Source organism: Aotus nancymaae, unplaced genomic scaffold (assembly GCF_030222135.1).
Source record: "Aotus nancymaae isolate 86718 unplaced genomic scaffold, 86718_ANA_hifiasm-v0.15.2.pri h1tg000019l, whole genome shotgun sequence".
In the NCBI taxonomy this organism is placed as follows: domain Eukaryota; kingdom Metazoa; phylum Chordata; class Mammalia; order Primates; family Aotidae; genus Aotus; species Aotus nancymaae.
The window spans coordinates 7,915,804-8,059,982 of NW_026988431.1; the positions used below are offsets into that span (position 1 = coordinate 7,915,804).

A 144,179-nucleotide genomic window follows, 5' to 3' on the forward strand; every position below is an offset into this window, starting at 1 on the left:
AGGCAATTTAACTTCTTCCTTTCAAATTTGTACTACTTTTATTTCTTTTCCTTGTCAAACCACCCTGGCTAGAACTTCCAGTACTATGATAAATAGAAGTGGAGAGAGTGGGCATTCTTGTCTTATTTCTGATCTTATTCCCACAACTCCACACAAGTCAGAACCCATATCTGGAAATAAAGGTGGCATTTTTCAAAATAATATTTCAATAAAACCTGTTCTCTGTCTTTTAAGGGACAATTACTATAATCAAATTATTATCTGACTTACAAAGTTATTTTGCCTATTTTGAATCCAGTTATTGTCAAGGTTTCTGGAATTTACTGGCTAAATGTCTTCTGATAACTTCTCTCTTCTATCTTTCCCTACTGCCAGCACCCTAGTTCAAGTGCCTATGTTTTTTTCTCAGCAAATATGTCTCTTAACCTCCTAAACTAATTTCCCTAAATAAAATACACTCTTTATTCCCTCCAGTTCACTCTCTACTCCACTGCCAGTGATTCCTGTTAATGCAAAAGTAATCATGTCACTCCTAAACTCCAATTAAAACCCTTTAGTAATACCTCACTTCTCCTAAGAAAAGTTTCCCAATCCTAGCATAGCACATAGCACACAGCCACATAGCACTGTTCAGAACAGTAGCCTCTACTGTACAAGCCTCCTGTGATTACTGAGCACTTGAAATGTGGCTTATCCAAATGAAGATGTTCTGGGAATGTAAATGCATTACAGACTTTAAAGACTTAAGACATAAAAATTAATGTAAATTATCTCATTAATGATTTTGTAGAGATTACATGTTGAAATAAAAATATAATTGGTTACACACAATATATTATTAAAATTACTTTTGCTTATTTCTTTTTACCTTTATAATATAGACCTAAAACTGAGTATATAGTGAAGCAAACAAGTAGTTTCTTTCCCTATGGAGCTTACAATCTCATGGAAGAAATTGGGGATAAACAATATATTTCAGATAGAGAATGCAACATAGTGACACATGCTAAGGAGAAGAGGAATATGAGGTGTCAAGACAGGTGGTTGCATTTTAGGTAGCAATTTTAGGTAACGCATCATTGAGTAGATGATTTTTGAGTCCTAAAGAAAGACCGTGGCCAGGCGCGGTGGCTCACGCCTATAATCCCAGCACTTTGGGAGGCCGAGGTGGGTGGATCACGAGGTCAAGAGATCGAGACCATCCTGGTCAACAAGATGAAACCCCGTCTCTACTAAAAAATACAAAAATTAGCTGGGCATGGTGGCGCGTGCCTGTAATCCCAGCTACTCGGGAGGCTGAGGCAGAATTGCTTGAACCCAGGAGGCGGAGGTTGCGGTGAGCCGAGATCGCGCCATTGCACTCCAGCCTGGGTAACAAGAGCGAAACTCCGTCTCAAAAAAAAAAAAAAAAGAAAAGAAAAAAAGAAAGATCGTTATAGGAAAATTGTTACAGAGGAAAGGAAAATTGTTATAGGCAGAGGAAAAAGTAAGGGCAAAATCTATAAGGGCAGGAGCAAATCTTGTTTACTGAAGAAAGTGCAAAGAGGTCAGTGTGACTTAAACTCAGTGAACAAGGGGATAAGGGTAGAAATGGAGGTCGGGCAACAGCATGTACCAAATCATTTAGACTCTTACAGGCTGTGCTAAAGGCTTTAGCTGGGTGTGTCAGAAAACTACCAGAGACCATAAATACCATACTTATGCAAACTCAGACATTTTTTCAAATTCTCATTCTTGCCAAGTTTTAAAAAAATACATGAAAACAAGAAAAGAAAATTTTATCTCCAGCCAAACCCCTTCCCTGACTCTTTATCACACATACATGTACACATGTGTAGATATACACCTATATGTGTGTATGTTTATACACACAGACACATACACACACATAGGTATTAAATCACTTTAATCACTTACTTGATATCTTCCCTTGGTTGTCTAAAAGCTCTTTCTGACTTTACATATCCACAATTAATTATTGATATGCCACCCCTCATGACCTGTTTCTCATTCAGGATTCCTTTTCTTACTAAATTGCATTTTTGTAAAATCATTCAGCACCTAAATAAAAATAGCTTTTAGTTTCAGCTCTGATATATAGAAAGAGTAGAAGTCATTACTCCCATCTTACAATAATAAAAAGCTGAACAAACTGAAAATCCATGACTTAAGTTGGACCTATTAGAGACTTAGGTAGCAGGGTAAATAACTGCCCCGAAATCTAGAGAGACAAGTACATCCAGAGACTCATAGCCAAGATCTGCTTACCTGGAGCAGAAGCTGCTGGAGGCATAAACATAGCCATAAGTTCCACATGGTGGCTATAGTTAGATCGAGAATTTCATTTGTCAGCAGCACCTGGCAGATGTGGAAGGCTTTTTTAAGAAATGAAACCTAGAAGTAAAACATTTTACACAAGCCATGAAACCAAAAAAAAAAGGTGTGACTACATAAAAATGAAGAACATCTGTATAACAAAAGAAAAGAAAATGTTAAAAGATAACAAGAGGCCGGGCGCGGTGGCTCATGCCTGTAATCCCAGCACTTTGGGAGGACAAAGCAGGTGGATCATGAGGTCAAGAGATTGAGATCATCCTGGCTAACACGGTGAAGCCCCGTCCCTACTAAAAATACAAAAAATTAGCCAGGAGTAGTGGCAGGCGCCTGTAGTCCCAGCTACCAAGGAGGCTGAGGCAGGAAAATCACTTGAACCCGGGAGGTGGAGGTTACAGTGAGCCGAGATCGCACCACTGCACTTCAGCCTGGCACAGAGCGAGACTCCATCTCAAAAAAAAAAACAAAAGATAACAAGAAAACTGGAAGGAAATGGCTGCAATATGGGTAACCTAAGGTCAATATACATAATATTAGGTTGGTGCAAAAGTGATTTCGGTTTTTGCCATTACTTTTAATTATTTTTAATGGCAAAACCGCAACCAATTTTCCACCAGCCTAATACATAAACAGCACCTACAAATAATCTTTTAAAAGACAACTCAGTATATTGAAGGGTAAGCAGGCACTTTGAAAAATATATATTTTAGAAGGAGTCTAACAGATTGAGAAAAAATTTTTAAAAAGAGAACACTCAGTGTTCAGCTGGATGTGGAGAAAAAGGCACTCTAAAACAGCATTAGTAGGAATGTATATTAGTAAATCTTTCTTGGAAGGCAGTTTGTTTGAGCCAGGAGTTCCACTCCTAGAAAGGTATTAAATACTAGCATGGACATAAGAAATATAAATAAGAGCAAGTTCTTTTAACGTTGTTTCTAACATGGAAAAATTGGAAACAACCTAATATTCACTACCAAGAACTGATATAGGTAGGACATATTCATTCAATAAGATTCTGTGGAACTGATAAAAGGATGGTTGTAATTCATCTATTGCCATGGGGAAAATGTCCACAATTTGTATTTAAATGGCAAAAGCATGGTAAATATTGACAGTTTTATTATCTCAAAACAAGGGATTTAATTTATGTATTCAAGACTTCTTTAATGGCTCCACAATGGAGTTTTACAGTTTTCTTCCAAAAGGCCCTTTACATTTTTGGTTAATTTTGTTTCTGAATATTTTATTTTGTGATGCCAATATGAATGGAAGATTTTTTCCATTAAATTCCCTGTATAAATTTCTGTATAGCTTATATAAAACCTCTTATTGTGTATGTAAGAAATCCTCTGATTTTGTATGTTACCTTATAATTGGGCACCTCAATAAATCATGTTATTGTTTCTAGTAGTTTGATAGCTGTACCTACCCATTCTACTTTTTATGTTTCCTTTGGTATTACTAGAGAAGAGCTGTTAAATATGACTGCAGTTCAGTGGAATTTTATTGCTGAACACCTGGGAAAAGAGAAAAGGGAATCATAAAATTACATATATTTGGAAACAAAATCAAACAATTATATGGCCCCCAAACTAAGGTTCCTAAAGTCATTCTCAGTCTAGGCAGTGGTGCTCCCTCATTTTTTTAGGCAAACAAATCTTTCTGCAAATGAAACTTTGGACAGGAGCACAATGTCTTTCTGCAAATGAAACTTTGGACAGGAGCACAACTGAGCTGATTTGACTGACCCTGTGGGTAAGGGCAGCTGCAGCATCCTGGGTAAAGGGGAAGCCTCCTCTGAACGTTTGAGAGACTTGAGAAGAACAATGCACCATGCACATTGAGTGCTTGGTCTGAAAATCTGTACAGCTTTCTGCTCCTCTTCCCCTTTCATTCCTGAAGATGGAGCTCCTGAGGTTGAGCACACATTTTTTTTCTTCTTTAGTCTCAGCTCTTCTCTAGAATTTGTATTTCTCTTCTGCCATAAAGATCAGTCTATTTCAATGATTAGGGTCCCCAAGATAACTTTTAGACACAAAAATGGAATTTGTTCACAGTCTCAGTGGAATATTTCATGATCATCTTATCCTGGGATTTGATTTGGCTTCAAAGAACCAGAAAATAAAACACTGTTCATGATGATTCTTTGCTTTAAAATTTATGTAATCAATTCTTGAGAATTCTTGTCTTTTTATACTTAAAAATATACCACAGTAATGAAAATTCCATTGTTTCTGCTGATTCTATGTCCTCCTGAAAGTTATCAATTTAACAAAGATCTCATAATGCCCATAGTCGCTTGATAAGGGAGAGCTTCTCCACTCGTCAGGAAAATCAAATCAAATCAAAACTGGAGAGAAAGCAAAAAATATTAAAACAGTCTAGACCCAGGGTAAGGCTTTACAAGAGCAGGGCTTTCAATTGAAACTGTGCCTGGTACAAATCATTCTTCAAGGTCTATTTACATAATTGGCTTAACTTTGAGGTCTGCTGTCTGGCAAGCACCCGCTTAGAAATTTGGTTCTTCCAGTCCTATGTTAGGCAGAGCTGGCAGCTGTGCTTTGAAATTTCTCCTTTTACTATCCTGGCACACTTCTACATGTGCTTGCATAAAATTCCATCTGGTAGTATATGGGGTGATTTTCACTGGAAGACTGCATTTGGCGAGTAGATGAGATAATGCATCAAAAGTTTTCCACGTGATGAAATTGCCTCTCCTAGCATTATACTTTTTGATTAACTGACTAGGCTAAACTACATTGTTTTTGAGCAAAAGCTTTTGATTCAAATCATGTCTTATGGCAGAAGGAGCTGTCTTGCTCTGAACTATCACACTGACCGGGGGGCTTTCTGCAAAATAAACTCTGTCAGCTGCCAGAAGCTCTATAGAAAGTAAAGTATGGCACAGAGATTAAGTGAGTGTGTTTGATAACTGCTCTGCCACAATTGGTGTAAAGAGAATAAATATCCAGCTGAGAAAATTATAGGTATCCAAACTCACATTACTTAATTAAGCTTAGCCAAGACTGAATGCACTTGTCGTTTTGCCCAGAGCATGCCCTGCTTTCATTTCTCTTTCTTAAAATGTTGTTGTACACCCATCCTCAGACTTAGGTTAAGCAAACTAGGTTAAATTCTCATTTTCTGTCTGGGTTTAAGTGTAGACTTAAAAGCTACACAGGGCAATGCTTCGTCTCATAGCTCGATGCCATATATACAAGTTCTATTGCTATCATTTTCTTTGTGTCAGAGAACTTCCCCATTGATTCTGACTATATTGCGCATTTGTTTTATGCATCAGGTGTTGCTTATGAAAAGTCTCATATCTTCTGTTTTTCTTTCTTTTGTAGATAGTCTGTGCTTTTGTTACTGGTAGATCCTAGGATTGTTTGTATTCCTAGTGTTTTGAGAGGTTTTTTCCCCCTAGTGTTAACACTACAATTGGTTCATATTTGTGAAAGGTGTAAGGTCTGTGTTTAGCTTTATTTTTTTGCATATGGATTTACAATGCTTCCAGTACCATTTCTTTTGCTATGGAATTGCCTTTGCTCCTTTGTTAAAGATCTGTGTGAGTCTATTTCTGGGCTCCTTATTCTGTTCCATTGATCTATGCCAATCTTATGTGTCTATTCTTCCACTAATACCGTGTTACCAGTTTTCCCTCTGTCTTCATTCATTTTCTGTCACTGTAATAGACTACCTAAGACTGGGTAACTTACAAAGAGAAAAGGTTTATTTCTTCCAGCTCTGGAGACTGGGAAGTCTACGATCAGGAGCCACATCTTGTCAGCTTCTGGTAAGGGCCTCATGATGTGTCATAACATGGCAGAAGGCATCACAGGGCAAGACGGGTACACTGAGCCAAACTGACTTTTGTAACAGATTCGTTCTTATGATAACTAACCATTCCTGTGATAATCCATTAATCCATGAATGTATTAATTCATTGATTAGAGCAGAGCCCTTATGACCCAATCATCTCGTAAAGACCCCACTTCCTAATACTGTTAGACACTGGGACTTCAGTTTTGACATGAGCTTTGGAGGAGCCAAACATTCAAACCATAGCACTCCCCAAGAAAGGTTTACAAATATACATTCTTTTTTTTTATGTTTGGGGTATGAGTTATATAGATAAACTCATGTCAGAAGGGTTTGTTTACAGACTGTTTCATTGCCCAGGTATTAAGCCCAGTACCCAATAGTTATATTTTCTGTTCCTTTTCCTCCTCCCCCACTCCACCCTCAAGTAGACCCCCGTATCTGTTGTTTCTTTCTTTGTGTTCATAAATTCTCATCACTTAGCTCCAACTTATAAGTGAGAACATGTGGTATTTGGTTTTCTGTTCCTGTGTTAGTTCGCTAAGGATATAGCTGCCAACTCCATCCATGTTCCTGCAGGAGTCATGATCTCATTCTTTTTTATGGCTGCATAGTATTTCATGGTGTCTCTGTACCACTTTTTTTTAATGACATTGTTTTACATTGACCTTTTCCCTACTTTCCTGGAAAGACTAAATGTTATCTGTCTTTTTAAATTTTTTTCCAATCTGTTAGATTCCTCCCCCCAAAAAAGCCTTTCTTTTAAAAAAAAGTCTACTTGCACTTTAATGTGATATATTCCTTTGTATTTTTAAGTGATTTATCAGTACCATTTACATGTTGTGTTGACCTTTTGTTACCAATTTGCAACTATTTCCTTCCAGTTTCTTAGTTGCCTTCTAGCTTTTTTTTCCTTTTAGTATACAGAAACTCTTCATTTTTATGTAGTAAAACCTGTCTTTTAGGTTTTATGTCTGACATAAACGTTTTACTTCTGCATTTGGTTTCTTACTTAGAAAAGCCTTCAACATCTACTAGGTGCCTGCGAATCAAATTCTTAATCTAATTGTAGAAGCATGTGGAATGTGTGGCTTACATATTTTCATTTGAAATTTTCACTTTCTCATCTGAATTTTCTTTTCTTTTCCACATTTTTACTTTTCTTAATGTTATTTAATATCCAATCTACCTAATATATGTAATACCACCTCAATAAATCTTTGTTTCTCACAGGAAAAATGCTTCTAGAATAAAGTGAATAAACATAAACATACATTCCACTCCTAGTTATTTACTCAAAAGAATTGAAAGAGGCATTCAAACAAAAAGTTGTATGCAAATAACCATAGTAACACTATTCATAATGGCCAAAAAGTATAAACAATCTAAATGTCTATCAAATGATGAATGGATAAAGAAAATGTGGTAGATCATACAATAGAATATTATTCAATCATAAGTAGGAATGAAATACTGATACATGCTACAATCTGGATGAACCTTGGAAACAGTATGCTAAATGAGAGACCAGACACAAACATTTACCTATCATATGATTTCATGTATATGACATCAGGAGTAGGTAAATCCATAAAGACATAAAGCAGATTATGGTTTCCAGGGCCTTTGAGACAAGCGTAATAGACTGCTTAATGAGTATAGAGTTTCCCTTTGGAGTGGTAAAAATCTTTTGGAACTAGATAAAAGCTATAGTTGCAAATGTTTGTGAGTATACTACATGCCACTGAATTGTACACTTTCAATGGTTTTTATATGTCACCTGAATTAACTCAATTTGTTTTTCAAAACTACAAATATATCAATAAATATTTCTTTCTAAAGTGGAAATCTTAATCTCTACCTACCACAAGTAATTGTTCTACTGCTTAGATGATATACAGTAAGTAAAAATATTATATAAATACAAAATATCATTATATATTTATATATTACATATATAAATTAATATAATATATTAGATTAATATAAATGTAATATTATATATTTATATATCACATAAATATACACTAATTATATCATGGTTAGTTTCCTATCTAGAACAAATTTTACCTTCCTTTCAAACCTCTCAACTGTGGTTCATCATATGTAAATATGTTAGGATGACAAACCACTTGGTCTTCACCAGTGCTCTGCCTTAAATTTCAATATAAAAAAGGTCATGGTTATAATTCTACCCCATCTGTGAACCTGCTCCGATTAGAAGCAGGCAGCTGATATTCCTACCAACTAGATTGCAGACTGTGTGGGCCCTAAAAAGCACAAAAGGGAATAACTGTGAGCCCTTCCCTAAAGAAGAGTTCACTTCAGTGCTTCCATGATAGTGTTGCTGTTGCATATCGTTAATCAAAAATTAAATTTTTGAATATGTATTTCAAAATTTTTGAGCACCAACTATAAGTCAGTCACCGTTCCAGGTACTTGGGATACATTCACCAACAAACTAGTCAAAGATGCCAGCTGTTATGGGTCTTGCCTTCTGCAAAGGGTGAGAGAAAAATAAATAATAAAACTTAATAAGGAAGTAGATTTTATAGTCTGTTGGAAGGTGGTAGAGTGCTGGTGGAGAAAGAAAAGCTAAGGAGCATTAGAAGTCTAACAGGGTGGCATTTTTAATGAGGTCATCAGGTAAGCCTCTGGAAGAGTGGCATGGAACAAAGACACTGAGGGAAGAGTTAGACCTCTAGGGCTCTAACACTCATCATTAGATAAGGACTGCTCTAGGCCGGGGACAGTAGTTCACGCCTGTAATCCCAGCACTTTGGGAGGCCAAGGCAGCCAGATCACCTGAGGCCAGGAGTTCGAGACCAGACTGGCCAGCATGCTGAAACCCCGTCTCTACTGAAAATACAAAATTAGCTGGACAAGGTGGCACATGCGTGTAATCTTAGCTACTCAGGAAGAGGAGGCAGGAGAATCCCTTGAACCCAGGAGGCGGAGGTTGCAGTGAGTCAAGATTGCACCATTGCACTCCAGCCTGTGTAACAGAGCAAGACTCCATCTCAAAAAAAAAAAGATAAGGATTGCTCTGGGCAGAGCCTGCCTGCTCCAGAAAGAGCCTGTGCAAATGCCCTAAGGCAGGAGAGCAGTATGGTGAGAACGTGTGTGTTGGTAGAGAGTAGAAAATGAGAAAATGATACAAAGTCAGGGGAAAAACACCTTTGTGTTTTTTATTAAGATGAGAGAACAAGGAGCCATAGCAAGGTTTTGAGAAGAGGCCTTGGCTGTGTCCTGCTTGACTGCTCATTGTCTCAGGTGTATTTTCCTTAATCACTCTGGCTTAGCCTGTCACCTCCAGAATCAGATGCTTCCTGTACACATTTCAAAATGTTCTTGGCTCCATTTCTTACTCTAGCCATTCCTGCAGTTTTATGCAGGCTTTGATCTTTTTTGTGCCACGGCAAATGGATTGTATCGCCTTAAGCTTGACTGCGTACCTCTTGCTTTCTGCCAAGAGATTCCTTTGAGGCTGGCCCAAGATGTCTTCCAAATCACTTGGAATTCACACATTCCTTTTTTTTTTTTTTTTTTAATTTTGACTTTTCTTTTAGATACAGGGGGTACATGTGTAGATTTGTTACATGGGTATATTGCATCCCAATAGTGAGCACTGTGCCCCACAGGTAGTTTTTCAATCTACAATCATCTTTCCTCCTTTCTTTAGTAGCACACAGTGTCTATTATTCTCATGTTTATGTCCATGCGTGCTCAATGTTTAGCTGCCACTTATAAGTGAGAGCATGCAGTATTTCCCTGCATTGATTCACTTAGGATTATGGCCCCAGCTCCATCCATATTGTTTCAAAAGACATGATTTCATTCTTTATTATGACTGCATAGTATTCCATGGTGTCTATGTACCACATCTTCTTTATTCAATTCACCATTGATGGCCCTAGGTTGATTCCATGTCTTTGCTATTGTGACTAGCATAGTGATAAACTTAATGACTGTATGTGTCTTTTTGCTATAATTATGTATATTACTTTGGGTATGTACTCAGTAATGAGATTGCTGGGTCTAATAGTAGCTCCATTTTAAGTCCTTTGAGAATATCTAAACTGCTTTCCACAGTGGCTAAACTAATTTACATTCTACTGACAGTGTGAAAGTGTTTCCTTTTCTCTTCAGTCTTACCAGCATCTGCTATTTTTTTACTTTTTAATTATAGCCATTCTGACTAGTATGAGATGGTATCTCATGGTTTTGATTTGCATTTCTCTGATAATTAGTGAAGATGAGCATTTTTTTAATGTTTGTTGGCCACTTCTATGTCTTCTTTTGAGAAGTGTCTGTTCATGTCCTTTGCCCATTTTTTAATGAGGTTGCTTGTTTTTTGCTTGTTGATTTGTTTAAATTCCTTATAGATCCTGGTTATTAGACCTTTGTCAGATATATAGTTTGCAAATATTTTCCTTTATTCTGTCCACTCCGTTGATAGTTTCTTTCTCTGTGTAGAGCTCTTCAGTTAAATTGGGTCCCATTTGTCAATTTTTATTTTTTGTTGCAATTGCTTTTGGGTACTTAGCCAAAAATTCTTACCAAGGCTGATGTCAAGAAGGGTATTTCCTAGGTTTTCTTCTAGGATTTTTGTAGTTGAGGTCTTACATTTAAATTCTTAATCCATCTTGAGTTAACTTTTGTATATGGTGAAAGGTAAGGGCTCAGTTTCATTCTTCTGCATATGGCTAGCCAGTTATCCAAGCACCATTTACTAAACAGTGAGTCCTTTCCCCATTGCTTATTTTTGTCAGCCTTGTTGAAGATTGGCTAGTTGTAAATGCACAGCTTTATTTCTGATATTTCCATTCTGTTCCATTGGTCTATGTGTCTGTTTTTGTATCAGTACCATGCTGTTTTGGTTACTGTAGCCCTATAGTATACTTTCAAGTTGGATAGTGTGATGCCTCTAGTTTTGGTCTCTTTGCTTAGGATTGCTTTGGCTATTCAGGCTCTTTTTTGGTTCCATATGAACTTTAGAATAGTTTATTTCTAGTTCTGTGAAGAATGACATTGGTACTTTGATAAGAATAATCTTGAGTCTGGTAGCTCTATTTTAAGTTCTTTGAGAAATCTTCAAATTGCTTTGGGAACTATGGCCATTTTAACAATATTGACTTCCCAATCCACAAGCATGGGATATTTTCCCATTTATTTGACTTATCTCTGATTTATTTCAGAAGTATTTTGTAGTTCTTTTTGTAGAAATCTTTTGCCTCCTTGGTTAGCTATATTCCTGGGTATTTCATTTTTTTGTGTGGTTATTGTAAATCAGATTGTATTCTCGATTTGACTCTCAGCCTGAACATTATTGGTATATAGAAATGCTGGTGATTTTTATACATCAATTTTGTATCCTGAAACCTTACTCATGTCATTAATGAGTTATGTAGACTTTTGGCAGAATCTTTGGGGTTTTCTCTGGATGGAATTATACTGTCAGTGAAGAGAGATCATGTGGCTTATTCTTTTCCTATTTAGATGGAATTTATGAATTCTTAGCCCAAAGGGGTCGACATTAGTGAGGCCATCATTGATCATGGGGGAAAGCAGCCAATGAGTAAAGTCTCTTTTCTTGCTTTCCCCAAGCAAACAGTTTATTTTATAAGAATCCTCACAGGGTTCTGCTAGATCCAAAACTAGACACTTCCAGCACTGAGCCAACCCAATAATGACTCTTTGTACTGGCTTTCTCCTTCTCTGTGGCATTCCTCATTCTTTACCCCTGTTCCTGGGATTATATTTCCAAATAAACTGATTTCACACAAGTTTATTATCTCAAGCTCTCCTTTAAGGGAAGCCAAGCCCAAGATACTTCCCTATACTTTCAGACTGTTTCCTTATTCCTCCAGAGTGGAGCCCCCTAGAACATGGAATCTCACAAATTGTCACATTTGCCTGACCTTTACTGGCAGCCAGCTCTACCCTGATTGCCTCTTCAGTTCCTTCTAGTTTCCAGTTACCTTTCACTATCCCCTGGCGAAGAAGCAGAAAATAAAACTACACAATAGGTGGCTGCTAGCTTGCAAAAGCTTTGGATGCCATGCTTAGAATTTATAGGTAGAAGAGTTCCATTGAGTGTTTTTAATCAGTGTGACCATGTTTGAGAAAAATAACCAATGGTATTATAGAATGCCATGGGAGGAAGAAAGTCTGGAGCCATGAAGATTAGAAACAAAAAATGTTGAGGGATATCTGCTCTGATGATTTCTCTTCGAAACTGGTCATCTGCCAATAGTGATCTGGGCATAAGAGTAAAGCCATGGCCTGAAGAGACTGATAGATGTGCCCTTCACTGAGATCCTCCTATGAAGAGTTGGGTTGCTCTGGATTTGGGGTTATCATGATAGATGCAGTAGACGGATAAACAGATGAAGGAACTTGGTGATGTGAGAAATACGGCTGAAGGGATGGATGATGAGTCAGACTGGTTAGGGGAAGTAAAGAAGTCAGGAAGCAAGACTGGTGAATTCAAAGAGTAAAAAACGGATGACTTTGAGAAGGAAGAAGGAGGCAAAACCTTAAAATGTCCATCTTATTCCTTTATTACAATTCTGAGTGTAAGGCTTGTTATAGAAAACAGGGATACTAATCACTTAAATGAGGTTTGAGGATTATCTCTGGATTTGTAAGATAATTGGATGGAATCTGCAGTGAAACTCAATCCTGCTTAACTTATAGGAACTATCTCATTTTAAAGTCTAAAGTGAGAATGGACAAAAACTCTGTTCATAGAATAAATTCAGCAGAAATATTAATATGGACTAATAGTCATAGAGCTAGAAAAGTGAGGCCAAACCCATTAAGGAACCTTGGTATTAGCAAATAAGCATTTTAGCAATTATTAAAATTAAGATCCAGAGCCACAACCCTATATTTATTGAGAATAATGCTAATCGTGGTCAGAAACAAAATCACACAGCATTTGAAAGACTGAATAAGCTGATTTTTAAAAAGTAAGAAAATGAACATCTTTCAAGTTTACAAATACACTTGGTCCATTAATTTGGTAATTTTCCCATGGTTTTATTAATTTAACTTTTCCATTTTCTTTCTGTAAATGGAAAATTAATTACTTCTCTTCTTTTTCACTATTGAAAATATTTTCTCATATATATATATATATATATATATATATATATATATATATATATGAGGTTTGAGGGTATATATTCCTATTTCTCCACATACTCTCCAGCATCTGTTGTCTCCAGATTTTTTAATATACATATATATATATATATATATATATATATATATATATATATATATATATTTAAATCCAAGATAAATGCAAAAAGCTAAGTTAGAAATCAGGTTTAGAAGCAAGGAGAGATCTAAAATTGACACACTATAATCAAAATTGAAAGAGCTAGACGAGCAAGATCAAAAAAACTCAAAACCTAGTAGAAGACAAGAAATAACTAAGATCAGAGCAGAACTGAAGGAGATAGAGACACAAAAAATGCTTCAAAAAATCCATAAATCCAGGAGCTGGTTTTTTGAAAAGAACAACAAAATAGACAGACCACTAGCCAGATTAATAAAAAAGAAAAGAGAGAATAACCAAATAGATGCAATAAAGAATGATAAAGGGGATATCACCACAGATTCCACAGAAATTCAAACCATCATCAGAGATTATTACAAACAACTCTATGCACATAAACTAGTAAATATGGAAGAAATGGATAAATTCCTGGACACTTGCCTCCTCCCAAGACTAAACCAGGAAGAAGTCGAAACCCTGAATAGACCAATAACAAGGTCTGAAGTTGAGGCAGCAATTAAGAGCCTACCACCTAAAAAAAAGCCCAGATCCAGATGGGTTCACAGCTGAATTCTACCAGACATACAAAGAGGAGTTGGTACCATTCCTTCTGAAACTATTCCAAATAACCCAAAAAGAGGGAATCCTTTCCAAATCATTTTATGAGACCAACATCGTCCTGATACCAAAACCCAGAAGAGACTCAACAAGAAAAGAAAACTTCAGGCCAATATCCATGATGAACATAGATACAAAAATCTTCAATAAAATACTGGCAAGCAGATTGCAACAACACATCAAAAAGCCTATCCACCACAAGTAGGATTCATCCTGGGGATGCAAGGCTGGTTCAACATATGCAAGTCTATAAACGTAATTCACCACATAAACAGAACCAAAGACAAAAACCACATGATAATCTCAATTGATGCAGAGAAGGCCTTTGACAAAATTCAACAGCCCTTTATGCTAAAAACCCTCAATAAACTAGGTATTGACAGAACGTATCTCAAAATAATAAAAGCTATTTACAACAAACCAACAGCCAATATCATACTGAATGGGCAAAAACTGGAAGCATTCCCTTTGAAATCTGGCACTAGACAAGGATGCCCTCTCTCCCCAATCCTATTCAATATAGTATTGGAAGTTCTAGCCAGAGCAATCAGGCAAGAAAAAGAAATAAAGGGTATTCAAATAGGAAAGGAGGAAGTCAAATTGTCTCTATTTGCAGACGACATCATTATATATCTAGAAGACCCCATCGTCTTAGCCCAACTTCAGCAAAGTCTCAGGATACAAAATCAATGTGTGAAAATCACAAGCATTCCTATACACCAAAAACATACTTAAAGAAAGCCAAATCAAGAACAAACTGCCATTCACAATTGCTACAAAGGGAATAAAATACCTAGGAATACAACTAACAAGGAACGTAAAGGACCTCTTCTAGGAGAACTACAAACCACTGCTCAATGAAATAAGAGAGGACACAAACAGATGGAGAAACATTCCATGTTCATGGTTGGGAAGAATCAATATCATGAAAATGGCCATACTGCCCAAAGTAATTTACAGATTCAACACTATCCCCATTAAGCTACCAAAGACCTTCTTCACAGAACTGGAAATAACCACCTTAAACTTCATATGGAACCAAAAGAGAACCCACATAGCCAAGTCAATTCTAAGCAAAAAGAACAAAGCAGAAGGCATCACGTTACCGGACTTTATACTACAAGGCTACAGTAGTCAAAACAGCATGGTACTGGTATCAAAACAGAGATATAGACCAATGGAACAGAACAGAGGCTTTGGAGGCAACACAACATATCTACAACCATCCGATCTTTGACAAACCTGACAAAACAAGCAATGGAGAAAGGATTCCCTGTTTAATAAATGGTGTTGGGAAAACTGGCTAGCCATGTGCAGAAAGCAGAAACTGGACCCCTTCCTGACACCTTACACTAAACTTAACTCCAGATGGATTAAACACTTAAACATAAAACCTAACACCATAAAAACCATAGAAGAAAATCTAAGCAAAACCATTCAGGACATAGGCGTAGGCAAGGACTTCATGACCAAAACACCAAAAGCATTGGCAAGAAAAGCCAAAATAGACAAATGGCACCTTATCAAACTCCACAGCTTCTGCACGGCAAAAGAAACAGTCAGTAGAGTGAATCGGCAACCAACAGAATGGGAAAAAATTTTTGCAGTTTACCCATCTGACAAAGGGCTGATATCCAGAATTTACAAAGAACTAAAACAGATTTACAAGAAAAAAACAAACAAGCCCATTCAAAAGTGGGTGAAGGATATGAACAGATACTTTACAAAAGAAGACATACATGAGGCCAACAAACATATGAAAAAATGCTCATCATCATTGGTCATTAGAGAAATGCAAATCAAAACTACATTGAGATACCATCTCATGCCAGTTAGAACAGCGATCATTAAAAAATCTGGAGACAACAGATGCTGGAGAGTATGTGGAGAAATAGGAACACTTTTACACTGTTAGTGGGAGTGTAAATTAGTTCAACCATTGTGGAAGACAGTGTGGCACTTCCTCAAGGACCTAGAAATAGAAATTCCATTTGGCCCAGAGATCCCATTACTGGGTATATATCCAAAGGATTATAAATCATTCTACTATAAGGACACATGCACACGAATGTTCATTGCAGCACAGTTTACAATAGCAAAGACCTGGAACCAACCCAAATGCCCATTGATGATAGACTGGACAGGGAAAATGTGGCACATATACACCATGGAATATTATGCAGCCATCAAAAACGATGAGTTCGTGTCCTTTGTAGGGACATGGATGAACCTGGAAACCATCATTCTCAGCAAACTGACACAACAACAGAAAATCAAACACCGCATGTTCTCACTCATAGGTGGGTGTTGAATAATGAGAGCACATGGACACAGGGAGGGGAGCACTACACACTGGGGTTTGTTGGGGGGAAATGGGGAGGGACAGCGGGGGATGGGGAGTTGGGGAGAGAGAGCATGGGGAGAAATGCCAGATATAGGTGAAGGGGAGGAAGGCAGCAAATCACACTGCCACGTGTGTACCTATGCAACAATCTTGCATGTTCTTCACATGTGTCCCAAAACCCAAAATGCAATTTAAAAAAAAAAGAAAAAAAAAAATAAGAAATCAGGTTTAGAAACTACCAAGTAGGAGAGAGGGAGGCAAGGAAGACAGAAAGTAAGGGAGGGAGAGGAGAAAAGGAAAGAAACTACTAAGGAGGTTTTCACTTATTTGTTCTTTTATCTAATTTTAATGTGTATTATCACTTCAGCAAGACTGCATTTGTTACCTCAAAAAAAAATCAGAAAAATATATCAAGTCTTTAAAAACTACAAATCAATATAAGTACCAATTTAAAAAATGGTTAAATTCCATTGTATCGGTTGCCTATTTTCACATTAATGCTGTGTAGCAAACAACCACAAATCCTCATTGAATACAAAAACAAGTGTTTAGTCTTCATCTACCTGTGGGTTAGCTTGTGGTTCTGTGATCAAGTGACTGTGGGTTGAGCATGTGGCTCTGATTTAGTCAGAACTTTATTGGATCAGCTTAGCTGGGGAAATTATGCTTCTATTGTTCCGAGACTAGAAGGCTAGCTAGGAATGTCCTTCACATGGCAATGGCAGAAGCCTAATTGCAAAATCGCTTTTCAGACCTCTGCTTGAATCACATTTCTAATATTTCATTGGCCAAAGCCAGTCATCTAAGCCCAGGAGTGGCACATACACTCCTGCTCACAGAGAAAACGCTGATCACAGCCATTGGTGCAATCTGTCATGTCCACTTTTAAGAATTTACTCAAGGAAATATTTTCACAAGCTGAAAAGCACAGCTGTACATGGGATGTTCATCAATATAATAATTACAATATGGAAAAATTGGAAACCTAAATATCCATAAATAGGGGCCTCTCTAAGCACATCATGATAAAAGAAAATGAAAAATTTGGCAGCTATTAAAATTGTTGTAGACCTTTTTTAATGCAAAGATGTCCACCACATATTGTAGGGCAATAAAAGAAAAACCTTACAGAATAGAATGAATGTTATGAGCCCATTCATGTAAAATGCATACATGCAGGTATTTCCACATATATTGACACATAAGAAACATCTGAACCATGTGATCTATAATTTTCTCTGAATTATAGACTTTCGGATGCTAGCTTCTTTCTATTTATTTTTTTGTAATGTACAAGTATTATTTTTATAGAAGGAATAAAGTATTCAAAAAGAATAAGCAAATAACCCATCATTAAGATTAAATATAGAAAAAATAGGCCTTTTCTCTTAATTCCTAATTTATTTTCAAAATTTAAATTGAGAGTCCTAGTTTTTATCTATAAGACAGAGAGTATTTATTTCAGAACAAATTTTATTTTTGATTGAGCTAGGTGAAAAGCACAAAAATTTTTGTTATGCTGTTTTATTTCTTTTGTATGTCTTAATTACTTCACAATAAATATTTTTAAATTGTTTTAAAGCACATCTGTTTCACTGCTTAATGTATTTATATTACAACTGCAATGTTTATTATTCTGAAGACCTTAACGCCCAGTTAGGAAAATGTTCAAATTTGAGACTATTTTTAATAATTTGCTAGAGTCTTTAAGAAACAGGCACTCATAATAAAAGATTTGTTAAACTTCTGCTATGTGCAATACACTATATCAAGGATAGTGGGAGTTTTGTTTTATTTTGTTTTTTATTATATGTAACAAATAGTCTACTCTCAAAGAACCAAAAACTTTATATTTTTAAGAATATTCTCTAAGTGGGAAATGATATAAACAACTTTTTCCTCTAAAAGTATCAGTCAAATCTAGATTTCATAGAGAATATTGATCCCATCTATGAGGCTCTCTTGTTAGACTTCAACAACTTGAAATGACCATGTAAGTGTTCTGGGCCCATCCTTCAATTGTCTTGAAAACTTGCTCCAAAAACTGTGGACAGTCTAACTGCCAACTTGGATTGTGCCCCAATTACAAGCATCCTGGCCATGGGATACGAAAAGGAATGTGTGTTAAAGAAAAAGAACAAAAACAATAATCATATATTAACCAGCAAGCCTGGCACAGTGATCCCAAATTGCCTAGTGTCTCAAGGTGAATTTTCCTCAAGACTACTTAAAGTTCTTGAGGATGGTTCATTGTCCGAAACGTCTAATATGTTGATCTTGGCTTAGTAGGACTGCACACAAGTTTAGCCACCACATCTCCAATTCATTGTCTTCTACTTCCTACCAAATATGAGGATTCCAGCAATCTGTATGTTTATGTACAGTGCAGGAGCTTTGTATCATTACCAAGCAACATATGGACCCCAGACTTCCTAGTAAAATACTGAATAATTAATACCTTCATCTTAGTTCTTAAAAAGCTGGAGGTGATATTTGTTTCTTTACTCAACTTTAATAGTTCATTTTCTAGTACAATCTCACTTATATGTCAATTTATATTTAAAGTATTTTCATTCAGGTCCTGTTTTCCTTCACTGTATGTTATTTGAAAGCAAGAACAGCCTCTATTAGTATTTGTAGCCCCAAAACACCTGTTACAATGTCTGGTGAAGAGCAGACTTTCAATAAATAGTTTCTAAGTTAAAGGAATAAATTCTAATTCTATTTCTGTTTCTGAGAAATAAAAATAAATCTGATGAAATAAAATTAAAAGAACTGAACAGTGAGTACAGAGATGTAGTAGACATTGTTTACTGTCAACATCAACTCCACATTCACTTCCCAATGCTATTGTCTTTTACAGCAAAATCTGCCTCCAATGATAGACATTCAAAATGTCAGACATTTACTTTCACAGCCTTTCTTGCAACTAGTAGTAAAAATGTAAGCCATTCTGGGTGAGGAGCTATATGAAAAAATGTTTGAAGAATGATTTCTTGGAAAGATGTTTCTCCTGATTAAAGGAGAGAGGAGAAAGAAGGAATGTGAGCGAGAAAGACAAATGGAGAAGGAAGAAAGAGAGGTACAAGGAAGGAGAGACAGAGACAGAGATGGGAGCGAAAGAAAAAGAGGGAGGAAGGGAGAGAGAAAAAAGGAGGAAGGGAGGCACAAAGAGAGAGGTTTACTCCTCCCTTCTTGCTTTTGATTCTGTAATGCGAAGATGTGATGTTTGGAGCTGCTGCAACCATCTTGCAGCCTTGAAGGAAAGATTTTTTTAAAAATTAGACACAAATCTAGCTTCTTGAACTTATTTTTTCCTTTTTTTTTTTTTTTTTTTTTTGAGACAGAGTATTGCTCTGTCACCCAGTCTGGAATGCAGTGGCATGATCATGGCTCACCGCAGCCTTGACCTCCTGGGCTCAAGCAATCTTTTCACCTCGGCTTCCTGAGTATCTAGGACTACAGGTATGCACCATCACACCCGGCTAATTTTTAAATATTTTTGTAGAGATGAGGTCTTACTATGCTATTCAAGTGGGTAGAGAACTCCTGAGTTCAAGCGATCCTCCCGCCTTAGCCTCCCAAAATGCTGGGATTATGTGAGCCACTCTGCTCAGCCCAGTCTTCCTTTTATGTGAAATTCTTTATTGTTTAGTCACCATTCACCAAATAATCCCATCATGCGTAACTTTATCTCTGATTCTCCATTCTCTATCAAGACCATCCTCCCAGCATTGGAGTAATGAATGGGAAAAACACTGAGGACAGTAAATGGCTATGAAAATTAATTTAACTACAATTTGAAGTGAAAGATATTCTCACATTCTTTCAACAATTATTGATGGATTATTTCCTGAAATCCCAAAATCAACAAGTCAAGAAAAGCATACCATAAAAGCAAAACCATAAAAGAAAAGCAAACTCTCCTGATGAAGAATTATTAAATTTCACATATCTCTAGATTGTCTTCCTTTCAAAGTGAACTCCCAGAACCTCATTTGACCAACTCTAAGGATTAGGTTTTTCGATGCAATACCACAGCATGATTTTAAATAATAGAGATTTTATTCTCCTTTAAAGATGACCACAAAACATTTTTGTGAAATACAGCACATATGTACTAATTGCAAGATAACTGCAAAGGGTCTTTTTCTATGACAGGTTGCATACTAACCTGTCATAGATAACTTATTGTGGGTAATGGCTTAGTCACCTACAGTAGCAATATAATTACTCAGCATTTACAGCTATGCCTTTCAGAGTGAAGCCATGCAAATACTACAGAATAGACTGTAAGCACAGCAAATGATTCAGGAAAGGCCTAAGTGATTTATTTTCTGGTTGTCTAGTCTACAATTCAGGAAGATTTGTTCCTCTCAGATGCACATATTTGTGTGGGTGATCCCAAACTACTTGAATTCAGACATGCAAACCAAACGAGAGATAGAGAGAGAGAGAGAGAGCTCAATCTTCCCCTGAACTAACAGGCTCAGGCTTGAAGCCTTCATGCTGGTTAGAGTAGCCTGCAGTGACCACCATTTTCATCTGCTCAGTATACACACTTCCTCTATTCTTTTTGATAACAAATTTTCCACTAGCCACAGGGTTGGCAGGTGACCCAAATTGAGTCTGTCAAGTGCCACATACTACTGACCCCAGTGATTGGTTCAGGAATGTACATGTGACCTAAGCAGGGCCAGTCAGAATCCTTCTTTTGGCTTACTATGCGAATCTTAGGAGAAATCCATTTTCCTTCAAAGTGAATCAGCTCAGCACACAGGAAAAAAAAAAAAAAAAAAAAAAAACTGGTTTCATCGTTTGGATCAGACTTTTTTGCATAACTGGCATGTTGCCAATTCAGATGACTTCTGACAAATATGCAGTGGTTAATGCAAGGATGCCCCTTGGATTGTTGCTCCAAATTGCTTCAGTTGCTCCTCCAATGGTAGCAAGCAAAAAATCGATGGTGAATTCAGCTATAATCTGAATTCAGGTAGAAAGAAAATATTTGGATTGGCTATGCCGTTGAAACAATGATTAACGTAACAAAAAGACGTGAAGAGTAATTGAGAGTAAAAACTAATTGACCCAAAGAAGAGAAGAATGTGGAACAGCGCTATTGAAACACTAGCCACATTCCAGAAAGTAACATAAAGTGAAAAAAAATTTACAATGTATTTAATTTAACCTAAATATGCCCCAAATCTTATCATTTCAACTTATAATCACTATTTTTAAGTTATTCATGAGACATTTAACTTACTTGTATTAGTACTAAGTCTTGAAAGCCCATGTGTATTTTATATTAACATATAGCTCATCTCCATTCAGACTACCCACATTTCAAGCGCTCAAATTATCAGTAGCCACATGTGGCTGGCTAGATAGTGTCTGCCATATTGAACAGTAATAGTCTGGAAAATAAAACATCTTGGTTTGTAATTTTTGATGGCAGGTCCGTAAAATCTTTTTAGGCTAGGAACAAGAAGGCTCCCCTACATCTAAAACCCTACTTACCACTATAATAAGTGGCATAAAAATTCCATCCTGGGGATTTAAATGGCAAGTTCCAATATTACAGGTGAATATGGGTCCATCCAATCCTGTGTGCCAAGGATCTCAGACACCTCTTATGGACTAATATGTCTACCCTGTGAAAACACAAGTATGAATTCCTACTCAGCACTTATACGCAGGTTGGTGAGCTCTCTCTTGGAGAAAATAACATAATCATGAGCATTGGTACCATTACAAATTTAAGACTTTAAACCTCAAGTGGAAACTCAGTACTAGTCAGAAATCCTGTCCCCAATCAATTCCCTTTTCCATTTTCTTCAATAGTTACTTATATTTTCACCATGTTCCTTAAAGCCACTACCGTTTATAAAAAATCATTTTTCCATGGGCAACCCTAATCTTTCTTCACAGAGAAATGGAAACCTCAAGTAAGAATTCTATTTCGCTAAAACTGTTTCCTAATTGAACCTGCAAACTTAGATCCTCTTGACCCATCCTTTTTGCCCAGTCACCTCGTATTTTCTTCGGAATTGCTCCATCTACTACTCCCTTTGCATATTCAATCTTTTATTTTCTTCTCTGCTTCCTCTTTCTCTTCAGCTTATAAACGCGCTCAATTTTCTCTTGCTTGAAAGATAGCCACATCCACTTATTGCTACTGCTTGCTCCCTCTGCATTTTTCACTGAAGCAATCTATCCTCCTGACTACATTAAGACTGCCCTAAAATAATCAGGTACTTCCTCCTGAAAAGTCAATACAGCCTGTTCTATCTTTAACTTACTATTTCTCACCAGCATCTGACAGAGTTGGGCACATCCTTTGTCTTGAAAATCTTCCCACCATTGAGTCTATGATGCCAGTGTCTCTCTTGACTTCTTCCATCTCTGCCACTCTTTAACAATCTCTTTGTAGCTTTTTTCCCTTTTGCCTATTATTTAAATAGTGTTGTTACTCAAGTTTCAATCATCTACCTTCTTGGTTTTCCAAGTGTGCACCATAAACAAGCAAAAGCAGTTTCACCATCTGGGAGCATGAGGCAAATTCAGAATCCCGGTCCTCACTCCAGACCTTCTGGATCAAAATCTGCATATACTTTCTCCCTGAGTAATCTCATCCTCTGTGACTTTCATAACTACCTGTATATTAATGACCCCTACATTTGCATCTCCAGCCCAGTTCTCCCTCATGAGCTCCACTACATATATAGAATTTTTCACTAAACATCTCCGCTCATTTGCATGACAGGTGTATCAAACTTTGCATGATGCCACAGACATACCTGGCTGCATGTGTTCTAATAAGAGAGTAATTATAAGGGATTCCAAGTGTTTGGATAAGGAGAAGATCATGAGAGAAGGGTAATTATAAAAGACCTCAGGTTGCTTTTGGAGTTGAGCTTGACCTGAACCTTAATGGATAAGCTGGAAGAGAGGAAGGGACTTAGATAAATGGAAGATGAAGGAAAGCATAAAGCATATTTTATCTTCAGAATTCATAAGTAACCCTTTCTCTCAAGCCTGTAGACTTCTGCCAGGGAGTCCAAAGAAAAGGTAACTAGTCAGGGTTTCTTTTGCTGGTATGAGAAGTCACCTAAATCTCTTGGTCTCTGTCCCCTATTAATTTCTTTTCACTTCGTGAACAGACATTTATTGAGCTTCTACTACTACGTCAGGTACTATCCTAGGTGCTAGAGATAGGGCAATAAATAAAACAGACAAAAATTATTGCACTCACATTCTTGGTAGCAGTATTTATTTTCTTCCCTTAATGAGTTCTTTGAAAATGAATTGTCGTGCAGGGTGAGTCCCTTTGTGATCAACTCCCTGTTAAGCTCCAGGGCTCGGAAAGAATTACAAAACATCATATGAAATACTGGAAGGCAAAGGCTTTGTATTGGGGAAATTTAAAAGCAAGTCTCAGTAGGAAAAGAAAGCCTGGATCCCTCATGTTCTCTTTGCCCCTACAAAGAAACTTGCTGGAAACTGACCCCTTTGTCACCTGAAAATGACTGATATGACCACAAAATGTGCTTACATATGCTGGACCCTGATACCACAAAGAGAAATAATAGCTCTGCCCCTTTGCAGGGACATGAGGCAAAGTGTGAAAGGAACGGTGCAAATCTACCACCACAACTGAGAAACTTTCTCAAAGTAGATGAATAGTTTTATCAGTATATAGAAAAACAGTATGAAACATTCTGTTATATCCTTATTTTATACAGATTTGACTTGTGATACATTCCCCATTGTTTTGATAGACTAATTAAAACCAGTACCAGGGCCGGGCGCAGTGGCTCACGCCTGTAATCCCAGCACTTTGGGAGGCCGAGGCGGGTGGATCACGAGGTCAAGAGATTGAGACCATCCTGGTCAACATGGTGAAACCCCGTCTCTACTAAAAATACAAAAATTAGCTGAGCATGGTGGTGCATGCCTGTAGTCCCAGCTACTCAGGAGGCTGAGGCAGGAGAATTGCCTGAACCCAGGAGGCGGAGGTTGCGGTGAGCCGAGATCACGCCATTGCACTCCAGCCTGGTTAACAAGAGCGAAACTCCGTCTCAAAAAAAAACAGTACCAGAGTTCAACTACCATAGTGCACGATAAAACTAGTAAACATAAAACTAGTGACACACACCCATGAAATGTGAAAGTAATCTGAGTTCGGTTATGAGCAAAAAATACAGGTAACAGAACACCAAACCACAGAAAATTTATAGGGGAATTATAGAGTAACTGAAATATGGGCCATACTCCTGACACTTCCATCAAGGAATGTTTTCCTCAAACCCCTAAGGTCTTGCTCTTGAATATGTTTGATAATTGTAAAGAGTTTGAACACCACACTCATCTCTTTACATTTCTGTTTTTATATTGCATTTTAGTGATGAAAAATAGAGGAGAAAAAAGTAAAGCTTTGATATCGGGCTTCTTGCTGTTTTATTTTATTTCAGCCCTATTATCACATATTTCCAGTAACGCACAATAATCCCAAATCACTTTCTCCATCTTGGGTTGGTTCCTCAATATATTAGCTGTCAGTGTAAAATTATTGTGCCTCCTACATGACAACTAAAATCCCAAACAATGGTTACTGACAAATTTCTCTATAGTTCACTGATTCCTCAAAGAAAATGAATTTTCTACCCAGCTAAGATTAATTACCATTGTTACAGAAATTGGAATGCATCTGACAGCTTGAACAGGAAACACTGTGCTTTGCTATCGTGTCAGTAATCACATGCTCCAAAATCAGTTAGAATCACATAATCCTCCTAAAGAAATGCCTACCCACTATAAATGCTTAACTGCAGAAAAGTCAGGAGATGTGAAAAGAGGAGATGCAGGTTTGGAGAGGCATTTTGGAGGCATGTTTTCATTACCTCTAGCCTGCCCCAAGAATATGCAAGATCTGGGAAGATGATACTATGGTTCTAGGCAGCCCAAGGTGGGAAGTTCCAGGCTGTTTTTGAAATGGGAGAGTTCCCTGGCCCCCTCCCATCGCAAGACATATAACAGGATGAGACTCTCTGTTTGGCCACCATGAGTTCAAACCCCTTACAGGAAGGGGTGCATGCAGACAGGCAGGCACGGGAACTGGAGCAAGTCCTCTGGAGCTCTGGCCCCACAGCAGCATATAGGGATAGGTGGCTACTACTCCCAAAGCCCAAGTGGGCAAGTGTTACAGTGCACTCTTTTAGTTTTACTGTTCGTGGATGGCTTAAGGGTTAACCAGCTTATTGGACCCTCTGCCTTTTTGCAAAGGCAGGGGTTCAGTGTGACAGCTTTCTGTATCCTGAGCTCTTGTCCAATATCCCAGAAGAATCAGATCACACACAGACTTGAAGGATGAATGTGGGGGTTTTACTGAGTGGTGGAAGTGGCTCTCAGCAGGACCAATGGGGAGCTGAACAGGGGATGGAGTGGGAAGATGATCTTCCCCTGGAGTTTGGCCATCCAGTGGCCAATTCTCTGTTCATCCCCAGCCAAATTCTTCCCAATGTTCTATCTTTTCTCTCCCTCTCTGCCTCACTGTTAATGCTGTTCATCTATTCATCTCCTTATCTCCTTGTCTGCTCCTGGAGCCTGGAGTTCAGCATTTTATATGGGTACAGAATGGGGACATTGGGGCCAAAAGGCAACTTTTGGGGCATGAATACAGGAATGCCTGTTCTCACCTAGGGCCACAGGTATCCAGGCTTGATGGTGGGGCCTTTGCCGTGGAACCATATCTTCAACCCATTATTTCCCACTCTCCTTTCCATATCATTTTTGCTAGTTTATCTTCCTAACAAATCATCTGAACTTCAGGACCATGGTCTTGCTGGGACTGTATCTTACTGTGACGCTGTTTTGCACAGGCTGTTACGCTTTAAAGGGAAAGTCAGAAAAAAGATGGGGCAAGAGGAAAAGAGGAAGATGTTGCCTGTGTCTGTGGAATTTTATATTCCTTCAGCACCCAGCAAAAATACATCCGAAACCCTTTCTATGGCCTCATGGTGGTTGGAATAAGCCTGCTTGCCCCTCAACTTTGAGAGGGGCCATGTGCCTTGCTTTGGCCAATGGGATGGTCAAAAAAGGCTTAAAATGTGCTTATGCATAAAGCTTATAATACTGCACTTAGTATAAAAATAGACCCCATGTAGACACTGTCTTTTCAGCATGGAGCAGAATCAGCTCTGCCAACCTATAGGTGCATGAGCAAGAAACAAATACTTACAGCTGTATGCAACTGAATTGTGTGGTTGTTACACAGCAAAACTTGGTGAATAAACTGAATCAGAAGAGTAGAAGAAGGCAAGGAGGAAAATGGGGATTCTAAAGGCAGAAATCTAGCAGAGAGGGGATGAAATCACCACCTTCATCATGAGTTCGTTGAATATATAAATTTTCTGGAGAGAAGTCATGCATAAAGCCTTTTTTCTCACTGAGCGTTACAAGCATTGATCCAAGAGTATATTTTCATGTGTATGTGTGTCAGTGTGTGTGTGTGTGTATCTGTGTGTGAATATGTTTCTTGTTTAACAGTAGGTGCTGGTTGTAGCCACCCATTAGAGAGAACTTTGCATTATTTTTCTTAGCATAACGGGATACATTGGTGTTTGCTCAGGAACTGTCCCATATTCCCCCATCTGTGAAATGGAGATTAACACGCTAAGACACCTCAGAGGATTTTGTTTTATGATTTTGGGTTTTTTTTCTGAAGAGTAATGGAAAAAGTAATTGAAAACATTAAAAATAATACAAAGCGATATAAACACTAAATAATAATTACTTGTGAGAATTGAAATGAGGATTGCTTTGCCAAGAATCTTGAATTGATTATAGTCCCAATATTTGTGAGGAACAGCTAATAAGAATCTTCATTAAAATTTCTAATTTTCTACTGACTGCCTCCTTATCAGGTGAAAATTATTAGCAAATTCATATCAACTGTCATGGAATGGAATGATATTCAGGACAACCAGTTTAATTTTCTTCTGGGATACAGTTGACCAGGGTTGTTTGAAGTTACATAACCATTGAAGAAAGATGTGGTACTTTGAGTTAGAGAGAAAAACAATCTTTCCCCGTGGCAGATAAAGTTCCACAGGAATACTCTTGAATCATGGCTAGAAGGCTAACTGATGTGATATTTGTACTACTACTGTTCTAACATACTTATCATTGATTACTTATGCACACTGGTAATAATAAAAATAACAACAGTAATAGCTGCTACTATTAAACAACTATAGTCAGGCCATATATATATTCATATATATATTCTTATATTATTACAATACCTATTATGTACAGTTATTTGTATATAATAGATGCCAATAAATCCTTAGTGAATGAACACTTACAAGGTAAGAAATGTTAACTCTTTCTTACAGATAAGAAAAATTGTATTCAGAGAACTTAAATAATTTGGATAGTAAATGACAGAGTCAGAAATTAAAGAAACTTTTTTTAACCCAAAACCTTGTCTCTTTCTGTCTCACTCTTTCTCCAGTACACACCCAAAAACTAGAATATAAACTAATGGAGTCCTCATGCTTTAGACATTTCTGGTCTAAACCACAGCAATGTTACCTACAGTAACTTGAGTTCTGCTGGGTCCAGCTGTCCCATGCAAGGAAATGTGGAGGGACATGGACCAGATCAAGGTGACTTTCTCTATACCCTTCTCTGATTCCTTTGAGGCTGTGCCCTCTGAAAATCAGTTTGAACAAAAGTATCCTGCTGCTTCCAAGCAAAGTGCACCCCAGCTGGTCTCTCAACTTTACCCCTTTCCTGTTTCTTCTAATCGATCTACTGGCCTGCAAAAGTACTGACCTTCCCTTGTTTCTCTTGTCCTACCAAGATGCTCCTGTTACCCAACTCCAGGAAAATAAATGGGTAAGTTGGGATTTCCAGACTCCATTTATCTTCCTGCCTAATTTTCCTCTTATAGATATGGCTGCCTGGAATTCTTCATCCCACTTAGTTCATCACGATTTTTTCTGGTGTTTGCTATAGTATAATGAATACAAAATTTGGAGCCAGAAATCCTAGCTCTGCCATTTCCTAACTGATTTTGAGAATGTCTCAAGCAATTCTCCTGCCTCAGCCTCCCGAGTAGCTGGGATTACAGGTAACTGCCACCACACCTGGCTAACTTTTTGTATATTTAGTAAAGACAGGGTTTCACCATCTTGGCCAGGCTGGTCTTGAACTCCTGACCTCGTGATCTACCTGTCTCAGCCTCCCAAAGTGCTGGGATTACAGGCATGAGCCACCATGCTGGGTCATGACTTGGATTTTAAAAGGGTTATTCTGGTTGCTGGTTTGAGAATAGGTTATAGGCAAACCAGTACAGAAGCATGGAGACCTGTTAAGAGGCTACATCAGCGATGCAGACAGGAGATGACAATAGCACAGGACAGGATAATAGGAGCATGGGAAGTAAAATAAGTGGATGGATTCCAGTTATATTTTAAAGGTCATTAAAATGGGCACAATTCAGAGGCTTGTCCCCTGTGAAGCCTAATCTCCACCTACTTACAGCTAATCTCCACCTATTTACTGCTAATCTCCTCCTATTTACAGCTACTGTGATAAATAAAGGTATATTTGAATAATTTTACAGTATTTTAGTAGGCAGATCTTTCTCTTGTTCAAAGGGGGATCACCTGCATTGCTGATTTTATTCAGAACTTGTCAAAACTCTGCCTGTTGCTAACATCACGGATAGATATTATGTGCTGCCTGCACACATTACTCTTGAATGATATGTGTTCCTGTAAACTTCAGTCAAGAAAAGTCTCCAATTCTAACCACCAATTTACAGGAAATACAAGGGATGGAGGACACCACTGACTTGCAACCTGTAAAATATAAGCATGGAAAACTCAAGAGGAAAAATAACCTGTTTCTTGAACAGATTAATTGCAAGGGGAAAGAGGACTGATCGTTTTCTATTTCAAATTACTTCAGAGCTGCATTTTCCAAATGTATTGACCTCTTTTGAATCTTGATTTTTTTGTTTTTTGTTTGTTTGTTGTTGTTGCTGTTTTAGAGACAGAGTCTTGCTCTTTACTGTCTGGAGTGCAGTGGCATGATCATAGCTCAATGCAGCCTCAAATTCCTGGAATCAAGTGATTCTCCCACCTCAGTTTTCTAAGAAGTTAGGACAACAGTCATGTGCCACCACACCTGGATAATTTTTTTTTTAAGCTTTCATAGAGACAGAGTCTTGCTGTGTTGCCCAGACTGGTCTTGAACTCCTGTCCTCAAGCAATCATCCTACCTTGGCCTTCTAAAGTGTTGAGATTACAGGCATGAGCCACAGCTTCAGGCCTGGATCCCAATTTTTAATAAATCATTTTTTTAAGTGTATAAGACATTTGAGAAAATTTGAACACCAGTTGGGTATTTGATTATATCAATGCATTGTTATTAATGTTTTTCGGTGTAAAAGTGACTAGGGTTATGTTTTTAAAGGAGAAAGAGAGTCTGTTTATCTTTTATGTAAAAATTATCAAACATTTTCTATAAACGGTCAGATAGTAAATATATTAGTCTTGGTAACCATACAGTATCTGTGACAACTACTCAGCTCCACCATCATGACACAAAAGCAGCCACACATAGTAAGTAAATGAATGAGCATAGCTGTTGTCAGTGAGGAAAATTTTCCTCTTAGTTTTAGTGATTGGAGTCCTGTGAATTATTAATGAATTGGCAAATGACAGATTCACAAGATAAGACTTTTACTCATATATGTAAATGGGAGTTCATAGGAAAATGTGACTTAAGGTGGCCATTAAAATTTGTGACTTATATACAATCTTAATGGGGAAAAGTGGAAGGAGGTATTCAGGGAAAAACAAATTACTTTTAGGAAAGATAAATGGGCTTTTATATGGAAGCCAGGATAGTTTTGTGACAGTTTGTTTAGGTGTGGTGCCAGCTTCTCTCTATTGTTAAGAGTCACTATTCCCTGGTTGCAAAACTCCTGGAAGAGGAATTTATGAACATTGAGCTCTTCTGAGAGGCTTTTTAGGGAGACAAGAATATTCAGGGGGAAAAAAAGCTATCAGCTCAAAATAATGTTTATGCCACAGTGGCTTATTCTGTAACCCTTCACTGTGTTATAAGAAAACTTTACTTATAAAACAGACATTGGGCTATAGTTTGCTACCTCTGTTTTAGAGATACACATTGAAACATTTGTAAATGAAATAATTTGATGTATGAGATCTGTTTCAAAATCATCAAGGAGGCATTTAGGTAAAACAAAATTGCTTGTGGATAGATAACTGCTGATAAGTACATGGGTGGTCATTATACTGCACTTCTCTGTTTTGGGATATGTTGGCAACTTTCCATAATAAAAAGTGAAGAAACAAAAACAAAAGGCAAACACAATAAAACACAATAATACTTAATATCTTGAATTAATCACTATTATTGAACACACTATATTCCAGGCACTATGTTAATCACTTTACATGTATTCACTCATTCAATCTTCACCACACCTCTAAGAAATAGGTACTTGTGTAACTAGATGTCAACTTGAGTGGACTGAAGTATACAAGGTATTGATCCTGGGTGTGTCTGTGAGGGTGTTGCCAAAGGAGCTTAATATTTGAGTCAGTGGGCTGGGAAAGGCAGACCCACCCTTAATCTGGGTGGGCACCATCTAATCAGCTGCCAGCACAGCTAGAATATAAGCATGCAGAAAAATGTAAAAAGAGAAACTGGCCTAGCCTCCCAGCCTACATCTTTCTCCCATCCTGGATGCTTCCTGCCCTTGAACATCGGACTCCAAGTTCTTCAGTTTTGGAACTCGAACTGGCTCTCCTTGCTACTCAGCCTGCAGACAGCCTATTGTGAGACTTTGTGATCATGTGAGTTGATACTTAATAAATTCCATATATATATATGTATATATATGTATTCCATTAGTCTGTCCCTCTAGAGAATCCTAATACAGTATTATTATTATCCCCCTTACAGATGAGAAACACAAGTACAAAGAGATTAAATAAATTCCCAAGGTCACAGAATACGTAAAGGTGAGAGCCACTCTCTGAACCCTGGCAGGCTAGCTCCAGAGCCTATTCTCCTTAAGTATTATACAAGTTAAATACAAGACATTTATGGATTTGGAGAATTCTCTCTCTGCTGTCCTCTAACAATGGGTCTTTTCTAGTTAATATGCTGCTCCAGCAATGTCTTGTCTAGGGGATTACCTCCTGGATCTTTGCACTCTACATTATTATTCATTCATTTTTCTGAACCACAATATAACTGAGCTTAGTTATTAAAATAATCTAATTCCTACTATAACTGAATGCATTTTTAATCAACCTTCTCCCTCTTGCTTTAGACCAGAGACAACTTAAAAAAAAAAACTTATTGAGAAGAAAAAAAAAGACCCAATGGCTTGTATAAAACATGAGCATTTGAGTCCCGTTAATTTTAAGTATACAGTTTTAACCAGGCAGACATAGATTCAGATCATGAGCCAGTGTTTTCAACCATCCTTGTGTACAAAGGATTTCACAATCAGCAAAATTAGCATAATCTTTAAGTAGACATTAAAAAAAAATAAATAAAACCATAGCTAGAAAGAACCTTGAGAGGTCATCTAATCTACCCCTACTGCTAAAATGGGGTGGGCCTAAGCTAGCCAAGAAAGGCAGCTTTCTAACCTTTCATGTCTACAGAAGGAATTTCATAAGCTTCTTTGTTGATATTTTAATGCCTTAGACTGCTTATTAGGGGAAATTCCTACAGTCTGGATATGGTTATTTTTACCTGGACAAAGCTTTTCTCCATTTAATAACAGGTCACACTGGGTGCAGTGGCTCACGTCTGTAATCCCAGAACTTTGAGAGGCTGAGGCGGGCAGATTACAGGATCAGGGGTTTGAGATCAGCCTGGCCAACATGGTGAAACTCCGTCTCTACTAAAAATAGAAAAATTAGCTGGGTACGGTGGCACACACCTGTAGTCCCAGTTACTCGGGAGGCTGAGGCAGGAGAATCACTTGAACCCGGGAGGCGGAGGTTGCAGTGAGCCTAGACAGTGCCATTGCACTCCAGCCTGGGTGACAGAACAAGACTCCATCTCAAAAAAAAAAAAAATAGGCCACAGGATAACACAATAATAATAATAGTAGTAATAATAAATTGATATGGATATACACAAATGATAAAATAAAAAACCGATCATTTTTCTGTACTTAGCAATCAAGCTCCTGGATAATTAATTCATTAATATAAAAAAGACCACAAGACTCTTTAAATGTAATATCTACTCTTTGTACAGAGGATTATATTTAGTATATTGAACAACTAGATTTGAGTATCAAAACCATTGTTAAACAGGTAATATATTAACTTTATTTTACAGATTGACTCTATCTTCATGAGAAAAATTAGGTTCAGTGATACTGATTTAGATCCAGGCTTATCAAGCCCAAATCTCCCATTTCTGGCATTGTACCACTCTGGAAAAGCAAAGAGATCTTCTGGTAGGTTATTTACCACCAGACTACCTTTAACAGAGCTCGGCCATGGTAAAATTAAGCAGTGAGAGGATAAAGAAAGTTCTTATATGCTGTTTGCTGACATTAGACCAGATCAAAATGGCAACACATATTTTAGTGCACTGTGAGGTTGCACAGTGTTGCTAACAAGCAGTCAGGGAGGTGGAGAAAGGACTGACATAGCTTCTGCACTATTTTATATTTTTAAAATGAGCATATATGAGCACATATTATATACCATCTGTGCTTTTACCTATGGTATAAACCATATATATATTAAATACCTATGATAGTTTCATATATGTAAAAATATACCACTGGTGTTTTTACCTGTAAAGAGTCCTTCTCTTAAAGTATTATGATAAAATGATTAAAAAATTATAAAGATTCACAAACCATAAACCTGAAAAGAGTAGAATATTTATACCTAGAGAGGAATCATTTTAATTTTTAGTTTGTGATTTGGTTATCAGACTTTACCCACTTGAATTATTTGTCAGTAACTGCGATAGCAAAACAGATCACATCTTTCTTCTTTTCCAAAGAAACAAAACGAGATGGCCAATCAAATTTCAATCATTCCTTCTCCCAACTCAGAACAGAGTCCCAAAGAGTTAGCTCTGCCCCTCGATATAAGATTTCAATGCTTGCTCCTTGGGAAGGTGGTATATTCATGAGGTCAAAAGCCTGCTCTTTGGAGTCAGAAAACAGTTTTCAGTCTCTGCTTTGCCAGTGTTTAGCTGTGTGACTGGACCAGCTTTTTAATCTCACTATACCAGATTTTTTATCTGTAAAATGGGGACAGCAATATTACTTAAACTACATAGGTATTATGATAATTAACTTGGCAAGTTGGCTGATATTAAGAAAGGTACTTGAAACAACGCCTGGCACATAAACACTAGCTATTTGTGGTGCTGTTGTTATTGTTGTTATGATTATTACAGTATCAAAATTCAGCTTATAATCTTATACTGCAAAATTTCTGGACACCGACACAGAAAAATTAGCTGGCTAACCATTTCAGAGAATGTACTTCCTTGCAGAGTTAGAGCAAAAGTCATAAAACTACAGCCCATTGGCCAAATCTGGATCCTTGAAGGCCAAAACCTGCCATACCCCTTTGTATTTGTACTTTTTTCCTATGGCTGCTTTTGCACTATAAGGGCAGAGTTGAGAAGTTGCAAATGAGACCATATGACTCATATAGCCAAAAATATTTACCATCTGGCCCTTTACAGAAAAAAAAAACAAAAATTAGCTGATTCCTAAGCTAGAGGCATTTTTGTTCAAGATAACATATTTAGTCTCTTAGAATTCAAGATACGTTGCTTGTTCTAAGCAATTCTAAAGATATTACCAAGATACTCATCATCTTTTCCTCTTTGGTACCAAAGATCAAACATGAGTCTCAAGTAACTAGACAGAGAATGAGCATTAGTGCCTCCACCAGTTATGGCTATAAGGTCCATCCCTTGCACTCACTCTTGACAGTAATGACAGCTCTCTTACTTTTCTAAAACCATGGCTGAACTTCTCCTCTTTGTTGTCCTTCCTATAACACAGATATTTTCAGTCACTGTGGAACAAAAGTTTTTCTGTTTCTGTTGGTATATGTGCTTGTGTGTACATGTATATATGTACACATGCGTGTGCTACACACTTTACTGAGTTATGGGAGTAGCATTTTTGTTCACAATGTTGATAAGATCTCTCTGCCATGAAGCTTATATACTACCAGAGGGAAGAAAAAAGCCCCAAAGATAAATATATATTTTTAAAAGGTAATTTCTAATAGTGAAAAAGATATGAAGATTAGTATATTAACTAACAGGATTTGAGTCTCAAAACCATTGTTAAACAGGTAATATACTGACTCCATTTTACAGATTGAATCTATTTTCATGAAAAAAATTAGGCTCAGTGTTAGTGATTTAGATCCAGGCTTACTTATCAAGCGCAAATCTCCCATTATGCACCACTCTGGAAAAGCAAAGAGATGTTCAATAACACCACTGGGGGGAAGGGATAGCAAGGGGTGGGGAGTTGGGGAGGGATAACATAGGGAGAAATGCCAGATATAGGTGATGGGGAGGAAGGCAGCAAACCACATTGCCACGTATGTACCTATGCAACAATCTTGCATGTTCTTCACATGTACCCTAAAACCTAAAACACAATAAAATATATATAAAAAAAAATAACACCACTGGGATGTGGGGTGGAGAAGGATTGGGAAAGAAGAAAAAGGGTTACTTTAGAATTAGTGACTAGGAAAGGCCTCTCTTAAGAAGAGACATTTGTACTGAAAGTCAAATAGAAAGAGGAAGCCAATTTTCACATAAACAGAAAAGTATTCCAGACAAGAGCAGAAATAAGCTTGGTGTTTTTGAGGATACACATGCTGATACACTAGCACAGCTTGAGGATGAGCAGTATGAGGTAAGATTAAAGAGGGAAGCCCTGTGAGGTCTCATAGACCTTGGTAAGGTGTTTGAATTCAACCTAAGTCAAGTGGGAAGCCATCAGAAGATTTTCAGAAGGGAAATAACACAATCCAATTTACATTATAAAAAGATCAATTTGCCAGCTATTACAAGAATGAACAATACTTAGAAAGCAATGGAAAAGGGAAGCAGGAAGACCAAAAAGTTGGCCCTTGCAGTTCAGGGAAGAAAGGACAACAGTGGTAGAAATGGAGAGCAGTGACTACTCAGGGCATATTTTGAAAATGTAATTTGCTAGGTTTGTTGAAGGATTAGGAAAAGGAAAAAGGAAATGGGAGAAATCAAGGATGATTCTTACTAGTCTTGTGATCTGAGCTATAGGTGGTTGGTGGAGCAATTTACTGAGATTCATTCATTGTTCATCAAATGCTCATTGAGACCAAGTTTGTGCCAGGTACTGTTCTAGACACAGGAACTATAGTAGTGAAAGAGGTAGCAAAAATCTCTCCTCTGGTAGAATTTATATTCTACCAGAATATAAATTCTGGTAGGGGACAGAGAATAGGAAAGATTAAGAAGCAAGGAATTGGGGAGGGAGGGAGGTGAAGGTATCAATTATTACCACATACTGCTGATTCTACCTCCTAAACCATGTCTTACAGTAGTTCAAGTAGAAAATGAATGGCAGCTACATCACAGCCACATAAAGGGGTAGCCTTGAAAGATGTTGGGAAGGAAAAATCTTCTCAATAGGAAGAGCTTCATCTGGTTACTCACTTCATACAGTAGAAGTGGCTCAAGAAGTAAGAACATATATAAATTCCTGGGCAGTGTCCAAAGGCCTGGCCTTTAGTCAGCAGTCTAGAAAAGAAAGGATCGAAAGAGCAGAACCATATCTTGAGTAGAGGCCTGTGGATGGACATATAGACCCTTTTTGAAGGGTAAAGACTTCTGCATCACACATTCATACCTACCAGAAAGTATCCATCCCAGTAGAGGGACTAAAGAGCCAAGCAAACAAAATGACTTTGCCAATTGACAGTAGCCAGCCGTTGTCATTGGCTACCATATAACTTACATGAAAGGCATGTGAATCAAGAGCCTACAGTGGGAAAATTGAAGGTTACCTGTGAGCTCAACAATACCGACTTCTACTTACCAATATCTTGCTATAACAAGATATTGTTACTTGCTATATCCAGAAAGATATAGCAATAGCAAGTAACAATATCTTGCTACTGTTGCTTCTGAGTGTCCAACCTACCTCAAAAGGAAGTACCTGTGGTTTATCTTCATGGGTATAGATACCTCTTTCAGATGTGGGTTGGCCTTTCCTACCCACAGAGCCTCAGCCAGCACCACTATCTGCAAGCTTATGGAATAAATAATCCACAGGCATGGAATCCCTTATGACGTAGCAGCTGAACAGGGGGACCTATTGTACAGCAAACAAAATGGTCCTATGACCTTGGTTCCGTAATTTGTATCGCATATCATGTCATCTAGAAGCAGCTTCAAAGATGCTGGAAGTGCCTTCTAAAGGCACACCTGAATCACCAGCTCAGTTATAATTCTGACTGGATGTGGTGCCATCCTCAGGATGCAGCACATGCTTACATCAAAAACTTTTACATAGGGTTAAGTCTGCAATAAAAAGAACATATAGGTTCAGAAACAAAGGGAGTTGGGAAACATGAGTGGCCTCACTTACTGTCATTTCTAGTGATCCAATCACAATAAGGAATTTCATACTTCCCATTTTACAATTCTGGGCATTGCAGACGTATTGCAACTAAATAAGATTTTATTTAAGCTAAATAAATAAATTATTTAAGTTGGAAGTCCTGGTCTCCAAAGGATACACACTCTTGCCAGGAGACACAACGAGTACTACATCGAACAAGATGTAGGTGCCACTAGGACACTTTGAAGTTCTTGTGCCCAAGAACCACAGAGTCAACATACTGTGATAGTTGACCCTAATCCGATGGAGAAGGTAGTGTTGTGTTCACACAATTCGGACAGGGAGAATATATGTGGAATCTAGGTGATCTATGTGGGTATCTCCTGGCATTTCCTTGCCTCCTGATCTCAGCGCTCTATGATACATGCAGCAGCCACTGTCTGAAAAGGGAACGGTGTGATTGCCAAGGGCTTACATTCCTGAGGAATGAAGGTTTGGGTTACAATACTAGGGAAGCCACCAAGGCCTGACAAGATGATAGCCGAGGGTAAGAGGAATTTAGAATGAATAGTGGATTAGAGAGAAGAGGAATAGTATTTGTGGACCTGAGACCAACTGCAGTCTTAGAGGCTGTTATTTATCCTACTAACTACCCTCATATATATTTTTTCCTCAGAAAGAGAGGCCCACAGGAACCATGAAGGAGCTGTCTCATGAACCTGTTTGGAGAAATAGATCTCTGTGGTGCAAGGGGTAGTTTATAATGGCCATGAGAAATGGACAGTTCAGATCTCCTGGGCAGCTCACAGCCTATGACCAAGCGTGCTATGGGTCCTAATGCAGGCCCATTCTGGAGAGATGTGGAACTCCTTTAACAACAGATTTTGAGCCAGGCAGGGTGGCTCATGCCTGTAATCCCAGCACTTTGGGAGGCTGACGTGGGCAGATCACAAGTTCAGGAGTTCAAGACCAGCCTGACCAACATGGTGAAACCCCATCCCTACCAAAAATGCAAAAATTAGCCAGATGTGGTGGCAGGCAAGCGCCTGTAGTCCCAGCTACTCGGGATGCTGAGGCAGGAGAATTGCTTGAACCTGGGAGGTAGAGGTTGCAGTGAGCTGAGATCACACCACTGCACCGTAGCCTGGGTGACAAGAGCGAGACTCTGCCTCAAAAAAAAAAAAAAAAAAAAGATTTTGCTGTCCATCAGGCTGGCCAAAACTTTATTAGAATGGTACTTCAGATTGAGACCCCTCCTACCCATCCTCTTTCATTCCTGTGCCCCTCTCCTTTCCAGTTGTGGGACTTTGATCACAGTGGGAAGGCTCACTCTGACTTTTATCTCTGTTAATGACTAGGTGCCAACATAAAGACAAAAAGAATAAGAAATGTCAAATCAATTTCAGTTTCGTCTTTCAGAGAACTGATGGCTTGGGAGTTTAGAGAAATTTCATTATACTGAATTACAGTATGGATAATATGAAGAAAAGAAGGCTAGGTATGTAAGAAGTAACTAGATCATTACTGGCTGACAGTTTTACTCAAAGAATGCTGATGCAAACTTCATTATAGTCCTTCCTATATATTCTATGGGAATGGCACACCTGGAGTTCTATAGTACAGCAATCCTGCCTAGCAAAGAGGAGTTGGTCACTAAATGTCTGTGAAAGGGACAGGAGCAGGTCAAATGTTATAGAAAACTCTTTGACCTAAAGTAATAGGAAGATCCATGGTTCTCACGGGTTGGGAGAGGTGTATTTTTGTCCCCCAGAAAACATTTGGCAATGTCTAGAAACACTTTTGGTTGTCACAATTGGGGAAGAGAGTGCTATTGGAATAGATTAGGAAGAGATCAGGATGGTGTTAAATACCCAACAATGTACAGTACAATCCCCCTTCTCCCAACAAAGAATTATCATACCCAAATATCAATAGTGCCAAGGTTGAGAAACCCTAACATAAAGGATATGTGGGTATCAATATATAAATATATAATTTCTTCACATATAACATTTAAAAATCAATATTTAATTATAAATGATTTGTTCTACATTCCAGCAATACAAAGTGTTGCATTAGTACCACCAAAACCAAAGGAATTGCTGAGTCCAATAAATCTTTTCTCACTTTTCCAATCCTGTGCCTTTAGTGGAACATAGTTGAGGTCAAATTCTGGTTCTGTACAATCCAGGTTTAAAGTAGGTGGTAGTTTTTGATAATAACAAGCTAGTGTGGTAAAAGCTACCTCGACCGCCCCTGCAGCTCCCAGCAGATGTCCTGTTGCTCCCTTAGTTGAGGAAACTGCAAGGGCATATGCATGGTCTTTGAAGAGGTGTTTGATAGCTTTGTTTTCAGCAGCATCTCCCAATGGTGTGGAAGTAGCATGTGCATTGATATAGGATATCTCTTCAGGTTGTACACCTGCATCTTTTAAAGCAGCAGCCATACACCTAATAAAACAAGAAAAGACATTTATCAGGACTAAGTTTAACTTTAACAAATGTCTCTTTATCTATATGGCTTATGTGAAACAAATGTAGGTATCTGAGCATACTGGATGAAAAGAAACCCTTGCTCTAGTAACAGAACCCCATTTTGGATTACCGTGTGAGTTAGGATGCCATCTGCATGGGAATAATGAGTCACACTCCCTACCTTAAACTGTTTCATCACCAAGAGTTAAACACACAAGCCAATGCAAGATTGTTTAATCTCAAATAAAATATAACTTCATTTATTTGCATTGGCATTTTTCCTTGGGGGAAAAAAACCATGTTGACTCAAGACTAGAATAATTTTTCTCCTAGGGATTTTTTGAGTGTGGCAACTTTTTATGAGAATTATAATTCTAATTTTTTCTTTCATATTTAACTTAAAACTTGGCATATTTCCCAATAATCTACTGTTTCAGTGTTTCAAATAACCTTTCAAAATCCTCTTTATTTTGGCTATAAGAGTTCTAAACAAAGAATTACAAAGGCAAGCCAAGCCAAACAAACTTAAAAGTAAAAAATATATCTGAAGGAACCTCTGAAAACCTTTTGGATGTCATCTTCCTCTTAGTTCCTAAAAGAAATATACATGTATGTATGCGTGCATGTGTGTGTGTGTGTGTGTGTGTGTGTGTGTGTGTGTGTATATAGTGTGTATGTGTATATATATATATAGTGTATATAAATACATATTTCTTAACAGCCAGCTCAGAGTATAATGTGAAGTATGCTGAAAGATTTCCTGTGAACATAACCATTTCATCTAGTCTGTTACTATGCTTGACATTTTTAGCACCAGCAACTACTCACTATAATTCAAAAGCAGGCCAGGCATAATCGCTCATGCCTGTAATCCCAGCACTTTGAGAGGCCAAGGGAGGAGGACTGCTTGAGGCTAGGAGTTTGCGACCAGCTCTGGCAACATAGCAAGACCCCCATCTCTATTAAAAAATAATAATTAAAAAAAAGTAAAATAAAATTCAAAAGTGTAATTTGGGGTAGGTAAACTATGGCACTGGCTAGATGGCTATTTTTGTAGTTTCACTGGAACAAATTCATGCCCCCTCATTTACATATTGTCTATGTCTTTCACATGACAATGGCAGAGTTGATTAGTTGCAACAGACTCCATGGTCCACAAAGCCAAAAATATTTACTATATTTTTCCCATTACAGAAAAGGTTGCTAACTCTGGCTAATTTAACTGTGTGAAACATAATATGACTCAAGAATGCTAAACTATTAACTATCCATTAACACATTACCAGGGACTTTTTTTTTTTTTTTCATTTTACCTGTACTAATCTATAACAGTTAACTTCAAAATAGTCCTTAAACCAGCAAGATCACCATCACCTGGGAGCATGTTAGAACTACAGAATCTTCCAGCTGGGAAACAAAGCGAGACCCCCATCTCTACAAAAAATAAAATAATAAACTGGTCTCAGTGGTGCATTCCTGTAGTCCCAGCTACTCAGGAGGCTGAGGTGAGAGGACTGCTTGAGCTCAGGAGTTAGAGACTGCAATAAGACCAGCATGGGCAACACAGTGAGACTCTGTCTCTAAAAAAGCAAAGCAAAACAGAATCTCAATCACAACCCTAGACCTACAAAATCAGAATTGGCATTTTAAATAATATCCCTAGGTGATTATAGTTTGAGAAGTGCTGACTTGAAAAGAACAGAAGTCTGTTGAAATGGGGCAAAGACTACACACATCTAGAAGGGTTGACTTTATTTTCCAAGTCTGATGAAGGGTCAAAGAGGAGGACTTTGTGAGGGAGCACACTGATTCTTAAGTACAAATGGAGGCATGACAAATTGGCAGACATACATGGTCTTTTTTGCAACTCTATCAGGTTGAACTCAAATGCAATTTTTGTAAGGATATTCAAATGCTCTGAAATACTTCAAATGTCTTAAGCAAAGAATTTAAAAATCTTCTTTAGTCTAAAAGGGAAAAACAATAGAGATACTGTACATCAAGGCCAGATACTACAATTTCCCCTAATCCGGGACTCCAATAAAGTGTCTTATTTGGAGAAATATTTTCATTTTGAAGGAAATAACCCATCTTTACCTTAAGGCACCTTCTCCTTCAGGATCAGGGGCAGTTATGTGACCAGCATCACCTGAAAGTCCATAGCCCAAAACTTCTGCATAGATCCGGGCTCTTCTTTGAATAGCATGTTCATATTCTTCCAGCACCAGCACAGCTGCACCTTCTCCCATTACAAAACCATCTCTCTTTGGATGAAATGGTCGACATGCCAACTTGGGATCTGAGTTTGTGCTCAGAGCCCGGGCTCTGGAAAACCCAGCAAGAGATAAAGGGCTAATACAAGAATCTGTACCTCCAGCCACCATCACATCAGCATCACCACGGGCTACAAATCTGAAAGAGTCTCCCACAGCATGAGCTCCTGTGGTACAGGCTGTGGACACCGCATGATTGGGGCCCTTGAGTTTATATCGAATGCTAACCTGGCCTGCTGCCATATTGACCAGAATCTTAGGGACAAAAAATGGGCTAACTTTATTGTAACCTTTTGTCTGAAAATTCAAAGCAGTTTCAGAAACAACTTCAAGAGGAATCATTCCCATGCCAATTGCAACACCAGTAGCCACTTGATCAGCTTCTGACTGAGGATGCCAGCCGGAATCCTTCATGGCTAATTCTGCAGCCCCTATAGCCATGATGGTGGGAGAAGACATGGACTTGATATCTGATTTGGACACAAAGTTTTGTTCATTGAACTGACCTTCATTACAACCTCTTGGCACATAAGCAGCAACACTGCAAGGGAGACTCTTATACTCTTCACCGACCAGTGAAACAATTCCACTCTCTCCTCGCATAAGACGATCCCAAACCAGGTGAGTTCCAACACCAAGAGGAGTCACTAAGCCAATGCCTGTAATGACAACTCGCCTATGCAATCTGGATATTGGCACAGTTCCGAAAAACTTCCTTTTACTTCTTGTTAATTGCTGGCATAATCTTGAACACAGAAGATGAGTGCTTGTAATTTTCAGGAAATTTTGCAGGCAGTTGGACATGATTAAGATTCAGATGATCAGAAACACATTCCTGTAACAGACCACAACACACCTAGGAGGTATTCTTTGAAATAGCTTAAGGGCCTAAGGAAAAACATCCAAGGTGTTCCTTTGGGTGCTTGATATGAGCTGCTAATGAGCACAGGGGAGATGTTCCATAATTTTAATTTATACCTTATCATCAAATCACCTGTTTAAACTTATCTCCTTTTTAAGATTTTAAGTGCCCTCTGACATTTGAAGACAAAGAAATGAAGTGATGATTCATTCGATTCACCAGAACAGAGTAATTCAATGAAAAATATAAAGGCACCTCTAGCCTGATATGAGCTGCAGGAAGCATCCTTTCTCAGGATAACTTCTAAATAGCATTTCTGGTATCAGTGGCACAGAAAACACATTTCAGGGCATATTCTTTTAAGTAGGTAAATGGTCTTTATCAATCTTCAATACTTAAGGATAACCAACCTTTTCAAAAGGCCACCCAGGGCTAAGAGCCCTAGACTGAGCGTCTGGATACATGATTTGGCAATCGACTCTGTGACCAAGCTTGCGACTGGGGGAAGGGGACAAGTCTTTCCACTCCTCTAAACTTCTCCAACTGAATCATCTGTGGTAGGAGTGGTTAGGACTGGCTGATCATTTCAAGGGTGCTACGAAGGCCAAGGGCGGGACTAGAACGGTGTAGCCATTCCCTGTGCCGCCTCTCAGGCACCGCCACACACGTACACACCCGAAGCAGCATGGAGAGAGAAAAAGAAATCAGGCTCCAGGTCCTCGGACTCCCCTCTAGAAATTCAACCCCGACTTGATGTGACTTTAAAGGAGGAAAGGAGAGGCGAAGGAGGAAGGTAGCTAGCGATACCTGTAACAGGGATCGCGCAGAACACGCCGCCACCGTCCTAGGCGATGACGCTCCGGAGCACACGCGCACGCGCGCACGCACGTACGTACATGCGCGCTCCCACGCACGGGTCACGTTCGACTCCCCTTCCGCCGGTTGACTTTGAGCCGCGTCCCCTTGGCGGAGGTCAGACCGTGGGAGGCGACGGGGTAGCTGTTTGCATCAAGAGATACTACTCTCGGAACTTCAGTGACTCGCCGATAATCAAGGACCTGCACATAACGCGATGAAATAGCATTTTCACCCATCAAAAAGGCATTTTTCTTCGGCAGTGATAATGCCCAAATATTCCCATGTTATCGGAGAAGGAACCCCGTCGTATCCTACTGGAATTCTAAGAAAAGAAAGTACTGCAGTCTCAAAGTTATTGCTGTAGCTCGCAACGTTATTAGTAATTGTGAGTAAAGTAGAACTAACCAAAATGGCCAACATCACGAAATTGGTTGTGTATCCCAAATGCCATGCAGCCGTTTAAAATAACTCTACAGGTGAATATTAATGAGATGTTGAGACTGTTTGTTAGGAGACATAGTTACAAAACAGTATATATCTGTTTTTTCAAAAATAATTCTTTAAACATCTGCAAGATATGTAATGATTGTGATCTCCCTCATTTTTGCTTAGCTTTATTTAATACCTTTTCTACAATAAACAAATGTTTTGGTAATAAAGTTTTTACTTCTTAAAAGTTGTCACCAGGCTGTTCTGCCTATGGAGTAGCCATTCTTTCTTCCTTTACTTTCCTAACAAACTTGCTAACAATTAAAAAAAAAAAATTAAAGTTATCACCAGATTTGAGACACAGCTTCCCAAAGTGCCAGAGTTACAGCTGTGAGCCACTGTGCCTGGCGAACATACAGTTTTAATGTGCTTTTTTTTTTCTTTTGTAACATCAAAAAATCATCTTGGATAAGAAGTGACAAATCTTGCAGAAAAGTAAAAAGACTAAAAGTAAAAAGACCATCATTTTTATACCTTCCTCTAATCACCTTTTCTTTGCTCTGGAAAAGGGTGGAAAATTTTATGATATTTTATAGCTTTATATATTTGGTACCATGTTTCCTGCTATAATACCATCGTGTTTTCTTGCACCAAAATCTTCAGATGGGCTCTGCTCTGTTAAGACTTCTTAAGTTTGCCTTAAATTCTTTGTAATCCGCTTCAAAACTATTTTTCCAGTTACGGCTCCCATTCTCTATTAAATGTGCTTTCCACCCAGTAAACTGATTTTCTCACTACACTATGTCTTGATTGACCCTAACTTTTCTCATCTCTGTACTTTTGCTATTTTCGAGAACAATTCATTTTCTTCCTCTCTATGCTTGACGCTTGAATGCAAAAATGAGTAGAGGTGTGGGTCTTGCTTTCAAGAAGTTCATGGTCTAGTAAAGGGAGATAGCCATAGAAACAAATGCAAACTATTGAAACAGGTGCTATAATAGAATTATTATAATACAAAAGGGACAATGAGGTCTGTGCTACCTAGTGAAGTCAGAAAAAGCTTCAGAGAAATGCTCCTTGTCTAGTAAATTGGGTGGGAAAGGACATCCTGGCAGGAGGAGTAGAACAAAGGCCTGGAGAAATTAAGTGCCATGGTATCTTCCAAAACTGCTAAGTATGTGGCCAACATCATATTTGAGGTGTGGGACAAAGCAACAGTAAACGCATGAGAGCAAGGCAGGGGCCGGATCACAAAAGCCTGGGGTGTCATACTGAGGACTTTGGATTTAATCCTGTAGTTCAGAGAGCATATGCTGGCCTCCAGGGTATAATTTGGAGTGCACCATTCTTTTTTTGTTTTTTTTTTTTGGGACAGAAGTCTCTCTCTGTTGCCAGGCTAGAGTGCAGTGGTGCGATCTCAGCTCACTGCAACCTCTACCTCCTGGGTTCAAGCGATTCTCCTGCCTCAGCCTCCCGAGTAGCTGGGAGTACAGGCGTGTGCCACCATGCCCAGCTAATTTTTGTATTTTTAGTAGAGACGGGGTTTTACCGTGTTTGCCAGGATGGTCTCGATCTCCTGACCTCATGATCCGCCTGCCTTGGCCTCCCAAAGTCCTGGGATTACAGGTGTGAACCAACATTATTTTATTGAATCTAAACTCCTCTAGAAAGGACATGGTAAACTCTCTCATTCCCTTCACCAGAGTCTCTATTACTCCTTTTTGTCTTGAACAAAGTCACTTAAAAATTTAAGTTACCAGCCTGGTTCTTAACTTAGAATGTGGGTAGAGGAGGGCCATAGAAACCTTTTTACCAGGAGACCAACATGATAAAATGGATGCTTTAGAAAGATCACTATTGCACAAAAGAACAGAATGGGTTGGAAGGAGGTGGAAACGGACGCAGGGAAGAAAGCTAACAATAGATGAAATGTGATGAGGTTCTGAAGGCAATGGTGAGGAGATGCTGAGAAGGAAACATTACTAGGATGTTGTACATGATTTAAGGAGGGTGGGGAGTCTCTCACAGCTAGCAAGTCCTCTCCTTTCTCACCTTCTTAACCTCTCAGTTTAAAGCTTCTGTTCAAATCTCCCCTCCTTACTGAAACTGCAGCCCACAGTGAAATTTTCCTCCCTCTAAACTAGTAGTTCTCAAAGTTTACTGTGAGTCAAAATCACCTGAAGGGCTTGTTACCACACAGATTGCTGGGCCCCACCTTAAAAATGGAGCTTCAGAATTTGTTTTCCTGACAAGTTTCCTGGTGATGCTGCTGTTGCTTGTCCAACCACTGCTCTAAACTTACTATGACTACCATGAGAGTAGGGACCATACTTGTCTCCTTCACAGTGCTTGGCATCTAGTAGTCACTTCATAAATATACAATGGATGAATGAATTATGGAATGAATAAATCAATATTTATCCTTACATTTGATAGTACACATGCACTTTTTGTGCATTTCTTACCAAATGACTTTTGTGAAAGCCAATGCCATAGCATTAATACTGTGATAACAATGTATAGTCCAAAAATCTTAGAAATCACTATTCTAAAAAAAATCATCTGAGGGCCAGGTGCGGTGGCTCAGGCCTGTAATCCCAGCACTTTGGGAGGCCGAGGCAGGTGGATCACGAGATCAAGAGATTGAGACCATCCTGGTCAACAAGGTGAAACCCCGTCTCTACTAAAAATAGAAAAATTAGCTGGGCACGGTGGCGCACGCCTGTAGTCCCAGCTACTCGGGAGGCTGAAGCAGGAGAATTGCTTGAACCCAGGAGGTGGAGGTTGCGGTGAGCCAAGATCACGCCATTGCACTTCAGCCTGAATAACAAGAGCAAAACTCCATCTCAAAAAAAAGAAAAAAAAATAGAAAAAAGAAAGAACCCTCTAAATTTTTCCCAGGATTGATTTGGTTATATTAAAAAATTAGCCTCCATAAAAACCATTAGCAAGGAGAGGGGCTGAAGTCTTTCAAGAATTTGTATAGTGATTCACTATCGTGTGACTATATTAAGTGATTAACCAACAACTATTCAGTACCTGCTGTTTGCAAAGCAGTCTGAGACAGATGGCACAAGAGACCTTTAATCTAATAGGGAAGATAAACTAATGATAACTTACAGAGAGAGAGATTTTAGTTGAGGAAACAAGTTATTGTGAAGAGAAAAACAAAAGTCATTTTGTTGCCCCACAAAAGTACCCTATGGCCATTCTATCTGTCAAGGGGAAGCCTGAGCTGACAGATTTCTACCCTTCACTTGACACCTCTACATTACCACCAGAGCATTTCTGCTTTGGTGTTTTGTATATAAACAATCTTCCTATGATTTTTTTTTTTTTTTTTTTGGTAGAGACAGGGTCTTGCCATGTTGCCCAGGCTGGTCTGAAACTCCTGGGCTCAAGTGATCCACATATCTTGGCCTCCCAAAGTATTGGGATTACAGGCATGAGCCACCCTGTCCAGCCCCTAAAATTTTATTTGAAAAAAAAGAGTTCTGTTGCTTTTTTTAAAAAGTCACAAATACTGTATAATATATAATATTCTCATATAATTAGTACAGGATAAATTAATGTATCAATGGAAAAAAGAAACCCAAATTAAGAGGAATAAAGTTTGTGATAGCTATACCCCCACACCCAAGCCCCCATTCCATTGTGCAGTTGAAAGAGACTAGATTTCCCAGACTCTCCATTTTTACCTTTTTATGTATTTGTTTTTTATTTTATTTTTTGTATATCTGGCCTTCCTGAAATGCCCCCTTTTATCTTGATGAGGCCTCATTCTTAGAAATGATATGGTAGAGAAAATGCTGTATGTCATTTCTATTTCTAGGCTCATGAGATTAAAAGTAGGTGTGACTGTTTTTGTGTGTGTGTCCACTTGTGCATTAACTAATTGCAGAAGTCTCTGAGGCTCTATAGCAGGAGTTAGTAAACTACAGCCTTCAGACCAAATCCAGCAGGCTACCTGGATTTGTAAATAAAGTTTCACTAGACCATAGCCATGCCCATTTATTTCAAGTATTGACTGTGGAGCTACAACGCAGAAGCAGAGTTAAATAGTTGAGACAGACCCTATGGCTCATAGAGCCTAAAACATTTACTATGTGGCCCTTTACAGAAAATGTTTTTGGCCCCTGTTCTATGGGATGGAAGGAGATCGGGTCCACTGACATTATGATTATGACACCTGCATTATTAAACAGTTATATGAGCCAGAAAGAAATTACTCTTGTGTTAAGCCACTGAAATTTTTAGTTGTAGAAGCTAGCAACATACTACTATCTGCTGAACACACTATTCTTGGAAGCTGGTCCAAAGAGCTAAATATTTATTTAAAATTGTATGTCTATCTGGCAGACGAATAGTCATTGAAGTGGATGGCATAGTTTAGGGTCTTGCTTGGAGATTCTGGAAAAAAATTTCAAGTCTTAAAAGCAAACAAATGAAACATCAAGAAATTTAAAAGAGATTACTCAGGAAAACCACTTACCTTTTTTTTTTTTTTTCCCGAGACGGAGTCTCACTCTGTCGCCAGGCTGCAGTGTCGTGGTGCCGTCTCGGCTCACAGCAACCTCAAACTCCTTGGTTCAAGCATTTCTCCTGCCTCAGCCTCCCAAGTAGCCGGGATTACAGGCACACGCAACCACGCCCAGCTAATTTTTGTATTTTTAGTAGAGACAGGGTTTCACCATGTCGGCCAGGATGGTCTCGATCTCCTGACCTCGTGATCCGCCCGCCTCGGCCTCCCAAAGTGCTGGAATTATAGGCCTGAGCCACCGCACCTGGCGCAAATCGCTTATCTTAAGAAATAAGTTCGAGAAAAATACTTGTTGAGGTTGGGAAGGAATTTCTGCAAAGAAGGAAGCCAGTGGTAAAGCACACTTTCAAGGACATGGTGGGGCAGAGACTGGATTAAAGTAATTAGAGATGCATCTTCTAAGAGGAATAAAAGACCTAGGATCTACCTAAAAAACAAGTCACAAAATAATAGTTACTCTTACAGTGTGGGATGCAAATTTTTATTCTCTTCCCTCCCCGCCCTCGACATTCTATTATGCATGTGTTTTACGCTGGTCACTACGGTGTGAACCGAATCCACAACCCATTATTATGTTGCAACTTATGCTTTAAAAACACACTTCTTTACAGAGGAATCATATGCTAGTTGAGCTGGGATTTTGATTTTCAGTCATTCTCAAAATTCTGAAAAGAATTCATGTAACAAACCCAGCCGTTTATAGCCATGATTTTGTTTTCGACGTCTGTTACTCCTTTCTTCTGGGATCTTTCATGCACATCTGTATAGAAAGGCCTGACAACCAGCGAAGGAGATGGCTCTACGGTCGTTTTACTTGTGGGGAAAGGAGGGAGGTATATGTGGTTTCTCCGCTTTAGTAGCTGGATCAGTTCGGCTGGCCCAGGGCGCAGAGGGATTCGGGTTTCTGAGAGGAACGTGCCAGCACCATTCGCCCGGTGCCTTTAGACAGAAGCCTGCCTCCCGTCCAGCCGAGCTCTTTGGTGCTGAGGACTAGAAAACGCCCTCCTCCCGGCCCACGCCCCTCAGGCCCGGCGCCCAGGCCCCGCCCCTCCTTGCGGAACCCCTCCCCAACCTGTACAACGAGGCACCAACCTCGGGTCGAAGGCCCCCGCCCCTGCCGCCCTAGGCCCCCACCCCTTCTGAACAGCCCCTCGCCCCTCCCCACCCGCCGAGATCCCCTGCTCCCGGCCTCGGCCCCCGCCCCTGCCGGCCAAGGACCCCGCCCCTCCTGGTGGCTGGCTGCGGTAGTCGCTGCGCGCTGAGGCGCCTGCTCAGTGTGGGACGCGAGCGCGAGGGGCGGCGACGGCCGCTGGCGCTCAAGCATGGCGGCGGCGGCGCTGGGCAGCTCCTCAGGCTCGGCGTCCCCGGCAGTGGCCGAGCTCTGCCAGAACACTCCGGAGACCTTTCTGGAGGCCTCCAAGCTGCTGCTCACCTATGCTGACAACATCCTCAGGTGCCGGGCAAGGGGGTCCGACGGCGGGTACCGGGGCAGGTGGGCCGCGGCGCCTGGTCGGCCAGGGACTGGGTGCGTCGGCCCGAGTCCCGGAGGGCACCGACGCCCGAACAGACCGGGACCTGGAGCGGTTTCTGCGCCTAACGTCCGAGCCCACCGGCCGGGGACCTTGGGACCTGGCCAGGTCCCATCCCCGCTCGGGAAGAGGAAGTTTCTTTGCAGTTGTGACTTGGCACCTGCAGTCTGGGTGCCGCGGGTGAACTGGAGCCCCGGAAGCGGGGCGGGGCGGAGGAGAGGTAGGAAGGCGTGTTTCAGACACTTCTCGTCGTGTAACGGCCTCAGATGTCAGGACACAACCGGTAACCGCGTGTCGTTCCCCTTGCGTGCATTTTTTCGAGCGGACTGGCTTACATTTCCACATGCTTATCAGAAGTTAGTCACTGACAAGGTGGTGTTTTCTTCCCATGCTGAGACTATCCTAGTACTAAAGCATAACGCTTCAGAAGTGGGTTTTTACATTTTTAATGTTTTTCTCTGTCCACTTTTGTTGATTGAAACATTAACTGTAGTACTTTGAAGTTACGGTTTTTATTTTAATACCTGGATTCTACATAACCCTTTCAAAATTCGTGGAGATAGTCGCCTTGGATGAGAGTAATTTGCTTCATTCTCCTGTGAGCAAAATTGCACTTCTAGAGGTCTAAGGGATCTTGTAGATTTTGGGAACTGGGAGGCAGGTTTGATTATTTATTCTAAATGAATACCCACCTCAACTCTTCAGATCAAATGATGTGTCTTAAGGAGGAGCATGATGTGGGGGGAGGGAAATGGAACTGAGGCTAAAGGACCGCCACTTGAGTTAGTGGTGTTACCTCATTTATCAGGTCACCGTGATTAATTAGGTTCTCTGTTCCCCTCAGCCCCTGGTATACATTAAGTGGTTGGTATATTGTCATGAAGTCTATGAGGAAATTCTTCTCAGTTTCAAGGTTATAGGTTTCATGTGACCCACTTTTTAGACATTGGTTACATGTGCAAAGTTTTTAAAATCCATGTCGGTAATAATGTTCATTTAGGTAATGGTAATGATTTTTAAAGCAAATTTCAGGGAAAATATTGAGTCTTTATTTTGTGGCAGATGCTATGAAGGATGCAGCATGTAGCCTATTCACAGCTGTGTAATTGTGACCTTTGTGGGGACAACCTTTGTGCTCTATAACACCTTTCTCAACTCACTTTTTTTACCCTTTGAGGCCTTACAGCTCTTCACAGTACAAGGATGCCAAAGAACTCCATAAATGAATTCACAGACTGGGTTATCCAGAGCTCATTAGCTGAGACTTACCACCTGGAAAGCCATCAAGCTATTTAAACCACACTATTCAGAAAAGAGAGGTGGCGTTGTCATGAAGACTCACTTCCACTTTAAATCCAGTGAAACCGAAAATGCTGAGGTTAAGTTATTTTGAGAAAGGAAACCGCTGCATGCAAATAATGACTTTTAGCATCATAATCGTCATTATGAATGTTTACTGAACTCCTAAAGGAAACTTGGCTTGCTGTCAGTTAATGTTATAGTCTTTACTAATGGCTTATATTTCTGATTTTTTTTTTTTTTGAGATGAAGTTTTGCTCTTGTTGCCCAGGCTGGAGTGCAGTGGGGTGATCTCGGCTCACTGCAACCTCTGCCTCCTGGGTTCAAGAGATTCTCCTGCCTCAGCCTCCTGAGCAGCTGGTATTACAGGCGCGTGCCACCCAGCTAATTTTTATATTTTTAGTAGAGACAGGGTTTCATCATGTTGGCCAGGCTGGTCTCAAACTCCTGACCTCAGGTGATCCACCCACCTTGGCCTTCCAAAGTGCAGGGATTACTGGTGTAAGCCACCACACCCAGCCATGTTTCTGATTTTTAAAGAGTTTTTATCTTAAAAGGGAATTAGGAATTTGGAACTGATATAATTGGAGATTGTATGAAAAACTGCCCTTTTAAGTTTGTCTTAGGTAATAGTGATAGGCAAAAGAAAGCAACTTGAGTTTCTAGATTCAAAGAGAAGCATAATGATTAGTTGGGCATGGTGGCACACACGTAATAATCTCAGCTGAGAGAAGCTGAGGCTAGAGGATTTCTTGAGTGCAGGAGTTCTAGGCTGCAGCCAGTTGTGTTCACAACACAGCCCGCCTGCCTGGTTGGCAAAGCAAGGCCCTGTCTCAAAAAAAGAGAAAAACATAATGAAAGAGTTTCATGTAGAGTAATAATGGGAGAAGACACAAGGCATTGATTCCAGTTACGAATCTTAGGGGTAATCATAACTGTAAATCCACTAATGGAATGGAGAAAAGTATTGTAGGCAGGAATGGACAGTTCTCGATGGCTGAACTGTAATGAGAGGAGACAAAATGATAAAACATAACTTCAGATTTCTTTTTTTTTTTTCAGTAGCATTTTTTTTATTGTACTTTAGATTCTGGGGTACGTGTGCAGATCATGCAAGATTGTTGCATAGGTACATTCATGGCAACGTGCTTTGCTGCCTCCATCCCCCCATCACCTATACCTGACATTTCTCCCCACGTTATCCCTCCTCTCCCTCCCTCCCATTGTCGCTCCCCTATTCTCCCCGATATGGACCCCAGTGTGTGATGCTCCCCTCTCCATGTCCATGTGTTCCCATTGTTCAACACCCGCCTATGAGTGAGAACATGTGGTGTTTGATTTTCTGTTCTTGTGTCAGTTTGCTGAGCATGATGGTTTCTAGTTCATCCATGTCCCTACAAAGGACACGAACTCATCGTTTTTGATGTCTGCCTAGTATTCCATGGTGTATATGTGACACATTTTCTTTGTCCAGTCTATCATTGATGGGTATTTGGGTTGGTTCCAGGTCTTTGCTATTGTAAACAGTGCTGTGATCAACATATGTGTACATGTGTCTTTATAAAAGAACGATTTGTAATCCTTTGGGTATATACCCAGTAATGGGATTGCTGGGTCAAATGGAATTTCTATTTCTAGGTCCTTGAGGAATCGCCACAGGGTTGTCTTGCACAATGGTTGAACTAATTTACACTCCCAACAACAGTGTAAATTGTTCCTATTTCTCCACATCCTCTCCAGCATCTGTTGTCTCCAGATTTTTTAACGATTGCCATTCTAAATGGCGTGAGATGATATCTTCAATGTGGTTTTGATTTGCATTTCTCTAATGACCAGTGATGATGAGCATTTTTTCATGTTTGTTGGCTTCATATATGTCTTCTTTTGAAAAGTGTCTGTTCATATCCTTTGCCCACTTTTGGATGGGTTTGTTTGTTTTTTTCTTGTAAATCTGTTTTAGTTCTTTGTAGATTCTGGATATTAGCCCTTTGTCAAATGAGTAGATTGCAAAAAATTTTTCCCATTCTGTTGGTTGCCAGTTCGCTCTAATGATTGTTTCTTTTGCTGTACAGAAGCTCCAAAGTTTAATTAGATCCCATTTGTCTATTTTGGCTTTTGTTGCCATTGCTTTTGGTGTTTTAGTCATGAAGTCCTTGCCTATGCCAATGTCCTGGAGGGTTTTGCCTAGGTTTTCTTTTAGGGTTTTTATGGTGTTAGGTCTTATATTTAAGTCATTAATCCATCTGGAGTTAATTTTAGTGTAAGGTGTCAGGAAGGGGTCCAGTTTCTGCTTTGTGCACATTGCTAGCCAATTTTCCCAACACCTTTTTTAAACAGGGGATCCTTTCCCCATTGCTTGTTTTTGTCAGGTTTGTCAAAGATTAGATGGTTGTAGATGTGTGGTGTTGTTCTTGAGGCCTCTGTTGTGTTCCTTTGGTCTGTGTCTCTGATTTGGTACCAGTATCATGTTGTTTTGATTACTCTTGCCTTGTAGTATAGTTTGAAGTACAGAAGCGTGATGCCTCCAGCTTTGTTCTTTTTGCTTAGGATTGTCTTGGCTATGTAGGCTCTTTTTTGGTTCCATATGAAGTTTAAAGTGTTGTTTTCCAGTTCTGTGATGAAGGTCATTGATAGTTTGATGGGGATAGCATTGAATGTATAAATTACTTTGGGCAGTATGGCCATTTTCACGATATTGATTCTTCTTAACCATGAGCATGGAATGTTTTTCCATCTGTTTGTGTCTTATATCCTTGAGCTGTGGTTTGTAGTTCTCCGTGAAGAGGTCATTTACCTCCTTTGCTAGTTGTATTCCTAGGTATTTTATTCCCCTTGTAGCAATTGTAAATGGGAGTTCGCTCTTGATTTTGCTCTCTGTTAGTCTGTTATTGGTGTATAGGAATGCTTGTGATTTCTGCACATTGATTTTGTATCCTGAGACTTTGCTGAAGTTGCTTATCAGCTTTAGAAGATTTGGGGCTGAGACGAGGGGGTTTTCTAAATATACAATCATGTCGTCTGCAAATAGAGACAATTTGACGTCCTCTTTTCCTAACTGAATGCCTTTTATTTCTTTTTCTTGCCTGATTGCCCTGACTAGAACTTCCAATACTATGTTGAATAAGAGTGGTAAGAGAGGGCATCCTTGTCTAGTGCCAGATTTTAAAGCAAATGCTTCCAGTTTTTGCCCGTTCAGTGTGATATTGGCAGTGGGTTTGTCGTTAATAGCTTTTATTATTTTGTGATATGTTCCATTGATACCTAGTTTATTGAGAGTTTTTAGAATAAAAGGCTGTTGAACTTTGTCAAAGGCCTTGTCTGCATCTATTGAGATAATCGTAGATTTTGTCTTTGGTTCTATTTATGTGCTGGATTACATTTATAGACTTGCATATGTTGAACCAGCCTTTCGTACCTGGGATAAAGCTTACTTGATCATGATGGACAAGCTTTTTGATGTGCTGTTGCAATCAGTTTGCCAGTGTTTTATTCAAGACTTTTGCATCTATGTTCATCATGGATACTGGCCTGAAGTTTTCTTTTACTGTTGAGTCTCGGCCCAGTTTTGGTGTCAGGATGATGTTGGTCTCATAAAATGAGTTGGGGACGATTCCCTCTTTTTGTATTGTTTGGAATAGTTTCAGAATGAATGGTACCTGCTCTTCTTTGTACATCTGGTATTATTCAGCTGTGAACCATCTGGACCTGGACTTTTTCTGGTTGGTAGGCTATTAATTGCTGCCTCAACTTCAGCGCTTGTTATTAGTCTGTTCAAGGTTTCAACTTCTTCCTGGTTTAGGCATGGGAGGGTGCAAGGGTCCAGGAATTTATCCATTTCTTTCAGGTTTACTGGTTTATGTGCATAGAGTTTTTTGTAGTAATCTCTGATGGTGGTTTGTATTTCTGTGGGATTGGTAGTGATTTCCCCTTTATAATTTTTTATTGTATCTATTTGATTCTTCTTTTTTTTTTTTTTATTAATCTGGCTAGCAGTCTATTTTGTTGATCATTTCAAAAAACCAGCTCCTGGATATATTGATTTTTTTTAAGGGTTTTTTTTGTGTCTCTATCTCCTTCATTTTTGCTCTGATCTTAGTTATTTCTTGTCTTCTGCTAGCTTTTGAGTTGTTTCGATCTTCGTCCACTAGCTCTTTCACTTTTGACGTTAGGGTGTCAATTTTAGATCTTTCCTTGCTTCTCATGTGGGCATTTATTGCTATACATTTCCCTCTAGACACTGCTTTGAATGTGTGCCATAGATTCTGGTACATTGTGTCGTCGTGTCATCATTCTCGTTGGTTTCAAAGAACATCTTTATTTCTGCCTTCATTTCATTGTTTATCCAGTTGACATTCAGGAGCCAGTAGTTCAGTTTCCATGAAGTTGTGCAGTTTTGAGTTAGTTTCTTAATCCTGAGATCTAATTTGATTGCACTGTGGTCTGAGAGAGTGTTTGTTATGATTTCCGTTCTTTTGCATTTGCTCGGGAGTGATTTACTTCCAATTATGTGATCAATTTTAGAATAAGTGTGATGTGGTGCTGAGAAGAATGTATATTCTGTGGGTTTTGGGTGGAGAGTTCTGTAGATGTGTATTAGGTCCACTTGTTCCAGTTCTGCATTCAAGTCCTGGATATCCTTGTTGATTTCCTGTCTCATTGATCTGTCTAATATTTACAGTGGAGTGTTAAAAGTCTCCCATTATTATTGTGCAGGAGTCTAAGTCTCTTTGGAGGTCATTAAGAACTTGCTTTATGTATCTGGGTGCTCCTGTATTGGGTGCATATATATTTAGGATAGTTAGCTCTTCTTATTGTATTCATCCTTTCACCATTATGTAATGCCCTTCTTTGTCTCTTTTGATCTTTGTTGGTTTAAAGTCCATTTTATCAGAGACTAGGATTGTAACCCCTGCTTTTTTTTGCTTTCCATTTGCTTGGTAGATCTTCTTCCATCCCTTTATTTTGAGTCTATGTGTGTCTTTGCATGTGAGATGAGTCTCCTGAATACAGCACACCAATGGGTTTTGACAGTTTACCCAGTTTGCCAGTCTGTGTCTTGATTGGGGCATTTACATTTAACGTTAATATTGTCATGTGTGAATTTGATCCTGCAATTTTGTTACTGGTTGTTTTGCCCATTGGTTGATGCAGTTTCCTCATTGCATTGTTGGTCTTTACCAATTGGTTTGTTTTTGCATTAGCTGGTACTGGATGTTTTTTTCTGCGTTTAGTGTTTCCTTCAGGATCTCTTGTAAGGCAGGTCTGGTGGTGACGAAATCTCTCAGTAATTGCTTGTCCATAAAGGATTTTATTTCTCCTTCACTTATGAAGCTTAGTTTGGCTGGATATAAAATTCTAGGTTGAAAGTTCTTTTCTTTAAAGATGTTGAATACTGGCCCCCACTCTCTTTTGGCTTGTAGGGTTTCTGCCGAGAGATCCACTGTGGATCTGATGGGCTTTCCTTTGTGGGTGACCCGACCTTTCTCTCTGGCTGCCCTTAGCATTTTTTCCTTCATTTCAACCCTGGTGAACCTGACAATTATGTGCCTTGGGGTTGCTCTTCTTGAGGAGTATCTTTGTGGTGTTCTTTGTATTTCCTGTATTTGAATGTTGACCTGCTTTGCTAGGTTGGGGGAAGTTCTCCTGAATAATATCCTGAAGAGTGTTTTCAAGCTTGGATTCATTTTCCTCATCCTCTTCAGGTACACCAATCAAGCATAGATTAAGTCTTTTCGCATAATCCCATATTTCTTGGAGGCTTTGTTCATTTCTTTTCACTCTTTTTTCTCTTTTCTTGCCTTCTCTTTTTATTTCATTGAGTTGATCTTCAATCTCTGATATCCTTTCTTCTGCTTGATCTATTCGGCTATTGAAACTTGTGTATGCTTCACGAAGTTCTCATGCTGTGTTTTTCAGCTCCATCAAGTCGTTTATATTCTTCTGTAGGCTGGTTTTTCTGATTAGCATTTCGTCTAATCTTTTTTCAAGGTTCTTAGTTTTTTTTGCATTGGGTTTGAACATATTCTTTTAGCTCAGAGAAGTTTGTTATTACCCATCTTCTGAAGCCTGCGTCTATAAGCTCATCAAAATCATTCTCTAATCTGGTTTCTTCCCTTGCTGGTGAGGCGTTGTGATCTCTCTGGGGAGGAGAGGCATTCTGGACTTTGATGTTTTCATCCTTTTTGCACTGGTTTCTTCCCATCTTCATGGCTTTATCTATCTTTGATCTTTGAAGTTGGTGATTTCGGGTGGGATCTCTGAGTGGGCGTCCTTTCTGTTAAAGTTGGGGTTATTTCTCCTATATGAGGCTTTTTTTTAAACGCAGGTGTCAGTGTGCTGCTTGAGACAGTCTGTCCGTTGTCTGCCTGTAGAGGCACTGCTGGGCTGCCTGGGTCTCAGCCGGGCTGCTGTTTGTTCTTTGCCTGGTTTCCGTTTATGCCGGCGGGACTAGCCCCACCTTCCCAATGGCGGGCTTTTTTCTCTCTGCCGAGCCTGCTGTTCCCGGATGGAGCTCTGTCTGATGTGTTAACTGCGAAACTCTCCGGGAAGAGGGATTCCATTTGCTGGATCTTGTGGGGGTGGGACTTGTCTGGCTGTATTCCCCTCCCCGCTTTCAACTTTCCCTTCTTCTGTGGGATGGGCAGTTACTTGTGATAAGCTTTCTCCGTGTTAGTCCAAGTCTCTGCCCTGGTCTGCGCTAAGGCACCGGTCCGGCTGGGGCTGCGAGCCTGGGCTGTTTCTGGGGTCTGCAACTCAGGGCGGTGCTCAGCCAGGCGTTTTCCTGGGCTATGTGCTGCCCAAGTCAGTGAAGCGCTGTATCTGAATCGGAGTACCAAGGAGGTGGAGCCCCCGATCCTCTGTGCCAGATACGCTTCCCAGGTGGGGCAGTGCCCCAACTTGCCTGGGCTCGCCCCATTTGGGCTGCTTTCACCGCCTTTTTTGGGGTTAATCCTGCTGATCAACCAGTCCCTTTGGAACGATCCTGGTACCTCGTTCGGAGGCGCGCTATCACTCTGGTTCTGTGTCTCACTCGCCAGGAGCTGCACTCCGGAGAAGCTCCCTTTCGGCCATCTTGGTCCCCTCTCCAAAACATGTAACTTCAGATTTCTAATCTAGGCTACTATTGTACCTGGAGAAATTGAGGGAGGATAGTTAATTGAGGTTTGGTGAGTTTGTAGGCAGCTCGTGTGGTAGATGTTATGTGAGCTTAATAATCAGACCAGTTGGTTCAATCCTAGTCAACTGTTTCCAAAGAGTATGATCATAGGCAATTTGTGTAAACTTTCTGGATTTCCGTTTTCTCGTTTGTAAAAGGGAAGACAAATACCTACATGATAGGATTGTTGCAAAACATAAAAATAAATAAGGGACCTAGCTCATAATATGTAGCTGCTGATGATATTATCTATTGTTATTGTTACTTAGTTTTGCATTTTATTATTTTTATTTTTGAGACGGAGTTTCGCTATTGTTGCCCAGACTGGAGTGCCATGGCGCAGTCTTGGCTCACTTCCGACTCCTGGGTTAAAGCGACTCTCTTGCCTTAGCCACCCGAGTAGCTGGATTACAGGCATGCGCCACCACGGCCAGCTAATTTTATATTTTTTATAGAGATAGGGTTTCTCAGTGCTGGTCAGGCTGGTCTCAAACTCCCGACCTCAGGTGATCTGCCCACCTTGGCCTCTCAGATTGCTGGGATTACAGGCATGGGCCACTGCACCTAGCTGATTTTGCATTTTAAACAAACTAGATGAGGTGTACAAGTTTCCCTTGTCACAACAGAGAATGGTAGTATTAGAGCCAGAGATGGTTCCCATATTTGAGACAGATAAATGTTTTTGAAAATTTTAGATGTGTCTTAGAATAACAGATTTTCAGAGGGACTAGAGATAAATTCTTAAATAACCCACAAACCAACTTTTGTGATTAGTAGTAAAAATACCAGATTATAGGATACATTCCTGTACTAAGTTTCCATTTCTGAGAAATGGAAAAGAAACCAGAAAAGAACTCTTCCTGGAATTTGTGCATTCGAAAGAGGAAGATGGCTAGTAAATGACCAGATATATCTAATTCTGTGTTTCTGAAATTCGAAAAATAGAGATGAACACTTAGGTTTTTCTTTCCTCTGACATGCTATTATTATTACCTTCTATTAACATAGTTTACAGTCTTAGAAATATGGTAGATTGTGACTCTTAAAGGGAAAAATATGACATTTTCCAGCCACCCATTTATAAAACCTAAGAATAATTGTCCGTGAGTTTAATTTGGTAAATAATGAAGGGGGTAAGATAACTAGGAAGACAACCAAAATATGTTCAAAGTGATGGTTGAGTGAGATATAGGAAATTTTACTGTTCTTTCAAGACCCCATGCATTCAACATCATCAACAACTCAAAAAAAATCCCAAGCAAATGTACTGCACAGTAATTGCTAACAAGCAAGACAAATATCACAGGTTGCAGAAATAGGTAATGGACAGTAAAAATAGGGGGGAAAACATAGCAAAGTGTTACAGCAAATTCATAGAGAGTTCTAGAGAGCAAAGTAAATAGAAGATCAAGTCACACTGAAGGTAATTCTTAGGGTTTCTTTAGATTCTGAAAGATAAGGAGTGTGGCAGTGAGCTCAAGGATAGTGGACACACTGGAATAATGCTGAGAAATTAAGAGTTTAAGAAAGTATTTCTGTGTTGCTTTTCCAAGGATAGGAAACAGGATATGACGGGTTTGAGGTCTAATGTCCCTACAGCCCTTTAAATCTTTGAGGGCTTCAGGGTCAGGCCTTTGGTATCAGTCTGTCCACAAAACCATGATAAGTTTACTCAACGTACTTAATAAGAAAAAGATAGAATCTGAAGAACTGGATAGGGCTGTCATTGCTTGACCCTGTTTGCAGTATACTTTTAGTGAGAAAAATAGATTAATGTGAGGTCCAGAGATAATACAAAAATAAAATTGCTCACTGGACATGGTGGCTCATGCCTGTAATCCCAGCACTTTGGGAGGCCAAGGTAGACGGATTGCTTGAGCTTAGGAGTTCGAGACCAGCCTGGGCAAGATGGCAAAACCCCATCTCTATAAAAAATAAAAAAATTAGCCAGGCGCGGTGGCAGACACCAGTAGTCCCAGCTACTTGGTGGGCAGAGGTGGGAGGATAGCTTGAGCCCATGATCACGCCACTGCATTCTAGCCTGGATGGCAAAGTGACACCCTGTCTCAAAAATAAAAAACAAACAAACAAAATGCTCACTAGAAACTAAAGGGGAAAATCTATACTGTATATCAATAGTTAAATGGAAACAACATATATCAGAATAACAAAGGCCAAAGTGGCTCCCATCTGTAATACCAGGGCTTTAGGACACCCCAAGTGGGAGGATTGCAAAAACTTACCATGGTTTTGTGGACAGACTGATACCAAAGGCCTGACCCTGAAGCCCTCAAAGATTTAGAGGGCTGTAGGGACATTAGACCTCAAACCCGTCATATCCTGTTTCTTATCCTTGGAGCTGTGATGGCGCCATTGCACTCCAGCTGGAGTGACAGAGCAAGACTTTGTTTTTTAAAAACAAAACAAAAACAAACTATATGAGAACAACTGATGTATATTTTATAAGAATAGAAAATCAGCTCAGAGAAAGACTGAGCATGTAGAGATCTGAAAGCTGTTGGGAAAAGAATAGATTAAAATAGCTCAAGCAGTTTTGAACCAGTAAGATATTATCATCCTGGTGGTACTGACATGTTTATCACCCTGTGAAATACATTGTCAGGAAAAGATGCCTCATTTGCCTAAAACTAGCTTTGATAAATGTAGGATTATTTTATAGTTCAGTTTTCTTAAGTGATAAGAAAGAGAGGTTCACTTGTAACTCAGTGTGGCATGGAAGCCAGGAATGCTGAACGTTCTGCAGTGCACAGGGAATCTCCACTGAATAAAGGCCCCACATGTTAGTGGTGCCGAGACTGAGAAACCCTGATCTAATACACAGAATAAAGAGTTGAGAATAAAATTTTCTTTGTGTTTCACAACCATTTTTGATTCTCATATTACATATAGTAAAGAACATGTTTTTGTTTTTAATTTCCAGTCCTTTATGGACCTATAACTTTTGTAAAATACACTGAAAATTTCATGGCAATATCAAATTGCTATATACTAAACATTCAGTTTCTATACTTCTTGTTTCATTTGTATGCCCTTGTAAACAAACAAACAAACAAAATCTGTATTTCTTGTGTATGGGTAGCAAATAATTTGTAGATAAGCACCAATCTGTGGAAATTTTGAATAGTATTCTTTAGAGCTTTTGTCACTGAATACTCTGTAATAAACTTCTATGATTTTTGAAATTAGGGAAAAGTTTAAAAATGTTCATTAGGTATTTATGACTCTTTGGCAATAGGCAGTTGACTGTTGAAAAATGCAAAATTTGTTAAAACTTATGCAATTAAAATACTTAGTTTTTGGTTTTGTTTTTATGTCAGACTACCTAGAGAACATGTGTGGATAAGAAGAGTTGATAAGTCATTTGCTAGCATTTTCCCACCCACCATGTCATACCCCAGGCAGATGTCTTCCTGTGGAAGTTCATCTTCCTATGGATCCCAGACACTGCCTCAGAATCCTTCTTAACATAGTGCTTAAAGAAGTCACTATCACTTTAAGGCAGTTGGTATCAGATATGAAACTTATCATCCTAAACTATGTTCTGAGGGTCTTTGAATATAATACTGTTTTTATCTTAACCTTACATTCTTTCAATGATTTTTTTTAAACAATCTTTCTCATTTATCAAGGAAATTAAAAATCTCAAATCAAAGCTTTTTGTGTGCTGATTACTTGTCCCAAGCATACTATTCAAAACCTTAATTATGGTAAAAGAAATTTATATCTTCCTTTTATTGCCATACTTTCTGTGTCAAGAATGTATCTTGGGCCAAGCACAGTGGCTCATGCCTGTAATACCAGCACTTTGGGAGGCCGAGGCAGGTGGATCACCTGAAGTCAGGAGTTTGAGACCAGCCTGGCCAACATGGTGAAACCTGGTCTCTACTAAAAAGATGCAAAAATTAGCTGGGCATGGTGCCCTGCCCCTAATCCCAGCTCCTTGGGAGGCTGACATGGGAGAATTGCTTGAACCCAGGAGCCGGAGGCTACAATGAGCTGAGATCATGCCACTGCACTCCAGTTTGGGTGACAGAGTGAGACCCTGTCTCTAAATAAATAAATAAATAATGTGTCTTAAACTAAAGCAGAACTCTTATGGTAAAAACAGTCATTGGTGTAGGGAAGAAAATCAAGTGACTGTAAAGGAATACCTAGGTCATGTTTGTTGAAAGTAAAGTCTTTGAAGAACTATGACCTGGTATTTTTTTTTTTTTTTTGAGACGGAGTCTTGCTCCATTACCCAGGCTGGATTGCAATGATGCATTCTCAGCTCATTGCAACCTCTGCCTCCTAGATTCAAGCAACTCTCCTGCCTGAGCCTCCCAAGTAGCTGGGACTACAGCCATGCACCACCTTGCCGAGCTAATTTTTTGTATTTTTATTAGAGACAGGGTTTCACTATGTTGGCCAGGCTGGTCTCGAACTCTTGACATCGTGATCCACCTACCTCAGCCTCCCAAACTGCTGGCATTACAGGCATGAGCCAGCACTCCCAGCCATGTCCTGTTCTTTGTTTTTGTTTTTGAGACGGAATCTTGCTCTGTCGCCAGGATGGAGTGCAGTGGTGCGATCTTGGCTCACTGCAACCTCCATCTCCCAGGTTCAAGTGATTCCCCTGCTTCAGTCTCCTGAGTTGCTGGGACTACAAGTGTGTGCCACCACACCCGCTAATTTTTTGTATTTTAGTAGAGACGGGGTTTCACTATGGCCAGGATGGTCTCCATCTCTTGACCTTGTCATCTGTCTGCCTTGGCCTCCCAAAGTGCTGGAATTACAGGCATGAGCCACCACGTCTGGCCAACCTGTTTTTATATAGCTTTTTAGTTTCTTTTGTTTATTTCCTGAATATTTGTTAACCACTGTCTATGTGCTAGGCATCATTCTATATGATGAGGATTCATCACAACAAAACAGATAAAATTTTTTGCCCCTGTTCAGAGCTTACGTGGATTTTTTTTTTTTTTTTAAACAAACTAAAAGACTCATAAAGGTGTCTAGCCTTAACAGCACAGAATTAAGATGTCACATGGATTTTCCTTATGGTAGCATTAATATTATGAGGTGTGAAATTACTAGATGTGTACTGAAGAGTCACAAAATTGTGAGGTGTTTCTAGATGTGTTCTGAAGAGTCACAAAATTGAACTACTTTTCCAGACTGCTTCCTGTTTTTTGAAGTTGGAGTCTATGCTACCATGTATGGATGTAGTCAGAATAAAATATTTAAAGGAATACAAAAACACTATGAAAAATATAAATCATTATATTTGTTTTTTGTCAGAAACCCTAATGATGAAAAATACAGATCCATCCGGATTGGAAACACAGCTTTTTCTACTAGACTCTTGCCTGTCAGAGGAGCTGTTGAATGTTTATTTGAAATGGGCTTTGAAGAGGTAAGTATGTTCAAGGATTTCCACTCCCCTCTTCATGCACAAAGTAGTCATTATCATGTTGGTGAATAATTGAATAAGATAATGTTTTTTAATTAATTCATCATTTTAGGAATCTATAGAAATAGTTATTCCTTCACCAATTGGACATTTTAAAAATCACAGTCAGTATAGTTTAAAATTTACAAAGGATTCGGATGGAATTGACTTTCATGTCATTGAGTAATGTCTTGCTCTGTTGATTCCTATAGGTCTACCATTATCAGCGAAATACAGTAATATTGTCAGTTGTGAAGTTTCATTTAAATACTCATGATCTGCACGTCTGTGTGCTGCATGCTATAGCAACTTTTTTTTTTTTTTGAGACTGAGTCTCACTGTTGCCCAGGCTAGAGTGTAGTGGCATGATCTCAGCTCACTGCAACCTCCACCTCCTGGGTTCAAGCGATTCTCCTGCCTCAGCCTCCCTATTAGCTGGGATTACAGTTGCCCACCCTCACGTCTGGCTAATTTTTGTATTTTTGGTAAAGACAGGGTTTCACCATGTTGGCCAGGCTGATTTTGAACTCCTGACCTCGTGATCCACCTGCCTCGCCCTCCCAAAGCGCTGGGATTACAGGCGTGAGCACTGGGCTGCAACTTTTTATCTCATTTCTCGTTGGAGAAATTACTGTTTTAACATTGTTTCTTCTCAGTACCTGGAAATTTGATCAAATACATGGTCATTTCACCTTTTTTCTTGTGTTATAATTTACTGACTGTTTTACATTATAGAATTTGTTGTAGCATTTTATTTTAAAGCATTCTTAGCATATTATAATTTTATTTAAATGAATCACTACTCAAAGATATGATTTTTATTTGTTTTGTTTGGATGACCTTCCTGTTACTGTTAACTATCCATGGTTTTGGATTGACTATCAGGGTGTACTTTTTGTTATCTTGGGAAAAATTAGTGAACCCTATACGGGGTGTGCTTTTTGTTATCTTGGGAAAAATTAGTGAACCCCCATTCTTTAAAGACTCAGATTAAGGCCAGGCACGGTGGCTCACACCTGTAATCCCAGCACTTTGGGAGACCGAGGCAGGTGGATTACAAGGTCAGGAGTTCGAGACTAGCCTGACCAACATGGTGGAACCCTGTCTCTGAGGGAAAAAAAAAAGACTCAGATTAAGAAGATTCAAAGGTCGTTATTTAACTTCTTTTTCTTTCTTTTTTATTTCTTTGAGATGGGGTCTCACTCTGTCGCCAGGCTGGAGTGCAGTGGTGCCATCTCAGCTACCTGCAACCTCCACCTCCCAGGTTCAAATGATTCTCCTGCCTTAGCTTCCCAAGTAGCTGGGACTACAGGCATGCGCCATCACACCCAGCTAATTTTTGTGTTTTTAGTAGAAATGGGGTTTCACCATGTTGGCCAGGATGATCTCAATTTCTTGACCTCGTGATCCACCCCCTTCGGCCTCTGAAAGTGCTAGAATTACAGGTATGAGCTACTGCGCCCGGCCATTATTTAACTTCTTGTTGGTTTTATGTGACCCTGGATTCTTTTGTGTGGCTGTATCTCTACTTATTATTTCATAGGGAATTTCATAGAGAATAGTAGTATCATATACTATTGCAGAGAGATTAGGAATATGCATTTTTGCAACTCTTAGGAGGCCTTCTGACTTACTGTTCCTAGAAGATCAAATATTTTTTCTTGAAGGTCCTTTAAACCCCATTAAATAGGCTAAGGATTAAATTCTAAAAAGGAAATATATTTTCTTAATTTTCTGGTTTATGTTGAGGCATTATTTACCTTAGACTGTATTTTAAAAGTACCATAATGGTAAGAAAACAGTATGATTGTAGAAATATGCATATACTATTGGCTTCATTATACCCTTCTCTGTGTGTGTCTCTCTCTCTTTCTCTCTCTCTCTCTCTCCCCCTCCCTCTCCCTGTCTCCCTCTCTCTCTTCCTCTTCCTCTCCCCCTCCCCCACCGTGTGTGTGTGTGTGTGTGTGTGTGTGTGTGTACACACAAAAGAATGACTGCATAAAGCAAAGGTTCACATTTTTTTCTTTCTAAATTCCAGGGAGAAACACATCTCATTTTTCCCAAAAAAGCTTCAGTGGAGCAGCTGCAAAAAATTCGTGACCTGATTGCCATAGAGAGAAGTAGCAGATTGGATGGCTCAAGTAAGACCCACAAAGTAGAGTCACCTCCACAACCTGCAGCCAGTAGCCAGCTTCCTACAACACCATCTTCAAATCCCAGTGGGTTAAACCAGCACATAAGGAACCGTCAAGGGCAGTCATCAAATCCACCATCTGCTTCAACGGTAATGTTAGAATTAAACCTTCTTTAACTGTTTATTTCAAAGTGTTGAAACAGCAAAAGCTTTGGAATGTGTTATGATTTATTCCTGAATTTATGCCCCATATTTTATTCTTGGTTCTTATAACTCTAACACATGCAGATTTCTTCAGCTCTTTAAAAAACTGTCAAATTTTTAGCAAAAGGAGGAAAAATGGCTGTCTTTTATTTACATTTTTAAATTTTAGTTTGTGGCTTATTGCTTCTGAGGCCACTTGAGTTATGTTTAATTAGTCATTTATGAATGAATTGTTGCCTTGGTACTTACATCAGTTATGCAGATTAGCATATATCTTTAACCTAAAACAAACAATGGACTTTTTGAACAGGTGTGTATGTATGGCCATCAAATTAGTAAATTTTCTCTACTGCATTAATACTTCTGATCTAAATTATACCTGCTGCCATTCACTGTGGGGTTATTATTTCCAGGAGCACAACCATTATCAATACCTTACTTCAATTAAAACAAGTCAGCTTTTTTAGGTTTAAGGTAATTAAGAGTGGATTAATTTACTGATAGTGGATGCTAGCAAATTAGTGAAATTTTGTTATTGGTATACACCATATATACTTGTAAAGAACTAAAATCAAACTTACAGGCATTCTTGGTAAACCTAAACGATTCCATTTGATAGAAAATTATCCTGTTTACAAAAATCCCTTTTGACCAAGGTCCTTATGTATTCTCCTAAATTTTTACTGTCAGAAAAATTATTGTGATATTTCTGTAAGTCTAAGAAGCACCTCAATGGATCATGCCCCTCCCTGAGATCATGTGCATTCCATTTTGAATACCTTAGGTCTTTATCAGTTTTCCAGTTAAGGTTGGTGCAATTACAGAAGCTCACGTAACATCTTTCTTGGTGTTTAATACCTTTTCTTAGAAGTTTTCCAATTACTTTGTTAGAATATATTTTTTACGATTTCCTACCTTATCTTTTTAATTGCAGTTTTACAGTTTAAAATGCACTTAGCTAACCAATCTGCAAAAATCCTTGCAAACATTTTATTTTACAAAATATCTCTTTCCTGGGCTAAGTAAGTATTTTGTTAGTGTTCTGGCTCAGGAAATCCATTCACATTTTCTAAATCTTCTTTAAACTGGTTTTTTTTTTTTTTTTTTGAGACAGAGCCTCATTCTATCCAGACTATATTATAGTGGCACGATCTCTCCTCACTGTAACCTCTGCCTCCTGGGTTCAAGTGGCTCTTGTACCTCAAGCCTCCTGAGTTGCTGGAACTACAGGCACACACCATCACTCCGGGCTAATTTTTGCTTTTGTTGTTGTTGTCGTTTTGAGATAGAGTTTTGCTCTTGTTGCCCAAACTAGAGTGCAATGGCTCCATCTTGGCTCACTGCAACCTCCGCCTCCTGGTTTTAAGACATTCTCCAGCCTCTGCCTCCTGAGTAGCTGGGATCACAGGTGTCTGCCTCCATGCCCAGCTAATTTTTTGTATTTTTAGTAGACATGGACTTTTCTCCTTGTTGGCCAGGCTGGTCTCAAACTCCTGACCTCAAGTGATCCACTCTAATACATGCAGATTTCTTCAGCTCTTTAAAAAATTGTCAAATTTTTAGCAAAAGGAGGAAAAATGGCTGTCTTTTATTTATATTTTTAAATTTTAGTTTGTGGCTTATTGCTTCTGAGGCCACTTGAGTTTTGTTTAATTAGTCATTTATGAATGAATTGTTGCCTTGGTACTTACATCAGTTACTGCAACCACCCTCCTTGGCCTTCCCAAACTGCTGGGATTACAGGCATGAGCCACCACGCCCAGCCCTATTGTTAGTTCTTAACCTTACAATTCAGATATAGTTCAGAGTCTTTAAAATCCTGTCAGTCACCAGAAAGCCTCTAGACACTACACTAAAAACAGAATGTCATTCTGTTGCCAAAACACGTTCTAGTGTAGAGGAAAGTAAACTTTCTCAAAGATGTATGCTATTAATAGGCTAGTATATATCATTCTTACTACTCTAGTCCTTCAGACAAAGTATCTTCTGTATTTCTTAAAGAAGTTGAGAGAAATTAGAATTAATGTTGTTTTTCTTAGACAACTCTTGGTTATTCATGGATCACTGGAATATACGTATTTTTTTGAAGTATTTTGTTAATTATGCTTTTAACATCATTAGTTGCTATGCTACAGAGTTTGACAATTTTCTTCTACCCTGCCCATTTTAAGTGGGGTTACTGAGAATTAAAATGTACCAAAGTCAGGGAGCAAGAGAGATATTTTTAAAAGCATTTAACCTGTGTATAAACTAGATGAATCCTAGCGAATTTATAACTGTTTTTTTTGTTGTTGTTGATAAAACTATATCGAGTAAAATGTTGATGTATGAGTCCAGATTGTAGTCACTGATGTTGACATTTGCCATTAAGCTTTTCTTTCTTTCTTTTTCTATTTTTTGTTTTTTGAGATGGAGTCTCACTCTGTTGTCCAGACTGGAGTACAGTGGTGTGATCTCAGCTCATTGCAACCTCTGCCCCACCTGGGTTCAAGTGATTCTTCTGCCTCAACCTCCTGAGTCGCTGGAATTACAGGCATCTGCCACCACGCCCAGCTAATTTTTGTATTTTTAGTAGAGATAGGGTTTCACCATCTTGGCCAGGCTGATCTTGAACTCCTGACCTCATGATCCACCCACCTCAGCCTCCCAAAGTGCTGGGATTATAGGCATGAGCCACTGCACCCGACCAGTAAGTTTTTCTTTTAAGATACAAAGCACTGGAATATATTGATACTCAAAAAATGGTGATAATGGTGGTAATTGTTAGAAACTTAATTTTGCTACTTTCCCTGGGCATTTTATGTTAATAGAATTATATAATATGTAATCTTTTCTTTCTGGCTTTTATTTTGTGTAACAGTTTTGAGGTTCTTCATATTGTAGGATATTTCAGTATTTTGTTCATTTTTATTGCTGAATAATATTCCATTTTAAGGATATGCCACATATTGTTTCCATTCTTCAGTTGATGGACATTTGGGTTGTTTCCCATGTTTGCCTATTATGAATAATGCTGCTGTGAACATTCACATACAAATTTTGTGTAGACATATGTTTTTATTTCTCTTGAGTAGATTCCTAGGAGTGGAACCACTGGGTTGTATGGTAAGTTTATATTTATGTTTTTAAGAAATTACCAAGCTGTTTTCCAAAATTGTACCATTTTACTTTCTCATCAGAAATACGTGAGGCTTCGAATTTCTCAGTATCCTCACCAACTATGGTCACTATCTTTAGTATACCTGTTTTAGTGGTTAAGTAGTGTTTCATTTGGTTTTTAATATGCATTTCCCTAATGACCAAATTGATTTTGAAATTTGCTGGTTGTACATACTAAGTGTTTAGTGTTCCTAATGGAAATAACTTTCTGATAATCCTTTTTTTATATACCCTTTGCCTTCCAAAAGCATTCAAAACAGCAAGGACAATTTTTCAATGACATGGTACCTAAGAATGTTAGAAGCATTATGTTTCCAGCTTCACAACTTTATCTAGGTTGAAAATGTGATTCTGAAGCATGATATGCTTGAAGTATACATTCAGTACTTTTTACTCAGCTAATCTAAATGTATGCTTTTATTTAGCACATGACTACTTTGAGTATGTATATGAAATTGTTAGGAACTTTTCATCAACTCTTTATCACTCTAGAAATTACTACCAGTTTATATATGGGTATGTGTTTATTTGAACCAATTATCGTAATTTGTGATTATTTTGTTGAAATTATAAAAGTCATATTATTAGATAATGTTAAATAATAAAATGAGCTGGTTGACTTTAAAACTAATTTTCTCTCATAAACCAACAATAAGGCAACCTCTTAGTCTAAATCTATCTGTGAGCTTTATAAGAGAAGAAAGCTATTTGAATGTAAGATTTAAACATCCAGTTTCTTCTTCATGAACCTATCACTCTTGTTTTGAGATGAATTTTCGCTCTTGTTGCCCAGGCTGGAGTGCAATGGCCTTATCTCAGCTCACCACAACCTCCGCCTCCTGGGTTCAAGCGATTCTTCTGCCTAAGTAGCTCGGATTACAGACATGCACCACTATGCCTGGCTAATTTTTTGTATTTTTAGTAGAAACGGGATTTCTTCACGTTGGTCAGGCTGATCTCAAACTCCCAACCTCAGGTGATCCTCCCGCCTCAGCCTCCCAAAGTGCTGGGATTACAGGCGTGAGCCACCTCACCTGGTGATCCTATCACTCTTAAAGGTTAACTAATACCTACATGCCTTTTGATAGAGGATTACATTGCATCCTTATATCAGCATACTTAGCATCTGTTAAAAATGAAGATGTGGTCTGTTTTGACATGAAGAACATTATTATATGGAAAAAAAGGTAAACTGAGAATTCCAAAATTAAACAACATATGTTGTATGTATATGTGTAATATTTTGATTATTTATTATTAGAACCATATACACATATATATATGTTCATGTTTTTAAAGGTTTAGAAAGCCGTACACAGACATCTTAACCATAATGTACTCTAAGTGATGAAATTATGGATGCTTTCATATTATTTATACTATTCAATATTTTCTGCAGTGTTTTCTGCAACAACATGTATTACTTTTATAAATAGAAAAATTTTTCTTTAAAGAAATAAGTTTATTGAATTCACAAGTTGATTAAAACATATTTAAAATAACAGAACTTTTATGTCTAAAAACAGGTTCTAAATTTTAAAGCCTCAGAATAAAGCATTGCATAAAGTTAGAAAGAGGGCAAGCAGGCTTAACCCTTGATTTATTTTTTTCTGTTACTAAAGAAGTGAATTTGCTAATCCAGCTTCCACTGATTAATCCCATGATTTGACAAAATTATACACATTGTACTTTTTTTCTTATGAAGAGTCTTAAATATATCTTACATCAGAAATCAAAATAATTGGAAGTGTGATTAGTGAAGAAAAAAGCTTTTTGATCTAAAACCAACAGATTTCACATTTTAGACTTCCATTTGTACTCTAAGTAACTTTAGTCTCTCAATTAACTGCTGCCTTATGTAGCATTAGTACATGGTTACCCAGCTGCTGTAATCGCCATGTAATCAGCAACCTTCTATTTTTATGACTTAGTTTTTTCAGAATTGTGCCAATGAATATGTAAGGAAGTAAGTCAAGAAAATAAACTTTATTGTTTAAGATCGTTTGAGTGCCATTAAAACTACAATGAATGAGGTAATTTCCAGATTGAAAAGAATTAAATTGAAAATAAAAATACTTGGGATGAATTCTTACTTTCTTGGTAAATGAAAGTCTGCATTTAAGAAAAAGAAAATGAGGCACTATAAGTGCCTCATTTTAATATGAATTCTTTCAAATAAAAATGGAGATAGTTCATTTTTTGTGTGTCTCTGTATTAATCCTAGCAAAGGAGCATATTTGTTTCCATGGCGAATTCCCTAGTCTTGTCATCATCAGCTCTGCATTTCTTCTTTCAGCTGTTGCACCCATCTCTTGTGTAATGGAGGCAACACCTCTGCTCTTAATAAAAGCCAGTTGCTCCTATGTCCCTGTATCCCTTCTACTCTGTTCACTATGGAATCTCACATGAATGGTGCCCTGTCCTAGACCTATTCTTTTCTTGGGAATTTTTCTAGTGGCATTTAAACCTTGCTTTAGGCCAGTTTTCATTTAAGGTTGTTCCACTGGCATCACATGCAGATTTCTGAACATAATTCCAGGCTGGCTCAATCAAAATGGAAGGGGACGAAGTCTGGAATCTACATTTTTAACAAGCAATGTTTAAGAACTTTACCTTTAAGCTTTCCTGTCTTAGAAACAATGCAACATACAAATATCCCTGATCCTCCATGTCCTGTATTTCTCACTCCCTTTTTCCAGTACTCATTATTGAATCTTTATTTCTTACACACTTTTCTAGTGGGTCTCCATACTTTAATTATATGTCCTATCAGTAAAATATTTTTGAGCATATATTCTCAGTATATTTTTGTTCATTTATTTATAAGTTATATACATGTACTACTATGACAATATACTGTACAAATTATAAAACAACGTAAAGGGTCTAAACAGTAAATAATATGTTTAATTCAAAAAAATGTATTTGTTTATTTTGAGACAGGGTCTCGCTTTGTCACTCAGGCTGTAATGCAGTGGCATGATCACAGCTCACTGCAGCTTTGACCTCCTGGGCTCAAACGCTTCTCCCACCTCAGTCTTCCAAGTAGCTGGGACTACAAGTGTGTGTCCCAAGCCCAGCTAATGTTTATTTTTTGTAACGATGAGGGTCTTGCCATGTTGCTCAGGCTGTTCTGGAACTCCTGGTCTCAAGCAATCTGCCTGCTTTAGCCTCCCAAAGTGCTAGGGTTACTGCCATAAGCCACCACACCCCACCAAAAACTTTATTAATAGTGTATTATTTAATGAATGTAGACAAATCCATATTTAAAATAGCCTTGATAATTTTGAATTTAGGGGGCTTTGTTAGATCTCATTAGATTGTTAGTGATTTTCTTTTTTTGCATTTAAATTTACATTTACATTTTAAAATGTAGCTGTTGAAGGGCTCATGTTAAAAAAAGCAAATGATGTGTTTGCCCTGCCGTTTTCTCCTTGTTAATGTGTGCTTTTATTATTAGTAATAACCTCAGTGCCTAGAGTTCTTTGTAAACTTTTTAAGACAAATTGAGGGTTAATTTAATTAAAACAATATAATCTGTAATTCCACTTAACCCAGCACATTTGAACTGCACAGCTTTGTCTCATGACAACTGCAGAAGTAGGAGTAAGGGTGCCACTGTTAACCCTTTGACTTTATAACATTTTTTGTCTTACCTCAGGGTAGCTTCTCCAGTCTGTGAGGGAGGCATTGTTAATCCAGAGAGTAAATATTATTATAACTTAATGGTTTTATTTGTTGGACAAAAAACAATATAAATAGAAGTTCTCATACTGTCCATGTCCCCGTGAACCATCTTGTACATCCTCCTTTGGTACAGCTTAGCCAGCCCACTGTCGCACATCACTTATATGAATCAGTCTCTTGCAAATAGTTTTCTTTATTAACGCTGTTGTGAGACTGTATTCTTACTAAGATCAGTGATTTCCATGTTGGCAAATTTAATTGACTTTTTTCAGTTGGTTTTTACTATTTGGTACTCTTTAACTGAGTTGGTCATTTCATGGTTTTTCTTCTGCTGCAGGTGGTTCAAGTGCTGACCCAGTTGCTCATATCAAAAAAAAAAAAAAAAAAAAAAAGACTCATCTCTAATGTGTTTTTCTCCTTTTCCAAATACTCTTGACTTAATAGTATAGTCACCAAAACTTAATGATTTTACTTCCTAAGTTCTTTTCATACTCTACATAATGGCTAAAGTGATACTCTGAAAACAGATCAGATCATTTTACTCTTGCTTAAATCTCTTTAATGCCTTATCAATCATTGCAATGAAAAGAGATCAGAAAGATCTAGTTGTTTACTAGCCCGGTGCCATCCTTATGTTTACCTCTCTACTGTTTTCCCCTTGGTTCTCTGGGTAATAAACACCCATCTCTCTGATCTTTCAAAATATGCTAAGCAATCCCCAGCTATCTTTGTGCTGTTCCTTCTGACAGGAGTGGTCTTTTCCTTCCCTCTTTGTTTCTTCTCATCCTTCCTATGCTGTCACAAATATTTCTTCAAGAAAGTCCAGGTTCAAGGACCTTGTTGTAAAGTCTCATTTTATGCTATATATTTGCTTAATAATACTTATAATGCCTATGACTAAACTTTTAACTATTATATCCCCAGCACCTAGCAAATAAAGGATAAATAAATAGTTGAGTAAATGAACATTGTTTATCAGTATTTGCTTGTTTTTATATACATAGTCTACTTGCTGTGTGAGGGTAATGCCCATGTCTATTTTGGTCTCCATTATTTTTCCAGTATCTAACACATTCACACACAGACAAATATTTTTGAGTTACTGTGGTGGGTCTGTCATGATTTGTATAATACCTTTTCCCCATAGACCTTTAATTGATCATGTCTGTCTTGCACCCATTCCAGTGCTTAATACAGTGCCTGACATGTAAGTATTTGGTAATGGTTTTTTGGGTTGTTATTCAGCCTGTCTCTTTGCAATATGAATATTTAATCCATTCACATTTACTCGAATTGCCAATATGTTTAAACTTATTTCTGACATCTTATTTTGTGTTGTCTATGTCCTTGCTTTTTTTTTCTTTTCTCCCTTTTTTGTTTTGTTTAGACCAAGTTTTTTTCTATAATAGGGTTTATCCCTTTAAGAGTTAGGAAGTTAAATGTAATCTTTTAATTATTGACCTGGATTCTGTAATGCAAATTTTTAATTTTGTATTTTTCTACCAACATCTTACCATAAGACAAAAACCTCTGTTCTGCTCCTTTCCTTGCTACCTTCCTTATGAAAAAAAAATTGAGATTTTGTTTTCCAATTGTGATTATTTATACCAATCGAAACTTGCACCACTGCTTTTATTTTAGATCCTCCTCCTGAGTATGTGTTGATTTTTAAAAATTTATGTAGGCTATATTTATACTTCTTGGCTATAATAACTTTTCTAACAATTCTTTTAGGTAGGATTTGAGAGTGATATACTTTCTGTATTGTTACATATCAGAAGATGTATTTACTTTGCCCCTCTACATGCTTAGTTTGACTGGGAATGAATTTTGTGTTCTTAATTATTTTCCCTTAGATTTTCAAAAAGTTTGCCTCATTGTTTTTAATGAAGTATCTGACATCAAATTATTTTTTCTTTACATGTAATTAATGTTTCTTCTTAAAGACTTAGTTAGGATTTTGTTTTTAGCCTTGCTATCATAAAATGTCACCATTATATGCTTAGAATTTGTTTTTGTTTTGTTTTCCATATATTCTACCTCTTCAGCTATGAGAAATTTATTTCTGGGTTTTGTTTGTTTGTTTTTGAGACAGAGTGTCGCCCTGTCACCCAGGTTGGAGTGCAATGGCGTGATCTCGGCTCACTGCAACCTCTGCCTACCAGGTTCAAGTGATTCTTCTGCCTCAGCTTCCTGAGTAGCTGGGTTTACAGCCACGTGTCACCACATCCAGCTAATTTTGTTTTTTGTATCTTTAGTAGAGACAGGGTTTCACCATCTTGGCCAGGCTGGTCTAAAACTCCTGACCTCATGATCCACCCGCCTTGGTCTCCCAAAGTGCTGGAATTACAGGTGTGAGCCACCGCACCTGGCCTCTATTATTTTTTTGAGCAGTTGCTTTCTTCCACTATTTTTATTGTCTTTGTGAAATTTCTGTTAACTGGATTTGAGAAGTTTTGGATTTATCCTTAATGTCTATTTGTTCTTTTTATGCCTCATTCTCAGAAAATGTCTTTGCTTACTAATTGACTGATCACTAGCCATGTTTATTCTACTGCTTGACACCATCTATGCTCTCGTCTTTATTTTATATTATTTTATATTTTTTATTTATTTTTGAGACCACAGCTCCCAGGCTGGAGTGCAGTGGTGAAATCACAGCTCACTGTAGCCTTGACCTCCTGGGCTCAAGCGTTCTTCCCACCTCACCCTTCTGAGTAGCTGGGACTATAGGCACACAATACTATGCCCAGCTACTTAAAAAAAAAAATTTTTTTTTAAGAGATAGGATCTTGCTGTATTGCCCAGGTTGGTCTAGAACTCTCGACTCAAGCAGTCATGCCAGCTTGGTCTTCCAAAGTGCCTGGCTGCTTCTTTATTTTAATGTTTACATATTTATATCTGAGATCTATAGTTGAGTCTTTCTCTGAATATAGTATACTATTGAAACATTTTTTGTTTTTTTCTGTATTTGCTGTCCTTGCTACAGGATTAGTTCTTCTGATACTGATTCTAATGCATCTCCTCCACAGTTGTCATAGATCCATATGCATTTGAGAGATCCTGCCAGCTTATGTGTGAATACTGCATTTGCTTCTGACAACTGTGGGGAAGGGCAGTACATGCTGAACAGTGGAATGTGCCAGAGACATCAATTCTGAGCATGGTTACTCCCCTTTTCATTTGGGACTCTGAGCATGAACACTCACAGCTCAGAAGCATACCTCTTTGTTGATAAGGTGACAAGGAGGGAGAAGCCAAAATAATTAACTGTTCCTCCAGAGTCCAACCACTCTCCCTAATGCTTGCTCCAAGGACATTTCCTATTCTGTAGATCCTTTGGCTTCTCTGCCCTTGGGGATTATTCTGGAAACTTTTTTTTCATCACCACCCTCTCTAGAGGGTATATTGCCATGGTTTCTTCCTTTAGTCCTTTCATATTTGCCTTTTCTCTTTCAGGAATTTTTCAAAATTCCCAATTCATTTAAAAGCACGCCTCTTTTGCTAATGTTGTACATCACAGGGACTTAAAGTGAAAGGGGCCATTGGACACATAGATCAGAGCGCTGTATTGATTTATGCTTGTATTCAAGAATTCTGCATATCCTTGTTTAAATATATCCTCAATAGTATATACAAAGGTTAAAAAAAAATAGTTCTTAGGCTCTGACACCGATGTAGCTGTCTCCTAATAGTAATGTTATAAAGGTTGTGGGTATAATTATTGTATTTAAGTGAATCTATACATTCCCTTCTATCTGTAAAACCATAAAACTATAGTGTTTTTTATTATATATTATTTTTGTAGCATATAGTGAAAAGTTAATTTCAGTATTTTTTTTCCTATTAGGTTACTGCTGATTCAGCCATTCTAGCAGTTCTTCAGTCCAACATTCAACATGTGCTGGTCTATGAAAATCCTGCTCTTCAGGAGAAAGCGTTGGCTTGTATTCCAGTCGAAGAACTAAAAAGGAAATCACAAGAAAAGTTATCAAGAGCTAGAAAATTGGATAAAGGTAGTAGCTTTACATAATCACTTATTGCTAAATGTAAATCATTGCTAAATAAATAGAAATACTGAAATACAGCTGATCCTTGAACAACACGGGTTTTAACTGCATGGGTCCACTTATATGTGGATTCTTTTAAACCAAATATGGATTCACAGGATGCAAAACCTCCATATACGGAGAGTCAGCTTTTTATATACATGGGTTCTGCAGTACTGAATGTAGGACATGAGTATGTGTGGATTCTGGTATAGGTGGGGGTCCTGGAACCAATCCCTGGCATGTACTAAGGGACAGTTGTAATACCTTTTGCTCTTTTACATTGTTTACAATGTTATGCATTATAAATATTTAACCTATTTCAATTTGAATTTTTAAGAAGTACAATAATAGTATAATTTTATTGCATATACCTCATGGACACATATTACCTTTTTTCAATTTTTTTTTTTTTTTTAGTGCTGTGACTCAGATACCTTTTTTCAATTTTTAAATTGAGGTAAAATACATCTAACAAAATTTATCATCTTACCCATTTTTAAGTGTATAATTCAGTGTTATTAAATATAGTCATAATGTTCAGCCGTTACCAACATCTATAGCTTTTTTTAACTTGTATTCCCGAAACACTATACTTATTAAATAATAACCCTTCCCCAGCTTCCAGCAACCATTATTCTACTTTTTCGCTGTGATTTTGACTATTCTATCTCATATAAGTGGAATCATACAGTATTTGTCTTTTGGTGATATCTTTCATCACTGGATGTCTTTCATCCAGAGATAATGGTTTGGCTTCATGTCCCCACCCAAATCTGACCTTGAATTGTAATCCTCATAATCTCCAAGTGTCAAGGGTGGGACCCACATGTCAATTGTGGAACCAACTGGAGGTAATTGAATCATGGGGGTGGTTTACCCCCCCGACTGCCCTTGTAATAATGAGTGAGTCTCATGACATCTGATGGTTTTATAAGCATCTGGCATTTCTCCTACTTGCAGTCATTCTCTCTCCTGCTGCCCTGTGAATAGATGCCTTCTGCCATGATTGTAAGTTTTGTGAGGCCTCCCCAGGCATGCAGAACTGTGAGCCAGTTAAACCTCTTTATAAATTTCCCAGTTTCAGGTATTTCTTCATAGCAGTATAAGAATAAACTAATATATCCAGGTTGTAACATATTGCAGAATTTCCTTCTTTTTTTTTTTTGGCAGTTTTTACAGGTTTATTTAAACACAAAACATGCACATGAGCTGTCTACTCATATTTTTCACTTTGCAGCCTCGTATTGGGGTTGGTGATTCTGATGGCCAACTGGGCGGCTCTTTCCATGATAGCTTTGCAGTTCTTAGAGGAAACATTGTGAGCAATCTCAGCACAGCATATCAGTAGCACTTCCAGCTCCTTGATGTTGTGGACCAGGAACTTCTGGAAGCCACTGGGCAACATGTGCTTTGTTTTTTATTGCTCCCATAACCAATGTTGGGCATCAAGATCTGGTCTTTGAACCCTCTATGAACCCTGTTGTCAATATCTCTGGGTTTCTGCCAGTTATGCTTAATTTTGCCATATCAGTCAGACTGGTGTCAGATGAACTTCTGGGTTCTCTTTTCGACAATCTTGGGCTTACAAGAGGTCTGAGGGTGGCCATGATGCCAAGGAGGAGATGGCTGCCACCTTCCTAGGCAGCCTGGTGGAAGAGAGAGCTGCCTTCCTTTTAAGGCGGAATAATATGCTACTGTATGTGTATGCCACATTTTGCATCTCCTTTCATTCATTCATGGATACTTGGGTTGTTTCAATGTTTTAGCTATTGTGAATAACCTTGCTATGTATGTACATAGGTGTGCACATACTTTACTGTGAAATCCTGGTTTCAATTATTTTTGGTATACACCCAGAAGTGAAATCTTATTGCTGGATCTTACGACAATTCTATTTTTAATTTTTTGAAGAACCACCATAGTTTTCCACAGTGCCTGTACCATCTCACATTCCCGCTAACAGTGCACAAGTATTCTAATTTCTCCACGTTCTTACCAACACTTGCTATTTTCTCATTTTTCAATAGTAGCCATCCTAATGGAAATGAAATTGTATGTCACTGTAGTTTTGATTTGCATTCCTAATTCATGATACTGAGCATTTTTTCATGTGTTTACTGATAATTTGAATATCTTCTTTGGAGAAATGTTTATTCTTTTGAACATTCTTTTTAAAAACTTTTTTTTTTAACTGAATATGTATTTGCAGTTTAATCATTGGTATGTAAATATTTTTAGGTAAAGTAGACTGTTAGCCCACAGAATATATGATAGCATCATTAGTGAATTTGAATTAGTGAATTTTAATGTGATTCTAACAGAGACCATATTCAGAATTAATCCATATGATTAGACCATTGACTCTTTTTTTTTTTTTTTGAGACGGAGTCTTGCTCTGTCACCAGGCTAGAGTGCAGTGGCGTGATCTTTGCTCACTGCAACCTTTGCCTAAGCGATTCTCTTGCCTCAGTTTCCCCAGTAGCTGGGACTACAGTCACATGCCACCATGCCTGGCTAATTTTTGAATTTTTAGTAGAGATGGGTTTTACCATGTTGGTCAGGATAGTCTTGATGTCTTGACCTTGTGATTCGCTTGCCTCAGCCTCCCAAAGTGCTGGGATTACAGGCTTGAGCCACCGTGCCCAGCCCGACTCACTTTTATTAGTAGAAAGACATTATTTATTGATTAAGAGTAGGTTTTGGAGCCAAATGTATACAAATCTTTGTATAAATTCAGCTCTTCTACTTACTGTGCATCACTGAGCAAGCAATTTAATCTCTATGACTCAATTTCTTCATGCAGAAATGTGATAATTTTTAGAAATAAATGAAATAATATATTTAAACAAGTCAGAATAATACCTGCCTAGTTCTTCACCGAGTAATTATTTGTTATTGTTATTATTAATGGTCTTAAGATTTCGGTTAATTTTTTCCAACTATATTATTTACTTTGAATTTTTATGTAATTGGTTTTTGTCCCAGAAGTCATTTTTTAATGCTGTATTTCATGGGGCGTTGTTTAAATTTTTTTTTTGTAGTTCCCCTAGTTTATAATAAGCATTTTAAATTAATCTAAGTCCACCTTTAAAAACACTATAGGGCTTCATGTATGGTTGCAGATACCTTTTAACAGAATTGTTCCAATTCTTTCCTCCTGTCCCTTGGACATCATTGTCATTCATTTACCTATCCATATATGGTAATCACCCAACACATTGCTATTGTTTTTATTTAAAGTTATTTTTTAGATTAAGAAAGAATAAGAAAAATACAATATTTCATTTTACTTTTATTTATTCTTTTCTGATGCTCTTTCTTTCTTTATGTAGATCTGGGTTTCTGTCCTATATCATTTCCCCTTTCCCTGAAGAACTTCTTGTAATACATTCCTTTTATGGCATGTCTGCTGGAGGTGAATTCCCTCAGTTGTTGTTTGCCTGAGAAAGTACTTCTCCTTCACTTTTAAAAGACAGTATTACTGGGATATGGAATTCTAGGTAGGTGGGTTTTTTCTTCAAAACTTTAAGTATCTCACTTTATCTTCTTATTTGCATTGTTTCTGATGAAAAGTCTGCTGTATTTTCTTTTCTTTTCTTTTTTTTTTTTGAGACAGAGTCTTGCTCTTTTGCCAAGTGCCAGCGCCAGGCTGGAGTGCAGTGGCCCGATCTTGGCGCACTGCAACCTCCACCTCCCGGCTTCCAGCAATTCTCCTGATTCAGCTTCCTGAGTAGCTGGGACTACAGGCGCCGACCACCACGCCCAGCTTATTTTTGTATTTTAGTAGAGACGGGGTTTCACTATGTTGGCCAGGATGGCCTCAATATCTTGACCTCGTGATCCGCCCGCCTCGGCCTCCCAAAGTGCTGGGATTACAGGTGTGAGCCACCGCGCCCGGCCCATCTGCTGTACTTTCTATACTTATGCCTTATTCAAGATTTTTCTCTGTCTTTGGTTTTCTGCAGTTTGAATACAGTATTACCTAGTTAAAGAATTTTTGGTATTCAGTCCTGCTTGGTGTTCTTTGAGCTTTCTGGATCTGTGGTTTGATGTTGCATTCATTTTAGAAAATTATCAGACGTTATTACTTAAATATTTTATCTACTTCCTTCTCTCTTTTCTTTCTGATGTCCCAACGTATATTTTACTTTACCTTCATGTAGCTCTGCGACTCAATTTGCCACAGTTCTTAGGTGTTCCATTCCATTTTGAAATTTTCCCACAGTTCTAGAATGTTCTGTTCTTTTGTTCTGGCCTTTTCTCTTTGAATTTCAGTTTGGAAAGTTTCCATTAACCTATCTTCAAGCTCACCAACTTTTTTCCTTTAGCTATGTCGAGTATACTGGTGAGCCCATCAAAGGCAGACCTCATTACTGTTACAATGTTTTTGATTTCTAGCATTTCCTTTAGATTTTCGTGTTAAAAATTTTCCATCTTTCTGCTTATACTATACATCAGTTCTTACATGTTGTCTATCTTTTCCATTAAAGCCCCTAATTTAGTAATCATATTTAAAGTTCCCTGTTAATTCCAAAATCTTTGCTGTATCTCAGTGACTGATCTTGCTGAATGGCTCTGATCTGATGCATGCTTTGTCTCTTCAGACTGATTTTTTTTTCACCTCTCAATATGCCTTGAAATTTTTTGTTAAAAGCTGGGCCTGATGTATTGAATAATAGGAACTGAGGTAAACAGTCCTTTCATATGAGGTTTTATGCTAATCTAGCTAGGAATTAATCTAACTAGAGTTGTTTTGATGTTTGCTATAGTCATAGGTAAATTCCTCCAGTGTTCTCATTGGCTCCCTCGTTGTCTCCCTCATTGTCTTTAGGCTTCCCTAAGAGCTCCTCCTTAGAGTCTGCATTTATCTTGCTTGTTGTTCATTTAGTTGCAATCCATTGTTATTATACTGGAGCCCCATTGGTGTGATGATAAGTTATCAAGGAGAAAGTTCTATAATCTTTTGATTAAATCTCAGGGTTTTAGTGGGCCTATGTCTCTGGGCCTGTGCATTTCACAAGTGTTTGTTAGCCTTTTTACCCACATAGGTGAGATAGGAAGGCTACAAGCGGCTGGAGTCAGGGAAATATATGTCCTTCCCCCAGTTCAGAGAAGACTGATAAAATCTTTTTCCCTGGAGAGTAGGCATTAGTTGAGCACTCTGGGTATGTATACCTTACAATTGTTAGTCTTTCCCTGTTTCCTAGAGCCACAAAGGGATTTTTCTTGGTTCTTCATTGTGAAAACCTGCTGGGCTTCCTGCAGGTAAAATGCACAAAAGTGTGGGGACCTCTCCCAAGACTGAATTTCTTATTCCCAAAATAGTCCGTACTTAGCTTCCAGCAGTTTGTCAAAATTGCTATTTAAATGTCCTTACCAGTGTGTATGGCTCTAGTGATTTCTGTTACATGTAAGCAGATTTTGGCTGTGATTCTCTGTATCTATCTTTTTGGGTGTTGGGGTGATGGTTCACTCTGTGACCTCAGTTATCTAATGGGTCCAAGAAAAGTCATTGATTGCAGTTCAGCTTTTTATTGTTTTAAAGGTGGGAGTGTTGACCTCTGCTTTGTAGAAACTGGAAGCTGAAATCAGAAATCCCTCTGAAGGCTTAACTGTGTGTGTGTGTGTGTGTGTGTGTGTGTGTGTGTGTCTCTCTCTCTCTCTCTCTCTCTTTTAACCATTTGATCAGTTTTCACATATGTCATTTATATATTTTGCTATTCGTTGTATTTTTGTCTCTATTTTTACAGACAGAGTCTCACTCTGTTGTCTAGGCTGGAGTGTGGTGGCTCAGTCTCAGCTCACTGCAACCTCTGCCTCCCAGGTTCTAACAATTTTCTTGCCTCAGCCTCCCAACTAGCTGGGACTGCAGGCACTTACTGCTATGCCTGGCTGATTTTTTTTGCATTTTTAGTAGAGATGGGGTTTCACTGTGTTGCCCAGGCTGGTCTTGAACTGCTGACCTCAGGCATCCACCAGCCTTGGCCTCCCAAAGTGCTAGGATTAGAAGCATGAGCCACCACACCCGGCCGATTTTTGTCTTTTTAAAAGTGTTATACTATGCATTGTTAAATTTTTGATGACTGGCTTGAGCCTTAGATTTACTTCTACTACAGGCCTGCTAAACTTGAGACAGTACTTCTTTTCTTGTATAACAGTCTTTTTTCTGTGTGTAAAATAAGAATGCTTATTAATATGTGATTATACAGGCCCTGTCCAGCTTCAAAGTACTGTGCTCCTTTATATGATGCCTTATAGAAATGCCTCTTTATCAGGTACTTACTGAACATGTTGTGTGTTTGAATCATTGGGCTCAGCCAATGACTCGAACACAAATGATTCAAATGACTCAAAAAAAAAAAAAAAAAACAGTCTGAAGAGACAAAACATGCATCGGACCAGAGTCATTCAGCAAGATCAGTCACTCAGATACAGCACAGATTTTGGAATTAACAGGGAACTTTTGCAGGGGAGAGACAGTATAATAATATAGTCTTGCCTTAGACAGCCGAATAGAAGACAAAAATTAAAATATACAGATCAGTTAGCTGGTCGTGGTGGCAGACACCTGTAATCCCAGCTACTCGGGAGGCTGTGGCAGGAGAATTGCTTGAACCCAGGAGGCAGAGGTTGCAGTGAGCGGAAATCGTGCCATTGCACTCTAGCCTGGGTGACAGAGTAAGACTCTTGTCTTTAAAAAAAAAAATACAGATCAACTGAGTGTAAAGCAGAGTCCAACAAATATAATGTATGAAGTATAATTTTTAAAATAGTATGTTGCTAAGTGAATAAATTGCGGTGAGAAATAGCATAGACACAGAATGTTCCTGTTTGTGTCCATCATATTCTTTCTCTCTAGGCAAATAACTAGGAAATTGCTCGAGGAACAAGAATCTACAATAAAGTGCATTGGTTAGGTGAATGCTGTGTTTATGCTGATGCATTTGTCCATCTGTCCTCACAGTGGGAATGATCTTATCAATGGACCAAGAATCCTTCAAGTCCATTAGCTAAGACTTAAAGGCCGTTTCCCATAAAAATCTGCTGATGTTCCCTGCTGACATTTGCTCCAGCATTTTTTCTTACTACTTATAAAGATACTATATGGGTTGTGGAAAATTTGGAAAATAGGGAGAAGATAACTATCAATAACTTCATCGCATTGGAGTATGACTTTTAAGATCTATGTATACTTTCACACTTAAAAAGTTTTAACTAAAATAGGAAAGAAAGGACACAGCAGATTAGTAGTGAAAATTATAAAAATCTGTAAAAGATTGGGCTTTTTTTTTTAAAGGCCATGAAGGATGAGTAGGATTTATAACCTAATATGTCAAAGTACATGCAAAGACAGGGTTAGAGCATTTTCTTCCAAGTGTAGTGATCAACATGCATAGAGACAGAGAAGGACAGGCTCTATTTGGGAACAATGAATAATACAGTTAGACTGTGTGAAGCGTAGGGTGTATATAAAGCAGTGGAAGATCAAGTAGGCTGAAACCATATTTTAGCTGACATTGAATTTCAGACAGAGCAGTGTATACTGAGTTCATTTTTAACTGTTTTCAAAAAGAATTAGTGGTAAAATGAAACAAAGCATATTTTTAATAAGGTTTGAAATAGTAAAGTCCAAAGAAATTCAAAAGAAACACGTCTTGGTCAAAAGACTAATGTTATATTGTTACTATAACTGAACATATAACAGAACTATTATATAACCTTCATCAGAAAGCAGGAAATGATTTCTCAGGGAAATCAGGTGTTCTTGAATAGGTAATTCAGCAGGATTAACTATTGAAGCTTAGAGTGAGTGGCATTAAACTATATTTAAGGAAGATTAATAATAGCTTATAAAATGAATTAAAATCAAAGGAGTGCAAGGAGAGAAAAGTTAAAACACAATAGTAATCAAATTTACAGAAGAGGAATAAGAGGGTGAACAAAGGTTGAGATTACAAGGGAGAAGATGTATATGAAAGTTGTTAGGGTTATAGAATATGTGGTATTTGCAGTTGATAGGATAAGGCATCATGTATATACAAAGAAGATGCCAAAGATGACTGAGTAACTTTGAATCTAGGCAACAGGAAATTCAGGGAGTCAGTAGAAACAGGTTTTGAAGGGAAAGGAAGAGTGAGTTGAGGTGCCTACTATCTGGACTGCCAAGTGAAAACATAGGCCTGGAACTTTGATAAGTAGTCAAGCTTGAAGTACACTTTAGGATGATAGGTAAAGCCATGCAAGTAAATGAGATTGCTAAAATTGAGAGGACAGGGTGGAGAGGTAGGATTACAGAGGTTCTCGAAAACAATGTAGCCCTAGCCACATGTGGATATTTACATTTAAATTAAGTGAGATGAAAAATCAAGTTCTTCAGTCAAATTCAGCACGTTTCAGATGCTCAACCACAAGTGGTTAGTGGCCACCCCACTGGGCAATAGAAATAGGAATTATTTCCATTATTGCTGAAAATTCTGTCGGATGGCGATATTTTAGAAACACAACAGGATATGGGAAGAGGAAGAATAACAAGTGAAGGAAACTTAAACATATAATGAAATAAGTGGTTTGATAGGCATAATGAGTATATTAATTAGGGTTAGGTCGTGCTATGAGTAAAATGACTGGTGGCTTAGAGATTATTTTCTCATGTAAGAAATTACGGAGGTAATCAATGTGGTGCTAATGGTGAGCTATCATCAAAGACATAGGTGCCATCTGTCTTTTGGCTCTGATGTACGTTTTTCATCTTTTACATTATCTCATAGTCCAAAACGGCTGCTGCAGCTCCAGCCATTACATTTGCAGACCAAGCATCAGGAAGAAGAAATGGAGAAAAAGCATAAAGGCTTTATCTCTAATTTGAGCTTCTTCTCTTGAAGTAGTCTTCTAGTAGTCACATGAAGGTTAGTCATTTAGCCACAAGGGAAGTTGGGATCTGTAGGGTTTTTAGCTGGTACATTGTCATCCCTCCAAAATTGAAATTCTATAAATGAAAATTAAGTGGCAAGTGGATACTATATGGCCACCATCCGTTTCTGCCCCAGTGAGCGAATGGCACTGAGATGATGACAAAGCCCCCACTGGCCAGGTTGGTGATTTTTCTTCATTAACGCATTGGACTGTTTTTTCCTTTCCAGACAAAATCATGTTCTGGGTCTATGAACTGGGGAAAATGTTTTGGTTTGATGCAGCAATAGGGACCTTGTGGCACTGCTGAATGAGAGAGAAGCATGGTTTGATAGCTTTGGCCTGGTAGACTGAAGGTTTGTCATGATTACATGTTCCAGATACTGGTAAAACACCTTTTTGGAGGAGGAAGAACCCATTTTTGAAAAGTGGAAACAAAATATATGGTAGCCTACTAAATTGTGTATGAAGATATGAGATGGAGAACATAGATGAGGCTACCTCTACTGATGTTTTTACCCATTTTCTTATTTCTTTTGTATATTGAAGAGGTTTTCAGAGGACGGAGTTAGGGCTTAAACTTGTTGATTTTATTTTGTCACTTATAAGTTACTAGAAATCTACATTTATATGGTATTTTTGAAGAAGCTAACTTTAGAAATGTAAATTCTTAATTACATTTTTGAAATAAACCCCAAATATTGTCTTCACAGAATTTAGCATCTAAGTCAGACTACTGTTTAACTTCCATATCTGTGAGACTTCTGAGCTCTTATACAGCAATCTACTTTTATTTCTCTGAGCCCCTAGTGAAGGATATTGCTTAAATGAAGAACATTGACCCTTAATTGGGTGTTACTGTTTGATAGTCATATTTCTAGCTGGAAACACACTGATTTACACCTGGAGTATGTAACATAGAAGTACAAATGTGCTGTTTTCCTTTCCCTTCCTCTTGGTCTTGATGACTATTTGGTGAACAATTAACAATCCTAAGAAATATTCTGAGGCATGTTTGTTCAGTCCCTTCATCATTCAAATATTTACTAAGCATCTAGTGTATAACAAGCAAACAGTAAGTGTTGGGGATATAGCAGTGAACAATAAGCACCTACCATTATGGGGAGAGAGAGAGACACACACACACATATGCACGTGCACGTGCGCAAAAAGTGCTAGGAAGACCAGTGGGATAACAACAAAGAGTGAGTGACTAGTTAAATGCTGTTTGATATAGGATTGTTAGGGATGGCTTTTCCAAAAAGCAATGATTTCCCTTTTAGGTAGAAGTCATGAGCAACTGCAAAGGCCTTCTGAGGTGGGAGTGAGGTCAGCAAGTTTAAGAGATGGCAGGGAGAGCATGGTGGCTATAGCCAGTGAACAAGACAGGAGGAGATAGGGTGTGAGGTCAGAGAGGTAAGAGGGTATTTAAGATTTCTGGAGCTGCCATAACAAATTACCGCAAACTTGGTGAAATAAAAAGAATTTATTCTTAAAGTTTCAGAAGGCAGAAGTCCAAAATTATTATCACAGGTGGAAATCAAAGTGTCCCAAGAGCCATGCTCCTTTTGGAGGGGAGAAAGTGGTGGCTGCTGGCAGTCCTTGGCTTGCGGCTGTATCAGTCCTGTCTTTAAAGTCAGCATCTTCAAATCTCTCTCTGTTGCATCTTCACACTGTCGACTCTGTGTAAAATCTCCATTTACTTCCTTCTTAAGAGGTTACTTGTGATTGCATTTATCCAGATATTCCAGGATAATCTCCCCATCTAAAGATCCTTAACTTCATAACATTTGCAAAGATCTTTCTTTTTTTTGCCACATAAGGTAACTACATTCATAGGCTATAGTGATTAGGAAATGGATATCTTTTGAGTTTTTAGCCTACCACAGGGGGCAGCTGAAAGAACAAGAGTTAGGACTTTGAATTTTATTCTCAACAAGATGGAAACCCATTGGAGGGTTTTTTACATCGTATAATCTGGCCTGTGCTTTTAAAAAGACCACTCTAACTGCTGCATGGTAGGTACTAGACTGAGGAGGAGAATGACAGTCCTCTGTTTCTAAAACTTTGTTTTTGATCTAACTAATTCATGAATATCTTCCTGTTGGAAAACTTTCATATTATATGGGAAAGACCAGACTCTCCCTGCCATTCAGTTCTGTTCCTTTTCATGTCTTGTCCTGGGTATTCATACCTGTAAATAATTATCTATAAAAATAGTTTAAGTTGTGTGAGGTTTACATAAAATTTATCATCTCACGTACATTCAGCTCCTTGGTGTTTTTCATTTGCAAATGTGTGTTGGACATCTTTTTAACTCCATAGTTTTTGATGGTACATATACTATTATTTATATAATCCCCTATTGATGGACATCTTTTTAACTCCATAGTGTTTTTGATTATACATACACTATTATTTATACAATTTTCTACTGATGGACATAGAGGTTGTTTCCATTTTCTCTGTTCTAAATGCTACCACAGTGGAGATTCTTGTAAAGCATATCTCCTGGCACACATCCACAAGTGTTCCTCTTGGATAGATACCGAAATGTCAAGTATGTGTAATACTTTTATACTATAATGGATCCTGCCAAATTGCCTTCCAATTTATACTAGAAGTGTCTAAGAGTATTTGTTTCCATGTAACGAAAGTGTTGAATTTCTTTTGTGGACTTGGTGAATTTTTCTAATGAGTTTCTTAATGTTCGACTGATTTGTAGAAGTTCTTTATGTATTTAGAAATTTATCCTTTCTTTGTTAGACATGTTCAATTTTTTCCTCCCAGGGTTCTTTAGAGTAGCTTCTGAAGTTCAAAAGTTTATATATTTTTTGTCGTTATTGATTTTATAGTTTAAATCTTGCTTAAGAAGACCTTCCCTAACCCAATGTCAAAAACAAACATATTCACCTATAAACTTCTATTACTACTTTTACAGTATTCCAGAGAGATAGATTTTTTTTTTAATGAAGTGTAGTAGGGATCTGATACTTAGATAGCTATTTGTCCCAATATCATTTATAGAACAGTCCATCCTGTTAGAGCTGCTTTGAAATGCTAACTTTATTAAATACTGTGCATTTGCTTAGAAATCTGTCTTTCAAGACTCTTTCATTTGTTTCATTGATCTGTTTATTACTCTTCACTAACATCACAATGTTTTGATTATGAGAGTTTTATAATGCATCTTGACACACTGTCGGCAAATTTACCTCATGATTCTTATTCAAAGTTGTGTTGGCTATTTTGTGTATTTTCTCTTTCACGTGGGATTTTGTAGTTAGCTTGTCAATTTTTTTTTTTTTTTTTTTTTTTTGGTTAGGGGATGGCGTTTTGCTCTGTTACCCAGGCTGGATGCAGTGGCACAACCTTGGCTCACTGCAGCCTCCACCTCCCAGGTTCAAGTGACTCTCCTGCCTCAGCCTCCCAAGTAGCTGGGATTATAGGCACCCACCACCATGCCCAGATAATTTTTGTAGTGTTTAGTAGAGATGAAGTTTCACTATGTTGGCCAGGTTGGTCTCGAACTGCTAACCTCAGGTGGTCTGCCCGTCTTGGCCTCCCAAAGTTCTGGGATTATAGGTGTGAGCCACTGCGCCTGACTAGCTTGTCAAATTTTATGAAAAAATATTTTATAATTTTAATTGGGATTATGTTAAATTATAGATTAATTTGTGGAAGGTTAACAACTTTAAAAATAGGGAGTTTTCCCTCTGGGAACATTAATATTTCTGGCCTTTTTATGTTCTCTGTAGTTTTTCTTCTATAGTTTTTTGTTTTGAAATACATCAAACATAAATACAAGAACAAAGTATAATATATCAAATGCCTATGACCAACATCAAGGTTCATTAGATTTTAACATTATGTGTTTGGGAATGAGTATACATGGATAGATTATATCGTACAGTTGAAGCCCTAATAGAAAAGCTAATAGTATGATTTTTTAAATATCTGGAATTCTGTGATTTCTGCCTTTTGTGATTGTTTCATGTTTACTTGTGTATATATCTGATAGCAAATTTAATGTATCCCATTTTTAAATGTTTTTCAAAATCAGATTTATGTTTCTACCTCCCTTGTCCTTCAGGATCAATTCCAAACTGACTATCGTTCCCTAAGAGATCATTGCGTTCAGCTCACTTGTTAATGCATAATATCAGTTAGAGAATATAAAGTGGTAAACATTCTACTGTTTTTGATGTGCAGTTATACATGTCATTGTATTTCAGCCTAGTGCACAATGAACTCACAGTTTCTTCTTGCCTCTTATTAGTGAAAACCTCTAAAATCATCTTGCATTTTCATACTTCTCAGGTTCATATTTGAGAATAAATATGTGTGGATATTTTTAGATTTTGTCAGCTTTAGATCTTACTTGTTTCTCTCTTAATTTCTCAGGTACTAATATAAGTGATGAGGATTTTCTTTTGCTGGAGCTTTTGCACTGGTTTAAGGAAGAATTTTTTCACTGGGTGAATAACATTTTGTGCAGCAAATGTGGTGGACAGACTAGGTCCAGAGATAGATTACTGCCCAATGATGATGAGCTGAAGTGGGGTGCAAACAGTGTGGAAGATCATTACTGCGATGCCTGCCAGTTTAGCAATCGATTCCCAAGGTGGGTGTCCTGGACAGTAAAGTCAGAGCAATCTCTTAGTGAAATAGTTAGAAGTGAATTTTTACTAAATGAACTTTTAAATATTTCTTTTAATTATCAGAAATATATTCCTCTAAAACACAGGTAAGCAAACTGACTGAAATCCAGCCGACATCCTGTTTGTAAGTAAAGTTTTATTAGAACATAACCATGCTGATTCATTTGCTTATAATCTGTTTTTATGCTGCAACAGCAGAATTGAATAATGATGACAGAAATGATAGGACCCACGAAGTCTGAAATAGTCACCATCTGTCTGTTTTAAGAAATTCGTTGTCTCTTGTTCTAAAGTATAACTTGAGTATAGTCATACATGTTTAATGCTATAAATCTTGTTATTCGTTTTTAATACCTAATTTTTAGCTGTCCTATAACTAATAATAATGATAATAATGCTGATTATTGTGAGAGTAAATACAATTATATGTTTAAAATAATCATCCGATGATAATATAGAAAGTAAAAGTATACTTCAGTATGATTATATTATTTTCTTTTTAAACACAGAAGTTTAATTAGGTGCTTCCCGTGCCCAGTCTTACCTACTCCTCATATCTCTAAATTTTAAACTAAAGAAATTTTAAATTTTAAATTAATTTCCATTATTTAATTTATAAGCCTGTTGTCAGATTTTCTGAATTGATGTTGCTTATAAAGTTTGGTTGTATTATCAGTCAAGAAAAGATACCACGTTTTAAAAATATCTAATTTTTTTTAGCTTAGGGACATAGTTTCTAATCATGTGCTTGTTTTAACCTCTAGCTCTTCCCTATATGGGGCTGGGATGATGAACACTGTTAATTAGAAGCTAATCTGGTTTGTTGATTTGTATACACCAGTAGTATACATAGAAAGTAGAAGCATAGGATGCTCTAATTCTACCTCCGTAATGTAAACTTACAACTTTTAAAAATTATTGGCCGGGAGAGGTGGCTCATGCCTCTAATCCCAGCACTTTGGGAGGCTAGGGTGGGCAGATCACAAGGTCAAGAGTTCGAGACCACCCTGGCCAACATAGTGAAACTCCCATCTCTACTAAAAATATAGAAATTAGCCAGGCTTTGTGGTACATGCTTGTAGTCCCAGCTACTCAGGAGGCTGAGGCAGGGGGATCTCTTGAACCTGGGAGGCAGAGGTTGCAGTGGGCTGAGATTGTGCCACTGCACTCCAGCCTGGGCTACAGAGTGAGACTCAATCTCAAAATAAAAAATTATTTAATTACCTAACTTCTAAATTCATTTTATTTAGCTTAAATGCTTTGTTAAGCCTCTGCTTAACAGACTTGTCATTACAGAGCCCATTCATTTATGCCACTGTTTGCTTTCCTTCCAAAGTGTGTGGCTGACCTCTCTGCTCAGCTACCGCACTTTTCCTGTTCAGCTGTATCAGTTCAAAACCCATCTCAACACAAAATACAAAATGTAGTGTTCTCAAATTGCCTGCTAATTTTATAATTGGAGTAACTTCTGAAAAGAGTGTTACAAATAAATCCCAAAAAACAACTTCCAAATTAGCAGCCACCTTTAAATACTTCAAAAGAGTAAAATTTTTATCAAAATGATTGTTAGAAAAATAATATTTTAGATAAAATTGAATTAAACTAAGCTAAAATTTTTGTTGAGTAATTTGTTAAAGTTGTTTACCTTTTAAATACAGTGAGCTAGTTACACCACTTTAGTGCTAATGCTTTAGGCAAATTTCCTAGAGATTTTGCTGTCCAAAGCTTGTGTTATTCAAAACCCAGATCAAATACAAGCTGTCCTCCCCAGCCACTTTCACATAACACTAAATCTGACCCGTTGTATTGTTTAATCATATTCTGCCATATATTAAAATTATTTGTGTTCGTTTCTTTTCTCAGGATTGTGAACACTGCTAAAGCAGAACTACCGTTTAATTATTTTTTACCAAATATTCCAACACTGTGCCTCATATATTCTAGATTCCTAAATCAATATTTAATAACAAATTAAGAAACATTTCTGTTTAGCATAGAGGTAATGTAATTTCTCATAAAAATATTGATTTTGATAATAAATCAAAGTTGTTTTTTTTTCAAACCAGATATGGTAACCCTGAGAAACTTTTGGAAACAAGATGTGGACGGTGTGGCGAGTGGGCCAATTGTTTTACACTGTGCTGCCGAGCTTTAGGGTTTGAAGCTCGCTATGTTTGGGATTACACAGGTACAGTAGGGCTTTGCAGGCTTACAGATTTGGGTTTACGTTCTGACCCCATCATTCTCTGTTACTTTTCAGCGTTGTTAGTCTGACCTTCCATTTGCCTTGTGTAAAACAGTAATAATACCAACCTTCCAGGTTTTTTGAAGGGATCACAAGAGTTTTATAGAACACCGAGCACTGTGCCTGGTGCTTTTTGCACTGTAAATATTCTTTTTTTTCCCTTTATTTTATTTTTATTGATGCATAATAGATACACATATTTGGGGGATACTTGTGATAATTTAATAATACATTTATATAAATTTTACAGAGCAAATCAGTATTATTGGGATATCTGCCATCTTAAATATTTGTCTTTATGCTGGAAACATTTGAATTACTTTCTTTTAGCTATTATGAAATATCCAGTAGATTATTGTGAACTGTAAACACCGTATTGATCTATCAAACACTAGGTCTTATATCTTTTATTAGCAATTTACCATAGTATTTATAGTGATGCTGTTTATATATGGATGAAAACATGTCGTGTGCCATAGAAATCTTCATTGTTTCACTCAAACCCATACAAAAAAAAAAATCTTCATTGCTATAGGGATTACTATAAAAGATTTAGTAAACTTAAATCACAGTATACAAAATAATATAATAAAAGTCATGTGATATTTGTGTTATCCTTATTTAAAAATGACTTGTGTGGTCTACATGTTAAAAAGTTGTTTTCCTTGTCTTTCCATTTTTCTAAAGAATTAAATGAAACCTTCCCTTAGTAGTTAGTGTTCTCTTAAAATCAAATATAGAGCATGTATTGACCAGAGATTCTGTTAGACTTCCTGCTGGTTCTGGTTCTTAAAGTCCAGAAAGAGAGACTATAAGTTTCAAAAGTGGTATTAACTCCTTCATGATAGTAAACTCAGAGTGATATTTTTTATGCTGCTGTCCAATACGTCTACCTTCTTAAGAATTATAGCAGCCTCTACTAAAAATACGAAATTGGGGAGAGAGATCCAAGATGGCTGATCACTAGCAGCTTGGGATTGTAGCTCCCAGTGAAAGTGCAGAGAACGAGAGGATGCCACACTTTCAGACGAATTTTTGTTGCTCACAGACCAGGAGATTCCCAGCGGAGGAGCCCCACGGGTCTCCAGCGCAACTCTTGTGGCCGGCGCGGCGGTTTTGCCGGTGCCTCGGCACGGCAGTTCTTGGTTGCAGAGTGAGCAGAACTGGGTCCCCTTTTGGCCGATGTTGTTTGGAGCTCCGGGAAGACAGAGTCGCCTATTCAGCTGATTGAAGGACGGACTCAAGAAGGGAGCTAGACCGGCGATTCCTGGGCAGAAAAGCACCATCAATCTTAACACCGCTGTTTTGGCTGGCACAGTGGATTGCTCAGATTTCGGCGCTGGGAATCAACAAGTTGGACGTCCACTCAGAGACCTAATTTGAAAGTCTGTAATCACAAAGATGGTTAAATTTACAATGATGGGAAGAAACCAGCATAAAAAGGCTGAGAATACCCAAAATCAGAATGCCTCTCCCTCTACAGGGGATCACAGTTCCTCATCAGCAACGGAACAAGGCCTGATGGAGAACGAGTGCATTCCATTAACAGAAGTAGGCTTCAGAAGGTGGATGATAAGAAACTTCTGTGAATTAAAAAAACTTGTTCTAACCCAATGCAAAGAAACTAAGAACTTTGAAAAAAGGTTTGATGAAATGCTAATGAGAATAGACAATTTAGAGAGGAATATAAGTGAATTAATGGAGCTGAAAAAAACAACACGAGAACTTCGCAAAGTATGCACAAGTTTTAACAGTCAAATTGATCAAGCAGAAGAAAGGATATCAGAGGTCAAAGACCAACTTAATGACATAAAACAAGAAGTCAAGATTAGAGAAAAAAGGATAAAAAGGAATGAGCAAAGTCTCCAAGAAATATGGGACTATATGAAAAGACCTGATCTACATTTGATAGGTATACCTGAATGTGACGAAGAGAATGAATCCAAGTTGGAAAATACTCTCTAGGACATTATTCAGGAAAACTTTCCCAACCTAGTAAGGCAGGACAATATTCAACTCCAGGTAATACAGAGAACACCACAAAGATATTCCTCAAGAAGACCAACCCCAAGGCACATAATCAGCAGATTCATTAGGGTTGAAATGAAGGAGAAAATACTAAGGGCAGCCAGAGAGAAAGGTCAAGTTACCCACAAAGGGAAGCCTATCAGACTTACAGCAGATCTCTCAGCAGAAACCTAACAAGCCAGAAAAGAGTGGAGACCAATATTCAACATCCTTAAAGAAAAGAACTTTCAACCCAGAATTTCATATCCAGCCAAACTAAGCTTCACAAGTGAAGGAAAAATAAAATCTTTTACGAACAAGCAAGTACTTAGAGATTTCACCATCACCAGGCCTGCTTTACAAGAGCTTCTGGAAGAAGCACTATACATATAAAGGAACAACCAGTATCAGCCTTTCCAAAAATATATCAAAAAGTAAAGAGCATTAACATAATGAAGAACCTACATCAACTAATGGGCAAAACAGCCAGCTAGCATCAAATGGCAGTATTAAACTCATATATATTATTAACTGGATAAAAAGCCAAAACCCATCGGTATGCTGTATCCAGACCCATCTTACATGCAAGGATACACAAAGACTCAAAACAAAGGAACAGAGGAAGATTTACCAACCAAATGGAGAGCAAAAATAAATAAATAAATAAAAAGCAGGAGTTGCAATTCTCACTTCTGATAAAACAGACTTTAAAGCAACAAAGATCGAAAGAGGCAAAGAAGGACATTACATAATGGTAAAAGGATCAATGCAACAAGAAGAGCTAACGATCCTAAATGTATATGCACCCAATACAGGAGCACCAGAAACATAAGACAAGTTCTTAATGACTTATAAAGAGACTTAGACTCCCACACAATAATAGTGGGAGACTGTAACATCACATTGTCAATATTAGACTGATCAACGAGATAGAAAATTAACAAGGATATCCAGGACTTGAACTTAGACCCGGAACAAGTAAACTTAATAAACATTTATAGAACTCTCCACTTCAAATACACAAAACATACATTCTTATCAGTACCATATCACACCTATTCCAAAAGTGACTACATAATTGGAAGTAAATCGCTCCTCAATAATTGCATGGCATTTCATAGGTTTAAATGAAATATTATAGTTGGCTGCTTGTTTGTTATTTTCTTCCCTTATTCCTACCTGTCTCCATTGTTAAGCACAATTATTGGCATAAAAGAGGTTTTCAATTCCCATTTTTAGACTGCATTCTAACCTGGGCAATAAAGCAATACTCCCGTTCTCTCTTCTTCTTTTTCTTCCTTTTTCTTCCTCTTCTTCATTCTTTTTTTCTTTCTCTCTTTCTTCCTTTTTTTTTCTCTAAAAAAAAAAGAATTATAGCATGCATTAAGCCTAAAACTGACCACATTAAAGGAGATTGGAAAAACATTTTAAGGATTTCAAAGAGACAGAGAAATTAACACAGGTATTCTAAAATCCTGTGTGCCACAAAATACTCACTTATTAACTAAGATTTAGAATATTACACATTACTTTATGATTCTTAGGAGTTTTTATATAGTTATTGATAGTCATTCTGGTTTCATTGCCTTTTTTCCATTGCTCTCTTGTCTCTTGAGTAGACCATGTCTGGACAGAAGTCTATTCTCCTTCTCAGAAGCGATGGCTGCACTGTGATGCGTGTGAAGACGTCTGTGACAAGCCACTCCTTTATGAAATAGGATGGGGCAAGAAGCTTTCCTATGTCATAGCATTTTCTAAAGATGAGGTAGGGCATAAGAGAAAAAAAACTTTTTCTAAAAATAAAATATTTTTTTTTCTTTTTTGGCGATTTTATAAATATAATTAACATACAATAGCCTGCATATATTTAAATTGTGCAATTTGATAAGTTTTATCGTTTGTATATACCAAAATCCTCACTGCAAATCAGTATTCATTGTATAGATGTGCCATAGTTTACCATGTCACCTGTTAATGACTGTTGGGGTTAAGCTGGTGTGAACATTCAGGCATAAAAGTCTTTTTATGGGCATATGCTGCCTTTTCTCTTTGCTTAATGCCTGGGAGTAGAATGGCTGCATTATATGGTAGATATACATATAACTTTTTAAGAAACCACTAAACTGTTTTCCAATGTGATTGTGCTATTTTACATTTTCACCAGCAGTACATGAGAGTTTCCAGTTTCTCCATGTCCTTGCTAACAGTATGATTTGACTTTCTAATTTTATCCCCTTTAATAGGTGTGTAGTGGCATTTCATTATGGTTTTCATTTGTACCTTCCCTAATGACAAATAATATTGAGTATCTTTTTATGTGTTTGTTTACTATCTGTATGTTCCCCTTTGCTTATTTTTTTAAATTGGGTATTGTGTTTTCTTACTGTTGGATTTTGAGAGTTCTTTATATTCTTATATAAGTCCATTATCAGATATGTGCTTTGCAAAGATTTTTCTCCCTATCCATAGTTTGTCTTTTCATGCTCTTAATGGCTTTTGAAGAGAAGAAACTTGTGTTCAGTTTATCAATTTGTTTTTTCATGGATTGCGCTTTTTGATGTTATATTTAAGAAATTTTTCACCAGGCATGGTGGCTCTCACACATAATCCCAGCATACTAGGAGGCCAAGGCGGGCGGATCACAAGGTCAGGAGTTTGAGACCAGCTTGGCCAATGTGGTGAAACCCTGTCTCTACTAAAAATACAAAAATTAGCTGGACATGGTGGTACATGCCTGTAGTCCCAGCTACTCGGGAGGCTGAGGCAGAAGAATCGCTTGAACCTGCGAGGCAGAGGTTGCAGTGAACCCTGATTGTGTCACTGCACTCCAGCTTGGGTGACAGAGCAAGACTCCATCTCAAAAACAAAAAAGAAAATAAAAATTCTGCCTAGCCCTTGGTTACAACAATTTTCTCATATGTTTTGTTTTAGAAGTTTTATATTTTTAGTTTTACACTTATGTCTGTGATCCATTTTAATTTTTTTATATGATCCAAGGTATGAAGTTTTTTTATAACATGTGGATAATGAATTGTTCTAGCACCATTTATTGAAAAGATTATTTTTTCTCCATTGAATTGTCTTTCTACTTGTATAAAAAATCAGTTTTATATTATAAAATTTATAAACTTATAAACTTATAAAATTTATATTATAAATTTAATACAGTAAAAATGGATAAAATTTTTATTTGTTGAATTTTGTGGAATCAGATTTGCAGGCAAATTTTATAAAGATAATGTTGTGACATTTTCACTTTTTTAAAGTGTTTCTGGTTAAACTATCACTGTTTAGGAATGAATAAGTGATATATTCTCTTCAGTTTCTTTTACAGGCTTTTAAATTTTGTTTTCTTTTACTTTTATTTTTTAAAAACCTTGTATTTTTTTGAGACAGAGTCTCACTCTTTTACCCAGGCTGGAGTGCAGTGGTGCAATCCCGGCTCACTGCAGTCTCCACCTTTCAGGTTCAAGCAATTCTCCTGCCTCAGCCTCCTGAGTACCTGGGATTACAGGGACGCGCCACCACATCTGGCTAATATTTTTGTACTTTTTTTTAGTAGAGACAGAGGGGTTTTACCATGTTGGCCAGGCTGGTCTCAAACTCCTGACCTAAAATAATACTCCCACCTCAGCCTCCCAAAGTGCTGAGATTACAGGCATGAGCCACTGCACCCGGCCCCACGGCTTTTACATTTTAAACAAAGGATAGTATTTTAAAAGTTGCGTTTAAGGCCAGGCACGATACTCATGCCTGTAATCCCAGCACTTTGGGAGGCCAAGGTGGGTGGATCACCTGAGGCTAGGAGTTTGAGACCAGCCTGGCCAACCCATCTCTACTTAAAAAAATACAAAAATAAGCCAGGCATGGTGGTGCATGCCTGTAGTCCCAGCTGCTTGGGAGGCTGAGACACTAGAATTGCTTGACCCTGGGAGGTGGAGATTGCAATGAGCCGAGATCATGCTACTGCACTCTAGCCTATGGAACAGAGCAAGACTTTGTCTCAAAAAAAAATGTGCATTTAAAAATTACGTACATTCAAAATATTTAGTAAGTAAAGGTTGATGGTTGTAATCTTGCTAAGTATTTGTATTCTGTAATTTGTTTTAGGTAGTCGATGTCACTTGGCGGTATTCCTGTAAACATGAAGAGGTGATTGCCAGAAGAACTAAGGTTAAAGAAGCATTACTTCGAGAAACTATTAATGGGCTTAATAAGCAGGTATGTGGTGGCTGTCATTTTTGAAAGAAGTGTTGACATTTTTATATAATCGAGAATAGTCATTTATTAGCCCATTGAAATTCTTAAAGCAGTAACATTATTTTTTAAGCAAGAATATTTTGATACGTTTTATCTTTTTGTTCATTGGAAATTTTGATAACTAATTTTAAATATTATGAGTTATTTTGGATTAAACTATCTCATCTCAAAGTTCTGTGAAACAAAATTTCAATATTTATAGTACCCAACATAAAAAGTGTGTTGTGTTGTCTTATGTATCAATGTAACTGTGCCTTGGATATAATGACACACACTCATCTTTATGTAGTATGTATGTACACACACACACACACACACACACACACACACACATCCACGTGAGGAAATTTCAGAAGCAAGGCACAGGAAATTATTAACAATGACTACTTCTGAGGAGAGGAACTGGGGTTCCAAGATGAAAGGTTCAATTTTTATTTTATACCCCCTGATAGTACTGAAAATTTTAACTCTATGTCTGTGGTATTTTTTCATAACTTAATAAGCTATGAATTTTGCTGTAGCAGGCAGTTAGACCAGGGCAGAGTACATGAATCCAATCAGTAATTATGATTCCAGGGAGGTTTCAGTCTGTTTTGAATTTGCTCTTACCCCTAATGTGTAGCCCTTCAGAGATCTTTACCTGAAAACCTGGAGTATTTGCTAGTGCCCCTTGCTTTAGAAGACTCTGACCCTCAGTTTATTTTTACTCCAGCGCTGTGATTCTGCTACAAATTCTGCTTTGATTTCCAGCACTTTAGTCACCATTTTGTGCTTGGCTTCCCAGCCTCTTCTCATGCCACTTAAAAATTGACAAATGACTGGAAGGGAAAAGAAGTACAGTATGTGCCCTTCACCTCCAGTCATTTCTTCTCTTGGAATCTTGACTTCTCAAGTTCTGGCTGCCTTGGTAGTTTTCTGTTGCATTCAAACAGGTGTTTATATGTGAGTGTTCTTTGTGTGTGTTTCCACTAGCTTTTCTAGCTTTTCTCCTCAAGACATTCTGACACAAGCCAGTCTATCATATCCAGAAACAGAAGTTGCTACCTTCATTATAAATAAATCTAGGACAATAGAGGTCATGGAGAGTTGGAAATCGGTGTTAAATGATTTCCCAATGTAAAATTTATAAAATTATTTAAGTTTTCCACAATGTCCTTTTTATTTTCTGAATATATGTTTGAAAATAAAATTCATTACTTGTTTCAAGACCTCTTAAAATCCAAGTGTTTTAAGTATATTCCTGCTTAGAGATGGACCTATACATTCCCCTAATCTTAACAACTTTTTTTAAAAACATGAATTACAGAGGCAGCTATCTTTGTCAGAGAACAGAAGGAAAGAACTTCTCCAGAGGATAATTGTGGAGCTTGTTGAATTTATTTCTCCCAAAACCCCTAAACCTGGAGAACTTGGTGGAAGAATATCTGGGTCAGTGGCTTGGAGAGTGGCCCGAGGTGAAATGGGTCTAGAGGTACTTAATTCATTCTAGCATGATGATCCTTTTACTTTCGTGCTTCCTTTACTATGCACTTCCTATGCTATGCTCCAGCTGCATTGAGTATGACCTTTTAGTTATCTTTAGAGTAATTATTTTAAGATGCAAACATTTGAAGAGAATCAGTAACTGATTAACATAGCATAATCTTGTGTAAGAGTTAGCAAAAAGTTTTTAAAATGGGATTTAACATTTTTTTTTACTTTATGTAAATTTTTAGTGCAGTATAACGTTTACTGAAGAATATACAGGAAAATGCACAGATTATAAATGTACAGTTTAATGATTACAAATTTAACACCCATGTAATTGCCAACCAGAATAACAAATAGATCATTAGAACCACAGAAAGAAGCATTGAGTTTCTTTCCAGTCACTGCCTTACACCCTTGAAAGTAATCATTATTCTGGCTTCTAACATTATATATTAGTTTCACCTGTTATAGTGCTTTGTATAAATGGAATCATATGGCATGTGCTGTTTTGTATATAGCTTCTTTCGTACAACTTCGTGTCAGTGAGATACATGTTGTAACATGTATGGTATGTTTATTCTCATTGCGGTACTGTATAATATTTCATTGTATGAATGTAATTTTTCACTGTTGATGGCTATTTACGTTGTTTCTAGTTTTGGCCGATATAAATTGTGCTGCTCTGAACATTCAAATTCATGTTTTCCGTGAATATGTTCAGGCATTTTGTTGGATATATACCTAGGAGTGGAATTGCTAGGTAATGAGTATGAGTATATTCAGCTTTAGTAGATACTGCCAAACAATTTTTCAAAATGATTATGCCAGCTTATACTCTCACCAGCAGTATGTGAAATTTTTCAACATCTTTATGTACACTTGGTATTGTCTTTTTCATTTTAGCAATTCTGGTGGCATATAGTAGTATCATGATTTTAATTTACGTTTTGGTAATGACTAACTAGGTCAAATACCTGTTCTTTAAACCTTTGGATAGCCTCTTGTGAAGAACTTAATTAGGTCTTTTAAAATGAGATTCTAATGCATTTAGAAGAATGCTGTTTTACTTTTTTCCTCGCCAGATGAAAACTTTATAGAGTGGGGAAAATATAGGATTTTGGCAATTCACCTGATGAAAGTCTATATTTCTTGGTATATACTTGCATATATCTGTATTGGCTAGAAATTACTGTTGGTGGTATGATTACTGTTACATTAAAACCTATTTTAAGATATCACATGATTAATCTCCCAAAATTAAATGACAGTGGACATATAATTTCTATAGGTAGGTCCTAAAGTTAAGAGTCTGGGTAAAAATCTGTGTAATGGGCATTAGGACATTATAGTAGACTGTCCTTTGCCCTTAGTGAGCTAAAGTTGAGTCACTGGTAAGCATTTAATATAAATGTTTAGGAAATTTGCAATGAAAAAATGCTTGAAAGGAAAATAACTCATCACAATATCAATCTCAAGCAGTTCCAAACTAAAGTTTTATTTATCTACTTTTTCTAAATTTTGCCATTGTTTCAGCTCATTTCTCTAGTAACAATATGTTTAAAAGGAGTGTATTATCCCTAATAAATCTTATGTTTGCTTTTTAATTTATCCCATCATCTGTAGCAGGCAGTTAAAAGCATTGGTTCAGCCATGGGATTACAAGATCTAAATTTAACAAATAATTCAAATCACTGCCATGTAGTACGTTACAAGTATAAATCTAAATACAGGCAGTTAAAAAGAGCCAATTTAATTCACAGCTGTCTTCAATTTAAAACATGGATATCATTTAGGTCTTCATTTCATTTTGTTTTGTTTTTTGTTTGTGTGTGTGTGTATGTATGTGAGAGAGAGAGAGAGAGAGAGAGAGAGAGAGAGAGAGAGAGACACAGAGTCTCACTCTATCACCAGGCTGGAGTGCAGTGGTACCATCTTGGCTCACTGCAGCCTCTGCCTCCTGGGTTCAAGCAGTTCTCTGCCTCAGCCTCCTGAGTAGCTGGGACTACAGGCACGTGCCACCATGCTTGGCTAGTTTTTTGTATTTTTAGTAGAGATGGGGGTTTTACTTTGTTAGCCAGGATGGTCTTGATCTCCTGACCTCATGATCCACCCTCCTCAGCCTCCCAAAGGGCTGGAATTACAGGCGTGAGCCACCGTGCCCAGCCAGGTCTTCACTTCTTTTTATGCATGGGAGTGCTATGTCTTGCATGGCATGGAAGTTGAATAACTTTAAAAATATGAATTGGGTTGTATACCACATTGCTTTCCCTTTTGAAATTTTTGTTAAGTTTCTTAATTGCTGGAGACTATTTTAGGGCCATGGATTTAAAAGGAAATCATTTTTTTCCTTTAGAAATGGATGTTTGTTTTAAAAGTAAATAGAAAAACATTAATCTAAAAACTTTTGGAACTGGATCTTACAATTGGTTGGAAACAGAAAGAACATTGGTGATATCATTTCCAGAAAGAAAAGTTTTATTTTAATCTTAGAATTAAAATATTTTATGAAATATCAATGTTATTTTAGACTAGAATGCAAAGATTGCCTGGAATTTTAAGGTAAAAATACAAGCTTTTGTAATAATTTTGCACATGCAGAAGACTGTTACAAGCTATACCTCTCAGCTGCTCTCCTAGCTTAGGGAATTAGGAAAGGACACTGAGGAAATGGTTGAGGACTGAGGATGAGAAGGAATCAAGTATACAGAGAGTAGAAAGGACAGTATCCAGACAAAGGAATCAGCATGTGTCAAAGTCATGAGGCAAAATGAGCTGGATTTTACTAAAGGAAAATTAATATGATGTGAGTGTAGAAATGAAAGGGAAGAGTAACAGGAGATCTAGTTGGAGAAGCAAGCAGAGTGAACCATCATATAGGGCCCTGGTAGCCTTGGTAAAGAGCTTGGAGTTTGAGTCAGTGAAGTGAGTTAAGCAGGAAAGTGACATATCCCAGTGTACATTTTTTCAAAAATCATTTTCATTGCTATGTGGATCATGGATAGGAGAGGCAGGAGTTGAAAACTGGTAGTCAGCCTCAGGAGACAATTGTAGAAGTCCAAGTAGGAGGTAGTGGTGGTGGTAGAAAAGAAGAAAAATTAATGAATTAATGGAGCGCAAAATCACAGAAACATTAAGTCAGAGCTCATACTTCTTGTTTTTCTCCCTAGTAATGTTTAAAGCTATAATAACATCATACTGGTTATACTTAATTTATAAAATATTTTCCAAATTTTCCAATGGCACCAATTTTTCTTTTCAATTTGAAGGATTCTTTTACAACTCTACGTAGTAATTTCTCTTTTTCTTTTTTACGCCTTTCATAATGTTGAAAAACTAATTCTGCTTTCTTTTTAAGAGAAAAGAAACCTCGTTTATTCCCTCTGAAAATGAGAAGATTTCTAAACAGCTCCTCCTTTGTTATAATATTGTGAAAGATTGTTATGTTCGAATTTCAAATAACAATCAAACCATTTCTGGATGGGAGAATGGCGTGTGGAAAATGGAATCTATATTCAGAAAAGTTGAAACCGACTGGCACATGGTAACTTAATGCATAAAACCATTTAAAACTTTTGTCATGGTTAAAAAAAATATAGATTAGCTGCATTTTTCAGTTGTACAAAATGTGAAAATTGATATATCAAACTTATTTTCAGTAATCCTTTAACCTGGGAAGGAAAATTCTATCCCCAATGTGTAATCAAAAGTCCACTAGAAATTCTTGCATTTATATCAAGGAAGTATCTGTTTTCATCAAAGAGGATGAATTTAATTCTTTCATGGGGAAAAATAATCAAATGTATGATCAATCCATGTGACTGGTTTTTGCATGAATATATATATAGTATATTGCTAATTAAGTCCTTCACAGATGTGTATTGATTGCCCATGAAATGCAGGCTATTAGGGAGTATAATAGATTCAGTTCAAAATTTCAATAAGTTAAACATCTAACAGCCTTTCACTTCAAAGAATATGGGTGATTGAGCAGCAATATTAGTTATTTCTTCTCTGTATCTTAAAAAAAATGAGAAGAGATTAGGACCATAGCAGTTCACTTATACCAAGTTGCATATTGTCGTCAGTCACATGCTAACAGTAACAAATAAGAGGCTTAACTTTAAAACTACGTGCTCTTTAGAAACACACCAAGATAAACTTAAAGCTATTCACATGACCTCAGTAGATCTGATCATATTATTGATAGATTTTCATGGAATTAATTAACTTATAGGAAGCTTTTAAAGTTAATTTATCAAGATACTTGAGTGGGAAGTTGTTCACTTGTAAAATATATTAGCTAGACTAAAAAACTGAGTCACAGATAAACAGCTGCTAGTGTTTATGAGCGTCTATTATATGCTGTCACTGTACTAGGCATTAATCAAATTACAAAAGACATACAGTGATAAGGTCTCTGCTTTTCTCTTTTTCAATCATAAGTTTTTGTTCCAAAACCAAACTTGCTCTTTAAACATAGAAATGGCCTGTTTAAATGACATTGTCTAATGCTAAAAAAGTTGAGGTCTTTTTGTATTAAAGAATAACTTACAAGATTATTATTATAAATTTTGGAATTTCCTTCTTTAGCTAAAGAAATGCATGAAAATAAAAATAAAATGTAAAATTTCAATATATCTGTAATTAGTTGTATAGAGATGAGAGAGAATGAACATCTTCTAGAAGACTATCTGTAGCCTAAGAATTTCTCTGAACAGAAAGCAAGATAGAATAAAAGTGTTATTTATCCAATGACTAGTCTATACTTGCTGAAATGGAGAAAAATCACTCCTAACTAGCAATGTTAGTAAAGTAGTAATGGTGGGGAAAATAGTGATGTGTTAAAGAAGATGTGATATGCCAAGAAACAGAGCTACTCTATAGAGTATTTCTTCTTTGTGTTATACACTCATTTGTTCATCAGCAAACTGGTACTGTTGCGCCAGTCATTATTCTCAGTTACATGGACAAAAAGATGATTCCTGCTCTCACGATCTAACAAGGGAAGCCAAAGCATAAACAGCCATCTTAACCATGATGCAGAGTGCTATAATAAGGATATCAACACATTGCTATGGAAACAGCGAGGTGGGAGTAATTAGTTCTGGCTATGGGAGTTGGGCAAACGAGCAGACGACATTTGAGCTGGATGCTGAAGGATGAGTAGGTGTTCATCAGGCAAGGAAACAAAAAGAAAAAGGCATAGGGTATGTGGCATGTTTCGAGATCTCCAAATAGAACATTGCAGCCAGAGAGGATCTATCGTATGAGAAGGATTTGAATAATGTAAATGAGAGACAAAGGTCATTATATAGAAAATACACCCAATTCAAGTAAAGCTTATATCTTGATACACTTTTATGAAGGGTACCATTTTTTTTAAGTTGGATTAATTCATCTCTAACTACAATATTTAGTATCAAATGAAGAAAAGTACTAGAATCTTTACTTATAGAGAATGATAACTTGGAAGTAACAATTGTTATAACTTGGATATTCTGTCTAAATCAGTTTTTCTAGTTCTGTACTAGCACGCCCCCAATTAGGGATTTTCTAGCTCTGTTGAATAGTAAAGCTATTTCTCACCACACCTTTTCTCAGTAATCTCCAACCAGGTATCGTGACAGATCACATGCAGCCTGCTTTCAGAGTTTTAGAACAGATTCTTCACCTCTCAAAGAGATATCCTCCCAGGAACACAAAGATTAAATTTGACTATTAAGCAAATAACATTGTTCGATAATATCTGAATTGAAAAGAATATAAAAACTAAACCAAGACAACCGGTAAGCTTTTTGGGAGGCGAGTGATAACACCTTGATAAAAGCAATGTTAATAGTTTCCTAACTAATCTCCCTCCATCTGCCCTAATCCTTTCAAAGCTGTGATCTATGCTATCACTAAAGAAACCTTTACAAAACCTTAATCCTTAACTTAGTGCTCTTAGAGTAAGACATAGCTCCAAGTCTTTTCCAAATCTGATCCTTGCCTTCTTCTCTGGCTTTGCCTTGCAGTATGCTACCCCTTGCTCTCTGCATTGCAGATGTATTGCCCCTTCTCCCTTCTCCACAGAACCTCCTCTACTTCTCTTTTTTGATTAATTTATTCTTAACCTCACCACTTGGCCCAAGCCTCACTCCCTCAGGTCCCAGCAGACTGAATCCATTTCCCTCTTTATAGATTCATTTCACCATGTACCTCTCTTTAATGACATTTATTCAACAAATACCTATGAGAGTAAATTACTTGCCTCCTTCCCGTTAGATTATAAACAGTTCTCAGGGAGAGACCCTGTCTTTTTCTACTCACTTTTGTACTCAATATTCATATATCTGGCATAGTGCTTGATACATAATAAGTGTTCAGTGTTAAAGATTGGTGAATGTAGAAATGTATGTGACGTAAATTCTGTATCACCCTAGGGCTATGTAGAGCACTGTAAACACTTTCTTAGGTACTTTTTGGTTTTGATCAGTTTTATTCCTTCCTTTGTCACTACAGTCATTTTAGCATTTTTTTATGCTTGGCATTATGTCAAGAATTCATTCAGCACTCAGCAAATATAGACATTGTCAAATATTGTGCTTGGCATCAGATGTAATGGTGAATTAAGAGGCAAGCCTCAAGCAGCTGGTATAAGTGAAAGACGTGGGCCAACTGTTTAGATTAATGGGGTAAATGGTAGAAGAATATGTGTTTGTTTGTGATACTGAGGGAAAGAAGACAGAAACAAGAGCCACTAACACCCTGAGTCTGAGTGAAAAGTACCTCATACTTCAAGTGTGTGTGGTTTTTTTTTTTCCTGTTCTCTTTACAACAATCAGCTCAGACCTCTGTGACCAAATATGTAGAGGAGTTTCCCCAAAACAGGCAAGCAAGCAATTCTGCAGTAGAACCAGCTGAGTGACCTCTAATGCAATCAATTCTAACATGATCTACCCTAGACACACAGGTCTTGTTCTCATGCAAAGGTATATGTGCTTACAGACATCAAAAAGGAACAAGAGTGGGTCACTGGTGGTAGGAGGAGTGGGGCGGTATATATAGAATACAGGAGAAAACATCCATGATTTCTGACTTTACTAGCACTCCTGCTTAAGTCGGGTAGCAACACTCACCTCTTAGAGACCTGCAAATTACAAAACCAAGATTATAGAATGCACACAATACATTTGAAACTTTTTTTAAAACCAACAGGCATAAATGTGTATCAAATAACTCACAACATTAGGAACAATCAATGGCGGTTAAAAAAATAGTTTTTCTCTACACCAGATAAGTGAATGTTTGCTTTTTTTCCTTTTAAATAAATTATAGTTACTGATTGTGTTGGTATTATACATAGACAGGACCACAGTTGGAGGTTTTTTATTTGTTTGTTTGTTTGTTTGAGATGGAGTTTTGTTCTTGTTGCCCAGGCTGGAATGCAATGACACGATATCATCTCACTGCAACCTCTGCCTCCCAGGTTCAAGCGATTCTCCTGCCTCAGCCTTCCTTAGTAGCTGGGATTACAGGCATGCGCCACCACACCCAGCTAATTTTGTATTTTTAATAGAGACCTGGTTTCTCCATGTTGGTCAGGCTGATCTTGAACTCCCGACCTCAGGTGATCTGCCTGCCTCGGCCTCCCAAAGTGTTGGGATTACAGGAATGAGCCGCCCCGCCCAGCCAGTTGGAGGTTTTTAATAAATTCTGTTGTTGCCAGGGCACAGTGGGTCTTTGGGAGGCCAAGGTGGGCAGATCACCTGAGGTCGGGAGTTCAAGACAAGCCTGACCAACATGGAGAAACCCTATCTCTTAAAAAACAAAAACCTATTGTTTTGGTACATTTTAATTTACCAACTGAATATACATATTCTTGGTAACTTTCTAGCACCTCTAAAAATGAGTCTTTCACAGAATATATTGTACAAAAAAGATGATATGAATTTTCTGTATAAATAGCGTCTGTTTTATCTCCATATACTGTTTCTTTAACATGAGACCTTTTTTATTTTGCTCATAGTATGTTTGAATGTTTAAACATTTAAGTATTAAATCATAAATTCTGTCTTATCCTTTAACTTTCTAGTCTTAAAAGCTGAGGATGCCTTTAGGACTGAAAATTTTGTCTTTAACAGATGCTCTCAGGCATGTTCAACAGCTATTATAAACCTTCTCTTGCAGTTAAAACCACAGTTCTGCCCCAGACCCACTCAGTATAATTAAGGCACTTATTGGAGTAAGTTAGATATTTGAAGTTTACCTGACTGCAACCTATCATATTTTATATCCACACTTTTGAGGGACATCTGAAACTAATGAGCTCTGAAAATATACAAGATATAGAAATGCATATTCAAACATAAATTGGAGTATATCTCTTAATATTTCTGTCTTAAGATTACTTCCCTCAAGTCTTTTATTTCTTTTAGTTTACCTTTCTTCCAGTAACCTCTCTGTTTGGCTTTTCTTTCTCAGATATCCCCCTTTGCTAGCCACTCTTTAAAGGAGCAGTTAACCTGTGCATAACCCAGATGCCTGATAGTTTAGGATGGGTGAAACTAATGACTCCCAGGGAACACTGGTGGAGTCCTGAGTCCCACATCTTCCTTACAAACAGCTATAAGATTAATAGGCACACCTGGAGGAAAAATAGCTATAGGTTGTTTGTCAAATAGATGGTGACTAGAATACTGTCAGTGATTGATTTTTTACTTGATGAGTAAGGACCAGAATATAGAACAGTACATGTAATAGGATATTCCATGGCAGGTGTGTTTTATATGGTACTTGCAACTATTTGCCTCTGAGCTAGAATATGAGTTAGATATTTCTAAAAAGATCAAGTCTAACGTGTATACAGATCTTTAATACTTAATAAATACTTAATATTTACTGAATATTTTGATTTTTATCTTTTTTTCAGACAGAGTCTCGCTCTGTCACCCGGGCTAGAGTGCAGTGGCACGATCTCACTGACTGCATCCTCCACCTCCCTGGTTCAAGCAGTTGTCATATATCAGCCTCCTGAGTTGCTGGGATTACAGGCATGTGCCAACATGCCCAGCTAATTTTTGTATTTTTAGTAGAGACAGCGTTCTACCATGTTGGCCAGGCTGGTCTCGAACTCCTGTCCTCAAGTGATCCGACTGCCTCGGCCTCCCAAAGTGCTGGGATTACAGGTGTGAGTGACCATGCCTGGCCCTAAATGCTTTTATGAATCCAGAAACTGTGCCCCCAGAGAGCATATGATTTGATGAAGGTAGGTCAGAGTATTGGCAGTATAAAGGTACAGTATAGTATAAAAGAATATAAAGGGCCATTGGCAATTCAAGGTGGGATGAAATTGAGGAGGATTTTTAAAGCTAATAGATTAGACTTAATGCAAGAGCCAGGTGCTTGCTGTACATTTTAGACCAGGCAGATAACATAAAGAAAGTGGGATTTTAAAACACTAGTCTGATTAGAGCCAGGCACAGTAGCTCACCCCTGTAATCTCAGCGACTCAAGAGACTGAGGCTGGTGTTCAAGAACAGCTTGGGCAGCATAATGAGACCTCATCTCTAAAAAAATTTTCAGTTAGGCAGGCATGGTGGTTGGAGGCTGAGGCAACAGGGTCGTTTGAACCCAGGAGTTCGAGGCTGCAGTGAGCTATGATTGATTACACTCACTCCAGTGAGTGTAAGGTTCAAACTATAGTAGTAAGTGCATTATTAGTGAAGAAGGAGTTTCTTTCCAAGAATTATTTTTTAAAAATGCATAGATTTTTGTGGGAATTTAGACATAAGGGATGCACGACTGAAGAGTCAGAGTCTTAGGGGTTTGAGAATGGTTGAATAGAGTGACCTGTGAAAGACCAAGGCTGTGGATGTCAGTTTTCATGACAGTGTTTTGAGGAGTGTGGATGAAAGTATGAGAGAGGATGAGCTGGAAGCAGCCAGTAGACTTAGATGCTTTAAATAGCATACACTTAACGTGCTCAAGGGCATTGATGAAGGAACAGGGAACATGGAATTTATAGAAGTCGGCATGGATATCACCTTTTAAACCATTAGTTAGCAATGGCTGAGGTATTTTCTTGATTTAGAGGCTAAATGTCACGCTAGGAAAGCTTACATGAAAATCCAGACTTAGAAAAGAAATAAAAATTAAGGAGTAGTTGCATTTAAAAGGATTCTTTGTTTTCAGCAGGATTAATCATAAAACTCATTTTAAAGAGTTGAACTTCTTAATATAAAAATATGATTTATGAAAATTTGGTTAGTATGCAGTCCTTTAGAGCTATACTTACTGGGGACATCTGCATTTAAATAATACCTTTCTTCTAGGGCAAAAGATGCCACGGGAAAAATTGCCAGAAAAAAATGTTAGCAGTAAGAACCTTTTCAACAGGGAAAAGTTAGTTTTTAAATAACCACTTGTACATACTCCCCTGTGACAGTAATATTCTTCACTAAGTTTGTTTTCTATACTATTTCATTATTTCTGACAGTTCCTTTCTCCCCATCCCTACTCCTTATAGGTATATCTGGCCCGAAAGGAAGGATCATCTTTCGCTTATATTTCCTGGAAGTTTGAGTGTGGATCAGTTGGCCTAAAAGTAGATAGCATTTCTATTAGAACAAGTAGTCAAACTTTTCAGACTGGAACAATAGAGTGGAAATTGAGATCCGATACAGCACGAGTAGAACTGACAGGCGGTGAGCATTTGACTGGAGAATTAATCATGAAATATATATATTTACCACTCTGAAGACGAATTGTACTTATTTGAAATGTAGCGCATTTTCATACCCAAGACTTATTGATACTATCTCAGTAAAGAAAAAAAAAAAGTTAACAAAAACCTGTGTGATCCCATTGTAACGGAAAGGCTGATGTTTTCTGTTGTGAAATACAATCCAAGGAAAAAAATCTTTTTTGTTGTTGTTGTTTCAAAGGATGCATTTCTTCTATAAAGATTAATTCATATTTTTTAATATTTAAATATTTTTAAAAGGTTTAAATATGTTTTAAAGGTTTAACTTATACATCAGCCTATATAAAATGCATTTCAAAACTATCTGTGTTCTTTAAATTACCAAAAGCAAAATGTTAATTTTTTTTCCCTCTAACAGATAAAAATCTTCACTCCTATGCTGATTTTTCTGGTGCCACTGAAGTTATTTTGGAAGCAGAATTAAGCGGAGGAGATGGTGATATCGCTTGGCAGCACACCCAGCTGTTTAGACAAAGCTTAAATGACCATGAAGAAAATTGTTTGGAGATAATTATAAAATTCAGTGACCTTTGAGAACCTGAACATTATAGAAAAGCTGGCAATAATCAAGGAGTTTACAGAAGTAGTCTGTTGGTTCAGTGCATGCTTAGTTGGCAATTACCACCCTGTGCTAGCATATTTCTTTTGCTAGCTATCCATCATGTAACCCTCATGAAAAATTATCTTTATACTGTGGACTATAATAAAATCCTGAATTAAAAACCTTTCTTCCATATGTGACTATAATTTGGAGTAAAGTCTTGTTGACCCAATATGGGATTTTAATATAAAAACTATAAGTATGGTTTTAAAAGTTGAATGATGGTATTCATGATTAAATGCTATTCATGATTATGATAAAATCTTGGGCTTACAATAGTAATTTGACATTTTCTAATCAGCCATTAATTTCTTCATAAGTGATTGAATTAGAGTCTCCTAATATTTTTAATTTTTAATTAATGTGAAAGTATAGTATCTCATAAATTATATAATGCATGAAAGTTTATATGATTGTAAATATATAGGCATTTAAGAAATAAATGAATTATTTTGCCTTACATCTTTTTAGTGATTATTTTGGCTAAATAAAAATTTTTACTTTTTGCTAAACATTGAAAAATACTTGAATAGATATGAGTTATGAAGACGTTTAACATCAACAGCATAAATTAAAAGATACATTTTAAATTTCATAATATGTGGACATTTTGAAAATGCCTTACCTTTGAAAAAAATATATATATATATATTTATTTTTTAGATGGACTCTTGCTCTGTCACCAGGCTGGAGTGCAGTGGCGCGATCTCGGCTCACTGCAGCCTCCACCTCCCAGGTTCAAGCAATTCTCCTGCCTCAACTTCCCAAGTAGCTGGGACTATAGGTATGCACCATCACACCCGGCTAATTGTTTTGTATTTCCAGTAGAGACAGAGTTTCACTATGTTGACCAGAATGGTCTTGATCTCCTGACCTCGTAATCCACCCACCTTGGGCTCCCAAAGTGCTGGGATTACATGTGTGAGCCACCGCACCCGGCCACCTTTGAGTTGTATTTTTACCTCATTGAAGAAAATATTTTTGGCTTTGAAACTATGTAACTATATTATACAGTATTTATATACTGTATCAAGAGTTTTTGTGTATGTTCTCTATAACCTCTCAAGTTTACTGAACATTTATTAAGCATTTATGTATAAAGTATTGTGATAGCACTACAGAGGAAGCAGTGGTGAAAAAGACACAGCCCCAAGCCTCCAGGTTCCTTTGTGATATTCTGCAAAGTGAGTACTTAACTCTTTATACAAAGAAAAGGACATCCTCAGAGAGTCACCTTGTGCCACTCAGTAGAACATGACATGTATTATAAAATATAATAAGATCCTGAAACAAAAGTCTTAAATTTGCTTTATTCTTTTTTCTTTTTAGAGATGAGATCTTGCTGTGTTGCCTAGGCTGCTCGGAACTCCTGGGCTTAAGCCATCCTCTCACCTCAGCCTTCCAAGCAGCTGAGACTATAGGCATGCACCATTGCTTCCAGCTTATATTTGCTTTGTGATTGCAGCAAAACTCTGTTTAGAATCACTTTTTGCTAAAAAGTTATATTTCAAAAGTAGTGTATGCATCTCAAATTATTAATATGTCTTGAATATAAGAACGTTTTTTGGAGCTCTCAGACTCTAAGTTATTTTAGCCTGTAGTAGCCAAGTACTTAAGATTGGAGAGACTTGACACTTACCTGTCTTCTGGTATCTACTATTGGGACAGTGAGTATCTTGATCATATGGGCTAATCCTGTTAACTGGCCTGAGAAAACCTAGAACTTTTCAAACTGTTTTATAAAGATGGTAATAGAATGTAGGAACTCAACTGAATGCATGCATTCCAACTTTTACTGTGGCTTTAAGCAGAAAAAAATGATTGGAGTCCAAATGTTTTATGTTGTTATAGAGTTAAACTGTCAAAAAGAAAAGGTAGTTGCACACTTTTTTTTTGAATACTTTTCAATATATATACCTATTTTTCATTTTACTTTTAAGTTCCGGGTACAAGTGCAGAACGTATAGGTTTGTTACATAGATACACGTGTGCCATGGTGGTTTGCTGCACCTATCAACCTGTCATTTAGATTTTAAGCCCTGCATGAATTAGCTATTTGTCCTAATGCTCTCCCTCCCCTTGTACTCCACCCCACGACTGGCCCGGGTGTGTGTTGTTCCCCTCCCTGTGTCCATGTATTCTCATTGTTCAACTCCCACTTATGAGTGAGAACGTGGCATTTTTTTTTCTGTTCCTATGTTAGTTTGCTAAGGATGATGGCTTCCAGCTTCATTTATGTCCCTGCAAAGGACGTGATCTCATTCCTTTCTGTGGCTGCATAGTATTCCATGGTGTATATGTACCACATTTTTTTTAATCCACTCTGTCATTGATAGGCATTTGGGTTGGTTCCATGTCTTTGCTACTATAAATAATGCTGCAATAAACATACATGTGCATGTGCCTTAATATTAGAGTGATTTATATTTGGGTATATACCCAGTAATGAGATTGTTGGGTCAAATGGTATTTCTGGTTCTAGATCCTTGAGAAATCACCACACTGTCTTCCACAATGGTTGAATTAATTTACATTCCCACCAACCGTGTAAAAGCATTCCTGTTTCTTCACAGCCTCACCAGTATCTATTGTTTTTTGACTTTTTAATAATTGCCATTCTGACTGGCATGAGATGGTATCATTGTGGTTTTGATTTGCAATTCTTGAATGGTCAGTGATGTTGAGCTTTATTTCATGTTTATTGGCCACATAAATGTCTTTTGATAAGTGTCTATTCATATCCTTTGCCCACTTTTTGATGGGGTCATTTGTTTTCTTCTTATAAATTTGTTTCAGTTCCTTGTAGATTCTGGGTATTAGACCTTTGTCAGATGAATAGATTGCAAAAATTTTCTCCCATTCTGTAGGTTGCCTGTTCACTCTGATGATAGTTTCTTTTTCTCTGCAGAAACTCTTTAGTTTAATTAGATCCTATTTGTCAATTTTTGCTTTTATTGCAATTGATTTTGGCATTTTCATCATGGAGTCTTTTTCTATGCCTCTGTCCTGAGTGGTATTGCCTAGGTTTAATCAATGTGCAGAAATCACAAGCATTCCTATACACCAACAGTAGACAAGCAGAGAGCCAAATCATGAATGAACTCCCTTTAAAAATTGCTACAAAGATAATAAAATACCTAGGAATACAGCTAACAAGGGATATAAAGGACTTCTTCAAGGAGAACTACAAACCACTGCTCAAGGAAATAAGAGAGGACACAAACAAATGGAAAAACATAACATCCTTATGGATAGGAAGAATTAATATCATGAAATGGCCATACTACCCAAAGTAACTTACAGATTCAAATCTAGTCCAATCAAACTACCATTAACATTTTTCACAGAATTAGAAAAAATTAAATTTCATGTAGAACCAAAAAAGAGCTCGTATAGGCATGACAGTCCTAAGGAAAAAGGTTAACAAAGTTGGAGGCATCAAGCTACCTGACATCAAACTATACTACAAGTCTAGAGTAATCAAAACAGCATGGTACTGGTACCAAAACAGATGTAAAGACTAATGGAACAGAACAGAGACTCAGAAATAACACCTCATTATAACCATTGCAACAAACCTGGCAGAAACAAGCAATGGGGAAAGGATTCCCTATTTAATAAATAGTGCTAGGAAATCTGGCTAGCCATATGCAGAAAATTAAAACTGGTCCCCTTCCTTGTACCTTGTACAAAAATTAAGATAGATTAAAGACCAAAATGTAAAACAATTTTCTTAAATGTATTTCATCAGTTTCAACCCTGAGCATACCCAATATGTGTTAGTAGATATTTTATCATACAAAAAAGTTTGGAAATGATACAGAAGGTATGGGACAACACAGTTCTCAATAATGTGAAAAGTTTAATGACAGTAAACTGATAAGGCAAAAGTAACTAAGGCAAAGAATGGCAGATTAAGTACAGAGCCCTCAGTGAGCCACCAATATTAAGGTACATTTCATTAAGGATCTTCTGATTGATAAACTTTCCACTGCCATTGCACGTTATTTAAAAAGAATCTATACCCTGTTTTCAGGTCAGATCTCGTCATGATGAATTCCACAGACACCGCTTGTTGTTGCAGTGTTTTATTTTTTAAGAAAGTCCTTTGCTGAAAACCACATTCTCGTGGTGAACAAGAAGTAAAACTGATGCTTTGATCAATTTACAAGGAAAAAGAGTGCTTCTGATTAAAGGAGGGCCAGAGAACACTTTGTTATAGAACACTTTTGAGATGGAAAGGGTTGTTAGAGATAATTTAACCCAGACTTCTTAATTTTCAATGGAGAAAACTCAAGCCCAGAGAAGCTAAATGACCTGTCCTAAAAATTCAGTGAATCAGTGGTGTAGGCAAGATTCATTTCTACATCTATCAAGTTGCAAGGTTATAGAATCAGGCCGGCAAGTGGGTTGCTGTTTTAGTATGTGTTATGTGAATATAGATACTTCAATAGAAATGTTCAAGTTGAGAAGGTATTACAATTGAAATTAGAAGGTATTAATATTGAAATACAGAAACTTTAATAGAAATGTTCAAGTTGAGAAGGTGTCACAATTTAAATTGATTTTTCTAACTGTAGTTAAGCTTTTCTAAAGATTTTTTTTCCTCTACAACAATAAGTTGTGTTTTGATTTTGTAGTATCAGCAAATACACCTTCATAAACTAATAGCAGATCCAGGTAGCGTACCTTCCTTAAATACTTTTGGGAGAAGAAGAGGAAACCAGTACAGGTCATGATTGGTTTTATTTCTCTTAGCATATATTCAGTTACATTCTCCATATTGACTATCCACTGTTTTATTTTTGATAAGAGATTTAGAATAGACCTAAACCAATAGTCACTACTTTTAGAGTTTTTAGTAAGTGCTAGTGACTTTCACTGTCTCATTTCATCATGATGGCATTGTACAGTAGACACTGTATCTTATCCCCCTTTTATAGGTGATGAAACTGAGGAGTTAAGTGGGAGCCAGTATTTTAATGCCTGTGTGTTCAACATACCTTTCCTATTTCTTAAGCCACAGTAAAAACAGACTCAGAAGTTGAGACCTTGCTGTCTTCTTTCTTAGTTTTCTAAAGACTTGCTCTGGAATTAATAAAATTGTTTTATAATTATATAACAAAATATTATAAAGTGAAAGTACTGCCTCTTCTCCCCATGCTCTATATTGTTTTCCAAGCTAACTGCCAAAAATTTTGCATGTGTCCTTCCACAGTTTTCCTATGGATTTTCATGTCTCTATTTCCCTGTTTACTTTTGAGGTTAAACAATTTTTAAATGTTCATTGGCCATTTTTGTTTTGTATATAAATTGTCTGTATATATTTATGTAGTATATATAAAATTATATGTTAATATGTTTACAATATATAAAATTGAATTTATATGTAAACACACTCATACCTTTTTCTATTGGATGGGTTCTTTGTTTTGATAATCATGTTTAATATCCAACTCTTTTTTTTTTTTTTTTTTTTTTTTGAGACGGAGTTTCGCTCTTGATACCCAGGCTGGAGTGCAATGGCGCGATCTCGGCTCACCGCAACCTCCGCCTCCTGGGTTCAGGCAATTCTCCTGCCTCAGCCTCCTGAGTAGCTGGGATCACAGACACGCGCCACCGTGCCCAGCTAATTTTTTGTATTAGTAGAGACGGGGTTTCACCATGTTGACCAGGATGGTCTCGATCTCTTGACCTCGTGATCCACCCGCCTCGGCCTCCCAAAGTGCTGGGATTACAGGCTTGAGCCACCGCGCCCGGCCTTAATATCCAACTCTTTATGATTGCTTTTCTTCACATCAGCTTGCAATTAATGAGTGATTATCTTCTCCATCTCTTGAGATTACTAATTAGAACTATTCTAGGAGTCTCTTTTGTTACTGAAATGTCTCTATTTTCTCTTGAATTATATCACATTGTTCACCTTTGTTGTCTTATGTTTTCCTTAAATGTTTGATCCACTATATTTATAATTAAGGACTAAACTGCTATTAACAGGTAACTGGCCTGGGTTTTCTCACTCATGACGTATTTTTTTTTTGCCAGACCCCTCCCTTGGGTGGGAGGGCTGACTGCCGGACAGTATAAGTGGTGGGCATGGCATGCCAATCATGAGCTTCACCATGAGGTTCCTGGGCATCTGGTACACAGACTCTCAGACCCATCACTCCCTGCTCAATACTTAGCTTCATTTGTTTCAGTGATTTTCTTTGTTACTTCTTTCTTACATAAGGCATACACACAATTCCGAAGTGAAAACTGTGTATCAGAGTGAGTGCAGAAGTTTTGCTTCCATCTCTGTTTTCTTCCTTCTGTGCTTCCTTCTTCCACCCACCCCACCCTCATGTGTAACCATATTCATTAGCTTGGATTTATTCTTCCATCTTTCCCATTTTGAAAATAAAAGCAAAAAGCATTTCTCCCCCTTTCCATCACTGTGGGCACTAATCTGTACTCAGACGCTGTTTTGCACCTTGCCTTTTTTTACTTAGTATTTCATGGAAATCATGCTACGTCCGTATTTTAAGAGCTTCCTCATTCTTTGTACAGCTGTGTAACATTTTTTTTTCAATATATGGTAATTCACCGTAGAGAGCCAGAGTAGCCCACCCCCTCTGGGGGGGATCAGCAGCAAGGGTGCTGTGAACTTTGGGTGAACTCCAGAGAAGTGAAACCATAATAGGAGGATGTGTATGTCTCAGGGTGGAACAGAGACAGGCCTAGAGAGACAACCAGCTTTCACTGACCTTGCTGCAAGATAGCTATTAGCTAAAGTACATTAACTGAAGTATGAGAATAACATTAACAGGCTGTTCTAAGTAACTGCACCCTCCCTCTGCTATGTGCTTTGTGAACATATAAAATAAAGTACTCTGAGAAAGGTAGGGACCAAAGAGACTGACATCCTCATCTCTTGGACCACCTGGCCCAGCTTTTTCTATGTTAGGTCTGTCTTTGTGTTTTTCTTTATCCCCCACTGTTTGCTCTTAGGTCTTTGAATCCTTGTGTAGTGCAGAATGCAGTGCGCTCCAGAATTCACATTTTGACTTCAGTTTTTTTTAACTAACATTTCATTACAAGATTTAACATAAAATCTGGATTTTTTTAGCTAATATTGAAAAATTGGATCATATAACAACACTGTGGTTCATAATTCCTGTATGGAAGCAGTTGGCTTAGCCTGACTAGTACCCATGCCCCCTTTAAGACAGGACCAGTATAGGACCTGGACTTCCCATTCACCATAAACCCCACACCTCTGTCTCTGGCTCCAGTGCTGAAGCTTAGCGTCAGTCACCATTTACCCCAAGACTTGTACTACTGTTCTTAGAGAAATAGTCCTCTGTTCCCATGTCTGTCAAGATTATAAAATCCAAGATAGACTAAATGGGTTGAATGATTTTATTTACACATTGATTCATTTATTTTCACCTGTAATCACTTCACTTATGTAAGTTATCTGCCTGTACATGTTAGAGTTTGTGACTGCCTATAAAGGAATGTACTGTTTTGTATGTATTTTAGTCAAGTTTAACATAATTGTTTTATATTACAAATTCTTAAGATGATTTGACATGTTGATTCGCTTTTGGGGAGGCTGTTGTCTTTAAATTGATGGAAAGACTTCCATCAATAAGCTACATAAAATTGTAGGACTCATTACTGTTATCAAACAAAATATAGGACCAAGACTCACCAATTTGTATGTCTTAATTTCTATAACTTGTACTTTTCTCAACTTTCAATTTTCTGTGAAGCAAATATGCTCAGTCCTTGTAGTTATCTTTGGATTTTTGCAAGGAGTAATTCTCAGAATGCTTTGTAAATATCACCACTGCATTTTGTAAAACTAGCTCTGTAGAGCTAGCTAGCTCCACCATAGCACTCTCTTAATTTAAAAGAATTGTCGGCAAGGTGCGGTGGCTCACTCCTGTAATCCCAGCACTTTGGGAGGCTGAGGCGGGTAGATCACAAGGTCAAGAGATCGAGACCATCCTGGCCAACATGGTGAAACCCCGTCTCCACTAAAAAAATACAAAAATTGTCTGGGCATGGTGGCATGCGCATGTAGTCCCAGCTACTCAGGAGGCTGAGGCAGGAGAATGGCTTGAACCCGGGAGGCAGAGGTTGCAGTGAGCTGAGGTCGCGCCACTGCACTCCAGCCTGGCGCCTAGCGACAGAACAAGACTCTGTCTCAAAAAAAAAAAAAAAAAAAAAAAAAAAAGAATTGTCATTAGTATCTTTATTTTTTCCCCCAGTTACTTCCTGCTATTATTTAGTTTAAAAAACTAAAATACAGGGAAGTACAAAGGATAATATAAACCAGTGCACTCTCCACTCAAGTGATATATATTAGCATTGTTTCATTTGCTTCATCTTCTCATAAAAATCAAAACAGCACGTATAAAGGTGAAGGCTCCTATAGACCCTTGTATTAGTCCGTTATCACACTACTATAGAGATGCTACCTGAGACTGGGTGATTTATAAGGAAAAGAGGTTTAATTGACCCACAGTTCTGCATGGCTGGGGACACCTCAGGAAACACAATCATGGCGAAAGGGGAAGCAGGCACATCTTACATGGAAGCAGTTGAGAGGCAGCATAAAAAGACCAAGGGAGGCCGAGCGCGGTGGCTCACACCTGTAATCCCAGCACTTTGGGAGGCCTAGGCAGGTGGATCACCTGAGGCCAGCAGTTCGAGACCAGCCTGGCCAACTTTGTGAAATCCTAGCACTACTAAAAATACAAAAATTAGCCAGGCATGGTGGCGCACACCTGTAGTCCCAGCTACTTGGGAGACTGAGGCAGGAGAATCGCTTGAACCTGGGTGGCAGAGGTTACAGTGAGCTGAAATGGCACCTTGGCACTCCAGCCTGGGTGACATAGTGAGACTTTGTCTCACCAAAAAAAGCCCAAGAGAAACTGCCATTTATAAAACCATCAGATCTCGTGAGAACAATCACAAGAACAGCATGGGGAAACTGCACCCATGATCCAATCACCTCCCAGCAAGTCTCTTCCTCAACACCTGAGGATCACAGGTCAGGATAAGATTTGGGTGGGCACACAAAGCTTAACCGTATCAACCTTCTTCCTTTTTATTTATTTATTGTTTTTAGGTAGGGTCTTGCTTTGTCACCCAGGCTGGAGTGCAGTGGCGCAATCCCGGCTCACTGCAGCCTCAACCTCCTGGGTTCAAGCGATCCTCCTGCCTCAGCTCCCCAAGTAGCTGGGACTACAGGCATGTGCCACCATACCCAGTGAATTTTTGTATTTTTCAGTGGAGATAGGGTTTCACCATGTGGCCCAGGCTAGTCTTTGAACCTCCCCAAAGTGCTATGACTACAGGCATGAGCCACCATGCCTGGCCAGACTCTCTTTCAGTCCCATTTCTCCTACCTTCCACAGAGGCACCTGTAATCGGGAATTCTGTTTATTCTATGATCTTTTGCTATATACATATGTTAACTAATATATAATGTTGACTTGTATGGTTTTAAGTCTGCATAAATATATATAGTACATAAGGTTCTGAAACTTGCTTTTTTATTCATTTTCTATGTCCGTGTTGATACGTATAGGTCTTGATAACTCCTCTTAACTGCTGCATAGATTCCATCATGTAACAGTACTCCAATTTATCTCTCCCTTACCAACTTGATGGACATTTAAGATATTCCTAGTGTTTATTACAAGCAGTTGTTAGTATCAAAGCTAATGCTTTATCCTCTTGCGGATAAGTGCAAAGTTTCTCTAGGATATATTCCTAGAAATAGAACTGATGGGTCATAGGATATGTATATTTTCAAATGTATTGTCAGTTGTTCTACAAGATGTTTAATGCTAACTTACTCAAATCCTGCTTCTCTACATCCTAGCCTATGTGCAGTATTGTTAAACGTTGTAATCTTTGCCAGCATGATCTGTGTAAAATGATATTTTGTTACTTTCTTTTTTTTTCTGATTATGGGTGAGTTTGAGTATCTTTTCACATTTATTGATCATTCGGGCTTTCTGTTCTGTGATCAGATATTTGCTTTCTTTTCTCTTGTATTGTTTGTCCTTTTCTTGCTGGTTTTTAAGAGGTCCTTTTGTATTCTGGACATTCATCTTTTGCCTGTTATATATTTCTATAATATTTTCTCCATATGTTATCCATCTTTTGAATTCGTTATTTTTTGTCAGAAACAACACAACAAAGCCATGTTCTCTACAAGATCCACTTAGAAAGATAACCTTTGACTTCTACCTCTTTATAAGCACTGAAACCAATCTTATTAGAAAAAGGGTTTTGTGGTAAGAAAAAGGACATTGGTTTCTGGTAGTAAAAAAAAATGGTGTGCTAAATTCCTGGAGTCCTTGAAACATAATACTGAATAAAATTTTATGTTTGATGGCAGCGTGCTTTTATAATTTGGCAAATGTTTAGGCTTAGAGAGGAGTAAATGCTTGAAAAGGAAGGCATTCTCATGCTGAATTCCTTGGACAGAAAGACTATCATCTGATGTGTATGTCATCCCTTTCAGATGCAAAAAACTTAAAAAAGCAAAGAGAGTCTTTGATCTTCACTTAATAAATATGGAACCGTCAAAGTTCTTGAACTTCTTGTAAACTTAAATTTGAAACAGATTAAATGCTGAGGGGGAATGATGGCGGGAGAGCTTTGTGAAATGAATCATGAAGTAGCTGAATTTCAAAAAATTCATGGCTGAGGAAATGAGGACTATAATTTCACTTGGATCCAAATCATCTGACAGAATGAGGAGTGTTAGCACTGAATGGTCATGCAATCAAGCCGTGTATCTTTGCCACAAGGGGGAAATATGGCATTTTTCAAAATAAAATACTATTAGCCTGAAAATACCAGGTGGCAGAGAAGTTACCCAAAGGATAAAGCACAAACTCAAGTACCACTTTTTCCATGTATGGGAGTGTGCATCTACACTGAAGCAGTCACAAGGTTCCTGAGGACCAGGATGTTTCACTTCCTGCCCTCCTTCCACTTCTCTGTAGAAACTTCCATGCCAGTCCCTGGATGCACACAGGAGCTGCATGAATGTCTAATATATGCATATTAAATAACAAAGACTCCTAAAACATATTTTCAGTGGAAGAATGAAAATATTTTCTATTTGATATCTCGAACTTTCCTCTCCACATCATAAACCATAACTCATGAAATCTTTTGGAAACTTCATTTTGCTTTGTGAGTGCAAATTAATTATTTTTCTTAGTTTGAATGCAATGTTGTGTTTAAGCCTCATTTTCTGATAAAAGCACAATTTTTATTTCAGACCAAATTGCATACAGATTAAATTACACTTCTATTTCTGAAATAATTCCTCCTGTAAACTATTTGTGAATGTATTACAAGGGGAATACATGAATAGAAAGAGAAGGAAAAGAAATCACAAGATGTGTAGTTAATATTTCTGCTGTTTTCCTCTTGTAAGGGAGCCTTGCACAGTGTCATCTCTCAGGCAGTGTTCTCCAGAGCAAGGACTACACATCACACCATATGAGGGGTGTGTTTAAAATGCAGACTTCTGGAGGTTTCAAGTCAGAATCCTTGGGCTGAAACTAGGGAATTTAGTTTATTAACAAGTCCCTGATTCTTAAATGGACAAACATTTGAGAACTGTTCTAACCTTAACACTCACATTTTTATAATGAGGAAATTGAAGGTCAGAGAGTTAAGACACAGGCCAGGGTTACACAAGGCAGTAATTCCTTGACCAGTGCCTAATATTTGGAAGAGTCTCTAATTGCTAACCTGTCTCATTCTCATTTTTACCAATATTTTACTAACGTGGGTTTTTGTGTGTTTTGTTGTAATTTCCCTTCAGTCATTATGTGCTGGCTGCTTTTTTAACTTGAAAAAACAAAAGTAGCGTCAGCTTTTTCTGGTTCTCTTCTTCCAACTCATTCAGAACAGAAAGTCACCTCCAAAGAAAGAAGAGGAGGCAAGAAAGGAGAGAGAAAGAAAAATGGTGCCTTAGATGAACTGTGCCCATTTCTTTGCATCCTATTTCATCTTGAACTCACTGCAGTTTGTCTTTTACTCATTCATTCTGCTGAAACACAAGATGACAAGCCCCTCAGGGACTGTGTTCTGTTTTTTGTTTTTTTCGTTTTTTTTTTTTTTGGTGCCCCTACTATACTTAGCACAGCACCCAAGAGGGACATAGTAAGAGGCAGCAAACAGCAAGCAGATAAACTACAGAATTAAAAGAACCCAAAGTGGATTCCCTGCCTCTCCAGGGAGCTGTGACTCCTTTGGGGTATATTTAATAGTTTTGCTTCAGGACAAATTCTAAAAATTTTGCATCCACTTTGGTGTAGATTATTGTACAAATTCCTGAAGTGTTACTGAAGATCCGCTTTTGAGCTTTTCTTTGTGTTAGTCTTTAAGTAGTTGCTGATACATGGATATTTTTTTATTCTCCCTCAGTCAGGGGGACTAGATCTCTCTCAGCCTGAATTCTGGTTCCTTTTCTGATTGAATCTCTTAGCATAATTCAACTTGGCTTTCTGGTACCCTAATCAGTTGAACAAGTGATCATCTTATATTAAAATTGTCGTGTATGTTATTTAAATTAAAATTTATGGTTCAAATCATCACTGGGATAGCGTGACAACAGTTCACATACCACACCTTTCTTAAATTTTTTTTTTTTCATGGTCAATTCTTACCTATCTTTCAGTTCTTCCTGCCTGAGGCCTTTTACCAAAGCTCAGTTTTGAGACTTCTCTCTAATTTCACTATGCCTTTTATAAAACTGAACATATCTCATAGTTTTACTGATCAGCCTAGACATAAATGACTCCCACAGTTCAATCCCAGGCTATTTCAGTGATGTCCAAGTTTCATGTCTCTGACCACCTGGTTTCCATTTCCATGCAGATATTCTACTGCCATTCTCAAACACAGTCTGGTCTTTCATATGACAATCTTCTTGTTAACAACTGTGTAGGAGCCAGCTCCATATTCATAATATTCAGTTATTATTGGCAGTCTAATCTGTGTCAAGAACTAAGTACTAGGAATATAGCAATAAATAAAACAGACAAAACCCCCTGTTCTCATGGAATTTATATTGGAGAGAGAGAGATGAGTTTTAAAGAAAATACACACATATTTAGATAGTGATAGTAGAGGTTTAGATAGTGATAAGTTCCAAAGAGTAACAGTGAAATGATTGACAATTTGGTGTGGCTTTATTGTCTACACTCACCTCTACCTGCCAAATGTTGGTTACAAGGAGGACACATTACCATTCATTACCGTCCCTCACCGTAAGTATTGAATAATTTAGACAGGCTATGCGTTTTGCACACTTCCTTGAGCTAGTTGCAAGCATTCCCCTTTCTCCCTCACTGGTTGCCCTCCCACCACTGTGTCATCAGGATAAGCCTTTTAAAATGCAGCTTTTCTTCATATGAAATACTTTGCTCTCCTATGGGTTGTGTCAGTGATATTAACTGTGGCCCTACCTGTAGTTGGAGGTTACTGAAGGACCAAGCATTGGCCAAGTAGTGTTGTACTAAACGTTGATTGGGAGGAATGTTGAAGTGAAACTCAGGGCTTCTCAGCATCTTTCCATCTCTCCCTGGACCAATTTGACTTCTTGCTTTGATCTCACTAATGTCCCGCCGGTCTAGTGGCGTTGCCTCGTTAAATAGTTCTATAGCTTTAAGTAATTTCCTTCTCTAGAGTCTGTTTTATTATATGACACATGAGACAATAACTCCAACTTTTCAAGAGTGTAGTGAGGATTAGAGATATTTTATGTAAAGCATTAGCTTGATGCTTGGATACAGTCAGATTCAATGAATGGTAGTGGACATTGTGACTGAGCTTCTCTCTAACTGGAGGGCCAGACCTGGTCAAATCTCATCTTCCAGAAATTCAGTCTTGGCTGCTCCTGTGTAGATGCCTTCCTTCTCGTTCATATTTGCTCCAACTATAACATTCTCTTTGTTTTGCAGTTATTTCCGAAAATGTAAAAAGAAAATCAGATTCTGAAGAAATTGTTAGTCCTAAATAACATTCAGTAAATATTAACTTAAAAGCAATTAAAACTTATTTTATGCAGCTGTGACTCTGGGGCTTATAACTTTTTTAAAAATTTTAATTATTTTTATTTTTTCTTATAATTATCTTTCTTAAAATACATGTTACCATAGGAAAAAAATAACATACAGAGAAGCAAAACTTTAAAAATCACCTGCAAAAAAAAGTAAAAAAAAAATAAATAAAAATAAATAAAATCACCTGTAAGCCCATTGCTCAGAGATAATCACCGATTGGATTCTGGTATGTGTCTACCAAAATATGTATTTATCTTAAGATAGAACAATTTTTAAGTTAATATATATTTTCAAACTAAAATAAAATTCTGCTATGCATAATGTTCTGTAATTTAAATGTTTGTGAATCATAATGTATTTTTCACTATTTTTTATGACTGCATAGTAATCAACTATCTAGATGCATTATAATTGGAAGCAAATCAATAGCTTGCTGGATTTTTAGTGGCTTTATTAGTTTGTTGTTGTTGTTTTTTACCAAGTTTTTTTTCTTTTTTTTTTTTTTTTGAGGCAGAGTCTTGCTCTGTCATCCAGGCTGGAGTGCAAAGACGTGATCTCGGCTCCCTGCAACCTCTGCCTCCTGGGTTCAAGTGATTCTCCTGCCTCAACCTCCCAAGTAGCTGGTACAGGCACTTACCACCATGCCTGGCTAATTTTTTGTATTTTTAGTAGAGAAGGAGTTTCACCGTGTTGGCCAGTCTGGTCTTGCACTCTTGACCTCAGGTGATCCACCCGCTTCGGCCTCCCAAAGTGCTGGGATTACAGATGTGAGCCACTGTATCTTGCCAAGATATTCTTTATATTTCAATCTCAATTTTGTTAACTAGTCTAAACATACAGAGCGTCAAATATACCATTTCCTGATCTTCTTGTTTCCTTCTTACCTTGTGCTTAAAAAACCAAAAGTAATCGATTGCTTAATCTCATGTACCATAAATACAAAAGAATATCAAGACAGTTGGAAAGAATTTATGTAATTTGTGACAGATATGTTTGGCATTGCAGAAAGACTGTAATTTTGAAGGGGAAGTGAGATTAAAATAGAGCTCAATGGCTCAGTGCAGGCCTGGTGGTTCTGGACTACAGCTTGTTTACATGAAAGTATAGAATTTAGAGATCCACATTGAGCTGAACACACTAGGATCTGTAAGCTGTTTTAAAGATTATGGCATGCTGTGATGAACTCAATATTGTGCGAAATAGTTTTAGCCCCCATCTCCTGGCAAGTTGTCAACATAGGCAAAGTTTGAATCTGTTTACTGTTCATATATTGACAAGCTGTAGACAACATTCATTGTATCAGAAAGTAGGTTTCAAAGATACAGTTAAATCTCGGCTTTCTTCAATAAGTATTCTATTTGACTAGTATTAATTAACAGAAGGTAAATGTGTAAAAATGTAATTAATAGATTGCATCTTTTCAAACAGCCTCATGACTGCAGAAAATTATCATAGGTGACATTGCTAAGAAATTACATATACTTTCGATTCTTATGGTAAATTAAATTGATCCAGCAACAATTTTGATGAACTACCATCATCTTAAATGGAAGAGATTCCACACCAGGCCAAAATTTACCCGCTCATCTACAAGGGATTCCCTTTCCCATCTTTCCTATTTCTATCAATAATGCCAATTTACATCATGAAATCTTATGAGGTCCATCTGTCGATTCTTCTTTAAAAACATTTCTATCTTCCACTCATTCCTTTCTATCCCCATAACATGGTCCAAGCCTTCATCCCTTCCTAACTGGCTTCTGTGCTCTAATATCTCCTTCTTCCAATATAGTCTACATGTTACTGCAAAGTGACCTGTAATCTTCTATAAATATTTACTTAATCAGATCCATCCTTGGTTCAAATTCCCCCTTCATTCTCCACAAGAAAAGTCTTGGTTCAATTCTTAGCACATAGTAGGTCTTCCAGAAACATTGAGTGCCTGATGGGCTAACCACTGATTGGTTTTCAAAATGTGACATTTTAGTTTTGTTTTAGCTCACTCATGTGAGTCCTTAAGTTTGAACTTATTATCACTGTGGTACTGTATTTCTTCCGGGTCGTGTTCATTTCCACTATTAAATGCACTGTGTGGCATTGTAAAACGATTGTTGACAGTGAAGAAATAAACTGAGGTGATTAAAGCTTTAACTACACTTCCATCTTGTGAAATAATTCACAGTCACAATCTAACTTGCACCTAATTAAAACTTAAATCATTCACAATGTGTGTCTTTAAATTGAAGATACTGATTTCCATAACCCTCATTGGAAAATCAGTCTTATTATTTTCTACTTCCCTGTGGATACTCAACTCTTCTTCTCATTCTTTTATTTTTAGACCCAGCTGACCTGCCAATCATCTGTCTGTGAGCTGCTCACGGGCAAGACCATTACTAAACAGGATTGTATAACGTTAGGGTTTTTGGCTACAGCATAAATGTTTGTAAATCAGCTGAATACATTGAGCATACAGTCTAATCACTTTATATTGAAGAGAAAATTTCAATAAAATCTGAAATGTTTGCATTTGGACTGAAAGTATTTTCTCCTCTTCTCCACTGCCCCATTTAGGATTTCCAAAAATTGTGATTAAATTCAAGCAAGACTTAATATGCACTTTAGAATAATTATATAGCCAAGATTAAAATGATTCCTGTAATCAAATTTACAAATTGAACAAAACAGATGAGTTGGTAGAGACAATCCCTACGATGCTCTGATCACATCCTCTCAATTACCCCAGTTGATAACCACTGCTGTATTTCTTTACCTAGGTTTTAGGGTCCTAAATATTATCTGATAAGAAAGTCTCTTAGTTTAATTTTTATAAGTACTCCTGGAAGATGTGCACAGCTTGCTAATCAGTGACTGAAAATGAGGGAAATGAAGAAGATCTCAATGGTTCTGGCTAATATTGGATGATTCTGGATGATTAACTTCTGAATAATTGAGTGTAATATGCATATTTCTTTGATTCATAGAAGCTTTTTTAGCTTTTCTGATTGCACACGCTATATTTTCTAATTGTAGACTGAGTGTCAAATTGCCCATATTCCAAAGAGTGGGAAGAAATGTGGGAAGTTAGCTTATGTTTTAAACTTATTTAAAATGTGCATAATGTTTTAAGCTATGTAGACTTTTTGTTGTTTAAGACAGGGTTTCACCATGTTGGTCAGGCTGGTCTTGAACTCCTGACCTCAGGTGATCCGCCAGCCTTGGCCTCCAAAGTGCTTGGATTACAGGTGTGAGCCACCACGCCCGGCCGCTATGTAGACTACTTTTACCAATAAGCTAAGTTTAACATTTCTCTCACTGTGCTGGAGTGACGTTGCTACTGTAAAACGCTATTGTGTAGACTGGAAATTTAGAGAGTAATTACATGTTCAAAGGGCTTCAAGCCAAGTTCTCTTCATGTTTCTTAAGAGTTCTGCCTCAAGCCAGTGTGAAAATACTACAAGTTACTCATTCGTAAGTACAAGACAACAACTGTAGCAGAATCTGCAAAGACCCAACAATAGTTACTGAACAAGTTTTATTCCCTGCTGAAGTGGAATCAGTAGAAATAGATGATGTAATAGGTGAAAGATGCAGGGACCTCTTTTGTATGCTTGACGGTGGGAGTAATCTTCAAAGTACTTTAAGGATTATTTTTACACGAGGAGCACTGTAGAAGCTTTTTTCTAGTTTATTTTAGTACTATCAAGGCTGGCATTTGAATTAGAAAATGTCAAAAGAATGATTATATACTGTTCATTTGATTGTTTGTACCAAACAAAGAAGGGCGTTAAATGTGGCAAACTGAGGCACATTTAGTAAAGATTTTTGGAAAAGTTACATAGTACAATGGTTTCCCTCCTCCTCATCTTCCTCCTTCTTCACCCTTCTGTTCCTTCTCTTCTTCCTCCTCCTCCTCCCACATCCCTCCTCTTCCTTTTCTTCTTAAAAATGAATTGGGGCTGGGTGCGGTGACTCATGCGTGTAATCCCAGCACTTTGGGAGGCCCAGGCAGGTGGATCACGAGGTCAGGAGTTCAAGACCAGCCTGACCAACATGGTGAAACCCCGTCTCTACTAAAAATACAAAAATTAGCTGGGTGTGGTGGTGGGCACCTGTAATCCCAGCTACTCAGGAGGCTGAGGCAGGAGAATCCCTTGAACCAGGGAGGTGGAGGTAGCAGTGAGCTGAGATCGCGCCACTGCACTCCAGCCTGGGCGGCAGAGGGAAACCCTGTCTCAAAACAAAACAAAACAAAACAAACAAACAAAAAAACAGAGACAACTTATTTTTTATCCTTTCATGAGCATAGAGCTTTAGAGTTTATAAATTTGTTCATAGGTGTTATCTCAGGAGTTGTACCAAGTTTACAGATAGAGAAACTGAGGCTTAAGCAAAATCATTTGCTCTAAGTCATGCAGTAAGTTAACAGCAAAATGGGAACTAAAATTAGTTTGTTTGATTTATGGAAACATTTGCTGAGTGCATGCCAATCCTGGGGAAATGAAAATAAATACACCTTCCACCACTTCCTCCTGCCAACACCTAACACAATCTAGATCTTCCTCTCTAAGGATTTTCACTTTCCTCTCTGCTTGGGCCAAGTAAAGAATGGTGAGCTGTGCAATCCAGAACAGAACATTTTTCCTGGGCTTGCCAATTCCTGGGTAATGCCAGCAATGCATTAGTTGTCTGTCATTCAACAAGAAGCCTCTTGGGCAGGGGCCACAGTTTCCCCCTTCTCCCAAGTGTGCAAACATACCTTCGAAGATCCCAGAACCAGACAGATGTTCTGTTACACCAAGGCAGAGTGGACCGGGATTCCTCCAAAAAATCTGCATCACTCGCATTTGGGTATATTGGTCGTTAAATACGTATTAGTAATAGTTCACCACTGACACTTAACTGCCAACCTAGTACCTCTCGAAGCACCAGAAGTTAAGGCATCTTATTTTCTATAATTCAGTGATATTCTATGATGATCATTCTCTTGTAATAGGTTTTTCTAATGTTTTGTGGGTTTTGTTTGCTTGTTTGAGACAAAGTGTGGCTCTATTGCCCAGACTGAGTGCAGTGGTGTGATCTCAGCTCATAGCAACCTCTGCCTCTTGGGTTCAAGCCATCCTCCTACCTCAGCCTCCCGAGTAGCTAGGACTACAAGCGTGCATCACCATGACTGGCTAATTTTTGTATTTTTTGTAGTGACGGGGCTTCACCATGTTGCCCAGGCTGGTCTTGAACTTCTGGGCTCAAGTGATAGGCCTGCCCCAGCCTCCCAAAGTACTGGGATTTCAGTCAATGTTTTTAAAGTTAAAAAAAAAAAACAAGAAACTTTGCAAAAGTAGAGATGACACAAACAAATAGAAAAGCATTTCATGCTCCTAGATAGGAAGAATCAATATTATTAAAATGGCCATACTGCCCAAAGCACTTTATAGATTCAATGTTATTCCCATTAAACTACCACTGACATTCTTCACAGAATTAGAAAAAAAAATTGTTTAAAAATTTATGTGGAACAAAAAAAATCCCGCATAGCCAAGGCAATCATAAGCAAAAGAACAAAGCTGGAGGCATCATGCTACCCAACTTCAAACTATAGTACAGGACTACAGTAACCAAAAAAGCATGGTACTTGTACAAGAACAGACACATAGATCAATGGAACAGAACAGAGAACCCAGAAATAAGACTGCACACCTATAACTATCTGATCTTCAACCAACCTGGCAAAAAGGAGCAATGGTGAAAGGACGCCCTCTTCAATAAATGGTGCCGGGATAACTGGCTAGCCACATGCATAAAATTGAAACTGGACCCCTTCCCTACACCAAATATAAAATTAACCCAAGATGAATTAAAGACTTAAATGTAAAACCCAAAACTATAAAAACCCTGGAAGACAACCTAGGCAATACCATTCAGGACATAGGCATGGGCAAAGACTTCATGACAAAGATGTCAAAAGCAATTTTAATGAAAGCAAAAATTGACAAATGGGACCTAATTAAACTAAATAGCTTCTGCACAGCAAAAGAAAATCAACAGAGTAAACAGACAACCTACAGAATGGGAGGAAAATTTTGCAAACTATGCACCTGACAAAGGTCTAATATCCAGCATTTATAAGAAACTTAAAGAAATTTACAAGAAAAAAAAAGACCCATTAAAAAGTGGCCAAAGGACATTAACAGAGACTTCTCAAAAGAAGACATACATGCAGCCAACAATCGTGCAGAAAAAAGCTCAACATCACTGATCACTAGAGAAATGCAAATCAAAAGCACAGTGAGATACTGTCTCACATCAGTCAGAATGGGTATTATTACAAAGTAAAAAACAGAACAAAACAGAAAAACACGCTGGCGAGTTTGTGGAGAAAAAGGAACACTTTTACACTGTTGCTGGGAGTGTAAATTAGTTCAACCACTGTGGAAGATAGCGTGGTGATTTCTCAAAGACCTAAAGACAGAAATACTGTTTGACTCAGCAATCCCATTACTGGATATATATCCAACGGAATATAAATCGTTTAGTTATTAAGACACATGCACGCATATGTTCACTGCAGCACTATTCACAATAGGAAAGACATGGAATCAACTCAAACGCCCACTAATGGTAGACTGGATAAAGAAAATGGGGCACACTTACACCGTGAAATACTATGCAGCTGTAAAAAAGAATGAGATCATGTCCTCATGTCCTTTGCAGGAACATGGATGGAGCTGGAAGTCATTATCCTCAGCAAACTAATACAGGAACAGAAAACCAAATACTGCATGTTCTCACTTATAAGTGGGAGCTAAATGATGAGAACACACGAACACATAGAAGGGAAACTACACATTGGGTCCTACTGAAGGGTCGAGGGTTGGAGGATGGAGGGAAGCAGGAAAAATAACTATTGGATATTATGTGTAATACCTGGGTGATGAAATAATCTGTACAACGAACCCCATGACACACCTTTACCTGTGAAACAAACCTGCACATCCTGCACCTGTACCTGGAACTAAAAGTTGAAACAACTTCACATTCAGGTTTTGTAGAACCCTAGCATGAGGCTGAAATAACATACAGACAATACGTCTAGGGTAGATGTTTTCTTTTTTAAAAGCAGGAAGTGCAGCTCTGCCTTCTCTCTGTTTGCAGTATTTGTAGTATTTCAAGCACAGAGCCCCTGATTAAATAAAAAGAGGTTTGAAATTTTAAGGATTCAGATCATGAATGGGTTTTATTACCTTTCTCCAAAGCATACTATTAATAGATTACTGGGTTTCTCTTCCAAAATCGACAGCAAATAGTCTTTGTTGAACTGTGTTCTCTTCCCCCTAAAGGAAATTCTAATTAACTCAACAGATGCTGGCGAGGTTGTGGAGAAAAAGGAACGTTTTTTCTCTAAGCAATTTTCAACCTCTGAGCAATTTAAAGATTGGGGGTTGTGCTATGGTTGGTCTCAGTTTTTCTAATGTCTTTTGTTAGCCTCGTAGAAACTCCTATGGATATGAATCTTAATAGATTTCAGCTCTGTTCTATTTTCACATTCCTGCTTGTCCTGAGGGAGTAGTAATCGTTTGGTTATTGTTGGTCTGGCATGCAGCTGGAAAAAGAATGTGGAGTTTATGGGAGTAGGGGGCCTTTCTGCATATTCCCGCTGCCAGAAATGGATATTCTGCAGCTCCTAGGTTTTGTGCAAGGCTTGTGTTGTAAATGGAATTATGTACCTTGATAGTTACACACGAGTCCATAAAAGTTGGATTTAGTTGCATGTAACCTATTTTGTCATGGAAGAGATAGGAGAGATTATCCATATTCTGGAATCTTCTCCCTTCCTTCCTTGTTTCATTCTTTTCAAATGGCCTGATTCTCACCATTGGAGAAAGTTACTCGTTTGAATGGAGGAACTGTGTTTTGAGGAATTCTCTTAATATATCTATCAGATAGCTTATCTGTCATGTCAGAGAGTAGAGGCTGGAACCGTAGCATAGATACATATGGAATGTGTAAATTTGAAGAGAGATGGTAAGTGACAGACTCAAGATTACACAGCTGGTAAGCGCAGTGGCCACAACCAATCCCTTGACTTTTTATCTTTCTCCAAGTCTCTCAACTCGCTCATGGCATTGCTTTCTTTCCTACTCAGTCGAGACTTTGGGTTGAACGATTTCAGCTTCTGCCTCATTCACTCTACCAGATCCCTAGTCCTCAAATGGCCCATTCTCCCCTGCACTACCTGCTATTTGCCAGGCTGCTGGTAAAAACTATGCAGTCAAGGAGCCCGTCCTGCCCTAAGGCCTCTTTCCACTTCGCACGCTACCTGGGCCATCTACCTCCATGGCGTAACCTAGTAGACCTTTGCTGGCATGTTGCAAACTTTTATCTGCAGTGCAGGCCTAGGTCCTGAGTTCTAGGGACTTCTTTTCTCATTTAATGAAGATATTCACTTAGACATCCCAGAATTCACCTACTCGGGGATTTTTTGTTTTTTGGGTTTTTTTTGAGACAGAGTTTCGTTCTTGTTGCCCAGGCTGGAGTGCAATGGCGCGATCTCAGCTCACCGCAACCTCCACCTTGCGGGTTCAAGTGATTCTCCTTCCTCAGCCTCCCGAGTAGCTGGCATCACGTCACCTGCCACCACGCCTGGCTAATTTTTTTTGTATTTTTAGTAGAGACGGGTTTTCTCCATGTTGGTCAGGCTGGTCTTAAACTCCTGACCTCAAGTGATCTGCCCACCTCGGCCTCCCAAAGTGCTGGGATTGTAGACATCAGCCACAGCTGCCAGCCCCAATTCACCTACTTCTCTCCTTCAGATCTGTTATCTTCCTCTATAGTGAAGACCCTAGGAACTCTGGAGGGAAAAAAAAGCCAGGAAATCAAAAGCCAAGAACACGGAGGTCTTTGCTTCTTCTTCTCATCCAAATCTAATTAGAGCCAAGTGCATTGAACGTTTCAGGCTGGCATTGTCTCATGCTTTCATCAGTAACTTTATGATCTAAGTCATTGTGTGCAGTTCAGGGTTTCGAGATGTGACATATTCATTCATATATTAGGCATCAATGATGCCAGATATGTGCCTGAGGTAAGGAGAGTTGTTTAAGTAAATAAAGACTGTGTGTGCTGTTTTCTTTATATCCACTGGAATATCTTTTAAATTTCCTGAATAATCAGTCTCCCTGGCATTTGTACACTCCTTCTAAGCTTATGTACATTCTCCTCTTCTCTGCCCCCCACCAGGTGAATAATTTGTATTTAAAGCATTATTCTAAATGCTTACCTTTTGAAAAGGGGTCCACGAAAAGACCCAATTTTTGGAGGGGTTGATATAAAATAAACAGCACATTGAACAGGTAAAAATTATATGCTTTAGTTAGGAAAGAGCCACAGGATTAGATATGATTCAACCTTGCCTGAAGGGCTGAGTTGTCTGAGAAGGCTTCAACTTGTGGGGCAGGTTCCACGGTGTGACTTGGCTCTGAGAACTGTGACTGCTTAGACTTAGGGATTTCTGAGCTCATTCCAAGGGCTTCTGAGTATGCCTCGCTTCTGCCTCTGCAATTGACATGTCTTACCATTATCTCCACAAAAAAAACACAACTAAATGATTTGGTTTTTAATTCTTCAACAAAGGTTGTCAAAAAATAGAGGTGCACCTGTTGAAGTCTGGCTTTTCTTCAGGGATATGTTCAAGTGAAAAGAGTAGTAAGCCAGGAGACAGTTTACGTTCCTATGAGTTGTGTGATCTGAACCTGTCACTTTACTTCCCAGCTTCACTTTGCTGTTCTGTGAAGTATTTTTTTTTTTTTTTTTTTTTTTTTTTTTGAGACGGAGTTTCGCGCTTGTTACCCAGGCTGGAGTGCAATGGCGCGATCTCGGCTCACCGCAACCTCCGCCTCCTGGGTTCAGGCAATTCTCCTGCCTCAGCCTCCTGAGTAGCTGGGATTACAGGCACGTGCCACCATGCCCAGCTAATTTTTTGTATTTTTAGTAGAGACAGGGTTTCAGCATGTTGACCAGGATGGTCTCGATCTCTTGACCTCGTGATCCACCCGCCTCGGCCTCCCAAAGTGCTGGGATTACAGGCTTGAGCCACCGCGCCCGGCCTCTGTGAAGTATTTTTATACTTCATGTCAGTTTCCTGATATTGCTAACAGAACACTCAGAAATCCATTGCTTTGTGATAAATGTGTTTTCATAATATAGAAAGACCAACTATATTACTTTAAAAAGTTTGTTACTTTGATTCTGAGATAATTTCTTTTTCCTGATAATGGCAAAAGGCAGACACTTTTTTTTTCTTTACTTTAAGTTCCTGGATGCATGTGCAGAATGTGCAGGTGATGAGATGATTCTTATATATTCTTTAAAAAAAAAAAAAAAAAAGACCATGTCTGTAATCCTGGCACTTTGGAAGGCTGAGGCAGGTGGATCACCTGAGGTCAGGAGTTTGAGACCAGCCTGATCAATATGGTGAAACCTCGTCTCTACTAAAAATACAAAATTTGCCGGGTGTGCTGGCATGTGACTGTAGTCCCAGCTACTCAGGAGGCTGAGGCAGGAGAATCACTTGAACCTGGGAAGTGGAGGCTGCAGTGAGCTGAGATCACGCCACTGCACTCCAGCCTGGATGAAAGAGCGAGACTGTGTACCTACCCCACCCAAAAAAAGTCCTTAAATTTGAAGTACTTTTATTACTTGTTGGCTGTAGAAAATTAATTTAAAAGCTATGGTTACGGCATTATAGACTGTGAGCTATTAGCAATCAGGACCCTTTATACAGCATAATGGTATATTTAAAACTAGAATATTGTTTTGAGGTTCTCTGAAACTTAAGAAAGAGAATGGAGGTTGTAAGGGTCAGATGATGGAAGGGCCTTTCACTGAGATGGAGAGCACAGGGAGAAGGCTAGGGAGGGGAAGTCTAGGGAGGGGAAGTCTGGCGGATAGGAATCACGCCAGAACAAGTCACCCTCCTGCTCAAAACTCCAGTGGCTCCCATTCCACTAACTGCAAAAGCAAAGTCCTTCTCACAGCCCACTAAACCCTCTCCCACCTACCTGGCCCCTGCTGCCTGCCAAGACTCACCTCCCATCACTGTGTTGTTCAGCCTGATTGCTCCAGCCTTATTGTTCCTGGGATGCCCCAAACACTCTGGCCTCATCCTCCCTCATGGCTTCCGCCTTTGCTATTCCCTCATGCTGGAATTCGCTCTCCCTCAAGGCTCATTTCCTCCCTTTCTTCAGCTCTCTACTCACAGGCCAGCTTATCAAATAAAAGGCTTTTTTTTTTTTTTTTTTGAGAAAGAATCCAGCTTTGTGTTCTAGGCTGGACATGCAATCTTGGCGCACTGTAACCGCCACCTTCCTGGCTCAAGCCATCCTCCTACCTCAGCCTCCTGAGTAGCTGGGACCACAGGCATGCTCCACCGTGCCCGGTTCATTTTTATTTTTTTTGTAGAGACTGGGGTCTCCCTATGTTGCCCAGGCTGGTCTCAGATTCTTGAGCTCAAGCCATCTGGCCAGCTTGGCCCCCCCCAAGTGCTGAGATTATAGATGTGAGCCACCGCCCCCGGCCTAAAGGGGCTTTTCTTGACCACCACCAATAAAATAACCCTGACCCCAGCACCTTCTCTCTCCCTTACTTACCTTTATTTTTCACATACCCTCATCACCACCTGATCTCTATTTGTTTGTTGACCGTATGCCCCCTCTCCCCATGTAAGCTACAGAAGCTGGGAGACGGGTATTATTACTGCATCCCATTACCTAGCATGGGCTCACGGTAGGTGCTCAATCAACAGGTATTAAGTGAGCAATGAAATCAGTTTGGGACATGCTGAATGAGAGTTGTTTCACTTACACCTAAGCAACACACAAGAAGTTTAATAACAGGTTGATCAGAGATGTCTTGGCTATAGAGTGGGAATCATCAGCACATGGCATGAGAATGGCTGAGATCATGCAGTAAGGAGTGAGAAAGGAAGAGCCAAAGATGCATTCCTGGGAACACCAACCTTGAGGTACACGTACAGGGAACCAATACATGAAGGAGACAGAAGATATATATCTCTACAGTTGTTTGTTTGTTTTTTAAGACAGAGTCTCACTCTGTCGCCCAGGCTGGGGTGCAGTGGTGCAATCTCGACTCACTGCAACCTCCACCTCCCAGATACAAACGATTCTCCTGCCTCAGCTTCCTGAGTAGCTGGGATTACAGGCAAGCACCACCACGTGTGGCTAATTTTTGTATTTTGGTAGAGACGTTGTTTCACCATGTTAGTCAGGCTGGTCTCGAACTCCTGACCTCTTGATCCACCTGCCTCAGCCTCTCAAAGTGCTGGGATTACAGATGTGAGCCATCGCGCCCGGCAGAGAGGTATTCTTAAAGTGAGCTACAGAGAGGATCCAAATGAGAGAATGACAAACAGCGTCAAATGGTGCAGAGTGAGACTGGTTCCTTAGAGCAGTGTCCCTGGAATGGTGAAAGGAGATGCCAGGCTGCAGAGGTGACACTTGAATCGGAGATGAGATGGCGAGGGTAGAAGCTGGACATGAGAGGATGAAGCTAGTTGAGGCAGTTACAGAAGTATCTGTAAGTGAAAGTGGCAGATTAAATTTGTCTGTGGATGGAGCGACACCTGGGAGGTGGAGGAAGATGGATTAGAGGGTATAGATGAAAAACTGACCACAATCTGTGGCAAAGGTACTTCTGTTGTTGAAGAGAAGGGAAAAGGAGTGCACACAGAGGTAAGCAAAATTGTGATGGGATTTGGGCAGTGAGGACAGCAAAGGGAGAACTTTCTGCCGGAGCCTCTCTCCCCTCCCCTCCCCTCCCCCTTTCCCCTTTCTCCTTTCTTTCTCCTTTCTCTCCTTTCTCCTTCCCTTCTTTCCCCTCCCTTTTCCCCTCCCGTTCCTTCCCCTCCTTTCCCTCTTTTCCCTCCCTCCCCTCCTCTTCCCTCCCCTCGCCTTTCCTTCCCTCTTTTCTTTTGTTTTCTTTTCTATTGTTTTCTTTTCTTTTCTTCTCTTCAGCAAAGGAAAAGGTAATGTTATTTGCTAATGATAAGGGTAAAGCAATGCATTAACCTCCAAAGAGAGGAACAAGTTTGAAATCGCAGTTCTGGGGAATGGAATAGCATGCTGCTCAGGGAGCTCTGCCTAGGGGGCGCTAAGGTCAATTGCCACTCAGTTGCCACTGGAGACCGTGATTCTTGTAGCAATACCAGTGTTTTCTGTTAATGTTTGTCAGTTTTAATGGGCATATGAATCATCTGGCGATCTTATTAAAATGCAGATTCTGATTCAGTGGACCTGGGGCAGGGCTGAAATTCTGCAGTTCCTACAAGCTCCCAGGTGTTGCTAATGCTGTTGGTTTTTGAGTAGCCCGTGGTTTTCGCGGTTTTCTCCAGCACCACTCAGCAGGCCTGGAGCAGAATGCAGCTGATGGAGAGTCAGAGGCCAATTCAATAGAAGGAAAAGTGGAAACACGAAGTTGAGGAGGTCAAAAAGAGTAGATAAATCTAGAAGCTGTTGGTTTGGTGAGGATGGAGAAGGGCGTAAAGACTGGAGTAGGCGGCTGATGGGGCAAAAGCAAAGAATTCGCGGAACTGAAGGTAGGTAAGAGTTGTCAGATATCCTTGGCAAGACAGGTTAAAAGTAACTGATGCAGTTTGTAAAGGCTGAAATAGAAATTCAACTACCTAATGGCATATATATAACATGATAGGAAAAACATAACCTACATTCAGTTCATAGTCTTCCTGAACACAAAAAGTTAAACTGGGTGCATTAAAATTCTTCTTTCTTTTAAATTAAATGTCTTTTATTCCTGTTCTCTTTGCTCAAGATTTTAAATTTGTACTAGGTAAAGATTTTACTTTGGGATTAACATTTATACAGCGTTACATTGCACAGGGAGCTTGGCTGATCAACATATTTAAGTGCTTTTCTTCTGGACAAGAACATCAACTTTACTCATCCATAAATCTAATCATCTTTTGTCAGGAAAACCTACGTCATCATCTTTCTCAGTAAAACAGTGTAATGCGATTATTTCACAGTTTCTTTTTCTTTGTAATAGGGCTCACTCGCATTCTTAGAAACATAACTCTATTGAGTAAACGACTGAAATAATGCGGCAATCCTGTAGTCTAGCACCTGTCCAGTTATGTTGTACTTACAGCAAGATTATTTCATGTTTGAGTGGAACATTAACAAACTTTAAGAAGTGGTGCTGTATCATGGGAATGTAAACGGGCATAAGATAGACTCCCTTCTCTTGGCTGTGTTCAAAGACTGAGGTATACGTGTGTAAAGTCCTAGGAAATAATATCAGGCAGTATTTTCGTTAAATCTCAGAATAAATGATATAAGGAGTTTAAAGGCAGTTTGAAAGGAAAGGTATATGTAATGCAAAGAAAAAGCTGTTACCAGATTTTTTAACTTTAGGATCAATTAAAGGCATAATTTTCAATTAGTGTTAATTCTAACTGTCCTGAGCGCTGTATTCTCTCAAACCTGAAATCAATAATATTAGCAGTCCTTAGTTATTAGCCAACCCTAACCTGGAACGATGTAACTAGCTCTAAAATCATTGTAAAATATTTTAGACAAGCAAAAAGGCATAAGGATAGGTAATATAATAAATACAGAACAATTTTTCTTTCATATTTGCCGGTCTTCAGCCTAGCAGATACTCAGTAAATGTTTGCTGGATGAATAAATGATTCTCATTTATTATTAAATGCCTTGTCTCCATATTTATAGTATCCTTGGAGCCAAGGACATTTGTCGTCTTTTCCATGGTGCCTATAAAGTGATGGTTATGTGGTTGGTGTTCAATAAATACTTGTAGGTTGGTTGATTTATTCGAGGCCTAAACTCCGTTTGTAGCTCTCTGTAAACTTGAACCCTAACTCATAGCTCTTTTTAATCTATATTTAGCCTAGATGAAATTACTTTGTTATACATGGTTGATGAAATATACCTCTACAACTTGAAATTAAGAAGAGCTAGACATTTAAACTATAACTTTTGCTTTATTTTTACATCCTAATGTCTTCTTTTTTTACAACATCCTATGTTTAATGTTTGAATTAAAAATTGGACATTGTGTGACTTCATGTTGTTGCTTTAAAAAAAAAAAAAGGACATTGCTTAAAGTCCTGATTTGTAAATAGAGTAAAAATAAGCTAAAATATTATATCACAAAATAGTTAAGGATATATATATTTTTTTTCAAAAATGAACTCAGCTTCAATTTTAAGAATCCTCCTGTGACTAATGGGATTCATCTCCATAAAATCCCATAAAATCTCTGTAAAATTATTCCGTCCCTGCTGTGTGCATTATTTTCCTCCCTCTAAGTTCACTCTAATGTGGGGTTCAAGGACCACTTGCATTGAAATTGTCTGTACTGCTTGCTTTACAGATTCCTGACCCTCGTCTCAGGTACTTCTATATCCCAACTGGGGCAGTGAGGGTGGCAACTTGTCACCCACATTTTTCAGCTCTCCAGATACTTCTTAAAGACACTAAATTTAAATACGTTGTTACTGCTGTTTTCTTAGCTGTGGTTCTCTTGTTCAACTTCCAGCTCTGAATTAGCTTTATATTTCTGTTCCTGCTCTTCCTCTTCTATACCCTACCCCTGCTCCCAACTGTGGCACTTGGCTAACAACTCTCTTCTCTCAGTCATGGCCTCATGCTCTACCTGCTAACATGGAAATTTGAGAGTAGCCACTGTTGCAAGATTGCTTGCCCTCCTCACTTTAGTCTCTGTAGCCATAGTCACCAAAGACACTGAAAACCATTCTATTTGGTGTGTGTAGTGCTGTAGATCAGTGCTACTCACAGGAGCCTATGAATGAGATAAGCTTGTGCTTGGATAACCAGCACACTTTGTTTTCAAGAAAGTCTTGTTACAGTTTTCTAGTGCTGCAAGCTCCTTAGCTCTTTGTGGAACAATAGCAGATAGTTCCATGGAAGGAACTATTCCACTGAGCACATTTTGAGGCCTGTGCTACAGATTTTTGGGGGAAATGGCTTCACTGAGCTATAATTCATACACCATAAAATTCACCCATTTAAAGATTACAAAAAGTATATTCAAAGAGTTGTGCAACCCTCGCCACAGTCAATTTTAGAACATTTTCATCACCTCGAAAAGAAACCCTGTGCCCTTAAGCTATCACTCTAAATCCTCCAATCCTGTCTTCCCCCAGCCTTAATAAATCACTAATATACTGTCTCTCTATATTTGCCTGTTCTGGATACTTCATATAAATGAAATCACATAATATTATATGTGATCTTTTGTGGCCGACTTCTTTCACTTAGCATGTTTTCAAAATTCGTCAATATTGTAGCATGTAATAGTATTTCATTCATTTGATGGCCAGATGGCGTGTGGTAGATAGACCACGTTTTGTTCATTCATCCATTGATGGGCATTTGGATTGCTTCCACCTTTGGTATACTGTGAATAATGCTGCTACGAACATCCACGCACAAGCTTTTTTGTGGGCTTATGTTTTCAATTCGCTTGGGTATATAGCTAAAAGTGAAATTCTGAGTCAAATGATGGTTCTGCATTTAAATTTCTGAGGAACTGTCAAACTGTTTTCCACCATTTTACATGCCTATCGGCAGTGTATGAGTATTCTCCACTCCATATTCTGGCCAACATTTATTAGCGTCTATGTCTTTGATTATAGCAGTTTTACAGGTATGAAGTGGGAGCTTATTGTGATTCTGATTTGTGTTTCCCTGATGACTAATGATATAGAGCATTTTTTCATGTATTTATTGGCTGTTTGTATATTTTCTTTGGAGAAATGTCAATTCAGATCCTTTGCCCATTTTTTAATTGAGTTACTATTTTTATTACTAGAGATTGCAAGAGTTTTTCCACTGAAAACAAGTCTACTATTAGATATGATTTGCAAATATTTTCCCCCATTCCATGAGTTGTCTTTTCACTGTCTTAATAATATCCTTTGCAGCACAAAGTTTAATTTTGATAAAGTCAAATTGATTTCTTTTTATTGAGGCTCATGGGTTTGGTGTTATGTTTAAGAATTTATTGTCAAATCCAAATTCATAAAGATTTAACCCTATATTGTTCTCCAAGAGGTTTATAGTTTTGACTATTCCATTACGGCCTTTCATCCATTTGGGATTAAGTTTTGTATATGATGTGAAGTAAGGGAGCAACTTTAGTCTTTTGCGTATGGCTATCCCGTTGTTTCAGCAGCATTTGTTGAAAAGACCATTCTTTCCCTATTGAATGATCTTGGCACCCTTGTTTAAAATCATTTGACTGTAAATATGTGGGTTTATTTCTGGACTCTCAACTCTATTTCATTGACCTATACGTCTGTTCTTATGCCAGTTCCACACTGTCTTCATTACTGTGGCTTTCTAGTAAGTTTCAAAATTGGGAAGTATTGGTCTTTCAATTTTATTCTTCTGTTTGAAGATTGTTTTGGTTATTCCGGGTCCCTTGAGTTTCGTAGGTCTTAGAATTGACTTGTTGTGTTCTACAAAGCCAGCTGGAATTCTACTGGGAATTGTTTTGAATTTGTAAGTCAATTTGGGGAGTATTGTCATCTTACCAATATTGCCTTTCAATCCGTGAACATTAGCTATCTGTTCATTATTTATGTCTTTAATTTCTCTCAACAATGCTTTGTGGTTCGAGTACAAATTTTAAACTTCATTTGTTAAACTTACTCTAAGTATTTTATTCTTTTTGATGCAATTGTAAATGGGTTTGTTTTTAAATTTCATTTTTGGATAATTCATTTATAATTTTTACTCCTTAGGGGCATTTAGAGAAAAATAAAACTGTTTCAGGGAAAACTTGGCAGATAGCCTGTCAGCCAGCATTTCTCGAAATGCATTCTTTGAGATTCTACGTAGAGGAAAAAAGTGTTCTGTTGTCAAATAATTTTGGGAAATGTTGTATAATATGTTTATGATACTCATAAACATATAGAAGGATCTG

The 144,179-nt window shown here is 38.1% G+C and overlaps 2 protein-coding genes, 1 long non-coding RNA gene and 1 pseudogene across 8 annotated transcripts in view; 1 reads left to right on the forward strand and 3 right to left on the reverse strand.

The window, feature by feature from the left end:
* Positions 1–3,906, reverse strand: part of LOC105705651 (uncharacterized) — a 13,230-nt gene extending 9,324 nt beyond the window's left edge. For both annotated transcript variants that reach the window (XR_001104722.2, XR_001104721.2), the window contains exons 1-2: positions 3,764–3,906; positions 2,269–2,394 (exon numbers count right to left, since the gene is read on the reverse strand). This is a non-coding gene — a long non-coding RNA (uncharacterized LOC105705651). The remainder of the gene's footprint in view (positions 1–2,268; positions 2,395–3,763) is intronic.
* Positions 3,907–39,087: 35,181 nt separating this feature from the next.
* OXSM (3-oxoacyl-ACP synthase, mitochondrial) lies at positions 39,088–46,510 on the reverse strand. Of its 3 annotated transcripts, none has more exons than XM_012435558.3 (3): positions 43,497–46,510; positions 41,652–42,662; positions 39,088–39,530 (listed from the first exon to the last, which is right to left on the reverse strand). In XM_012435558.3, the coding sequence occupies exons 2-3, from the start codon at positions 42,629–42,631 to the stop codon at positions 39,128–39,130; spliced, it is 1,383 nt and encodes a 460-aa protein (XP_012290981.2). In that variant the 5' UTR covers positions 42,632–42,662; positions 43,497–46,510; the 3' UTR covers positions 39,088–39,127. The 3 variants fall into 3 exon arrangements, with proteins under 3 accessions (XP_012290981.2, XP_012290982.2, XP_064234674.1); XM_012435559.2 differs by lacking the exon at positions 43,497–46,510 and adding an exon at positions 43,100–43,487; XM_064378604.1 differs by lacking the exon at positions 43,497–46,510 and having other exon boundaries at positions 41,652–43,487.
* Positions 46,511–49,789: 3,279 nt separating this feature from the next.
* On the forward strand, positions 49,790–112,546 carry NGLY1 (N-glycanase 1). 3 transcript variants are annotated; one of them, XM_012435560.3, is made up of 12 exons: positions 49,790–49,969; positions 63,802–63,916; positions 65,991–66,236; positions 76,987–77,152; positions 90,503–90,722; positions 92,826–92,947; positions 96,631–96,776; positions 99,122–99,232; positions 100,578–100,742; positions 104,097–104,282; positions 111,249–111,426; positions 111,844–112,546. In XM_012435560.3, exons 1-12 carry the CDS (start codon positions 49,839–49,841, stop codon positions 112,017–112,019), a joined length of 1,962 nt encoding a protein of 653 aa, XP_012290983.1. In that variant the 5' UTR covers positions 49,790–49,838; the 3' UTR covers positions 112,020–112,546. The 3 variants fall into 3 exon arrangements, with proteins under 3 accessions (XP_012290983.1, XP_012290986.1, XP_012290984.1); XM_012435563.3 differs by lacking the exon at positions 111,249–111,426 and having other exon boundaries at positions 111,844–112,012; XM_012435561.3 differs by lacking the exon at positions 100,578–100,742 and having other exon boundaries at positions 49,836–49,969.
* Positions 78,402–78,795, reverse strand: LOC105705633 (large ribosomal subunit protein eL32-like; annotated as a pseudogene).
* Positions 112,547–144,179: the final 31,633 nt, after the last annotated feature.

Bases quoted from the DNA above. Each gene is read 5' to 3' on its own strand.
- OXSM (XM_012435558.3), bottom strand. From the start codon at position 42,631: ATGTCCAACTGCCTGCAAAATTTCCTGAAAATTACAAGCACTCATCTT. The intron at 39,531-41,651 runs GTAAAGATGGGT...TTGTTTTATTAG, and splicing joins GAAGGAGAAGGTGCCTTAAG to GTGTATGGCTGCTGCTTTAA.
- NGLY1 (XM_012435560.3), top strand. From the start codon at position 49,839: ATGGCGGCGGCGGCGCTGGGCAGCTCCTCAGGCTCGGCGTCCCCGGCA. The intron at 90,723-92,825 runs GTGGGTGTCCTG...TTTTCAAACCAG, and splicing joins TTTAGCAATCGATTCCCAAG to ATATGGTAACCCTGAGAAAC. The intron at 92,948-96,630 runs GTACAGTAGGGC...TCTCTTGAGTAG, and splicing joins CTATGTTTGGGATTACACAG to ACCATGTCTGGACAGAAGTC.